At 38.6% G+C, this 121,896-nt stretch overlaps 1 protein-coding gene across 1 annotated transcript; it reads left to right on the top strand.

Annotated features, from left to right (window-relative positions):
* The first annotated feature begins 40,335 nt into the window (after nt 1-40,335).
* On the top strand, nt 40,336-119,631 carry gabra1 (gamma-aminobutyric acid type A receptor subunit alpha1). Its single transcript, XM_062048719.1, has 10 exons — nt 40,336-40,613; nt 41,856-41,963; nt 62,542-62,654; nt 67,259-67,326; nt 73,927-74,147; nt 76,750-76,832; nt 83,843-83,986; nt 84,622-84,774; nt 113,415-113,617; nt 116,436-119,631. Exons 2-10 carry the CDS (start codon nt 41,881-41,883, stop codon nt 116,754-116,756), a joined length of 1,389 nt encoding a protein of 462 aa, XP_061904703.1. The 5' UTR covers nt 40,336-40,613; nt 41,856-41,880; the 3' UTR covers nt 116,757-119,631.
* Nucleotides 119,632-121,896: the final 2,265 nt, after the last annotated feature.

Consider the following 121,896-nt stretch of genomic DNA (forward strand, 5'->3'; position numbering starts at 1 on the left):
CTCGTCTGACATTGGTATTGTTAGTTATCATCGATCAAAATGGAACTAAGAAAAGAAAAATATTTTGGAATCATGATTTAGATATTATAAAATTAAAGTTAAAGTACCACGGTTAGTCACACACACACTAGGTGTGGTGAAATTACCCTCTGCATTTGACCCATCCCCTTGTTCCACCCCCTGGGAGGCGAGGGGAGCAGTGGGCAGCAGCGGTGCTCAGTAGTCATTTTAGCGATTTAACCCCCAATTCCAACCCTTGATACTGAGTGCCAAACACAGAGGTAATGGGTCCCATTTTTAGAGTGTTTGGTATGACTCGGCCAGGGTTTGAACTCTCGACCTACCGATCTCAGGGCGGACACTCTAACCACAAGGCCACTGAGCAGGCCATATAGCGCCAAATTACATATTTAAGTGTAGTGATATGTTTATCCTGGCAGATAGTGCCATTATGAAACAGCAACACAGTGTCAGTGCCGAGTCAATACAGCCAGTGAGTGTGCCACACACTCCCTGATGTGTCATTTGGCCATCACTAGCTAAAACCCATGTATTGATTACTAAACAGCTAAGGGAAATGTGTAACTTGACTGTACTTGAATGTATAATAGACTGTATTTATATTATTCACATGTGAATAATGCTGTATAAAAGACTGTATTTATATTATTCACATGCGAATAATGCTGTATAATAGACTGTATTTATATTATTCACATGCGAATAATGCTGTATAATAGACTGTATTTATATTATTCACATGCGAATAATGCTGTATAATAGACTGTATTTATATTATTCACATGCGAATAATGCTGTATAATAGACTGTATTTATATTATTCACATGCGAATAATGCTGTATAATAGACTGTATTTATATTATTCACATGCGAATAATGCTGTATAATAGACTGTATTTATATTATTCACATGCGAATAATGCTGTATAATAGACTGTATTTATATTATTCACATGCGAATAATGCTGTATAATAGACTGTATTTATATTATTCACATGTGAATAATGCTGTATAATAGACTGTATTTATATTATTCACATGCGAATAATGCTGTATAATAGACTGTATTTATATTATTCACATGTGAATAATGCTGTATAATAGACTGTATTTATATTATTCACATGTAAAAAATACCTAAGTGTTTATTGTTTATTGTAAGCGAACTGTGGTGCTGAATTTCCCCCAGGGATTAATAAAGTACTTTTTATTCTATTCTATTCTATTCTATTCTATTCTATTCTATTCTATTCTATTCTAAATACCCGGCCTATAAATATAGATGCTTTATTGGTATGTTTCCATGTATAAGACAGGCAACGAGAGTGATACAACATTCAAATATTTTTGGGTGCTAGAAGTAAGCGGTGGACGTGACATGATAAAATAGACCCTTCGGTGTGGAGGGAAATACAAAAATAGCTCGGGAAAGAAAAACGTGCCGGAGCAATCCTTCTGGGAAAAGGGGATCACGCACAGGTGAAAGTGGGGTGGTGGTGAATTAATGAGGAGCCAAAGTACCAGAACATGCATTATGATCAGTTGAACATAGTCCAAAATTGAATAGAGGAAAGAAAACAATATTGTAAAATTGTTATATGTCCATTGGTTAGTTCTATGGGTGTTGATGAAGGAAGCAAATAAAACAGGTGATGGCCAAGGAGTGGTGATGACGGATTAGCATACAGGTGAAGCAAATAGATGAACTATACGTACTGCAGCGCTAGTGAATTTGGGATAAGGGGCAACACTGCAGAAAGAAGATAAAGGACAGGCTGGGAGGACAGAGTCATGCAAGAGAATAGATGGATTGATGGATGGATGGTCTAAGAAAATAAATTAGAGGGAAGTGATGTGAATAAGGTCAACGTGTTGACAAGATAAGTGAAAGTGACGAAACCGAGAGAATGATAGGACAATTTGTTCAAGGCGAGCGACAACGATTAGCGTACGATGAGGGATGGCGCTGGGGGCCCCGGCCAGATCCAGCAGTTATTGCCTTGCACGCCTAAAGGAAAACGGCACTAATCGGGGAATTTTGCCCATCATTCACGATCTCTATGTGGGACAAGAACACGTCTTTACATTTGCTGTGCTTTCTAAAGAGTGACAAACTACTAGTAAGAGGCAGCGAACAATGAAGGTGATTGATTGATTGATTGATTGATGGATTGAAACTTTTATTTCTAGATTGCACAGTACAGTACATATTCCGTACAATTGACCACTAAATGGTAACACCCGAATAAGTTTTTCAACTTGTTTAAGTCGGGTCCACTTTAATCAATTCATGGTAAATGATGGAAATAGCTCTCGAACAAATATCCCAAAACTTCAAACACTGTTTTATAGACATGCTTTAAGTTTGCATGTAATATAATAAGTGTTATGATCCGTTGCCCAGATGATAGTTTATTTACGTTTTGATTTTCTTGTTGTTTAAGTTCTGTTTGCTATGGTTATTCATTGTATTCACCTGCCTCTGATTAGTGTTCGGGACGCTCACATGTTCCTGGGCACTAATCAGAGAGCTATTTAGTCCTGCCTTTTCGCCTCACTCAGTCTGGTGCTTATGTTTGCTCTCATGCAACTCCTTGTGTTTTGCCTTAGTTTTTCCTGTGTAGTTATCCCGTTAGCTTCCGGTGCTATATGCACGCTTGTTTTCTTTGTTTTCTTGCGTTTCTTTATTCCCGCCTAATTTATGAGAATAAATCGTACTCTTACCTGCACACCGTTTCCTGTCGTTCCGTCTGCGCCCTGGAAGAACAATCCGCGCATCACCATGCGACCCACCCGTTTCAATAAGAGGTACATTCATGTAATATTTATAGTATTTTGGTAATTTTTTTCTGCGCGCATTGATTACTTGGAGCACATTGCAATGATTGCTACTACCACCAGCAACTCATCAACAAAGAGAGCACTTTGTGTGTTTGCCAACACCAATCACAGACTTTGCTAGAGTCTTCGAGTGTTCCCACGTAGCACTATTGCTCAACGTTTCAAATAAGAACATAAAACAGTGACTTACAATATTCGCTCTCCCTGGGATGCCGACTGATGGGATGGTTGTATTTTTCATCACCTGTGCTTGCCTAGATTCGGATACAAACCGTTTCCCAGCAATCTTGTTTGGTTTTATGCTGCGTTCCATCTGTTGAAAGCCATAAAGCAGGTATCCCCAAACTTTTTGACTCGGGGGCCGCATTGGGTTAAAAAAATTTGGCCGGGGGCCAGGCTGTATATATATATGTATATATATATATATATATATATATATATATATATATATATATATATATATACACATATATATATACATACACTACCGTTCAAAAGTTTGGGGTCACATTGAAATGTCCTTATTTTTGAAGGTGCAAATGTCTGGTTTTTGGTGCAATATCTACATAGGTGTATAGAGGCCCATTTCCAGCAACTATCACTCCAGTGTTCTAATGGTACAATGTGTTTGCTCATTGGCTCAGAAGGCTAATTGATGATTAGAAAACCCTTGTGCAATCATGTTCACACATCTGAAAACAGTTTAGCTCGTTACAGAAGCTACAAAACTGACCTTCCTTTGAGCAGATTGAGTTTCTGGAGCATCACATTTGTGGGGTCAATTAAACGCTCAAAATGGCCAGAAAAAGAGAACTTTCATCTGAAACTCGACAGTCTATTCTTGTTCTTAGAAATGAAGGCTATTCCACAAAATTGTTTGGGTGACCCCAAACTTTTGAACGGTAGTGTATATATATATATATATATATATATATATATATACATATATACATTGTCTTTATAATCCGTTTTGTCCTTTAACATCAATTAACATTGATGTTCATCAACATTTAACATTGTCACGTTATCGATGGGAAAATTCATTTTTAGACAAAATGATTTGCCTGAGCAGCTAGGAGACACCAAGAGTAACAAGCGGTAGAGAATGGATTAGAAAGGAAAGATTAAAAAATAAAAAATAAAAATAAAAATAAAAATAAAAATAAAAATAAAAATAAAAATAAAAATAAAAATAAAAATAAAAATAAAAATAAAAATTAAAATTAAAATTAAAATTAAAATTAAAATTAAAATTAAAAAAATTAAAAAATAAACAATTTTAACTTGGGACTTCCTGTGGGCCGGACTTTGGATGATGGCCCGCGGGCCGTAGTTTGGGGACCCCTGCCATAAAGTATCAAGTTGGTAGCATGTGAATTTTGAAAGTTGGCTGTAATTTCGGCTTGGTGCCACAACCTCCGACAATATAGAAGAAAATGTATGATTATCTACTAGCATGAAAAAGTCCTAATTCAAAGGCGACACAGCAGCGGCTCATTTTATATCTTCTTCTTCATTTAAAAAAATCAGCGGTCTATCAAGTGTTTTCTATTCGGCCTCCAGTACCTCACTAGAAGCATTTAAGTCTCATCTTAAAACTAATTTCTATACTCTCGCCTTTAAAAAGGCCCCTTTTTAGACCAGTTGATCTGCCATCTCTCTTTTCTGCTCTGCCCCCCTCTTCTGCACGGAGAAGCCACGGATCAGGAGGCCCTAGCTGGGGGGTGCACATCTGTGGTCCCTTCCAAGGTTTCACATTGTGCCCATTGGGTTGAGTTGTTTCTTGCCCTGATGTGGGACGTCACTGTGGTTTGTGCAGCCCTTTGAGGGGGTCTATAAATAAACTTTGATTAACTGATTGATTGATTAATTACGGTCACAACCCATGTTCTTACTTGTTAGTGGTCGGAGGAGCAGTGTGAGCAAGGCACTGTGTTACTATTCCAGAAAAAAGTAGTTCCTCTATGTTAGCTCCTACAATAATAATGTCGCTATAGCTTGGTTAATATGCAGATCACAGCATGTAAACGGAGCTTTATCAGCGGTTTCTGGATGTTTTTTTTAAGAGTGTTTTGTTTTTAATTCAAATTTTCTGCATCATTAGCCACTTCGTACTAGCAGTTTTTTACTATTTAGAACGCAAAGAAAAGACGTGTGTTCTTGTCTCACATAAGGATTGGGGACGATAGGCAACATTACAAAAAAAAAGTGCAGTTTTCCTTTAACATGTTCTATCCATGTACATAAATGTCACAAACATAATTTGTGTTGCTAAACAAACTGACCGAAAGTGATTCAGCCGATAAATATGATGGCCATAATGGGTCCAAAAAATGCTTATTAGTGAGTTGGTTGTCCTATGCTTTAAAGTTTAATTTCCATTGGAAATCACAGATAACCACAGCACTTCTTCAAACGCCCACTTTCCACCCAGCATGCATTGCATCTCGGAAAACTGCCACTGGAAGGCGCATCAGGACACAAAGCCGCCAAATTCTGCTTCGACCAATTTCCAGCCGTGCGGCTCCAGTGTGCTGACGGAAGCTGGAATAAATACCCGCTCCGCTTGGGGAACTTTCTCGCCAACGTTGACTTGACATATTTCACATCAGCATATATCATGGTGGGCCTGACACTCAACCCAAACAAAGCGTTTCTTTTGCTATCATGCAAAAACGCAGAGCAGCTTCCATCACGCAAACTATGCTATCATAAAAATAGACCCACTGTGAAAATGACTTTTTAGGCAATTTGAGCTCGCACTGCCAGGCGATTTAAGTAATATGGAAAAGGACAATTTGGAATTTAATAAGGGGTAGCTATTATTATATGCCCATTACGCTCACTATACAAAGAGGTTCGAATGGACTTCAAAATGGAGACTCTCTCTAAAAAAAATGGCACAAAAAAATAACAAGGCATAAAATTGTGAAAATAAATTAGTATACATTTTTAAGGCAGAGTCGTGGCCATGGCGGAGAGGGTATACGTCTCGGGGGGGCTAAAGGTTGCGTCACTGCTGTTTGCAGATGATGTGGTCCTGATGGCACCTTCGGTTCGTGACCTTCAGCTCTCACTGGATCAGTTCGCAGCCGAGTGTTCAGCGGCTGGAATGAGGATCAGCATCCCCAAATCTGAGGCCATGGTTCTCAGCAGGAAACCGATGGTTTGTACAGTCCAGGTAGAGGACGAGACTCTGTCTCCTGGTGTAGGAGTTTAAGTATCTCGGGGTCTTGTTCACGAGTGAGGGAAAGATGGAGAAGGAAATCAGCCGGAGAATCTGAGCAGCTGGGGCAGTATTGCAGTCTCTCTGCCGCACTGTTGTGACGAAACGGGAGCTGAGCCAGAAGGCAAAGCTCTCGGTCTACCGAGCTATCTACATTCCTACTCTCACCTATGGTCATGAAGTGTGGGTCATGACCGAAAGAATAAGATCGCGGATACAAGCGGCCGAAATGAGTTTCCTCAGAAGGGTGGCTGGCATCTCCCTTAGAGATAGGGTGAGAAGTTCAGTCACCCGAGAGAGACTCGGAGTAGAGCCAGCTTAGGTGGTTCGGGCATCTCGTGCGGATGCCTCACGAGCGTCTCCCTAGGGAGGTCCTCGTTGCACATCCCACTGGGAGGAGACCCCGTGGCAGGCCAAGGACCAGATGGGGGATTACATCTCCTCTCTGGCCTGGGAACGCTTCGGGATTCCCCAGGAGGAAGTTGCTAATGTTGCTCTGGAGAGGGAAGTCTGGGGGTCTCTGCTGGAGCTGTTGCCCCCGCGACCCGATTCCGGATAAACGGTTGAAGATGGATGGATGGATGGACATTTTTAAATCCAAAAGTAATGCAGTGTAATACATTTAACATGGTAAAAAAGTATTATAATACTGTGATGGTAGAAACACATGTTAGTGTCTTAAAAAAACTGTCAAGCGATTAACATATTCAATTGTGATTAATTACAGTTTGTTCATAGTTAACTCAAAATTAATTGTGATTAATCGCAGATACATGCAGTTTTTTGTCATTAATAAGTGTAACCCACGCCCACAGATCATGTTCAAGTTTTAATACCATGACTGGACAATTAATTTGCTTTACTGAAATGTGTTTTAAACATTTTTGCTCTTTTAAACAGCTCAATACAGAAAGGACAAACACGCTTTTAAAGACATAACACAAAATAATATATATACCTGCAGTGCATTGGTGTTTTGCCAGATTTTGTATTCCTGCTGTAGAAACCCTTGCATTCAGAGGAGGAGCTACGCAATTTCACACATTAATAACACAAAATGTGGATTGTTACGGTCATGCTTTGATTGTCAAAGATGTTTGACAATCAATTTGTAAACTGTGATGTTTCTACTTGAATAAATGATTCTGATATTCTGAGATAGGCTCCAGCACCCCCCGCGACCCTGAAAGGCACAAGCGGTAGAAAAATGGATGGATGGATGGATGGATGGATATTCTGTACATGCTGCACACGTTAATGGTATTCATATATCTGCATGACAATGTTTTAACTTTCTCTATTTATTAATAAAAACGTAATATTTGTATCAATCAGAAACGTTTACAAAGGAATATACCATAGGGAATACTGTGTATTGACCTGTAATTACCCAATGTGGGCTACAGAGGGTAATGGCAGGCATGCCTGCAGTATTAGACCTAGTCTCAGTGGCAGCGAATAAGAAGATGAAAGAGAAGATGAAGCGACGAGAAGAAAGGAGAAGAAGTGAAAGAGAAAGTGTTCGAGGGGCCTGTGTGTTGTTTGTATGTTTTGCGCTTCTGCTTTGGCAGTGCTATTTGTGGACATAAAACAGTCTACCTGCTTTATATCGCAGCTGCTTTTACGATTCCCCTTATTTCAATATGCCAGAAAACATTTATTTAGGTAGAAATATCACAGATCAACATTCCAAATTATATTTGACAAAGCATGATCGTTATTGTAAGACGATTTTGTTGTTGTTTTGGTGGTTAGACCAGATGTGAAGCGTAGCGCTATTATTGTGTGATTGGTATGAGAAAAGACTTGACCTTTTTTGAAGGAAGTCTCCATTTAAAGTGACTTTAGACTTCCTCTCTACCGTCTTTTTTATTGCTGAGCTTTTATTCCATCTTAATAAAGCAGTTTGGGTAACAATCTACATTTTATGTTTAAAATTCCCCTAATTGTAATCCAAACACGGACATGTAGCTCCTCCTCTCTACAAGCGGCAAAGTGCGCCAGCAGAGTTCATTCCAATGATGTCGTCTCACAGCGATTGAAGATAAAAATGGTCCGAAGAACGACTTGCCATAGCTTTTGACCTGAGATCTATAATGTCCCGCTGCCTTTGTTCATTTCTGCTCGTTATTTTAGAACTTGTGTCTCCACAGTAACTGGACGCTATTACACTGCCTCAAGCTACGGAACGGGCCAAAGGTAAAAAAGGAGTCAAGGCGTATGTATGTTAATCGCGCTTAAGGAGCTTATAGTTAACGGGTTTTTTTGCGTTAAATTTGACAGCCCTAAAAAAAAACAAATATGTTTAATAGTATAATAAATAAATAAATAGTAACTAATAAAACTAAACTAAAACATTTCAAATAAAACATTAATGAAAAATACAAAATTATGAAATAAGAAAAAAAAAATCAATTAATACAAAAAAATCTAGTTTTTGTTTACCTTAATGTATTGCTTTTTTCAAAATAGGTGCCAACATATTAGACACAGTTCTTAGGATGAAGTGATGCAGTTCCTCAGCACTACTGTACAAATTACCGTAATAACTTTTGTAGACACACAGTCAGTAGAATGTAAATAGACCTCCACCAGGGTGAAAAAATTATAGATACACAAAGACAAATAACTTTTTGAAATTATTTTACTAACATATGTGTGTAAAGTGTATTCATAAAAATATAACTATTTAAGGGTGCTCCGCCAAGTCTCGTGGGGGTTATGAAAAAAGCAAACAACTAAAGTTAAGGTACCGCCAGCAGAAAATACAAAAGCCCTAATTTTCTAGCTTGGTGGAGGTAATAAAGACATTGTTTAATAATACAGTTTTTAATAAGAACTGAGCAGATTTATCTCTGTAAAGGCAGCTTTTTTTAATGCCGCAGGTGTACCTAATGTATGTATTCATGTAGGCCGTGCAATTAAAATGTAATCAAGAGTCAGGGCATGCACAGAAAACTTTATTTGGCTCAGACTAGTCAGGTTTTTAACCTCCAGAGCAGCAGTTTGGACTGTTATGCGGTGTTAAAACTCCAATCTGCCGCCTCAGCAGTCGATGTGTTGTGAGTGTCATTGAGGCAGACACTGAAGCATTACCTGCACATCTTAAAGAGCTCTGGCTGGGAGCATCAGCTGCATGCCAACATGCAAATTAGCATGAAAAGACAGTCCTTTAAGATACAAGGGATGCAAGGACCTCTTTGGGCACCACTTGATTTGATTTGATTCGTTTCTTGGGGGTAACGATTCGATTCAGAATCATTTCTCCATTAAAAACGGTTCTCGATTCAAAATCAAACATTTTTTTATAACATCAGGTGCCAGTTCTATGATTAACAACATTCCTCCATAAAATAGATAAACACCTGTGACAAATGTCTTTATTACTTAAAGGCCTACAGAAACCCACAACTACTGACCACGCAGTCTGATGGTTTAATGATGAAAAGCTTAACATTACAACACATGCCAATACGGTCGGGTTAACTTATAAAGTGCAATTTTAAATTTCCCGCTAAACTTCCGGTTGAAAACTTCTTTGGATGATGACGTATGCGCGTGACGTAGCCAGTAGAACAGAGGTATGGATCCCCCATTGAAGCCAATACAAAATAGCTCTGTTTTCATCTCATTATTCCACAGTATTCTGGACATCTGTGTTGGTGAATCTGTTGCAATTTGTTCATTGCATTATGGAGAAAGAAGCTGAGCAAGCAAAGAAGAAAGTTGTCGGTGCGAAGCGGAGTATTTTGCGAGGGAAGTCAGCAACACAACACAGCCTGTGTTTCATTGTTTACATTCCCGAAAGATGCAGTCAAGATCGAAGAACTCGGACAATAGAGACTCTTACCAGGAGGGCTTTGACTTCGATACACAGACGCCTGTAGAGAACTGGGACAACACAGACTCTTACCAGGATTACTTTGATTTGGATACACAGACGCAGACGCGGTACCGTGAATACGCAGATGCGCTTCCAAACATTTGATCGCTTGCCTGTACGTGCGTGTCACGTACATAACTTTGGGTAAATATATAAGCTTTATGAACCTTGGGTTAGGTGAACGGTCCTTTGGGCTGAGTGATTGTGTGTGTGTTGTGCAGGTGTTTGAATTGCATTGGCGGGTTATGTGGACGGGAGCTAGGAGCTAGCATAACAAACACCTAGGTGTTTTTATGCGGGATTAATTTGTGGCATATTAAATATAAGCCTGGTTGTGTTGTGGCTAATAGAGTATATATATGTCTTATGTTTATTTACTGTTGTAGTCATTCCCAGCTGAATATCAGGTCCCACCCGCCTCTCACAGCATCTTCCCTATCTGAATCGCTTCCACTCCCCACTAGTCCTTCACTTGCACTTTCCTCATCCACAAATCTTTCATCCTCGCTCAAATTAATGGGGAAATTGTCGCTTTCTCAGTCCGAATCGCTCTCACTTCTGGCCGCCATCACTGTAAACAATAGGGAACTTTGAGGAAATGTTCAACTGACTACGTCACGCTACTTCCGGTACAGGCAAAGCTTTTTTTTTGTCGGATACCAAAAGTTGCGATCTTCATCGTCGTTGTTCTCTACTAAATCCTTTCAACAAAAATATGGCAATATTGCGAAATGATCAAGTATGACACATAGAATAGATCTGCTATCCCCGTTTAAATTTAAAAAAATCATTTCAGTAGGCCTTTAAAAAAAACTGGCTTTGTTTAATACAATTCTACTCAAACATTTAATAAAGTAAAATACAAATAAGGCAACAAGAGAAGTATCCAAATATTGTATTTTTAAAAGTAAATCTGAACAACAGATATGGACATCTATATCTACAATATGATTTGTCTTAGTGGCTGGACAAGTTGGATTATAAATAGATACATAAAATAGATTTTTGAGTTTTTTTAATCGATTAGGAATCGTTACAAATAAGAATCGCTATTCCATGTATTTTTATTTATTTTTTTACACCTTAAGGGACACAAACCTAATGCTATAGAGCAGTGATTATCAAACTTTTTTCACCAAGTACCACCTCAGAAAAAAAATTGGCTCTCCAAGTACCACCATAATGACCAAAATTTAAATACGGTAGTGTGGTAGGCCTAATCATTCATTAAAAACAAGGCAGAGGTTTCATTTAACAAGCATCTTTAATATTTTTGGCCACTGTGACATTACACACAGTTTGAACAGTTTGAATATAGGAATATTAAACACTGTACTTTAATCAAGTGATTATTTGGCGTACAACTAGATGGCACCCGCATACCACTAGTGGTACACGTACCACAGTTTGAGAATCCCTGCTATGGAACCTTGAAATCAACACCTAATAACAGTAAAGAGGATATAGAATTGAGGTGCTGATTAAAAACAACAAACATCAGAACGTAGGAGAAGTATTACAACATAAACCCTTCATGGTTGAAGTTTCGCACTTGTAGCTTCAATAAATTGCACTGCTTAGCAAGGTGAAAGGCCCCAGGTGTCCGACACAAATCTTATTCTTTCTTGCAGGCTTTGAAGTGTTTGCCCCTGGAGGTCACACATGACATTAATATGACAATCCCCAGTCACTGTTGGAGAATTGCCACAGGTGGAGAAAGCACACAGGACACAGGAGGGAACAGCAGGAACTGCATGAGATTACGACGTGTGCCCAAGGTGCAATGTGATAAATGGTGAGACAATCTCTTTTTATCATATATATATATATATATATATATATATATATATATATATATATATATATATATAATATATATATATATATATTGGGGCTGTCAAAGAACCCGTTAATACCACGTTAATTATAAATTTCAATAACGGCACTAACTTGTTTTACGGACGATTAACGCGAACACTTTCTTTTTGACTCTCGGTTCGTGCCGTAGCGGGGGAACTTGGCTGCTGTTCACTTGCTACTGAAAAGCCACAAGTGAACAGAAATGGACAAAGGCAAGTCTTCTTTATAGAAATATCAGGTTCAAAGCCAGTATAAGTTGTTCTCCCGACAAGAAAAGACTATTTTCCGCTGTGGGAAGAGGCGACATCCCTGCAGCAAACACCTGCTGCGCGCGTCGTTCAGGTGGGTGGTGCTTGACTTCTGTGTTCAGATTACGATTAAAGTGCAGTGATAACATAACATCTGTAGTGTTCCTGGGACTGATTTAGTAAGTGAAACGACAGAAAGGCTCAACAGAAATGAAAGACGTTTGGCAGGATCTCGAAAGGAGACTTTTTTATTGCAAACTATATATTTATCCGACATCAAAAACATGTCATCACACTTTCTCAAAACAATCACACACGTTGCCGGCTTCAAAATAAATGTTCTAGTTGACACATTATAACATTATTTTATACATTTTCTGTCTAAGGTATACTTAATTTCGAGTTAACTATAAAAAAAAATTACTTAATTGCAATAAATATTTTAATCGTTTGACAGCCCTAATATTTATATATATATATATATATATATATATATATATATATATATATATATATATATATATATATATATATATATATATATATATATATATATATATATATATATAATTGATACTCTATTTGTATTCAATATTCGATTAAAGGTAATTATAAGGTAATTCAAATGTTAAAAAAAGTCTGCGGGCTATAGAGCGTTTTCTATTCGGGCTCCAGTACTCTGGAATGCCCTCCCGATAACAGTTAGAGATGCTACCTCAGTAGAAGCATTTAAGTCCCATCTTAAAACTCATTTGTATAATCTAGCCTTTAAATAGACCCCCCTTTTTTTAGACCAGTTGATCTGCCGTTTCTTTTCTTCTCTCCTCTTCTCCCCTGTCCCTTGCGAGGGGGAGTTACATAGGTCCGGTGGCCATGGATGAAGTGCTGGCTGTCCAGAGTCGGGACCCCGGGTGGACCACTAGCCTGTGCATCGGTTGGGGACATCTCTGCGCTGGTGACCCGTCTCCGCTCGGGATGGTTTCCTGTTGGCCCCGCTGTGGACTGGACTCCCGCTGATGTGTTGGATCCACTGTGGACAGGACTTTCACAATGTTATGTCAGACCCACTCGACATCCATTGCTTTCGGTCTCCCCTAGAGGGGGGGGGGGGGGGGGTTACCCACATATGCGGTCCTCTCCAAGGTTTCTCATAGTCATTCACCGACGTCCCACTGGGGTGAGTTTTTCCTGGCCCGTATGTGGGCTCTGTACCGAGGATGTCGTTGTGGCTTGTACAGCCCTTTGAGACACTTGTGATTTAGGGCTATATAAATAAACATTGATTGATTGATTGATGATTTATATTTTAAATAATTGCATTAATTTGTAAATAATTACTTCACTTTAAAAATAAAATACAAAATACATACATTATTCTTTATGTATCATTTGTGTATTTGTTGGCATACCACATTTCACGGCGCGGATGCAAACCCAAGATTCTTCCGCAGCAAGTTCCCACACTCTATCTGGCAGCATGCCAGTACACGCCCCCGCACGCGCCGAACGCACCACGCCCACTCTTTGCCGCAGCTGCAAGCTGTCTGTCATCAGCGCACCTGGCAGCAATCAAGAGGACAGCATAAGATCCACATTCCTTGGATCCTACGCCGGAACGTCGTTAACTACTGTAGTAAGCATTTACGTCTCTGGCTTCCCTCTCGTTGTCCTCGCCTCTTTTGTCTTTTGCCCTTTTTGTCTGGTTGACTTATGTCCCTTGTCCTCCTTGCAGTGCCCATCTTGTCCCGTGTGCTCGAGCGCTGTACCTCAACCTCCACCCGGAAATTGGACTGCCTCCCTCGATCCTTGATCACTCGTCTGGACTCGGACATTGTTGCTTTCCGCCTGCCCTCAACGTCCTGCCTGTCCCCGGATCTCTCTTGTGCCTTCCCTCTTGGTCAGACGAAGATTTCATCCATCACACATGTACAACATCCTCTTGAATTATTTACATGGTTAATTTTACACTTAATCCTGCAACCAACACTTAGAGTAGCATACACATCCCACACAATCATCAAAGGTTACAATAAACCTGGTAACCTTAAGTCCTTCTTGGTGTCGTCTCCTTCCAACCCTCACGTACATAACACCACACCAACTTTACCAACAACCATAGATGAAAACAAAGTGCTGTGTACACCAAAATATGTAAAACTAAGGTAAAGCATAAAACAAACAAAACAACAAAAAATATTTTTAGTGTCACGGCCCGGGCGAATGCCAATGTGCATTCATCAGTAAGCCCCGCGGCGCGCAACATCGGGATACGCCCACGGCCGCTCATCTCCTGCACGCGTCACTCCGGCGGCTGCAATCTATCAGCAATCCGCACACCTGGAGCTGATGATCAGACCTGCCTTTACAAGCCTGCTCAACCTGCTATCCCGCACCAGAACCTAACCATCTGTTTGTGTGCCGTAAGCGATCATCCAGCTCTATGCAACTTTGCTCTCTTTCTGTGTTTTCTTCCCCGTGTTTTTGATTGTCTCGTGTCCTTCTTGTCGCTCCAACTGCAGACCTCCGTTCCCGCATTGACGAGCTGTGTGTCTCCTCATTCCTTGTCCCTCTGCTTCCCGGACTGCCTCTTGGATCTCGACCTCCCGCTTGGACACGGACCTCCCACCCCCCGTTATAGCCCCCGACTTCCTGCTTGTCTCACGGATCTATGAGCCTGCCCTGCCCCTTCTGGACTTGCCTCTCGCTCAACACTCATGGTAACTCTCAGCAAGTAATTCCCACACATAGTCACACACCACACACTCTTGTATTTTTGTCACACATCATTCTCTAGTTTATTGTACTTCTTGTTTGTTATTATATACATAAAATATATATATATATAATAAATCATAGTGTTAAATACTACGCCCCTGTTGTCTGTGCCGTCTACTCCTCCCGTACACAACAGTTATTAAGCAAAATTAAAAACACATGTTGAAATTTTTAAAGGTTTGATTAAATATGAAAAGAAAGGGAGACTGAATAAAAACAGATACAGAGATTCAAAATCTATTCAAATAATATAATAATTGAAACAGGATCATTGTTATTTTGTAACTATTTGTTTATAAAAACCCTATTTATTGTTTATTTATTGATTCATTCATGTATGGAATTTTTTACTATACCCTTTTATGTAGTCATTGCGTTAAAGATTGAGTACAAACGTGTTTGTTAGAAATTGCTATAAAATGAAAAGGGGTAGGATTAAATAGGTTCTGCTTACATGCTTTTAAATAGCAACTATTTTTTCACTGACGCCCAGAGAATACGTTCAATTCAATCGACCGCCACAGGCCAGGTTGTGTCATCCGAAAGGTAGAATGACACTTAACAGAATGTGAAGCAACAATCTATTGTTTGCGACACAATTACATCCAGCTTGGTCATCTCAGCCGCCATCACACCTTATTACCCTGTAAGCTCCAGTGGCCACCTCTCCCTCACCAATGTACTCTAGTGGCTCTCATCGGTCATGTTCAAGCAGCTGTGGAGGTTACGCTCGGCAATTTAGAAGCATCTGAGGCCATCTGATGTAGTCTAAAAGTCTTTTAAAGCTGTTTTTACAGCGCCTGGAGGCAATGCAAAATGTATACAAAAAGGTGTGATGCACTTTCTGCTAGATAGAGGCTCAATTAAGGTGTTTTGTACTTTGCACGCAAAAGTAGCATCGGTCTTCACGAGGCACTTAACTTTGGCTGTGACCATTGAAGCATACGGTAGTTCACATCTAGAGGGCCATTGTGCACTTGAATGTGTGTTAGCAGGGTTTTATTGTGCCACATTGGTCTAATATAACAGCAATGCATTTAAACATGCATGTGCATGCGTGTGTGTGTGTGTGTGTGTGTGTGTGTGTGTGTGTGTTGATCTATTTGGATTCCGAGTGCCTCTCAGTGGGTCAGCGTGAGGTCAACAACGGCTTTGTGATATCAAGAGCCAGCATTTCATTTTCTTGCAATGAAGAGTGGAATAAATAATTAGAAATTTTAGGGCGCTTCTAGCATGACATAACAACAGTATAAGTATGTTATGTTGTGTAAAATTAAATTAACATTAAGCCAACTAAATACATAATAATACAATTAATTAAAATGTGAAAATAGTTGAGTATTAATTTTTTAAAATTCTGACAATAATTATATAACTATCGATTTCAATATTCATGTTATTGTCGATTTAGAAATTCAACGACATTTGTGTTTAAATGATTGAATGTAAATATAATTAGATTATTAGAGTCATGTCGTATTGAAAATGTTAATAGAAGGCTGACAACCAATCAGATTCTTGATCCCTCCTACTACCCCCTATGACGAGTGGCTTTGACAGATTCCTGTAATTACAGCATCATAAAATATATAACAATGACATTGTTCAATTAATTTAATTCTGTTGAAATATTACATTTGTATGTTCTATACACTTATGGTATTTAAGAATACAGGCCACAATTAATTGAATGAATGGACAGTTTAATAAATCACTTCACTTTATAATTGTATTTAATTGTGCTGTATACAAATAAGAATCTGCACCCTCGCAGTCCAATTTTTATCTTATCTAGTCCTTCTCTCTTTTTCACACTCTGACACCAAAGCACACACAAACCCTCCCACACCTTCAGAAATAGAGGCAAGCAACAGTCGCAGTGTTTTTTTTTCCTTTTTCTCAGCCCACATGTTGATAATGTCACCTTTTCCCAGTGTTTCATTAACTTGTGCTAACAATCCTGCGAGAACCTCTCTCAAGCTCCCCCTTTCCCCCGTCACGCACCAGCTTTATTTTGAGATCAGTGGGATGTTTGAGAGGAACTGTCATTGCATATAATTGCCTTTGTTAATGACGCTGCACATAGCATTCCCGCACGGAAAAATAATGGTTTATGATGCAATAAGGTCAGTGCTCTTTACGGACAAAAAGAAGGGACTGTGTGGGGCAAAAAAAAAGCATTGAGTTGACTTATAGTGCAAGTTTAGATGTCAGTGGACTGGACTTTCCACCAGATTCTGCGGCATGAGAATCAGTGTCCTCTGCAGTGGACATGCATGTATTTATTTGTCTTTCACAATGTGTAACTTTGACAAAAGAAATATATTAAAAATAAATTTCCACTGAAGAGGAGGCACACTCTGGGGGATATTCAGGTTATGCACCTTGCTGTGTTAAAGGGCACCTCTAATGCTAACAACATTGGGACTTATTTCATAGTTCTGGACCGACAAATGATGTCGCCATGCAAAATTCCCTGCAAAACAGACACACTGGTGATTTTTTTCAAACAAGCACAATTTGCGATGCCCACTTTTAGATCCAAAATGTGGGCGGGCGTGGCGAAGTTGGGAGAGTGGCCGTGCCAGCAATCTGAGGGTTACTGGTTCAATCCCCACCTTCTACCATCCTAGTCACGTCCGTTGTGTCCTTGAGCAAGACACTTCGCCCTTGCTCCTGATGGGCCTGGTTAGCGCCGTGCATGGCAGCTCCCGCCATCAGTGTGTGAATGTGTGAATGTGTGTGTGTGAATGGGTGAATGTGGAAATAGTGTCAAAGCGCTTTGAGTTCCTTAAAAAAGGTAGAAAAGCGCTATACAAGTACAACCCATTTACCATTTACCTGCATCAGCCTTCTGACGTCATGTACAGAAGAAAGTTGGTCATTTCATATTGCGTCCAGTAGTATGGGCCTGATTTACTTAGATCCAAATAACAAGCGCTATAAGCAATCTATAACATTGCGTGTACTATTAGTGGGCGTGTTGCGTTTGAATCAGAATCAGAATCATAAATACTTGAATAATCCCCGAGGGGAAATTAAGATTTTCAGCACAATCCCATTCAAGAGCAGACAAACATTACAGGGAGACAGAACAGGATTGCTGATTGTAAACGATTGTAAAAAATCAGTCTAAGCCTGGGCCCCTGGAGAGGGTCCAGACTGAGGCCAAGGAAGAAAAAAACCTCATAGCCATAGCACACATAAACATGTGTGTAAGAGGGAAACATCAAAGAACACAAAAGACATTAAAGATATTAAAAGAGCAGAGCTGATGCAACAAGCCATTTCTACAAACAGTCACAAAAGTTTAACAACAACAACAACAATAACAAAAACATATACACTGTGGTGGCCTCTGCGGTGTCCATGCCATCGTCTGCCGGGGTGGGGGGAGCATGGCCAGAGACAGGAGCAGACCCAACAAAGCAACCAAGAGAGCCGATTACACCCTCGGCCGCCCACCAACTCTCGGTCAGTGTCCAGTCCGCATGGATGAGCGAGGATACGTCCAAGGAGACAGAGGTGTCCGATACCTGCTCCGATACCTCTTCCGATACCTGCTCATTCAGCCTGTGATCTACTAACTTTGCACAGGCTATTCATAGCTAGTGCAGATTACCTTATTTAAACAAGGATTGTTTTCATTTACTGCACATTCATGTTATCATGCTCCCACCTGCGGCGTTTTGCTATGTTTGCAGGAGACATGTACTACTTTTACATTTTAGAAGCAGACCTGCAGTGCATCTACCACCAAAGGTGCACTCATTGGAGAGAGGCTGCAAAAAATGCATACTTAAAGTTTTTTTCATATAGGAAATATTCTAATAATATATATTATACGTGAGAAAAACTAATTTCATTAAAATAACAACAACTAAATAATACCAAAACGCATCACTTGAATTTGTTTTAATCAGCCTCTTAAAAGTTTTCTAGCAGCTATTAAATTATAAAATGATGTTGCTGAATAGATGATGTGTCTAATATTATTTATTTCTGAACGTTCAAAATGCGGACACACACATACACACACACACACATACACACTCACACACACGTAGGGCTGATGCTGCAGCCATTGTTAGTTTGCACAGGTGCTAAATAAAACACAATAAAGTGCTCGCAAAACGGTGATGTGTGTTGACAAATCACATTGAGCGTGCAAAATAATTATATTTACATCTTCCCAGTATTGTGGGCGTTCTGATGATCAACATATGTTTTGCATTTTAATGAAGACAGCGAAGCAAAATGGATTGCACGCCTTATTCTGCTGACTTAACAGACACAGTACTTTGCACACGTTTAGTAGATGACCTTTGTGTGTGCTATTTGGTTTTCATATGCTTTAATACATGCAAACCTTTAGTAAATCAGGCCCAATGTGTTTTGGTATTCACACCTAATCACAAAAATTCTTTGAAGGAATGATCAAATATGCCTGCCAGATGCATTGTTACAGGTTATAGCCCTACAACTAAAGGTAGGGGTTAGCCTGCATACATTTCCAAATGATGGGAATTTGAGGAAAGTATGCAGTTAAAATGACTCGTACAGAATGGGACAAACCAAGCAAGAGGAGTGTAATATGCAGCCATGATTTGAATGGCTTCAATGAAGAAAGGTTTTGGTTGAAACCTGGATGGAAATGAAAAGACGCAAGCCAAATGCAATACTGAAAATCAGGAGCACCTACGACGAGAGAAAGACTGCAGAGAAAGAAGAGAAGACTTGGAGATCAAAAACGAGAGACAAAGAAGGTAAGTCACTAGTATTCTATGCCGTGTCCTTTTCTACTGATGATTTATTTATGCATCTTGAGGAAATGCTGAAAGAGCATGAAGGAACACAAGCTTTGGTGTCTATGGAAGAGGAGATGGAAGAGCAAAAGAATTCCAGAAATGACGATTATTTTATATTTATTTTTTTGCTCCGAATCAGTTTGAAAGAAATCATGAACCAGGGTGACAAAAACATGCAATTAAAGGCCTACTGAAACCCACTACTACCGACCACACAGTCTGATAGTTTATATATCAATGATGAAATCTTAACATTGCAACACATGCCAATACGGCCGGGTTAACTTGTAAAGTGCAATTTTAAATTTCCCGCGGAACTTCCGGCTGAAAACGTCTTTGGATGATGATGTATGCGCGTGACGTAACCAGTGAAACAGAAGTATCGGTACCCCATTGTATCCAATACAAAATAGCTCTGTTTTCATCGCAAACTTCCACAGTATTCTGGACATCTGTGTTGGTGAATCTTTTGCAATTTGTTTAATGAACAATGAAGACTGCAAAGAAGAAAGTTGTAGGTGGGATCGGTGTATTAGCGGCGGACTACAGCAACACAACCAGGAAGACTTTGACTCGGATAGCAGACGCGCTAGCCGACGCTAGCCACCGACCGCACGGTTGATCGTGGTGAAGTCCTTCGTCCTTCCGTCGATCGCTGGAACGCAGGTGAGCACGGGTGTTGATGAGCAGATGAGGGCTGGCTGGCGTAGGTGGAGCGCTAATGTTTTTATCATAGCTCTGTGAGGTCCCGTTACTAAGTTAGCTTCAATGGCGTCGTTAGCAACAGCATTTTTAAGCTTCGCCAGGCTGGAAAGCATTAACCGTGTATTTACAGGTCCATGGTTTAATAGTATTGTTGATTTTCTGTCTATCCTTCCAGTCAGGGGTTTATGTATTTTGTTTCTATCTGCATTTGAGCCCGATGCTATCACGTTAGCTCCCTAGCTAAGTTAGCTTCAATGGCGTCGTTAGCAACAGCATTGTTAACCTTCGCCAGGCTGGAAAGCATTAACCGTGTATTTACATGTCCATGGTTTAATAGTATTGTTGATCTTCTGTCTATCCTTCCAGTCAGGGATTTATTTATTTTGTTTCTATATGCAGTTAAGCACGATGCTATCACGTTAGCTCCGTAGCTAAAGTGTTTCGTCGATGTATTGTCGTGGAGATAAAAGTCACTGTGAATGTCCATTTCGCGTTCTCGACTCTCATTTTCAAGAGGATATAGTATCCGAGGTAGTTTAAAATACAAATCCGTGATCCACAATAGAAAAAGGAGAGAGTGTGGAATCCAATGAGCCAGCTTGTACCTAAGTTACGGTCAGAGTGAAAAAAGATATGTCTTGCACTGCATTCTAGTCCGTCACTCTAACGTTCCTCATCCACAAATCTTTCATCCTCGCTCAAATTAATGGGGTAATCGTCGCTTTCTCGTTCCGAATCGCTCTAGCTACATTGAAAACAATAGGAAAATATGAGGAGGCGATCAACTGACTACGTGACGCTACTTCCGGTAGGGGCAAGGCTTTTTTTTATCAGAGACCAAAAGTTGCAAATTTTATCGTCGTTGTTCTATACTAAATCCTTTCAGCAAAAATATGGCAGTATCGTGAAATGATCAAGTATGACACATAAAATGGATCTGCTATCCCCGTTTAAATAAAAAAAAATTCATTTCAGTAGGTCTTTAAGTGATAAAATAATATTTTTACATGCCTTTATCCTCACTGTCTATGAGAGGAAATGGGCTCCAGTTCTGTAGATGACGTCACGGCAGGAGTGGGCGGCATATTGAGTCTGACGATGGGAAAAGGGGCATTCAAAGTACAGTTGGTTATCTACACATTACTCAAAAATGAATGTATATTAAGGGAAATGACTGCAAAACTAAATTTCAGCAGCAAAAAATACATAAAGCAACATTTCAGTCATTTGGAGGATATGGGTCTTTTGAATATGTTAGGATGCGCTGGTGTTGAATTCTAGAAGATGACCGGAGTCAATAAAGTACTTTTAATGACGGAAAAGGAGAGCAAAAGGCCAAAGAAGAACGTCTGCAAAGAAGAGTGTCTTGGAAATAATTTAGGAAAACTCCGCAGAAGAAAAGACGAACAAGGCATAGAAGAAGAGTGAGAAGAAACTTCTCTCTGTGTTATGGTGATGTTACATTCTAAAAGTGTCTGGGGGGGAAAGAAGAACAAGGGAAAGAAGAAGCGTTTTGAAGTATTCAAAAGAAGACGAGCAAGAGCAAAAAAAAAGACAACTAGAGTTATCCTCACAGCATATTGCAATACACTGATTAAATATTAGGAAATGATTACTTCTCTATTTCTGCATGCACTTTCAAATTTTAATTAATTTTCACGATGAACTCATCAGCGTTATTAATTCTCACAGAGCAGTTCGCCCCTTAACGCGACTATAACAACGGCCGTGTTGCTGCAGTGTTATGTAACATGCTGGTTAATAAATGACAAGCTAAGTTTTTATCTCCACTTTCTCACGCACCCCAAATTGTTATTAACGTTTACACATTTTTTGGTTTCACAGTCTATGTGTTAGAGAACAAGGTTTAAACACATGCCAATAAAGCTGTCCTCTTTGTGGACGACCACAATGTATTAACATATAGTAAAATATAATTTGACAAATAAAAAAAGATCAATAACAAATGAATGTGGTTTGTCAAAATGTTCTACAAAATCTAACAATTAAACTTTTGTTATAGTTACAGTGTCACCTCGGGATCAGACCCAGAATCCTTGTATTGCTATTGGCAGCGAGGGTTCATGAACGAGGATTTTTTTCGGTGCAATGGTGCGAAATGAAACAATAACTAGCAAAACCAAGATGATCAAGCTGACATTTTTAATTGGTTTTGTGATGCAGCTCGTACCTTCAAAAACTGGTATCTCAAATCAACGTCACCCATTAAAATTAATTAAAATCAACTTAATCGGTGCTCCCCCCACAGCATCATTTTAACACATATTGTGCTTTTAAAAAGACAACAACTTTCAAGTAAGAAATGTTCCATAAAAAAATACAATACAATGTACTACTAACAACTACAGTACAGTAGGAAGGGAATTCATATAGGCCCATTTATTGGAGTTTACCTGACACAAGAAACGTAACGGATTGGGGTTGCAGGGTGCACTGTCCACTTTAGCTGCCAGATGGCCGTAGAGTGTTGAATATCTTAAAATGTGTTTTGTGCCAATTCCAACTTTGACCACAGTCAGTTGCTGTGTAAAGTGGCGCTTTCCATCATTTTCAGCAGACTGCTTTAAATTGATTCCTCCTCCTCTCACGCAAGATCCACCCAGGAACGGGGCCATTGGAATCCCTTCCGTATTGTATTTTTTTGAAGTAATGTATAATTATGTACAGCATTTACCTTGGAGATGTGACTTCTACAGTCTCTCCTTCCAGCTGCTTTTGTCCATCAAACATACCATTAGCCTTTGTACATTCTGCATATTTTCATGGATACATGCACGCCCTTTGATATTATTTTAACATCCTTGGCTGGCGTTATCAACTCATTCTGCTTCAGTGAGGTGTAGACTCTCAAGTGATACGCTGCAAGTGAAATGCTTTGTCGAGTTAACTAGCTACACACTTTTCCATGTTTTTGATGATTTCTGTCTTTAATTTTAAAAAAAAATATCATCCACCTCTTCTTCTGAGCTATCTTCTTCAAACTCACTTTTTTCGTTAACATGATTGAAAAAAAACGAATTTATTGTGATCTCTAGCTATAAGTTAATGCTCGCGAGTCAGACCGGATGTTTTGGTCAGATCTAACGGGGTTCGTTACGCCAACTAGCGGTGGAGAGGCTCGTAACTCCAATTTCTGCTCGCAACCTAAAGCATAACAATTGGCCCAGACACACATCTTATACTGAAAAACTTCTACATCAGAGCACCTACACTGTATCGCAAGGTACCACTGTACTCAGTGGCCATGTGGTTAGAGTGTCCAACCGGAGATCGGTTGGTCGTGAGTTCAAACCCCGGCCGAGTCATACCAAAGACTATAAAAATGGGACCCATACCTCCCTGCTTAACACTCAGCATCAAGGGTTGGAATTGGGGGTTAAATCACCCAAGTGATTCCCGAGTGGGGCCACCGCTGCTGCTCACTGCTCCCCTCACCTCCTAGGGGGTGAACAAGGGGATGAGTCGAATGCAGAGGATAATTTCACCACACCTAGTGTTTGTGTGACAATCATTGGTACTTTAACTTTATAAAGTTAAATAACATAGCTTAAATGAATAACATAGCTGGCACGTGTCCAGCAAAAACATATTCAGTAGTGTGGTGAATAAGAGTAAAAATGTGGATAGCTCAAAATTATTTTTTCAATTACTTTCATTTTAATAAACTCCCTGCACTAAAATATAACTGCCAAGGTCCTGGAGGCCACGTAACAATGTGGTGTCAGCAAAAGCAAAGAACACATTCCTTAATAATTTTAACTGTAATGACTAATAGCGTACGCATGGAGCTTCTGTTTGTCGTGTGATGAAGCCCGAAGTACACAATGATAATTGTTGATGTGACATACGCACTTTTCAGTGTATAGGCAAACTATTCCAAGTCAAGCGACTAAGCAGCGGAGCAGATGGTCTGCAGGATTTTAATGTTGCGCACTGGTTGGCTAAATCTCGAGGTTATAATCAGTGTTATGTAAACTGACAAGTGAGAGCAAGGAGAGGCTGCTGGCATCCTTTTGTGGCGTCTGTGTGCGTTGTGGACGGGAAGATGTAACACGCAGCATCGTTCTTTCTTTTTCTTTTCCCACAATGGCCACTAGAGTTTGAACCGTCAAAATAAGGGTGTGCGTCATCTCATATAAGGGCTAAAAAAAGGTCACAACTATTGCAGACGCCTCAACACAACAAAAATGAGTGACAACGGAAGTGACATGGATCACACTCATTCTTCCGTCTTTGTTTATAAATAACTTTGTCAACTCTCGTCCTCAGGCACTTAGTTTGTCAGGAAAACTTTGGACTTGATGTGCTAATAACAAATGCAAAACAGCGTGTGCAAACTATGCAATTGTGTGTACTGTTTACTGGGTGTGTCGTGATCTACAAACCCCGTTTCCATATGAGTTGGGAAACCGTGTTAGATGTAAATATAAACGGAATACAATGATTTGCAAATCATTTTCAACCCATATTCAGTTGAATATGCTACAAAGACAACATATTTGATGTTCAAACTGATAAACATTTTTTTTTTTTTTGCAAATAATCATTAACTTTAGAATTTGATGCCAGCAACACGTGACAAAGAAGTTGGGAAAGGTGGCAATAAATACTGATAAAGTTGAGGAATGCTCATCAAACACTTATTTGGAACATCCCACAGGTGAACAGGCAAATTGGGAACAGGTGGGTGCCATGATTGGGTATAAAAGTAGATTCCATGAAATGCTCAGTCATTCACAAACAAGGATGGGGCGAGGGTCACCACTTTGTCAACAAATGCGTGAGCAAATTGTTGAACAGTTTAAGAAAAACCTCTCTCAACCAGCTATTGCAAGGAATTTGGGATTTCACCATCTACGGTCCGTAATATCATCAAAGGGTTCAGAGAATCTGGAGAAATCACTGCACGTAAGCAGCTAAGCCTGTGACCTTCGATCCCTCAGTCTGTACTGCATCAACAAGCGACATCAGTGTGTAAAAGATATCACCACATGGGCTCAGGAACACTTCAGAAACCCACTGTCAGTAACTACAGTTGGTCGCTACATCTGTAAGTGCAAGTTAAAGTTAAAACTCTCCTATGCAAGGTGAAAACCGTTTATCAACAACACCCAGAAACGCCGTCGGCTTCGCTGGGCCTGAGCTCATCTAAGATGGACTGATACAAAGTGGAAAAGTGTTCTGTGGTCTGACGAGTCCACATTTCAAATTGTTTTTGGAAACTGTGGACGTCATGTCCTCCGGAACAAAGAGGAAAAGAACCATCCGGATTGTTATAGGCGCAAAGTTGAAAAGCCAGCATATGTGATGGTATGGGGGTGTATTAGTGCCCAAGACATGGGTAACTTACACATCTGTGAAGGCGCCATTAATGCTGAAAGGTACATACAGGTTTTGGAGCAACATATGTTGACATCCTAGCAACCTCACCATGGACGCCCCTGCTTATTTCAGCAAGACAATGCCAAGCCACGTGTTACATCAACGTGGCTTCATAGTAAAAGAGTGCGGGTACTAGACTGGCCTGCCTGTAGTCCAGACCTGTCTCCCATTGAAAATGTGTGGCGCATTATGAAGCCTAAAATACCACAACGGAGACCCCCGGACTGTTGAACAACTTAAGCTATACATCAAGCAAGAATGGGAAAGAATTCCACCTGAGAAGCTTCAAAAATGTGTCTCCTCAGTTCCCAAACGTTTACTGAGTGTTGTTAAAAGGAAAGGCCATGTAACACAGTGGTGAACATGCCCTTTCCCAACTACTTTGGCACATGTTGCAGCCATGAAATTCTAAGTTAATTATTATTTGCAAAAAAAAAAAATAAAGTTTATGAGTTTGAACATCAAATATCTTGTCTTTGTAGTGCATTCAATTGAATATGGGTTGAAAATGATTTGCAAATCATTGTATTCCGTTTATATTTACATCTAACACAATTTCCCAACTCATATGGAAACGGGGTTTGTAGTAACATTGTGTGTACAATTAATAACTGGTGCAGACCGCCTTATTTAAATGAGCTTTTTGCGTGTACTATGCGGCTTTTGCAATGGAGACACTCATCTACTGTACATTCATGTTATCATGCTCCTCCTACCTGTTGCATTTTTTGTGGTGGGGGAGGGGCATTTTATTCATTGAAAAAATCCGGAGGCACACCACCAGCAGAAATCATAAAAAAATGAAACTCAGCAGCTGATATTGACAATTAAAAAGTCGTTCTCGCAAGTGTTGGATATGAATTCAAACCATAACCAACCATGCATCACTATAGCTCTTGCCTCAAAGTAGGTGTACCTGTCACATCACGTCGTGACATATTTTGAGGTTTTTGGTGTTTTCCTGTGTGTAGTGTTTTAGTTATTGTCTTGCGCTCCTATTTTGGTGGCTTTTCCTCTTTTGTTGGTATTTTCCTGTAGCAGTTCCATGTCTTCCTTGAACGCTATTCCCCGCACCTGCTTTGTTTTCGCAATCAAGACTATTTAAGTTGTGCAGACGCTAGTGATGGGTTGATGAGGCGTCATGAAGCGTTTTGACACATTGCAAAACTGTATTGATACTGTGTCACTAAATACTGACATCCGCTGGACATTAAAAATCCCTACAGGCAACCAATAGACCGACTCAACTGACACTGATTTTATGACCTAGTATATACAATAATATAAACTAAGTCATTGTATTTCATTTAGGATTATTTCATATCTTCATTTAAATAAAAATATATTCTTATCTTTTTTAGATACAGTCAATAAATAATGGGAACATGTATCATAACATGGAAAACTAAGAGAATGTGTTGTGAATGAGGATGCTTGTGGACTGGCAATTTAAAAACAATTTTTTTTTACACATTTTTATTAAAAAAAACAGTTTTTCTAACGTATTAAATTTTAGACGATTTCTCTTGGTTATTATTTCTCCGGCTGTAGAAAAGACCCGCTCACAGGCAATGTTCCCTCTAATTGTTCATGTGTGTGAGTAAACACAAAAACTCCCTGAGCATTCATTGGAGCACATGTGAGCAACATCACACATGGCAATACCAGCAGCACACCTGTCTCAAACCAATCTTTTATAATAACACTCAAATGAGAGGAGTCATTTTTATGAGATTATTTTCTAATATTAGTGATTGGGCCCACTTGTAATGAAAATAAAATAAATCTTGTTTTTCATAAGCTATGGATTAGTATTGTACAATATGTCTGGGTGGGGGTCCTGCTTTGGAAATCATTTGTACCCCTTTCAGAGGTCACATTTAGTTCCCCTTAAACATCCTCATGTTGCACAATGAAATGTAAGCATAGGATGAAGTGTGCATTCCTGTAACTTTCTCTAGTAACAGCATTCCATGATTAAAATAAATAAATTAACATTAATAATAAATGACAGTAGAATAAGCACACGTATGACTGAGGAGTCATAGTGTAACTTTGTGTGGTGTTTGAGTTGTCCGACTTTTTGTGTGGCCATAAACGCACCAGTGGCTTAGTGGTATGCGTGTGATTGAAACCTGTATTAGTCGGTTGCACAGTGAAGTACATATTCCGTACAATCGACCACTAAATGGCAACACCCGAATAAGTTTTGTTGGTGACAGATGACAAGTTGGTTTTGGCCTGGTTTGTACGGCAGAAAATGACTAGTTTTTCGAGATAGAAGTTTTTTACTCATGTTTTTGGTGTGGTTATGGCCCAATATAAACCGTTTTTTCTCAATAAAGTGATCGATATAATTCGTGTCCTTGAAGCATCTCGATAGACGTTACAATAATTGAACGGTGTTTAATTGAACGGTGTTGACAAACACCGTTAGGGCCGCTTGTTGTCACTGTCACTCAGAGTTGCATTGCAAAATTAGACAGAATAAATGTGTTTATTTTGTTTAGAATTCAGATGGGATTTGATTTGGTGCGTGGCATATATTTGCTGTGTGCAGAGGACGCTTGAGCAGTGCGCAATTGCGCAGGCGCGCACCTTAGAGGGAACGTTGCTCACAGGGCACAGAGGAGGCGGGAATGCGACACAGTTCGCGTATCGGTCACGTGACCAAAACAGCTCATGATCGGTCATGTGACTTTCTAAAAGGGGTACGCGCACCGACACAGGGTTTCGCTCTATGAGCTCGACGCATGCGCCGATGCATCGGTGTTGCCGGACCCATCACTAGCGGACTCTATCCTTCTTTGTGGGGACATTGAGGATTTTTATGTACGGATGTACTTTGTGGACGCTGTCTGCTCCACACACTGTAAGTCTTTGCTGCTGTCCAGCATTCTGTTTTTGTTTACTTGGCAGCCAGTTCAGTTTTAGTTTCGTTCTGCATAGCCATCCCTAAGCTTCAATGCCTTTTTTTAGTGGCACTTGCCTTTTGTTTATTTTTGGTTTAAGCGTTAGATATCTTTTTACCTGCACGCTGCCTCCCGCTGTCGTCTGCATATTGTGATCAGAACAAACCATGTTCCGACATCTACAAAGCTAGCTACCTGCTGCCACCTATTGATTTGGAAGAGTATTGCATGTTTACTCTGCCGAGCTCTAGACAACATCGACAGTCAACAATGGCACATTTGCGGATTATAACTACTGGTTTGCAAAAAAGATTTTTAACCCAATTAGGTGAAATTAGATAATCTCCCACGGCACATCAGACTGTATATCATGCACAGTGGTTGAAAAACACTCCTTTAAAGCATCAGTTGAGAAATTTCAACTACAAGTTTGAACAGAATGGGAAAGCCTCATACCGAAAACCTAAATCTCCATTAAATCCATCATGGAGAATGGATGGATTGCTTCACGGCAAAGCAAAACAACATTGTGCTGAGATGTTTGATAAAACAAACCACGGGACTCAAACATGCGCACATGAACTACACATGACACGAGCCACTGAGCACACCGGGAAAAGGCACACATTTCCTCACAGGAGCACTTACATGTCTGCAGGGCTCGAACCCTCCTCCCTCTTCTTTCCCACTTCATATGACACAAGGCTGGATGCCACATATTGCTTGGGAATGTCAATTTTCTGTGTAGCTTGCTGTAAGATTTTGTGACACCAAACATATTAAGAGCGTGTGATGGATGCACACATGAAGGGACAGAGTCCCCTCACTCCCTTGCACTTATTCTTACAAAAAAAAAAAAGCCTGTTCAGCGGAAGTGATTATTTGCTCATAACGTGCACATCCCTCAAGCAAATTACCGCCATCTATCTTCTTCCGTTTAGCACCTTCCTTTACCTCTCCATCACGTCACCCAGCCCGAGGTGACTTGTTCTTGTTCCATTACAGTGCATGGAAAAATACTCCTGCATGCAACTCTGTGTTCCGATAGACCCTGATCCACCAGAGGGAGCTGTTTTCTTCCTTGATCATATTTATATTGAATACAGAGTAGTGATTACTTCGCAAAACTTAGTCCGTTTCTTAGTGTGTCTGAATTTCTGTTCCAGACTATCCCAGAGCATCATGGAGTCGTAATCCCCTAGTTTGTCATTTAAAGCCTTGTGGGCGTGACTAGTAAACACAATTAGCCCATTGGACTCTGCCTCGCAACAAAGGACGTTGTTACATACAGTATTTAAGAGTAGAAAACATAAACTTGTGAGTAACTGTTTTTTATATGCCAGGGCAATTCAATTCAAATCCGGCCCGGGGATGACACCATATTGGCCCCCGAGTTCAGTTCAAAACTTGGGAGGCAAACATTTTTGCAGCAAATTCCTTAAAACACTAGAGTGCTCCTGTTTTATAGAAAAAACTTGGACCACTGTAAACATATTGGCAAGATCCTTGCATGGACATTTAAACCTTGCTAACAAACTTGTGATGTTCATAACTGAGGTGTGCCCCAAGGCACCCCTTTAAGTCCTCTCCTTTTTTCATAAAGTGATTTATGTAACTAAGGTGTTGCTGTAGCTTGTTCACTTCGGATGAAGTCAACCATTTATTCAACTTCTTAAGTTACCGTATACTCGTGGTGTTCCTCAAAGTTCCATTTGAGGTCCTCTCTTTTTTCATCATTTGGGGGATCAACTTAGTTAAAAAAAACTTGTGAGTCACTCACATTTGCAAGTAAATAATTTCGAACACCAGAGTGCTCTCACAAAAAAACTTTCTTCGACTAGCTTTTTGCTGAAGGTCTTTTTGCAGTGCACTTCTGTAAATCTGACAAAATAAATAGACCAAAATCAAATGTCTATTGTAGACGACGCTGGTTCCTTGAAATGTACAAAATAAGAATAATAGTGAAGGGAGAAACGTCTGGAAATGTGACCCCTAAACAATTTAATTGAATATCCCTGATCTGTGCAGACTTCTGTGCCTTTCAAACAGGTAAGTGGACACCACTCATTTGTTATAGGAACTCTGGCAAGCAAAATATTACCACAAAACAGGAATATAAAAAATAGTACTCTATGAATCCCTGTTCCTGTAGTCATTCATGCAGCCATTTTGTCATGGGCTTAGAGGGCTGTAGCGATGAGGAAATGATGGCTCAGTGAGTGTGTGGCACACTCACTGGATGTATTGACTGCATTTGTGCTGTGTATGTGTTTCATAATAGTGCTATATGCTGGATTAAAAATTCCTTACATTTAAATTACAAATTGAATAGTTAGAAAATGTATACTTGAATGAATATAAAAAGTGCAAATCTGGTCAATGAGCCAAATAGTCAACAGGAAAATAACATTTACATTATTTGTCGCTATGAGATCAACATTAGGAATGAGTGTTGTTCACGTTTGAATCGATACAGTACCAATTCCCGGAACCTGGGAATCGAAACTCAACTTTATACATGTCAATTTGGCCTTTTGGAGCAGTTATGATCATGCTCATCGCCCCTTCTTTGCAATTGTGCCTATGATTTACATATACCATTGAACTCAATTTATAGGTATAGACGTTAAGGGGGCCCTATCATGCAAAACCAACGTTTCCTACCTATGATGTGTGGCAGTTTGCCTTCAGTTGTGAAGAAGTTGTTTCGAGTGTGCGCCAAAAAGAGTCCTGCTTCACGCATACATTCACAAAAGGATGGATTTTCCGAAAAAGTACTTTTAATGGCGGAGTTAGTGACAAGTATTTGTAGCAACAAAGGAGACAATGAAACGGTAAGTACTAACAGAAGGTTAGAAATGAGTAAATGATATGATAGCAAGGTTAGCTAAATTTGTTTTGCAGCTATCTTAGCCTTGTATTATAAGACAATTGTAAGTTAAAGTTAAAGTGCCAATGATTGTCACACACACACACACTAGGTGTGGCGAAATTATTCTCTGCATTTGACCTATCACCCTTGATCACCCTCTGGGAGGTGATCAAGGTTGCCAAAAACAAATACAACTATGACGTAGTGCTGCTTTTGAAGTTCTCATTCCCTGTTTTTGCTGGTCAGCTCGCATTTTGTCATTTAATTTTTAGTGGGCAGGATGGATTCATGACATGTTTTTCTTTTTATTGACATAAGGGGCAGTTACGATTGAGCCTGATATACAAACCATGCCTGACTCTACACTACCGTTCAAAAGTTTGGGGTCACATTGAAATGTCCTTATTTTTGAAGGAAAAGCACAGTACTTTTCAATGAAGATAACTTTAAACTAGTCTTAACTTTAAAGAAATACACTCTATACATTGCTAATGTGGTAAATGACTATTCTAGTTGCAAATGTCTGGTTTTTGGTGCATTATCTACGTAGGTGTATAGAAGCCCATTTCCAGCAACTATCACTCCAGTGTTCTAATGGTACAATGTGTTTGCTCATTGGCTCAGAAGGCTAATTGATGATTAGAAAACCCTTGTGCAATCATGTTCACACATCTGAAAACAGGTTAGCTCGTTACAGAAGCTACAAAACTGACCTTCCTTTGAGCAGATTGAGTTTCTGGAGCATCACATTTGTGGGGTCGATTTAACGCTCAAAATGGCCAGAAAAATCAATCAATCAATCAATCAATGTTTATTTATATAGCCCTAAATCACAAGTGTCTCAAAGGGCTGTACAAGCCACAACGACATCCTCGGTACAGAGCCCACATACGGGCAAGGAAAACTCACCCCAGTGGGACGTCAATGTGAATGACTATGAGAAACCTTGGAGAGGACCGCATACCCTAAAGGGGAGACCGAAACCAATGGATGTCGAGTGGGTCTGACATAATATTGTGAAAGTCCAACACATCAGCGAAAGTCCAGTCCATGGGGCCAGCAGGAACCATCCCGAGCGGAGACGGGTCAGCAGCGTAGAGATGTCCCCATCTGATGGACAGGCTAGCGGTCCACCCCGGGTTGGGAGCAGAGTAGAAAAGAAAAGAAAAGAAACGGCAGATCAACTGGTCTAAAAAGGGAGTCTATTTAAAGGCTAGAGTATACAAATGAGTTTTAAGATGAGACTTAAATGCTTCTACTGAGGTAGCATCTCTAACTTTTACCGGGAGGGCATTCCATAATATTGGAGCCCGAATAGAAAACGCTCTATAGCCCGCAGACTTTTTTTGGGCTCTGGGAATCACTAATAAGCCGGAGTTCTTTGAACGCAGATTTCTTGCCGGGACATATGGTACAATACAATCGGCAAGATAGGCAGGAGCTTGACCGTGTAGTATTTTATACGTAAGTAGTAAAACCTTAAAGTCGCATCTTAGGTGCACAGGAAGCCAGTGCAAGTGAGCCAGTATAGGCGTAATATGATCAAACTTTCTTGTTTTTGTCAAAAGTCTAGCAGCCGCATTTTGTACCATCTAGTAGAACCTTTATTTAACCAGATAAGAAAACCCATTGAGATCAAGATCTCTTTCACAAGGGTGACCTGGCCAAGAGGTCAACAGCACATGTCACAGAGCAGTTTCAAAATAAATACATTAAGACATACATTTTAAAATACATAAGAGAAGTGTAAAACAACAGAGATTTACATCTTTAAAAACACAGGCACTGTGCATCTGTAATATTTTAATGCTAGACATAGGGAGGCCCGAAAATAAAACGTTACAGTAATCGAGACGAGATGTAACGAACGCATGGATAATGATCTCAGCATCGCTTGTGGACAAAATGGAACGAATTTTAGCGATATTACGGAGATGAAAGAAGGCCGTTTTAGTAACACTCTTAATGTGTGACTCAAACGAGAGAGTTGGGTCGAAGATAATACCTAGATTCTTTACCGAGTCGCCTTGTTTAATTGTTTGGTTGTCAAATGTTATGGTGGTATTATTAAATAGATGGTGTTGAGCAGGACCGATAATCAGCATTTCCGTTTTCTTAGCGTTGAGTTGCAAAAAGTTAGCGGACATCCATTGTTTAATTTCATTAAGACACGCCTCCAGCTGACTACAATCCGGCGTGTTGGTCAGGTTTAGGGGCATGTAGAGTTGGGTGTCATCAGCATAACAGTGAAAGCTAACACCGTAAAAAGAGAACTTTCATCTAATACTCGACAGTCTATTCTTGTTCTTAGAAATGAAGGCTATTCCACAAAATTGTTTGGGTGACCCCAAACTTTTGAACAGCAGTGTATGTCCAGGGTCACAATGTTTGCCACTCATACAGCCTGGTCTGTGCCACTTTTTAATAATTCATTTCAGGAACTCAATTTACGGAGGTATACTGCATTTGAGTCATACAAAACAAACCGGAAAAAAAAAAGAAAAACAAATGTTGCATGTTGACATTTCTGTAATATGTTCGACTGTTGTTTTGTAAAATAAATACATATTTTTGTTCTTCTTCTCATATACATTTTAATGGAATACAAATAATTCTGATAAGTAGTTGGGAAGGAGTAGGACAAACCAGCAGTAGAATGTATTATTTGTTTACCTAATTATTGGATCAAATTGCGCAACCCAATAGTTGGGTTAGGAATCACCCAAAATTGTAGTGAGCATAACTCAACTTTTGTGTTCAACACGTTAAACCCAATAGTTGGGTTATGAATAAACCAACATTTAGTTAGCATAACTTAACTTTTTGTCACGGCCAGGGCGCATTCCAATTGTGCCTCCAAGAGCGCACCTGTGCGCGCCACTCTGGCTGAGGCTGTGCCGGTGCACTGCTGCAATCAATAACCGGCAATCAGCACACCTGAAGATGATCATCAGGCCTGCCTTCATAAGCCTGCACAACCTGCTATTCCACACTAGAATGTAGTCATCTGTTCCTGTACAGTAAGCCGACTAATGAAGCTCTATGCATTCTCTCTTTGTGTTTCTCCACCGTCGTGTTTGATTGGTCTTGTGTCTTCCTTGTCATCCTCCCTGCAGCCTGCCTTCGTTCCACGTTTCGAGCTGTGTGTCTCGTTTTCCCGCGTTCCCACTGTTTCCCGGGCTGCCTCTTGGATCTCGATCTCCCGCTTGGACACGGACCTTCGACGCCTCGCTATAGCCCCCGACTTCCTGCCTGCTCACGGATCTACGAGCACGCTCTGCCCCTGTTGGACTTCCGCCTTTCTCGTTTCTCGTTGTTATTTATATAATATATATATATATATATATATATATATATATATATATATATATATATATATATATATATATATATATATATATATATATATATATATATATACATATATATATATATATATATATATATATATATATATATATATATATATATATATATATATATATATATATATATATATATATATACATATATAGTTCATATATATAAATAAATACAGTTTAATACTACGCCCCTGTTGTCTGTGCCATCTCCTCCTCCTGTACACGTAACACTTTTGTGTTAAATCATTCAACCCAATAGTTTGGTTGGGAATAACCCAACATTGAGTTATCATAAAGCAATTTTTGGATTAAATAATCCAACCCAAAAATTGGCTTTGAAAAAATTAACCCAAAATGTTGGGTTAAAATAACCCAAACAATGGTTGCGTCCTTTTCTGAACCAGCACTTGGGTTAAAAATGGGTTATTTTTTTTAAATGGGTTATTTTTTTACCCAACTATTGGGTCAAATTGCACAACCCAATAGTTGGGTTAGGAATCACCCAACATGGTAGTGAGCATAATTCAACTTTTGTTTTCAATAAATTAAACCCAATAGTTGGGTTATGAATAAACCAACATTGAATTAGCATAACTCAACTTTTGGGTTGAATAATTTAACCCAATAGTTTGTTTGGGAATAACCCAACATTGAGTTAGCATAAGGCAACTTTTGTGTTCAATAAATTAAACCCAATAGGTTGGTTATGAATAAACCAACATTGAGTTAGCATAACTCAATGTTGGGGTTAAATAATTCAACCCAATAGTTTGGTTGGGAATAACCCAACATTGAGTTGGCATAAGGCAACTTTTGTGTTCAATACATTAAACCCAATAGGTGGGTTATGAATAAACCAACATAGAGTGAGCATAACTCAACTTTTGGGTTAAATAAGTTTAACCCAATAGTTTAGTTGGGAATCACTCAACATTGTAGTGAGCATAACTCAACGTTTGTGTTCAATACATTAAACCCAATAGTCGGGTTATGAAAAAACCAACATTGAGTTAGCATAACTCAACTTTGGGGTTAAATATTTCAACCCAATAGTTTGGTTGGGAATAACCCAACATTGAGTTAGCATAAGGCAACTTTTGTGTTCAATACATTAAACCCAGAAGTTGGGTTATGAATAAACCAACATTGAATTAGCATAACTCAACTTTTGGGTTGAATCATTTAACCCAATAGTTTGTTTGGGAATAACCCAACATTGAGTTAGCATAAGGCAACTTTTGTGTTCAATAAATTAAACCCAATAGGTTGGTTATGAATAAACCAACATTGAGTTAGCATAAGTCAATGTTGGGGTTAAATAATTCAACCCAATAGTTTGGTTGGGAATAACCCAACATTGAGTTAGCATAAGGCAACTTTTATGTTCAATACATTAAACCCAATAGGTGGGTTATGAATAAACCAACATAGAGTGAGCATAACTCAACTTTTGGGTTAAATCATTTTAACCCAATAGTTTAGTTGGGAATCACTCAACATTGTAGTGAGCATAACTCAACGTTTGTGTTCAATACATTAAACCCAATAGTTGGGTTATGAAAAAACCAACATTGAGTTAGCATAACTCAACTTTGGGGTTAAATAATTCAACCCAATAGTTTGGTTGGGAATAACCCAACATTGAGTTAGCATAAGGCAACTTTTGTGTTCAATACATTAAACCCAATAGGTGGGTTATGAATAAACCAACATAGAGTGAGCATAACTCAACTTTTGGGTTAAATAATTTTAACCCAATAGTTTAGTTGGGAATCACTCAACATTGTAGTGAGCATAACTCAACGTTTGTGTTCAATACATTAAACCCAATAGTTGGGTTATGAAAAAACCAACATTGAGTTAGCATAACTCAACTTTGGGGTTAAATAATTCAACCCAATAGTTTGGTTGGGAATAACCCAACATTGAGTTAGCATAAGGCAACTTTTGTGTTCAATACATTAAACCCAGAAGTTGGGTTATGAATAAACCAACATTGAATTAGCATAACTCAACTTTTGGGTTGAATAATTTAACCCAATAGTTTGTTTGGGAATAATAACCCAACATTGAGTTAGCATAAGGCAACTTTTGTGTTCAATAAATTAAACCCAATAGGTTGGTTATGAATAAACCAACATTGAGTTAGCATAAGTCAATGTTGGGGTTAAATAATTCAACCCAATAGTTTGCTTGGGAATAACCCAACATTGAGTCAGCATAAGGCAACTTTTGTGTTCAATACATTAAACCCAATAGGTGGGTTATGAATAAACCAACATAGAGTGAGCATAACTCAACTTTTGGGTTAAATAATTTTAACCCAATAGTTTAGTTGGGAATCACTCAACATTGTAGTGAGCATAACTCAACGTTTGTGTTCAATACATTAAACCCAATAGTTGGGTTATGAAAATACCAACATTGAGTTAGCATAACTCAACTTTGGGGTTAAATAATTCAACCCAATAGTTTGGTTGGGAATAACCCAACATTGAGTTAGCATAAGGCAACTTTTGTGTTCAATACATTAAACCCAGAAGTTGGGTTATGAATAAACCAACATTGAATTAGCATAACTCAACTTTTGGGTTGAATAATTTAACCCAATAGTCTGTTTGGGAATAACCCAACATTGAGTTAGCATAAGGCAACTTTTGTGTTCAATAAATTAAACCCAATAGGTTGGTTATGAATAAACCAACATTGAGTTAGTATAAGTCAATGTTGGGGTTAAATAATTCAACCCAATAGTTTGGTTGGGAATAACCCAACATTGAGTTAGCATAAGGCAACTTTTGTGTTCAATACATTAAACCCAATAGGTGGGTTATGAATAAACCAACATAGAGTGAGCATAACTCAACTTTTGGGTTAATTTTAACCCAATAGTTTAGTTGGGAATCACTCAACATTGTAGTGAGCATAACTCAACGTTTGTGTTCAATACATTAAACCCAATAGTTGGGTTATGAAAAAACCAACATTGAGTTAGCATAACTCAACTTTGGGGTTAAATAATTCAACCCAATAGTTTGGTTGGGAATAACCCAACATTGAGTTAGCATAAGGCAACTTTTGTGTTCAATACATTAAACCCAGAAGTTGGGTTATGAATAAACCAACATTGAATTAGCATAACTCAACTTTTGGGTTGAATAATTTAACCCAATAGTTTGTTTGGGAATAACCCAACATTGAGTTAGCATAAGGCAACTTTTGTGTTCAATAAATTAAACCCAATATGTTGGTTATGAATAAACCAACATTGAGTTAGCATAACTCAATGTTGGGGTTAAATAATTCAACCCAATAGTTTGGTTGGGAATAACCCAACATTGAGTTAGCATAAGGCAACTTTTGTGTTCAATACATTAAACCCAATAGGTGGGTTATGAATAAACCAACATAGAGTGAGCATAACTCAACTTTTGGGTTAAATAATTTTAACCCAATAGTTTAGTTGGGAATCACTCAACATTGTAGTGAGCATAACTCAACGTTTGTGTTCAATACATTAAACCCAATAGTCGGGTTATGAAAAAAACAACAATAAGTTAGCATAACTCAACTTTGGGGTTAAATAATTCAACCCAATAGTTGGGTTATGAAAAAACCAACATTGAGTTAGCATAACTCAACTTTGGGGTTAAATAATTCAACCCAATAGTTTGGTTGGGAATAACCCAACATTGAGTTAGCATAAGGCAACTTTTGTGTTCAATACATTAAACCCAGAAGTTGGGTTATGAATAAACCAACATTGAATTAGCACAACACAACTTTTGGATTAAATAATCCAACCCAAAAAATTGGCTTTGAAGAAATGAACCCAAAATGTTGTGTTAAAACACCCCAAAAAAGGGGTGCCTTCTTTTCTGAACCGGCACTTGGGTTAAAAATTCTGAACCGGCACTTGGGTTAAAAATGGGTTATTTTTTAACCCAACATTTTTTAGTGTGCGTACATGCGCAAGCGCATGGACGTGAACGCAATGTGGCCCACACACACACACACACACACACACACACACACACACACACACACACACACACACACACACACACACACACACACACACACACACACACCACACACTCCCGTCCCCAGCTAGTTGACACGCGGGCACGTGTTGGGTAAGGCTCCCCGGCACGAGCACGCGCACAAAGTCGAATAGCATCACATAAGACAAGAGACGACGAGGAAGAGGAAAGAAGAGGAGGAGGTGAGAGAGAGTATGGAGTGGAGAGTCATGCATGGTCTATACCAGGGGTCGGCAACCCGCGGCTCTAGAGCCGCATGCGGCTCTTTAGCGCCGCCCTAGTGGCTCTCTGAAGCTTTTTCAAAAATGTATGAAAAATGGAAAAAGATGAGGGGAAAAAAAAAAAGTTTTTGTTTTAATATGGTTTCTGTAGGAGGACAAACATGACACAAACCTCCCTAATTGTTATAAAGCACACTGTTTATATTAAACATGCTTCACTGACTCGAGTATTTGGCGAGCGCCGTTTTGTCCTACTAATTTTGGCGGTCCTTGAACTCACCGTAGTGTATAACTTTCTCCGACTTTTTAGGACGTGTTTTATGCCACTTCTTTTTCCGTCTCATTTTGTCCACCAAACCTTTAACGTTGTGCGTGAATACACAAAGGTGAGTTTTGTTGATGTTATTGACTTGTGTGGAGTGCTAATCGGGCATATTTGGTCACTGCATGACTTGCAAGCTAATCGATGCTAACATGCTATTTAGGCTAGCTATATGTACATATTGCACCATTATGCCTCATTTGTAGCTATATTTGAGCTCATTTAGTTTCCTTTAAGTCATCTCAATTCAATGTATATCTCATGACACACTATCTGTATGTAATATCTTCTAATTTGTTGCGGCTCCAGACAGATTTGTTTTTGTATTTTTGCTCCAATATGGCTCTTTCAACATTTTGGGTTGCCGACCCCTGGTCTATACTGTTGACCAATGAGCTGCGTGCACAAAAATAAAAAATAATAAAATAAGAGGGTGGAGGGGGGTTGGGGGGGGGGGGGGGGGGGCTGCATCACATCGTGCACACTGACGAGCACGGCTGACGACCCCTGCCGGGATGCAAATAGACGCATGACACATCACACACAGCTGGAATGTTTCATTGAGAGTGCAAATAAAAAAAGGCAGAAAGCAATAATGATAACAATGCCATCATGTGGCGTGTCTGGCTTTAGCAATGCGCAAGGGAGGGAGGTTGTATGAAAAATGTCCTCTCATTTGTAGTTTAACTTGACTACAAAAATTATAGGCTGGCTGGTTGGTTGGATGCTCGACGAGCCAGTTTTTTTGTGTGTTTTTTTCTCCTCCTCTCTCTCTCTCTCTCTCTCTCTGTCTCTCTCTCTCTCTCCGTCTCTCTCCCCTTCCTCCCTTGCAGATGCACGCAGCTCGGCGCGCTCAGTGTGGAGTGGCGCGGCTGGCTGCAGCGGCACATTGGCTCCATCCCCTCTCTTTCATCTCATTCCCCCCTCACCCCCGCCACGCCGACATCTATCTGCGAAAAAAAAAAGAAAAAAAAAAAAAGTATATATTTCTGATCGCCACCGCACCAGGAGGAGGATTTAATTGCGTGCGTCTGTGGGTGTGTGCACGCGCCTGCGCGCGCGTGTGTGAGCAGAAGGAGGGTACAGGCTCGTCACGTCGGTGCAAGCTGGTGAGCATACACACTCTTTTTTAAAAAAAATTTCTATTTGTGCATCCTCCTGTTTGAATGTTGGAATTAGGGGAAGGGTGTGTGTCTTGTCTCTTAGCAGCAGTGGAAGTTAGATAGTGTCTTTTATGGGAGATTTCGTGCTCGTCTTTTGCATGGAGAGTGCGGTTATTTATTTGTTGCATGTTTAATTTTGTTGGAAGAGAGAGAAGGAAGAGAGATAGAGCTGCGCATATATCCTATCCAGCAGCCGCCAGCTAGGATTCGTCAGATCTGAGATCACATAGGATTTATTTATTTTTATTATTATTATTTTTTTGCATCATTTTTTTTTGTAGCTCATATAAGTTGGAAACGACACGATCGACTATAAGGCATCCATCGAGCCCATCTCCTGTAAGTGTGTTATTTTTTTTATTTTTTTTATTATATTTTTTTTGCATGCAAGAGAGAGAGAGGACGAGTTGGAGATGACATTTTTTGGATGCGTGAATGCGCGGATGGACACGGACAGGGAGAGAGAGAGAGAAAAAGAGAGAGAGACCGAATTCAGCACCATGGACAGCGCTCCCAACAGCGCGCCGTCGCTCCGTTACGCACGAACTAGATCGCCTTGCAGGGATGCCAGTTGCATGCTAAATTTCCACCCAGCCACAGCACCCATAGGCTGTAGATAAGCATGTCATGTTTATCTATGTGTGTGTGTGTGTGAGTGTGTGTGAGTTGTGCGATTTTTGACACGTCAAACAAATCTAGTCATTTTTGATGTGTATATTATTAGGGGGTTTTTATGAGTAATAGCACCTCGCTCTGGCTGACATGCGTATATAGCCACTAAATCATGTTGGGGTTTTTTTTGTTGTTTTTTTTTTTGCATGCGTGCATCATCATGCTCAACATCCCAGCTTAATGACTGCATGAGGAGGAAGCGAATGCTCTTATTTTAGTTTGAGAGGGGAGAAGGAGGAGGAGGAGGGCGGGGAAGGGGGATTGATATTGCGGCGTGGCGTCGCTTCACGTTGCAGGACAGCGAAGGAGGCGCCGCACAGGTGCTGTAGAACGTGCGTCTGTATGCAATGCCGCCTTGTTTTTAATGTTAAACAGGTTTTTTTTTCCTAAATCTAAAAAATACGATTACAGATTTTAGGACAATCCCGTTCGGTAAATGCGATCATGGATAGCCCACGTGCCGCATGTTTCCCACCCTTCATGTGATCAAATGCTCATGGCATCTCTTCTCCTCAGCTGTAAAAGGTCCTCCAATTCAACAATGTGTGGACGGGGCACCGTGGCCTCACTGTGCCTGTTGGCTTGCTTGCTGGTGGCCTTCAGTGGCGTCCTGGGTGCGAAAAGGTAATCAATCCTTTTATCTGTCAATATGTGCATGGACACACAACAAAACACCTTCCGATGGTTCTTATTGTGTTCTATTTTATTTTATTTTTTAAATGGCTTTGAAACACTCCCCTGCAGCGTATCCGCCGTGGTTGTAAAAGTGGGGCATTCCCACAAGACACCTCCACGCTTATTATATGCAAAGAGATAATGAGATCAAAGAGATAAGGAGCCAAAATAGCCACGATGCATGTCAGAACATAGCATTGCACATTTTTGGCCGGTCTAATTATTATGGGAATGTGTCACATTTACATAGCTGACCACACTCTGGACCATAACGTGTGTGTGTGTGTGTGGTTGCGTGAAAAATCAAGCAAAACACATTTTTGCAAGCTTGTTACTTCCACATTGATTAATTATTCATTACTAATGAAGCAATAATTGATATGAATTGTTTTTAGGCGGGTAATGACAATTTTATGCACACTGTTACGTTCTAATAAACAATTCATGTTGGCTCACTTTTTAGGCCACTCAATATGTCTTTGTCAATCTTCTTAAACAATAGTCAATTTATAAACCGAGCATAAGTAATCCACTGTGATTCTACTTTTGTTTTTGTTCTTGTTATGCTTCAATTTTGCTAGCTACTTGCGAGTATGCACAAAAACCATAGTTGCAAGCCCCAATTTCCATAGTTTTTCTCAATTTACACTTATTTTACCTTGTGGACCAAATCCATATAATTCAGTCTGATTGTTTGAAGATTAATATAATTCTAATCATCCAGATGGGGTAGAAAAGGTGTGTGTGTGTGGAGGAAAGAGGGGGAAGCAAGAGAGACATCAATGCGTGGCGCACTGTTGCTGTCTAGATGACTTGTAGATGGAGATGGTGCACAATGTTTTATGAGGAAGTGGGGCCCCCCCTGCCTGATAAACATGGGAAGTCTTCCCAAATGCACCTTACAGCATTTTCACTTTCCTGTTTCGTTGTATTTATTTCCCTGACGAGCAAACATTTACCCTTTTAGGAGGGAACCTGACACACAATCTGAATAAACACATGAAGCGGACTGTAAAACATGTCAACTCTGCATGTAAAAGTAGGATGGCACCATGCAGTGGTCCAAATCTATAAGTCGAAGACTCATTCAAGGGAGGGCGAATACGGTGCTTTCTCTAATCGATCACAACATTTTTGCTCGTGAACAAGGATGTTCCACACACTGGGGCAAGGAGTCATAGTCACACCCCCTTGATAACGTTCTATACTTTGGATTTAGCCCAAACCAATCAGCAATATCGAGAATTTTGCAATACATTTACTGTCTTATTGGTGAATTATCACTCTTCAAAGACAAAACCTCGTCCGTGTGTGTGCATTAAAAACCGCTTTTCGTTGAGTCTTTTACAACATTAAACCACAAAATTATTCTACAAATTTAGCACCTGCAACGCAGATCTATATGGTTTGACAGCCATACATGTAATAATGGTTCCTGACAAATACAAGTTGTGTATGTCTCTGCTTGTAATGTGTTACTAGGTTAAAAATAATATCTGTTTGACCAATAAAATGTTGTGTTTACCAAGGGATGGGTACATTTCACATTCAAACCGGTACGGTACCAACTCCAAGTACTCCAAATGTATACATTTTCAGTACTTTATGAAAAACGTTAATTTGTATATTAATAAAAAGCAACTTATTGTATTTAAAATTCAAAAATAATGACAACACTTTTATTTTCTTACACTTCTGAGTCTCATTTGCTAGTATGCATTAATTTCAATTTGTCCGAAGTATGCAGGTATTGTCAAAAAGTAAATTTTGCCAGTCTTGTCTTTTGTTGAGCCCTACGAAGTGTTTATACTGGATGTATTGTACCTATTACACACTAGCTGTTTAATTGCAACATGCATCTTAATTGTAGATTTGATTGCCAAATTTGGAGGTTTGGCAATCGCCATGTGAAATCACTAATGCTAATCAGTGGCACGTTATATGGCAGATCCATTGTAAATTAGCATCGAGGTAGCAAATTTTGAAAAGTAGTGCTTTACTTTTGAGCTTCGTTTTGTTGGCATAGAAAATTGCAATATTACTTACTACTCATACATGTCATTGCTCGCCAAATGCTTAAGCTGGAAATTACATTATGTGCAACAAAGGAATCAAAATACAGCACTGTTTAATTCTACATGAATTGCTACCTGATAGTATTGAAGAAATCCGGTTGGTACCTATAAAAGTACCAAATTCAATACCCATCCCTACGTTTACTGTTATACCGTGATTAGCATCTACAGTATAGTATGCAAATAAAAATGTTCTCAGCTAACTGCATAACAAAAACTCATGTGTTACGAGGTTGTAACCAAATATGCAAAAGATAAAATACATCGAAAGAAGATGACTACTTGATAAAATCTCAACAATACTTTGATAAATGTGACAAAAAATTATTACCGTAATTTCCGGACTATAAGCCGCACCCGACTATAAGCCGCAGGGTTTTGATGTGTAATTACCGTAGTATATAGGGGTTCCTGCTACCACGGAGGGGATTGTCGGGACAGAGCTGACTGTTTGGGAATGCAAAGCGTCCCATTTATTAACAATAAATCTTTCAATCATTCAAACACACTTTCACATCTTTGACATGGCGAACAGCATTCGTGCAGAGTACAAATAATACAACGGTGCAAAGTAATACAAAGTGCTCGCCTGTACGTTATCAAAATAACCAGCCTACCGGTATATGAAAAGTCAGTCTTTAATCATTGTGTCATCGTCTTCCGCCTGCGTACTAAAACCACCGAAATCCTCTTCGTCGGTGTCGGAGAAGAACAGGCCGTAAATAAGCCGCACCCTTCTATAAGCCGCAGGGACCAGAACGAGGGGAAAAAGTAGCGGCTTATAGTATGAAATATAAACATACTATTAATAAAATGTATTGGACTTGAAAACACAGAAACAAATGGATTTCCGTTGGGCTGCACACGACATTGATACAACGTTGATTATACATACATTTCCTTTAAAACTGACTTTGAAACAACGTTGCAAAATAGTTGTATTTTTAAATTGAGACAACATTGATGTCTAACGTTGGATCCAAGTTGTTGGTTGGGACATGACCAAATTTCAATGGTCAAATCAACATCACAACCTGACATTGAATAAACGTTGTCAAAAAGCATGTTGTTTCAACGTTGTATTTGTGTTTAAAATATTAGTAGGAAAATTACCAAAATTCAATGGTCAAATCAACGTCAGAACCCAACATTGATTCAACGTCGTCGCAAAGCTTGTTGTTTCAACGTTACGTTTGAGTTGCTCAATGTCAGGTCCTAATTCAACAAGATCTCAACGTTGTTTTAATGACTTGTGCCTGCTTGGACTCTATTAAACGTGAAAGTATCACAAACAACATATTTGAATGAGATGTAAATAAAACAATGACTGGACACAAACAAAAAAAATCAGAAGAACGACTAAAATTAATTTAAGATCTCCTGATTAGGCCAGTAACACGAGTAACTTTAAGGAACCGATAAAACACTTTCTGGAAAATCTGTCTTTTTCCGCCTTTTTCCCGTGTCCGTACAACCACAAATTAGGTAGATCAACACGGCAATTTTCCATCGTCAGAGCTGTAACAGGTAAGGCCTTTCCGCAACGTCTAGACAGGGGTGTAAAAATGAACACAGAATAAATGGTCACTGTTCTGCAAGTCATTTTTTTAAGCCACACCCGACGCTGATATCATATAGTCGTCTGATTGCCGGATGTCATGTTGCTGTGTAAAAGTGGTTCTGTTTAAAAAGAACCAGGCAGGGTTTCTGTGTAAAAGAAGCTCATTTAACCTGGGAACCATGATCCTCTGCAGTGTTTTGGAATATGTATTTTGTAAGAGTTAAAAAGGTTCTTGAATGTCCAATGCAAAGGACGCTATTATTGAGTGTGATGGCAGATGATGCCAAGTGTCTGAGTCGACGATGAAAGGAGAACTCCCAGTAGAAGCACGGTGGCTGCCAGTGTTGTGGGGCCATGCTGGCATCATTTCAGGAATATCAAATGAGAGTAAAGGGTTGAGATGTATTATAGCCTCACCTAATTTCATCTCTTACGTAATCTCACACTGAACTGACTGAATATCAAAAGGGATCATCATTTCCTGTTTTCTTTCTGGAAGCGTGATTACAAAATCCGGGGGAATTGGTGGCGGCCGAGCTGTGCTTGAACCCTTTTTTATACAAATCCATGTGTGACAGGGATGCAGCATCTGTATTTAGAAAGCAAAGTGTCCCGCGGCTCGCACTCAATCTGCCGCAATCCCTCATCTTTGACGCTGAGCCACGTCTTCTCTCCTCCTCTGTCTCCTGCTCTAACATCCTGACCTTTTCTTGACCCTCTCCTATGCCCCTTTTCACCCAATCTACATCGCTTTCCCCTTCCTCTATATACCACTAGTGTTAATCTTCAAACTGTGTGTTCTGTTACAATGGGCAAAAATGTTCGATATTCTTGTTAAATAAAACCTCTGCTTGGTTTTTAATGACTATTTAGCTACAACGCTACTGTATTTCAATGTTGGTCATTATAGTGGTACTTGGAGAGCCAAGTGTTTTGACCGTACACGTTCTTTTGCCATAACCGCTATACAGTCAGTATCGGGTCAGTGCAAACGTCAGTAAAACAATGAGTGAGAAGACTCTGACTGGTGTGCTCGCTGGCAACATTCACTCCAAAATACAGCCGGAAAGAACTCTAGATAAAACTGTTACCAAATTTTGTGCAATAAAAATGACATGCGTTCAAGTAAAATGTTTAAAAATGTTCCTGGAAGACATTTTGACATTAACATTACGTTTGTGTTCAGTATTTGGGGTCTTTTCTCAAGATAATTGCGAGTAATCAATTGTGATTGATAATATATATATTATATATATATATATATATATTATATATTAAAGCAGCATATATGTATATATATATATATATATATATATATATATATATATATATATATATATATATATATATATATATATATATATATATATATATATATATATATATATATATATATATATATATATATATATATATATATATATATAAATATATATATATATTAGGGCAGTCAAGTAAATATTTTGGTCATTTATGCAAGCAATTATCCAAGAAAATAATACATGTATATGTACGTGTATGTATAGATGTGTGTATATATATATATATATATATATATATATATATATATATATATATATATATATATATATATATATATATATATATATATATATATATATATATACATATATATATATATATATATATACATATATATATATATACATAATACATGTATATGTACGTGTATGTATAGATATATGTATGTATATGTATGTATATATATATATATATATATATATATATATATATATATATATATATATATATATATATATATATATATATATATATATATATATTATATATATATATATATATATATATATATATATATATATATATATATATATATATATATATATATATATATATATATATATATATATATATATATATATATATATATACAATACCGTTCAAAAAATTGGGGTCACCCAAACAATTTTGTGGAATAGCCTTCATTTCTAAGAACAAGAATAGACTGTCGAGTTTCAGATGAAAGTTCACTTTTTCTGGCCATTTTGAGTGTTTAATTGACCCCACAAATGTGATGCTCCAGAAACTCAATCTGCTCAAAGGAAGGTCAGTTTTGTAGCTTCTGTAACGAGCTAAACTGTTTTCAGATGTGTGAACATGATTGCACAAGGGTTTTCTAATCATCAATTAGCCTTCTGAGCCAATGAGCAAACACATTGTACCATTAGAACACTGGAGTGATAGTTTCTGGAAATGGGCCTCTATACACCTATGTAGATATTGCACCAAAAACCAGACATTTGCAGCTAGAATAGTCATTTACCACAATAGCAATGTATAGAGTGTATTTCTTTAAAATTAAGACTAGTTTAAAGATATCTTCATTGAAAAGTACAGTGCTTTTCCTTCAAAAATAAGGTGACCCCAAACTTTTGAACGGTAGTGTATATATATATATATATATATATATATATATATATATATTTTTTTTTTTTTTAATAAATGTTTTTATTGAATTTGACAGGTATTACACTATACAATAGAACAGTAATCACATTTTCCTTTTTTTCCCCCCACCCACAAACAGCAACCCGACACACACCCCATACACACACAACCCCCCCCCCCCCCCACCCCCCAGGTCCTACATAAGTTAAAGGTACAGTCACAAATGGAAAATAATAAGTACATCACTTTCTTCTCAACATAGGCAGATAACAAATATACACCCAGAATAAATGTAAATAAAAAATAAAAAAAAAGGAAGCTGGTTTGTGAAAGGTGAACTTTTCATGTGTCCTATAGCGTCTTTAATTTAGCTATGTAGTCAACCACACCACCCCAAACAGAATAAAACTTCCCAGGTGCCCCCCTAAGATTAAACTTTATTTTCTCCAGATCTAAATAAATCATAAGGTCTTTAAGCCATAAGGAGGCTTTGGGGCAAAATGGTGACTTCCACTCCAGCAAAATTCTCCTACGTGCTAATAAGGATGCAAAGGCGATACTATCCTTAAATTTTCTCCTTATTTGGGGATCTGATACCGTCCCAAAAATAGCCATTTCTGCACATGGTGTCAGGTTTAAATCCAATGCCTTAGCAAGGTGTTTGAAAATAGTTGTCCAATAGTCCAGCAAATGGGGACAAGACCAAAACATGTGCGTCATGTTTGCAGGTGACATGTGACATCTGTTACAAGTATCCGAAATATTGGGGTATATTTTGGAGAGTTTGGAATTAGTAAAATAAATACGGTGGACAACCTTAAATTGTATTAAATTAAGCCTTGAACAGGATGTACTGTTGTTAATTCGGGTTAAGGCAGAATCCCAATCTCCATCATCCAAAGATCTGCCAAGCTCTTTTTCCCAATTCCCTCTGATTTTATCAAGAGACGTTTTACTAAACTGGAATATTAAGATGTAGATTTTGGAGATTAGGCCTTTCTGATTTGTGGGAATATCTAAAATTGAGTCAATTAGCGAATTAGGTGGAGTATTAGGGAAAAAGAGACTATTTAATTTAACGAAATTACGAACCTGAAAGTATCGAAATAGGTGAGATTTTGGTAGGTCAAATTTTATACACAGTTCACTGAAACTAGCGAAGACATCACCAATATATAAGTCCTTTAGCCTGCTAAGGTTTGACTGCTTCCATAGAGAAAACGCTACATCTGTGCTAGGAGGGAGGAAGAGGTGGTTATTATGAATGGGGCTGTGGTTGGATAAGCCCTGCAGGCCGAAAGTATTTCTAAATTGAGACCAGATTCTAAGGGTAGAAATGACGATTGGACTACAAGTAAATTGGGATGGTCGATAAGGTAATTTTGATGTAAGTAGATCCAAGAGAGAGGTAGAACAGGAACTAGCTTCAGATTTACACCAGATTAATTCAGGTTCTTGGATCCAGAGAGTCACTTTGTGTATGTTAGCTGCCCAATAGTAGTATTTTAGATTAGGGAGTGATAAACCACCTACGGACCTATGCCTTTGCAGGAACTCTCTTCTAATCCTGGGAGTCTTGCCTTTCCATATAAAGGATGAAATTAGTTTGTTTATTATGCAAAAAAAGGAATTGGGTAAAAAGATAGGCAAACATTGAAACAGATACAAAAATCGAGGAAGCACATTCATTTTGACGCAGTTTACCCTGCCAGCAATAGTTATGTGTAAATCTTTCCACCTATCCAAATCTAATTTAAGTTTGTCGATTAGAGGTGGAAAATTGTCCTTGTAAAGAGCTGGTAGATTGCGACAAATATGTACACCTAAGTACTTGAAGCTGTTCCTAGACATCTTAAATGGGAAATATCCATCAGGGATCTCAAGGGCCAAATTATTCACAGGGAAGCATTCACTCTTAGCGAAATTCAATTTATAGCCAGAGAATGATCCAAAATTGTTTAGCAAATCAATAATCTTTGGAATGGTAGAGATTGGATCAGATATAAACAATAGTAAATCATCCGCGTATAGAGAATGTGTGTGTTCTAGACCGCATCTATGGATTCCTTTACTGATACCGGCCGATTTAAGAGCAATGGACAAGGGTTCGATTGCAGTAACAAATAACAATGGGCTTAGAGGGCACCCCTGCCGTGTACCTCTGCCAAGTGTGAAAAATTGGGATAACATCCCATTTGTGCTTACGGCAGCCCTAGGAGAAGAGTATAGAAGTGCTATCCAAGATATATATTTAGACCCAATGTTAAACCTCTTTAAGACCTCCAATAAATATCCCCACTCCACCCTGTCGAAAGCTTTCTCTGCATCCAAAGAGACCACCACTTCTGGCGTCTCCTCGGATGCTGGAGAAAAAATAATGTTAAGAAGGCTACGAATGTTGGAAAAAGAGTGCCGGTTTTTCATAAATCCAGTTTGGTCAGGTGATATGATGTTTGGTAAAATTGATTCAAGGCGAAGGGCCAGTGCTTTAGCTAAAATCTTATAATCAGCGTTTAAGAGAGAGATGGGACGGTAAGAACTACAGTCAGAATCAACTTTGCCCGGTTTTAGTAATAAAGTTATTGACGCTTCTGTGAGAGTTTGAGGCAAGGTACCCCGGTCCAGAGAGTCATTGTACATATTTAAAAGGAGAGGAGTCAGTTTATCTGAGAATTTTTTATAAAACTCTATAGGATAGCCATCTGGGCCAGGGGCCTTGCCGCTCTGCATTAGTTTAATTGAATTTACAATTTCCCGGATTAATAAAGGTTGATCCAAAGCGCTCTCTTGAGTAGTAGTTATGGATGGAAATTTCAAGTTATCCAGGAAACGCAACATGATTGTTTTATCAGCAGCGCATTGTGAAGTATATAGTTCAGAGTAGAATGATTTGAAGGTGTCATTAATGACTGAAGGAATGACTGTAAGTTCATTTGTGAGGGTTCTGATTTGTCGAATTTGCCGAGATGCTGACTGGCTTTTAATTTGGCGTGATAGATGGCGCCCTGCCTTCTCACCGTGCTCGTACAGGAAGCCACGCGATCGTAAGAGTAATTTTTCAGTTTCTTGTGTTGACAATAAATTATAGTTCATTTGCAGATTTTGTCTATCTTTAACCAGATCAGGGTATGGAGATACTGATAGTTGTCTGTCCAATTCTGTTATACTTTCCATGAGCTGCTCCTGTTTTTGTCTTCTCAATTTGTTTTGTCTTGCTGAATAAGAAATAATCTCTCCCCGGACTACCACCTTTAATGTCTCCCAAAGTAAAGACGGGGATATGGGAGTAGAGTTGTTGGTGACAAGAAAATCATCTATCACTTTGGAAATTGTTTTGCAGAATCCGTCATCATTGAGTAGTGTGCAATTAAACCTCCATGGAGTCTGCGTTTTTTTAAAGAGTGTAAACGAAAGATCAAGTGACAATGGAGCATGGTCAGATATCACTATTGTTGAATATTCTACATTATCGACAGCCGGAAGGAGATTATCATCTATGAAAAAGTAGTCAATCCTTGAAAAAGTTTTATGGACCTGAGAATAAAAAGAAAATTGTTTTTTATCTGGGTAAAGAAAGCGCCACGGGTCCACACCTCCTATTTGACCCATGAGATTTGAAATTGTTTTGGCCATTTTTAATGGGGGGCCCTGCCTTGGACTAGATTTGTCTAGCAACGGGTCTATTGCACAGTTCAGGTCCCCCCCCAATATTAAACGATGAGAACTGAGGTCTGGCAAAAGTGAAAACACTTTCCTAATAAATGCTTCATCATCCCAATTGGGTGCATAAAGGTTGGCAAGGACAACAGACATATTATTAAGAGAACCCGAGACTATTACAAAACGACCTTGATGGTCAGTTATGACATTTGTTGGGCTAAACTGGATTCTTTTGTGTATTAAAATAGCTGTGCCCCTTGCTTTACTGCTAAAATTTGAGTGAAAAGATTGTCCAACCCATGAGGCCTTTAATCTATGGTGATCCTTAGTGGTCAGATGAGTCTCTTGTAGGAAAGCAATTTCAGTTTTAAGGTGTTTTAAATGGGAAAATACTCTACCTCTTTTAACTGGGCCATTGATCCCTTTAATGTTCCAAGAAACAAATCTCAAGCAAGATAACCCTTTTTTGTTTGTATTAGCCATAATCACATTTATAAAAAATATGGTGAGATGACACAATGCCTTGTAGAAGGAAGTGGTATTAACATACAGATAGGACTAAAAGAAAAGACAAATTTGTAGGACCTAACACACAAAACCCCCCCAAAAAAACCCATAGCAACAAAGAACAAATATACACTCCTAAACCACCCTAAGCTTGTCCTAAGAACTAGAACTAGCAGCGGGACTCCATAAACTCTATTACTTCCGTATGACATTAATCTGTGAACTAATATCACCGAGCAGATAGGGCTCCTGTATCTGCTAATGTGTCTATAATGTACAGTAGATGACACTTAAATAGGAATAAGCAAAAAAAATAAAATAAAAATTAATAAATAAATAAATAAGACAAAAAAAAAAGTTGCATTGCAGAAATTGACCAACAAATATAACCATACTCAAATAAGTTGCACAACAGGATGATTAGTTGCCTGCAAGCCTAAATAAACAATGTCCATTGTTTTTCTGACGCACCCGTTAATGTCCTCTTCAACGTAATTTTGGCCTGAAACGTCTTCCATACAAAGTCATCTTCCACTAACCTGTGGGAGCGATGCGTTCGTCGTAAAAGTCCTGGGCTTTTTGTGGAGAATCAAAGTACAAGTTTTCATTTCTGAAGGATACCTGGAGACGGGCGGGGTGCAGCAAGCGAAATTTAATTCCTTTCAGGTAGAGCGCATTTTTGACGGGGTTGAAAGCAGCTCGTTTCTTGGCCAAAGTAGGGCTGATGTCCGGGTAAACTCTCAGCTCGGTGCCGCGGTAAACCAATTTATGTTGTCTGGCCCATCTGAGGACTTTTTCTTTCTCCTGGAAACGGAGGAATTTAACAATGAAAGTCCGCGGTTTTCCGGCGCCAGCATCCAATGGTCTGGGACCGAGGGAGCGGTGAGCTCTCTCTATCTCCGGTGGGCTGCTGAAGACATCAGGACCCGCTATCGCCATTAGCAAAGTCAGACGCAAATTTGGTCGGATCTTGCTCCTTCTCGCTTCCCTCTGGGATGTTGATAATCCTCAAATTAGAGCGGCGAGACCGGTTTTCGAGGTCGTCCACTCGTTCCAGGAGCACCGTAGTTTGGGACTGCAGAGACTTCACAGCGGCTTCCATCTCGGTGAGTTTTTCAAAGTTTTCACCCACTGTAACTTCGGTTCTAGTCAGCCGGCTATTAAATGACGTCACCTGTTGTCCTAATAAATCGACTGACTGCTTCAGGGACTCAGTCGACTGTTGAATCAAAAAAGCCATATCAGCCTTGAAGCTATCGCGCTGTTTATTGAGGAGAGCCTCGATGTCGTTCTTGGTGACTGGGTCAGATTGACCCTCGAATTCGGCTCTCTTGTCTTCCGACCCTGAAGCTGCTGCTGCGGCCGCCATGTTAGCTAGTTTAGCCGAGACGCTCGCTGCTCGAGTTATTGCTGTTGCCGATTTTGTCTTCGAGCTGCTCATCACGTCGCAATAGCCACACTATCTCGCACAAAAAAGGGTGCGTCAGCCAGGAAAAAATACCGTGAAGTAGTTAGACTTTTAAAGAGTAAATGAAAAGTTTGGTCGGAGCCCTCCTCTCACACGTCTGCCCTCTACCTCATCCGGATGACTCCGGATGAGGTAGACAAAACACCGGTGGAAAAACAGTTACCTGACTGAGGTGAAGAGAGCCATGACAGACAAACAAACAAACTTTTCTATAAAACTAAAATAACAGTCTTCGGTAATCCAACAGAAAATCACTTCAGTCATCTCTCTTCACCTCAGTCAGGTAACTGTTTTTCCACCGGTGTTTTGTCGCGAGTTATCGCGAGATTTCGGAACGAGATTTGTAGCGTGGTGAGATTTGGACACAGCTCGCAAAAAACAGCGATCTCCAGCTAAAGGTAGAGACATACGTTAATTTCTCCTTTCTAGTATGTTGTCGGACACTCATTGTAACTATCTGAGCCTGTCAGTGTGAAAAAAATGCATGTTTATAGGCCGAATTTTGACGAGAGCCAGTTGCCCTGTGTACGAGCGTTAGCTGGGCTGGAGGCTGCCTGCCCTGCTCAATACTGGCGCGACTCAAAAAATGTTTTATCCAGCACTCACATATACAGAAAAAATTATGAAAACAGGGCCCAGGTTGAAAAAAACCGAAGTTTCCCTTTAAGTCTAAGAATCACTCCTACTCTCCACGATATTTAAGAGGCCTTCAGAGGTGTCTTAAGTGGTTAGGAGTTGCCAGCAGGGGATGGCACTGAGGCGAGAGAGACGTGCGCGAACGTTCAGGGAACGGAACAATGTTTTTTTTTTTTTTTATGACGAGCAGCTGATCAAACGGTATCGTTTAGACAGAGCGGATATTATTTTTGTCACAGATTTAATACTTTTCGATTCCTTGTTGATTTCTGTATGTGTCTGCAGTGGGCTAGTATATATAGAGCCACCCACACCAGTTTCAAATTAGTTGCCTAATTAATGAATTGGAAAGAAAATGTTATGACAGTAGCGTATGTGTGTGGCCGTGAGGTGAGTGACGTCAGTGAGTGTGTGGGCGATAGAAGAGAGGGAGCGGTAGCGTGAGTGCCGGCGGGGACTAGTTTGTTTTGTATTATTTTGTAGTTTATTGTCAAAATATACACTCCCATTGTCCACTTAAATATTTCCAAGACATTTCTTTATTCTTAGACAACGGATTCCCTTCCGTGATTGGTCATTTCTATGGACACAGAAATGACGTCACCTAAAATTCCGTTTACGGCACATAGTAATGTCGTAATTCAGCTCTGAGTGTGACACTTAAGATTCAGTCCTACACTTCGCTGAAAGTGTGAGTAAGACGCTTGATAACTAACTTTTAAGTGCAGCTTTCAGCGAAGAATTTATTTACTCTTAAGTCAACTCTTAGCAGACTTCTTAGGAGTAATTCTAAGAAGCTTGATAAGTACGGCCCCAGGTTGTCAATGAAATTAGATTTGTTTAAAGGGTTTTTTAAACCAGGCCCTGTCCAGATAATGTCCAAGTCGGACTCAGCAACACACACCTTAATTCATGTACACAGAAAAAAATTAGGGAACACAACAGATTGCATATAATTTATAAACAAAATTACATTTTCAAAATAAGCATTTATGTACAGTCCAGATTATGTCCAGGTCACTCAAACAAGGGAACACAACAACAGATATCATATAATCTATAAACATAATTATACTTTCAAAATAAGCCTTTGAGGACTTCTCATCTTTTTTTAAAATGTTTTTTGGCATCATTATCGTTTTCAACCATGTAACTTTCTAAAGTTAGAAAATACTGAATACATGTTTTAAAGAAAGTAATACTAAGTGAATATCTGTTTTTGGCCTTAAAAATAAACATTTTACCGAGTACTATAATTAAATTGACTAAATCATGATTGTCAATGAACTCTCCTAAAATAACAGAAACCACATTAAGCTTCATAAACAAACCAATCCTTAAACACATTTTTTCAACTTCCACCCAAAAGGAAGACACAATATGACAATACCAAAACAAATGCAGGGTGGATTCAGGCTCCTGACAACAAAATCGGCAATCATCTGACTCTGTCATATTCCATAATTGTAACATTTTCCCTGTGGGTAAGAAGTTATAAATAATTTTAATTTGAAAATAACGATTTTGCACATCGATAGTGGTTTTATGGATTAGTTTGAATATGGCATCCCATGGCAACGGGCAGTCAAAAAAGTCCTCCCATTTTCCATTTGTGTTGTATGAGGCAGCCTTCAAAGATTTCTTTATTAAATAAAAGTTATATATTTTTCTATTTATTTTAGTTCCTTTTTGCCAACTAGAATTTCTTATTAGAGGTTTTACAAACTAATAATTTAGTAGTTCCATAATTAATTATTTGTTTCCATCTTTTTCCAATTACTCCAGTTAGTTGATAAAATGAAAAGCTTGAGCAAGCATCGCCATACATAGCTCTAAATTCATCATATTTCATAATTTTACCATTCTCATTGATAATATCATTGACAAAAATGATTCCTCTTTCAAACATATTTTTCCAAAAAAAAGGCTTTCCATCTATTACAATATTAGAGTTCATCCATATTAACTGCTGCAAAATATCGTCTCTTTTTTCTGGCACATAAAATTGAAAACACCACTATGAGTGGATTGTTTCCTTGTTTCCCAGCAGACTCTCTGGGAGGGGATCACTTGTAAAAAAGGATACAATTTATTTTGATACAGTACATGTTTTTTGTCCAACAGGACATTCGTGTACCACTCAATGTTTAAATACATCTTTGGAACAATTGATGCTTTTAAAGACAGACACATAGCTTCAAGGTTGAGAAGTTTCAGGCCCCCATATTCATACTCTTTGTACAAAACCTTTCTTTTAATCTTTTCTGGTTTGCCGTTCCAGACAAAATCGAAGACCCTCCGCTCATAAATCTTAAAAAAGTTTTGTGATGGAGCTGGTAATGACAAAAACAAATAAATAAATTGAGGAATAATTAACGAGTTGGCAATAGACATTTTACCATACAAGGTTAGGGATTTCCCTTTCCATAATTGCATAATTTTGTCCAGCTTTCTTAGTCGATTATCATAATTTACTGAGCCTAGATCTTCCAGATTTTCTGAGACAACAACACCAAGTATGTTAACTGGTCCATTTGTCCACAAAACAGGCACTTTGCATTCCATTCGAAAGGACGTTCCCTTTAGATTTCCGATCCTTAACATTTTACATTTATCATAATTAAGCTTAAGGCCAGATTGCTGTGAAAATATGTCCAAAAGATTAAGAAGGTTCCGCAAACAATGAGGAAAAATCTTATCTTTGTGAATCAGCCTTTTCTGACATGAACTTCATCAAGAACAAACACAGAACACGCCTCACTGATGCACATCTGCAAGACTCACTCAGAGTTGCAGTGTCAAGTTACACACCAGAGTACAACACACTAGTTAACAGCATGCAATGCCAGGCTTCCCACTAACTGACAAAGAAACAGATAACAGATTTGGTGTCCAGTTCAAAGTGTGACATGATTTAAAAATTTGAGAGTTTACTTTTGTATTTTACATGAGTTATTATTTGTACAAACATGGTGCAAAGTAATTCATGATGTGTTAAAAAATGTTAGTGGCTAGTTAGTGGCTAGCTAGTTAAAATGGGATATTGTGATTTCACAAGACTGTCTTAGAAGTGATCATTTGAACATGTTCAATTTGAAAAATGTGCACTTAGAGAAAATATAAAAATAAAGTGTTGCATATTGATATTTATCTGTTTCTATATATATTTATTGTGAGAAATCATTAAAATGATCAGTGTTTCCACAAAGATAAATATCATTAATTATTAATAATAACATAGAGTTAAAGGTAAATTGAGCAAATTGGCTACTTCTGGCAATATCTTTAAGTGTGTATCTAACTGGTAGCCCTTCGCATTAATCAGTACCCAAGAAGTAGCCCTTGGTTTCAAAAAGGTTGGTGACCCCTGATCTAACTGGTAGCCCTTCGCATTAATCAGTACCCAAGAAGTAGCCCTTGGTTTCAAAAAGATTGGTGACCCCTGCACTAGATGATCAAATAAATGAATTAAAAATAATTAAAATACACATCAGGTAAAAGTCCAAAAATAATATGAAATAAGATAAGATATAATCAAACATAAAAATAAACTACAATATGAAAAACTATAAAATAAAATAAAATACAATAAAAACTGAAATATAAATATAATCAGACCATATAAAAATAGGCTAAGATATGATAAAACATAAAAATAAGCTAAGATATGATAAAACATAAAAATAACTACCGTAATTTCCGGACTATAAGCCGCTACTTTTTCCCCTCGTTCTGGTCCCTGCGGCTTATACAAGGGTGCGGCTTATTTACGGCCTGTTCTTCTCAGACACAGACGAAGAGGATTTCGGTGGTTTTAGTACGCAGGAGGAAGACGATGACACAATGATAAAAAACTGACTTGACCGGTAGGCTGGTTATTTTGATAACGTACAGGCGAGCACTTTGTATTACTTTGCACCGTTGTATTATTTGTACTCTGCACGAATGCTGTTCGCCATGTCAAAGATGTGAAAGTTTGATTGAATGATTGAAAGATTTATTGTTAATAAATGGGACGCTTTGCGTGCCCAAACAGTCATCTCTGTCCCGACAATCCCCTCCGTGATAGCAGGAACCCCTATATACTACGGTAATTACACATCAAAACCCTGCGGCTTATAGTCGGGTGCGGCTTATATATGGAGCAATCTGTATCTTCCCCTAAATTTAGCTGGTGCGGCTTATAGTCAGGTGCGGCTTATAGTCCGGAAATTACGGTAATACTAATAGAATAATCCTGCACATTGGGCCTAATATTTGTGTAGTAAAGTGGTTTTTGAATTCGAGCAATGTAATCTGAAACATGTTTAAAATATCAACAATTAATGTTAATATTTTTGAAACAATATACTTCTCATAACATAAGTATCTGTGTGCATGAGAGAGTGTAAAGAAAAGCATTGCTATAGTTTCACTTCATCTGCCTTTTTTTACAACCTACTTGAAGTTGTATTTTTTTTTTTGTTTCTTTTTTTTTTCATTTTTTTTTTCAAAGCCAATCAGAAAGAAGGGGCGGTCTAAGCATGCCCGCCCCCAAACTACCAAAATGAAACATGACAGCGCACAGACCGAGACAGCGCACGCGCAGAAAGGCACCGCGCGCACGCAAGAAGGCGCCACGCGCGCACAAAGGCACCACGCGCCTGCAAAAGGGTGTCGCGCGTGCGCACGAAGTGGAGAATCAGCGCGCGATAACAGTTTTTACGCGCTTGGATTTTTGGTACTAATGTGACGCCATACTGGTGTGTTATATCTGAAATGTGCAAACAATCAACTGACAAACACACATGCTCAAGACAGCTTTGTTCCCGTAACATTGTGGTGCGTTCAGTTAGACTCTGGAAACACGGACTCTAGGGCTGTGATTGGATTATTTCCGTATGAAGCATCTTTTTGGGGGCGCTAAGGTGGCTAATGTTGCAGCCGTACTCAATAAAACAAAAGCACAGAGACTGAGTCACCAACGTACTAAAACCGAGACATTGTATGAAAATCAAGACATATTTTTGTTAAAACAGATCTACCGCTATATGAAAATACATTATTTTTGCTTCACATGCAATTAGCGCCTGTGATTATGCAGCGCCTTGCATATTTATGCACAATTGTCAATGCAGAGTGTTTATTAGGGATGGCTTGAAGCATTTTGTTTCATGTTCATATCCAGCAGGGCCTGAGTGGCCCGCGAGACACTATTAAGGTATTAATAATGGATAACAATTTTTCTATTCTCTTAGATTGTGCCTAGGCATGCATGCGCTATATGCATTCTCTGTTATACAAAGTGTCTTTAATGCAAACATGTCTTGGTTACAGCACATATTGAAGAGCTCATGAGGGTATATTGCCCTTTGGTGTAAAATAGAACCTGCAAAGGTCCATGAAGTTGGAGACTTGACATTTTGGGTCATTCCATCAAAATCTAAGGACACATAATGACAGGAAAGAAGGCTCTCATTCGGGACTTTAATCTGAGGTATAACTTAATGTAGTTTAATTAACATTAAATAACATGTTGACTTACTTACTACTGAACCTTTGGCACCTTGTCCTAAACCATTGAGTCGACTTAATTCAAAACTATGGCACTTTTGCACACTAACATGCACAGTAAGGGACAATAAATAATAGAATTAGTATTTTTTGATGAAACTGAATATTTGTTTTAACGTAAATATGTTTAAGTCACATAAACGCTTTCATTATCCGTCATTGCACACGCTTACACTGACATTAGACACAAAATGTTTTCAAAACCACATTTATACTCCTCTCTGTAGCAATAACAACCCGCCGAGATCATTGTTTATTGCATTTAGGTCGTTTGTTGACAGATTTTTCAATTTGAATGAACAACAAGTGCGAAAACACTCCATATGCAATTATTTCCGGTATAAACTAGTGGTTGAGAGGTGTGATTACATTCAAAACCATTTTTTCTTGTATTTATAAGGGACATGCTTAGTTTGCATGTTCTCCCCGTGACTGCGTGGGTTCCCTCCGGGTACTCAGGCTTCCTCCCACCTCCAAAAACATGCACCTGGGGATAGGTTGATTGGCAACACTAAATTGGCCCTAGTGTGTGAATGTGAGTGTGAATGTTGTCTGTCTATCTGTTGGCCCTGCGATGAGGTGGCTACTTGTCCAGGGTGTACCCCGCCTTCCGCCCGAATGCAGCTGAGATAGGCTCCAGCAGCCCTCGCGACGCCGAAAGGGACACGCGGTAGAAAATGGATGGATGGATGGATGATTAGATTTGTTCAGTATTTACAGTAAAATCATTGTAACATATCAGGTTTTCAGTATATTGAAAATATATATGTTACAATGGGAGTCAATAGGCAACCAAAATGGGCAACATTTTTGGTTAGGTGTTCATCAAAGTGTTGGCTGTCACAAATGTATTTGGCCCCATAGTGTCATACTCAATAAAAAAAACTAACAGAAACACATGGGATTCTTCCATTTAATTATATGCGGGAGAATTGACTTTTGTTATACGCTTAATGTTTTGGCCATAATTGACCAGGGCAAATATAAGCAAAACAAGTGGGCATTAATTTACACTGGTAAATGACACTGACAAAAATCATAAAATTGTATCGTCTAAGATGATCAGGATCTGACTTTTTAAACCAAAAGTCATGTTTTTTGTGTTATTACATCATCTTATGAGAGAACACACTCACAAACTAATAATATAGCACTGCTGAAAAATTATTTTTTTAGTCTTTGATGTACACACAGAACCAGGACCACTCCTTCTTATATAACCGTGGCCAGTGGGGTCCCCCGTATTGCGTGAAGAAGCGCAAGTAAAATGTCAAATAATGGATGGCAGGTCGCTTCATATGAAATTTTACTGCAAACGTAGTCCTAGCTTCCTCCTGCTCTGTCTTTGCTAATAATATACCTGTAATGGTAATTCTTACTGTACAGCGTAAGTGCTGGGCTTATAAACAAATTAACTGGGATCAAACCTGGCCGTAGATGTACCATATTTTTCGGAGTATAAGTCGCTTCGGAGTATAAGTCGCACCGGCCGAAAATGCATAATAAAGAAGGCAAAAAACATATACTGTAAGTCGCACTGGAGTATAAGTCGCAATTTTAGGGGAAATGTATTTGATAAAACCCAACACCAAGAATAGACATTTGAAAGGCAGTTAAAAAAAAAAAAAAAGAATAGTGAACAACAGGCTGAATAAGTGTACGTTATATGACGCATAAATAACCAACTGAGAACGTGCCTGGTATGTTAACGTAACATATTATGGTAAGAGTCATTCAAATAACTATAACATATAGAACATGCTGTACGTTTACCAAACAATCTGTCACCCCTAATCGCTAAATCCCATGAAATCTTATACGTCTAGTCTCTAACGTGAATGAGATAAATAATATGATTTGATATTTTACGGTAATGTGTTAATAATTTCACACATAAGTCGCTCCTGAGTATAAGTCGCACCCCCGGCCAAACTATGAAAAAAAACTGCGACTTATAGTCAGAAAAATACAGTACCTGGAACATACCCGATTTTGACCTTTTCCACCTAATGGTACTGTTTTTAGTGATACGATTGTTTTTTGCACACACACACACACATAAAAACAACCTCTTTCTAATTAATTTGTTTTAGTACAAAACATGCCAATTTGATTAAAAATGTGTACAAATCATTTTACATTATTAAAACAATGTGAAAAATATTAAAGGTACAGTAAGGGGCTGCTGAGGGCTTTAATTTAGCCAGGGGTGGCCATGTATTGAACCTATATCCTCCTGAGAAGCAGTATCCTCTGTGTTTGTACAAATGCATTTGTGTGTAAAAATGTGTAAGAAATCTACCAAAAACAAATGTTTGCTGCAAAGGTTCTCCGGAGGAACTCAATCGTATTCTATTGGCTTGTTTTTTTAAAAAAGACACCAGTCAATCAGAATAACTTGTGTGCCTGGAGGATGTACTGTAATTTGAAACTTTAAACAATTGGACTCACCATCTATTGTGTACTTTTTGTTCACAAATGCTTCTCCAACTCTTCACATCCTCCTCATTGTTATTTATGATGCATGAGTCATATTTTAGGCTTTTTTTCCACCCTTTCCTACCGTCCTTTCGGCAATCATGCACGACCCCTGTTTTGTGTGGCCGTGACTTTACATGCTCTTCTCTCCTTTGGCAGCTCTGGGCAGAACAGCTTGACAGAGGGGGATACAGATAACACAACAGTGTTCACCAAAATCTTGGACAGCCTTCTGGACGGCTATGACAACCGCCTCAGGCCGGGACTGGGAGGTCAGTAATACATACAGCATATTGCACAATGTCCACTATGGTGCTGTTGTTATGGTAACAGTGATGGATGTGTGTGGGCTTTGTATCAATTTCAATTTTCCATGCACAAGGTGTTGTGAAACTATTGTTAACTCTAACTGAAGTGAACCATAGCGTAATACACAATAATTCAAATGTATGGTACCGTATCATATATATCGTGTCAGATATAAATCTTATTGTATCGCATTGAGAGTAGATGGAGTGAAACTTATCATACCGTAATTTCCGGACTATAAGCCGCTACTTTTTCCCCTCGTTCTGGTCCCTGCGGCTTATACAAGGGTGCGGCTTATTTACGGCCTGTTCTTCTCCGACACCGACGAAGAGGATTTCGGTGGTTTTAGTACGCAGGAGGAAGACGATGACACAATGATTAAAGACTGACTTTTCATATACCGGTAGGCTGGTTATATTACTTTGCACCGTTGTATTATTTGTACTCTGCACGAATGCTGTTCGCCATGTCAAAGATGTGAAAGTTTGATTGAATGATTGAAAGATTTATTGTTAATAAATGGGACGCTTTGCATTCCCAAACAGTCATCTCTGTCCCGACAATCCCCTCAGTGGTAGCAGGAACCCCTATATACTACGGTAATTACACATCAAAACCCTGCGGCTTATAGTCGGGTGCGGCTTATATATGGAGCAATCTGTATTTTCCCCTAAATTTAGCTGGTGTGGTTTATAGTCAGGTGCGGCTTATAGTCCGGAAATTACGGTAATTGGAAAGCATCATTTTGTATCACACTGTAATGCGAGTGTATTGTATCCTTCAGTATCATATCCTACCGCTTTAAAATGTGAGTGTTCATATCGTACTGTATTGCATGGTACTTAGAGTGACTCAAATGAATCCTATTGTATTGTACCTGATCGCATTTGGTCATAAAGTTTTGTATTGCATCGCAATCGCAAACAAATTGTACCGTGAATGATCATATCACGTCCTAACTGGAGTGAGTTGTATTGTTTTGTATCGCATCTTAGTAGGAGTGTATTATATCCCGTATTATTTTGAGTGATTCATATCGCGCCACAGTAAGGGTCCAAAACCCATTTTTCTTGTGAAAGCTGATTTTACAAAATAAAAATGGCAGAGAGCTGCGGGTTCTGGTAACATTTGTTTTCATAGCTTATCTCAATTCAAACACAAACGAAACTCACTTATTATTAATCTCCAACTCAATGACATTTTCAAAGCTTGTAGAGTTCAGCATATGGAAAGTGTTATACATTTTTTATTCCTAATTGATTTGAAATATTTATCATATTTGGTTGATTAATGTAGCACACTCATACAGAGCAATAAGCACACACAGATGGTCGTTTAAAGTTCCAAACATGTCAGGATGCGCCTTAATTGTTTTGCTTCAAATATTCATATTTTGCATGCTAGTGGTTTTATAAAATGTCATCACTGATAACTACATTATTATAATTCCTCGATACAAGTAGACTTTTGCGTATGCTTCTGCTTGAAAGGATGGATTTGACTTTCACTTTTGTTAACTTGCGATCACTATGATTTAAGTTTGCATATACGTTTGATACCAAACTGAAAGGGAAAGTTTAACAAACAAAGTAAAAAATAAAAACATAAAAAAATCATACAACCAGCAATAAATTCTATTTTTCAGGAGAAGCCCGGTCATCATGCGCCTTCAAGGACACTGCTATGCGTCATATCCTAACTCATTCATTAGTTGACATAGCAACATAATGTACACTATTATTTTATATCAATGATGTTAAAGCATCCATCCATCCATTTTCTACCGCTTATTCCCTTCGGGTTCGCGGGGGGCACTACAATCGGGCGGAAGGTGGGGTACACCCTGGACAAGTCGCCACCTCATCGCAGGGCCAACACAGTGTTTCTTAAATACTTCTCCTTTGGAAGAAGAAACCCCCCCCCCCCTCCCCACAATAATAGTATAATTTGGTTATAAAATTGTTAAAAGTACACCTCTGCATAACATTGTATCCTTATTAACAATGAATTTAAAAAATAACAATAAATTAAGGTATAACTTACAAAAAAGAATAACTGTATTAACATTGTTTATAGTCTGTAACAGAAATGGTTTAAAGTCCATCAATTTGCCTGAAGTACAAAAAAAAAAAGATCAATCCTTATGTATATACATTTTTTGACCCGACTTGAACTATTTGATACTGAAAAATAAAATGAAATAAACTTGATAAATATTAAAAAAAATTAATTGCAACATTTCAGTATGGATTGGACTCCGCCAGGGCTGCCCTTTGTCACCGATTATGTTCATCACATTTGTGGACGACGTTTAATCAATGTTGGGTTCTGACTTTGATTAGACCATTGACATTTGATAATTGTCCAACAATATTCTACAACACAAATACAGCGATGAAACAAGATGCTTTTTAACAATGTTTATTCAATGTCAGGTTGTGACGCTGATTTGACTATTGAAATTTGGTAATTTCCCAACCAACATCGTGGATCCAACGTTGGACATCAACTTTGTCTCAACTTACAAATTAAACTATTTCGCAACGATATTTCAAAGTCAGTTTTAAAGGACACAAATGTATAATCAACGTTGTATCAATGTCTTATGCCTGCTGGGTCTTGGTTTCATCTGGCCAGGATCGTCAGCACTCACTGGATCAGTTTGCATCCGAGTGTGAAACATAAAGGGGTGAGAATCAACACCTCCCAAGTCCGAGTCCATGATGGGGTGGAGTGCCATCTCCGGGTTCGGAAAATATCTTGCCCCAACTGGAGGAGTTAAAGTACTTCGGAGTCTTGTTAATGAGTGAGGGAAGAGTGGATCGTGAAATCAACATGTGGATCGGTGCGCCGTCTGCAGTGATGCAGACCCTGTTTCGATCCATAGTGGGGAAGAAGTAGCTGAGCCGGAAGGCAAAGCTCTCAATTTACCAGTCGATCTACATCCCTATTCTCACCTATGGTCATAAGATTTGGTTGTGACTGAAAAGACAAGATCACGGTACCAACGGGTGGCGGGGCTGTGTCTTAGAGATAGGGCTAGAAACTGTAATTCGGAAGGAGTTCCACATCGAGAGGAGCCAGATGAGATGTTTAGGGCATCTGGTCAGGATGCTCCCCAGACGCCTCCCTGGGGAGGTGTTTGGGGCCTGTCCGGCCGATATGAGGCCACTGGGAAGACCCAAGACACGGCGGAGAGACTGTCTCTGGAGCTGGACGAAGTACAGGGGGAGATGGAAGTCTGGGCTTCTCTACTTAGGCTGCTGCCCCCGCGGCCCGACCTTGGATAAGCGGAAGAAGATGGATGGATGGATGGATGGATGCAACATTAACTCAGGAGCACATTATATAAGCAGTTCAACATACAAAACAAAAATGAATAAAACATCCATCCACCCGTTTTCAATTTTTGGTACTTTTATTTAATTTTTTTTATCAAAACGAGGAAATCAGGATTATTGGCTACAATTAGCACGTTTTGAAGTGCACAGCTTTTTGAAGCGAGATTTGAACCATGATACGGGAGAATACTGATTAAGCATCACACATCCCTGGAATCACACCGCACCCGTCCCGCTATTTCAGAAGAACTGCGTTATAGTAAGGCCTTGTATGTACTGTACTTACAGTACATTCTGAAAACGCCAGTTCAAACTCTATAGATTGCTTCCACTGTCCAGTGTTGCCTTGAGCCAGGCTTAAAGAGAACTTCGAGCACCGATTCCCAGTCACTATTTTATATTATTGTGCAAATTAGTACTCATTGTTTATTTAAACGAGCCATTAAAAACATTTTAATGTTTGGCCAGCATGAAGCAGCTTTGCATAATAGCCCGTCACATTTCTATAACCCTATGGCAAGCTACTCGGAAAGGGCTACGGGTTCGAGACCCCTACACTACAGTACAACATATCATACTGGATTGTAATTGGATGAAACTATATCGTATGGCATGAATCATTTTGTCTCACACTGTAATTGAAGTGAATCATATCACAGTACAGTACAGTATAGTACATCATGCTTGTATCACAGTGGGATAGTATTGCGTGGTCAGCAGTGTATGGAGGACATACTGTGATGTATCCTTACACTCTTATTATCTGATGACTGTGGTCGGCTGGAGAAACAAAATGGCAGCGCTGAGACCAGATTTTTTTTTAAAAATGATAACAATGAAGTAGAAAGAAGGGAGCCATAACGTGAGAATTGTTGCATGAAGGACACAGAGGTTTGTGTTGGTGCGATACGGCAGCCAAATACAAGAGGAGGAGGAATGATGGCCGTGGAGTTCAAACTCCCATCAATGTTATGCGAGCACAGAGGCTTATTTGTGCAAATTTATGAGGAGATTGAACTGTCCCAGTAATGGAGCCGACACTGACGCCAACACTCGCACAAGAGCTTATTGACATCCAATTTGGGTCTGTTTTTTTGTTGTTGATGTTTCTGTGATGTGTTGTTCATCCAGGTGGTCTTGCATTAACAGGTACTGCAGGTTGGGGGCGGGGGTGCTAATGAATGTCACTGATAGGCACTCACTCTGCCAATTTCCTGCTTCAACAGAGCGTGTAACTGAAGTCAAGACTGACATTTTCGTGACTAGTATTGGGCCAGTTTCGGACCACGACATGGTAAGACTCTCTCTCTTTTCGCCTGCGTAAATGTCACCAGTACCCCCTCTTCATGCCCACTTCATCCACATCATCTTCCTCAGCACGTGTGGACCTGACAGCCGACTGCGAGCTATAAGAGATATGTCTTCATGCTCACGATTCAGTCGGCTAACTCCTGATGTATTCATAAAACTGTCTCGTGTGAAATGTGTTTGCGAGCCCACAGTTATAATCCTGCCGCCATCATCCGCACTAATGCATGATGATCCATCGCCCACCATGCCTTGACCACAAAGTGTTTGTTGCATTTTTCTATTTTCTTAGCTTCTGGATGAAAATGTGTTTACCTTTACTCAAAACTGTGAGGCTCAGTTCAGAATTCAGAAGGAGATTGTACAAAAATGACATAAGCCCTGCAGTAAAATGGCTGACTGCTGGTGGTGGGAACATGTTGTCACAAATTCAAAAAGGGAGGATTGAAGGCTGAATTCATAATATTTCATAAAGATTACTTTTAAAAAAACTTCCTTTTTCTTTTTGTTTTAAATATGTCTGTTGTCTCTTATTTGAAGTCTGTTATTTTTTGTGCAAATGTCCACTAATTCAAATCTATATTTTAAAATAACGTTCAAGTGGTATCCAAACCTAAGTTTAATACAATTTTAATTTATATATTTCTAGTGATATTAGTAATATTTACTTTGTTGTTCTACAGATTAAATTAGCTTGGACTGATGTTTAATTTATTTTTTGCTAAATCTTGGTGAGAGCTGTTGTGTTGCAAAGTGGCTCAAAAATTCAGGCAATATTTACAAAAATTAAGTATGGATGGCAGTGAAAGTGGAGGCTCCAGACGGACCAATTCGGGGCAGCAGAGGCTGACTTTCGGGATGTGGAACGTCTCTACGCTGGTGGGGAAGGATCCTGAGCTGGTGCGAGAGGTGGGGCGCTATCAGTTGGATCTGGTGGGGCTTACCTCTATGCATACCAAGGGCTCTGAAACCACACTCCTGGACAAGGGATGGACCTTGTTCACCTCTGGAGTTGCTCAGGGTGTGAGGGCCCAGGCGGGTGTGGGGATACTCACGAGTCCCCGGCTGAGTGGCTGTACGTTGGAGTTCACCCCAGTGGACAAGAGGGTCGCCTCCCTTCGCTTTAAGGTTGGAGGGGGGAAAACTCTGACTGTTTGTGCGTACGCACCAAACAAGAGGTCAGAGTATTCGGCCTTCTAGGATACCTTGCATGGGGTCCTGTATGGGACGCCGGCAGGGGATTCCATAGTCTTGCTGGGGGACTTCAACGCGCACGTGGGCAATGACAGTGATACTTGGACTGGCGTGATTGGGAGGAACGGTCTCCCTGATCTAAACCTGAGTGGTGGATTGTTATTGGACTTCTGTGCTAGTCACGGACTTGCGATAACAAACACCATGTTCAAGCATAAGGATGCTCATAGGTGTACCTGGTACCAAAGCACCCTAGGCCAAAGATCAATGATCGATTTTGTAATTGTATCAGCTGATCTGAGGCCGTATGTTTTGGACACTCGGGTGAAAAGAGGGCCTGAACTGTCAACTGATCACCATCTGGTGGTGAGTTGGGTCAGATGGCGGGGGAAACCTCTGGACAGACCTGGCAAACCCAAGCGTGTAGTGCGGGTGAACTGGGAACGTTTGGAGGAGTCCTCTGTCCAGAAAGACTTCAACTCCCACCTCCGGCGGGATTTCTCTGCCATCCCTGTGGAGGTTGGAGACATTGAACAGGAATGGGCAATGTTCAAAGCCTCTATTGCTAAAGCTGCAGCTGCGAGCTGTGGCCAGGAGGTCTTAGGTGCCTCAAGGGTTGGTAACCCTCGAACACCCTGGTGGACAGCGGTGGTCAGGGAAGCCGTCCGACTGAAGAAGGAGTCCTACCGGGGTATGTTATCCCAGGGGACTACGGAGGCAGTTGCAAGGTACCGACAGGCCCGAAGGGCAGCGGCCGTGGCTGTGGACGAGGCTAAGCAGAGGGTGTGGGAGCAGTTCGGGGATTCCATGGAGAAGGACTATCGGGCGGCACCAAAGCTGTTCTGGAAGACCATACGGCACCTCAGGACGGGGAAGCGGGGAATCATCCAAGCTGTGTACGGCAAGGATGGGACTTTGCTGACTTCAAGTGAGGAAGTCGTAGGGCGTTGGAAAGAGCACTTTGAGGAACTCCTGAACCCAACTACGTCAGACACACCCTCCCTGACAGGAAGGGAGCCTGAGGATGATGGGGGATCGACGTCAATCTCTCGGAGTGAAGTCACTGAGGTAGTTAGACAACTCCACAGTGGCAAAGCTCCGGGGGTTGACGAGATCCGTCCAGAAATGCTGAAGGCTCTGGGTTTTGAGGGGCTGTCTTGGTTGATAGGCCTTTTCAACATTGCGTGGAAGTCTGGGACAGTGCCGAGGGAGTGGCAGACTGGGGTGGTGGTTCCCCTTTTCAAAAAGGGGGACCAGAAGGTGTGTGCTAATTACAGGGGTATCACACTACTCAGCCTCCCTGGGAAAGTTTACGCCAAGGTACTGGAAAAGAGGGTCCGGCCGATAGTCGAACCTCAGATTCAAGAGGAGCAATGTGGATTCCGTCCTGGTCGTGGAACAACTGACCAGCTCTTTACTCTTGCGGGAATCCTGGAAAAGGCCTGGGAGTATGCCTATCCAGTCTACATGTGTTTTGTGGATTTGGAGAAGGCGTATGATTGGGTCCCCCGGGAGATCTTGTGGGAGGTGCTGAGGGAGTACGGAGTGAGGGGAACCCTGCTGAGGGCCATCCAATCTCTGTACAACCAAAGCGAGAGTTGTGTCCGGGTGCTTGGATGTAAGTCGGATCCGTTTCCAGTGGGGGTTGGTCGCCGCCAGGGCTGCGCTCTGTCACCTATCCTGTTTGTGAGTTTCATGGACAGGATTTCTAAGCAGGGTCGTGACCATGGTGGAGAGGGTATACGTCTCGGGGGGCTAAAGGTTGCGTCACTGCTGTTTGCAGATGATGTGGTCCTGATGGCACCTTTGGTTCGTGACCTTCAGCTCTCACTGGATCGGTTCGCAGCCGAGTGTTCAGCGGCTGGAATGAAGATCAGCATCTCCAAATCTGAGGCCATGGTTCTCAGCAGGAAACCAATGGTTTGTCCAGTCCAGGTAGAGGACGAGACTCTGTCCCAGGTGGAGGAGTTTAAGTATCTCGGGGTCTTGTTCACGAGTGAGGGAAAGATGGAGAAGGAAATCAGCCGTAGAATCGGAGCAGCTGGGGCAGTATTGCAGTCTCTCTGTCGCACTGTTGTGACGAAACGAGAGCTGAGCCAGAAGGCAAAACTCTCGGTCTACCGAGCTATCTACATTCCTACTCTCACCTATGGTCATGAAGTGTGGGTAATGACCGAAAGAATAAGATTGCGGATACAAGCGGCCGAAATGAGTTTCCTCAGAAGGGTGGCTGGCATCTCCCTTAGAGATAGGGTGAGAAGTTCAGTCACCCGAGAGAGACTCGGAGTAGAGCCGCTGCCCCTTTGCTTGGAAAGGAGCCAGCTTAGGTGGTTCGGGCATCTCGTGCGGATGCCTCACGAGCGTCTCCCTAAGGAGGTTCTTGTTGCACATCCCACTGGGAGGAGACCCCGTGGCAGGCCAAGGACCAGATGGGGGATTACATCTCCTCTCTGGCCTGGGAACGCTTCGGGATTCCCCAGGAGGAAGTTGCTAATGTTGTTCTGGAGAGGGAAGTCTGGGGGTGTCTGCTGGAGCTGTTGCCCCCGCGACCCGATTCCGGATAAGCGGTTGAAGATGGATGGATGGAAGTATGGATTTTCTTTACATTTTCCATAGGAATTTTATATGAACAAAATACTAATTACATATAACGTTTAACACTAATAACATTGCTTGCACTGATGTTTGTACACCATTCGACCACATTTATTACAAATATGTTTTGTTGCAAAGTAGCAGAACATGTAAGGCAATATTCCAATAGATTTTAAAATTCTTCCCATATAAAAATATTTGTTTATATAATAAATTAAGAAAAATACACTATCCATATATAATATATATATAATATCTAACACTGATTACACTGGTTGTACCAATGTTTGTACAAAATTCTACTAAATACATGTGAGACCTGTTTTGTTACAAAGTGTAGAAAACTTCCAATACATTTGTCCAAAATGTTTCCACGGAAAATGTATCTGAAAAAAATGATGTATTATATATACCTAATTATGATGGCTTTACTGATTTTAATGGAATAAACTGGTTTTTTTAATTAATTGATTTCATGTCGGAGCTGTATTGTTGAGAATAGAAAACACAAATCAGGTATTATTCAAGTAGATAAAAAAAAAAAAAATCGATATTAGGACTATTTTTTTAATACAATAAATTAAGGAAAATATATTTACATATATACAATTGACCACTAATCACACCAGCTGTACTGATATTTGTGCAAAAGTCTACAAAATGTATTACCTAGATTTTTTGCTGTAAATTGGCAGCAAATTTCTATTAAGTTCAACAAATATTTTCATAGAAAGTAAAGAAATTATGGAACCATATGTTAATCTATGCAATATTTAGTACGGAAAACTCTGTTTCAACTAATTTTTGTGCACAATTCTACACAATTCATGTAAGAGCTGTTTTGTTGGAAAGTGGCAGAGCATTTCAAGCAAATGTCCAGTGATTTTCCAAAATATTGTATTTATGTATACTACTAATTATATTATTACAGTATATCCATGACAAGTATTTCCATGTCAAATTTAACTGATATATTTAAACATCTGCTATATATACTGTGTATATATATATATATATATATATATATATATATATATATATATATATATATATATATATATATATATATATATATATATATATATATATATATATATATATATATATATACAGTGGGGCAAAAAAGTATTTAGTCAGCCACCCATTGATTGTCAATGGGTGGCTGACTAAATACTTTTTTGCCCCACTGTATATATATATATATATATATATATATATATATATATATATATATATATATATATATATACATATATATATATATATATACACGTTAGGTCAGGAAAAAAACACAGAGGCTATTTCATCCCTTCAAGCCTGTTTTGCAGGTTTCTCTGCTTTTCAGGGGATTTAAATAAAAACAATACTGTATATACTGTATGTATATATATATATATATATATATATATATATATGTATATATATATATATATATATATATATATATATATATATATATATAATGTAGGACTCTTTGTATTAGTACTACTGTTTTTCAAGAAAGAAAAACACAATTTCCAGTAAATTTCTGAAATATTTATTTATGGAATTTAGCCGAAAAAATGGTATCTTATAGTAAATACACTATTTGTACTCATATAGAAAAAAACAATTAATTTATTGTCAGAGCTAGTTTGTTGCAAAGCATTTTATACCGCTTGTCCCATATAATTTAATATTAATTACGATCATCGTACTGATGTTCGCCCTGGGCGAACCGTCCCTTGCCCTTTCATTTTAAAGCTGTTTTGTTGCAAAGCAGCTGAAAATGTCCAGTACATTTCCAAAATATATTCAGCTGACAAATTTGAACATGTGAGTACATATATTATTTCACAAACAGTACAATTAGTTGTACTGATTACAATAAAACAAAACTAATTTCATGCCACAGCTGTTTTGTTGCAAAACAACTGATACAACATGTATTTCTTATACATAGATACTGTATAAGAGTAAAATGTAATCAAAGGCAACAATTCAAAATGGTAATAATATCTTCAATTTGCTGACAACCAATTAACCTCATTCAAATTCCTCTCTTCCATTCCTCTGCTCCCAGCATGTAGAAGAGTGTGTAGTCCCTTTGACGTCGTCTCTGGTAATTGCCAAGGCTGACATGTAGGCCACTTTTTTCTTTTCTTTTTGCTGAGGGGAACATCTGAGGAGACTTTCCTCCCATTTTTCTCTTTTCTTACCTCGGAACTTGTCTCAACTCGGTAATTATCCCACTATGGCTGAGGAGATTGAGGATGTTAGGGAGAAATAAAAAAAGAAACACAAAAACACAACAGTGCTGTCATTTTAACAGCCGGGCAGTTATGTGGAACCATTACATTCATTTTTGAGTGCCTATCATTAGATGGCTGCAGAATCAAATATCTGCCTGATTTTGAGTCAGCCGCTTCCTTTTTGAGTCAATTTGCATTTGCTGAGAAAAATTAGCTCAAGATCATTTTTTCACCTAACAATGTATCCTATGACCAGAAGTTGATCTGTCATGCAATGCATGGAACAAATTACGGTTATTAAGGAAAAGGGGCATTCTTAGTGAAAATAACAAAGCAGTCAGTGTCTTATAAAGCAAGCCATGCAGAGAATCGTGCACCTCCATCTACTAACGTGAAGAGACAGCTACCAGCAGGGAAAAGTAGGCCGAGGCTGCCGTATAAAAATCAAAGTGACACGAGGAAGAAGGGCGGCGAAAACGGACATGAAGAAAATACAGTAGAAAAAGAAACAAGGTGGGTATCAAAAAGCTAAGGTTGAACCATGTGACCCTTTATCCACATTGTAGGAGTACACCATTGACGTGTTCTTCAGACAGAGCTGGAAGGACGAGAGGTTAAAGTTCACAGGTCCCATGGCCGTGCTGCGTCTCAACAACTTGATGGCCAGCAAGATCTGGACACCTGATACTTTCTTCCATAACGGCAAGAAGTCAGTCGCCCACAACATGACCATGCCCAACAAACTACTGCGGATCACAGAGGAAGGCACGCTGCTCTACACCATGAGGTACTTCACCATATATGGAGTTTGTGTTTATTTCATTTACTGGTCAATACCGGGGATGAAGTTTTCAAATGTAATGAAAACATTCTTTAAAGAAATTAAATAAAAATAATCCAGAGAGTGATTCGGATCTCCTCTAAAATCTATTCACTTGTTCCTTAACCCCGTTTCCGGGAAGTTTCATCGATACCTGCCAGCACATTTTTAAGCTATCATCCACTGTCTTTGTCTCTGTGGGTGGAGGTGGTATGGCGAGCATACACACTAACAAATTGAACCTTGTAACGTAAATGTGCGCTAATGTAGTAGAAATTCTACTGTATTTTATTTTTTTATTTTTTTTCCCATTTCTGACAATTCCTAAAAGTTAAACCTGGAAAAGGAAGTGTTCCCTGGTTAATATCTTTATTGATTGCTACAATATTATGATAGGAAATAGGACTAGTACTACACTGTAATACAGGGGTCGCCAACCCATCGATCACGATCGATTAGTCTATCTTTGAGACACTACCGGTTGATCGTGGAAATGTTAGAAAAAAATAAATAATATGACATCACTTGGAGAGTGATCAGCAGACCCCAGCCACACCCCCAAGTGCGGCTACACACTACACCCGCTAGTCTCGCAAACGCGCATGGCATTACGTGCACAAAAATCATCGAGCTGCAACAATAAATTAAGGGTGACTGTTGAAACGTATCAGACATTTTGTAGAATCCAACATCAAACAACTATTTCCTCAATCACGAGTCCATGACCATCATCGCTCACCTGTAAAGGGAAGCTAACAAACCAAATACTAGAGTCCGTGAACATTGTTCCAAAGTAGGGATTTATTGTTGATTTATTGTGCATACAAAAGTAAACAATGACGTGTGTAAATGCAGTAAAATATAATAAAACAAGCTAGAGAAGGACTTCCCCATTTATCCCCTCTTCATCACACAGGAGAAAACCCGCTTGGTGAACAGCTGATTTTAATACTTTTGCCGCTGATGTAAGCTGACTCGTGTGCCACATGTGACCATAGGATGAACAAATGTACTATTGTATTAGGAATAGTGTGACCATAAACATTAAGGGTGACTGTTTCCTCAACCACGAGTCCATGACCATCATCGCTCACCTGCAACGGAAAGCTAACAAGCCAAATACTAGAGTCCGTGAACATTGTTCCAAAGTACGGATTTATTGTTGATTTATTGTGCATACAAAAGTAAACAACGACATGTGCAAATGCAGTTATATATAATAAAACAAGCCAAAAAAGGACTTCCCTGTTTATCCCTTCTTTAACACACAGAAGAACCCAGAAGAACAGCTGATTTTAATACTTTCGCGCCTGACGTAAGCTGACTCGTGTCCCACATGTGACCATAGGATGAACAAATGTACTATTGTATTAGGAATAGTGTGACCATAAACAGTTAGCTTCTACAGCTGGGGTGCCCAAAGTGTGGCACAGGGGCCAATCTGTGCCCTGTGACTCCTCTGTCATTGGCCCTAGGCACATAACAACAACAAAAAAAACACCAGCAAAAATTGGGAAAACAGGAAGAAGCACAATGGGAAAAAACAAAATGTTGACATTGGCCAATAATAACAGCACAAAGCTTTTGTCTTAAAAAACAACAACAACAAAAAATACACACACACACACATATATATATATATATATATATATATATATATATATGTAGGGAAGGTATTCATATGGCCCCATTCAAGAGTGGGGGGTTAATCATTCTGCAATGCAGTCTGCAGAAAATTATGGAAAGCACGACTCCATACAGCAAATTATGCTGTGGTCAAAGTTGGAATTGCTACAAAACACATTTTAAGACATTCAACACTTTTCCTATCTGGCGGCTAAAGTTGATAGTGCACACCCTCAATTCGTCACGTTTCTTGTGTCAGGTAAACATCGACGAATGGGGTTGTATGAACCCCCTTCCAACTGTAAAAATATGGAGAAAATGGCATAAAAAAAGACAACAAATCTTTGATATAGTGAAGCCGTAATATTTGAAGTGCGACGTGGCGAGGGACGACTGTACAATTGAACTGCTGCCAGTAATTTAAATAGATCACAACTACCTCGCCTCTTTATATTTGTCAAAGTAGCTCCAGTAGTCATGGAAGTTGGAGACCCCTGATGTATAAAATATTTGAACTCTGACGTTATTTGTAACCGTGGTTGGAGTTCACACAGCAAATGTCAGGAGTCGATGAAATCAGCCAAGCTTACATAGCTACGCAAGTCCGCGTTGCGCTGTGCAGGGATTGTAAGACATTTATTTCTCGTGTTCAGTGGCCGGGGGAGGGGTGGCTCGTGTCGCTGTCACAGATGAGCGAGATGAGTGGACGGATGGAAGATTAGTGTGCCACGGGTGGCCTGACTTGCTGTTTTTCCAACAAGCTGTCAGAAAATAGAGGCCCGCAGATCAGGCAAACCTTTCCGTGCTTGCGAGCAGGAAGAGGACGCGCTTTGACAGTGTTTAGCTCTGATAGGCTGGAAACAGCACATGTTCTCCTTTTCAGCGACGTTATTTATTTATTTTTTTTAAATGATGTCTTTGTGTCTTTTTATGATGACTGTAGGCTGACTGTGAGAGCAGAATGTCCCATGCACCTTGAAGACTTCCCCATGGATGCTCATGCCTGCCCACTCAAGTTTGGCAGCTGTAAGTTCTCTCCAGAGACACACAAGCCTGGTCTTAGCACAATTTAATAGCTTTTGAAATGCATTTTCATGCTAAAAAGAGTCGATGTGTGACATGTTTGAGGTTTTTACTTTGCATCGTCACATAAACGAATGACACATTTCTGCAGAACTACAACTTAAGGTGAATACGTTATTTTATTGTATTTAGTATGACCATGTTACAATTTATCACTACAAAAGCAGTTTCTATAATATTTTGTGAACAGGCCAAACAAGATCCTATTAAAGTCTGCTGAGAGTCCAATTTGAGGTTTAGACGCAGCACTAATGAAGATTTGATAGACACAATCAACACAAGAGGGCAGAGGAAGTGAGTCTTGGGTGCAGAACCGCACAATCCTGTCCTGGAATTGCGAATACCAATACTCAAAGTTGTAACCCGGACTCTGTTACGACTCTGACATTTCTACAAAGTTCTCAGAGCATATAATCGATCTCAACTGACTGTTCAGTTTGTCACACAGGATGCTTTGCTTCATTATTTTATGCTCAGATCTGACCAATCTAAGTGGTTCGACTAGATCTGACCAACCTAAGACTAGATCTGACCAATCTAAATGAAATCAGTTCATAAAATTATAGTAAAGTGACTTACTCCTTATAATGCTCAACTCGAACTTTTAATGAAGCCCAGCACACAGATACATTGTACACAGCCGTTAGCTCTACTGCTGTCAAAACCCCACTGGCCCCGTTGCCTAGGACCCCGCCTGAACCCTAGCGGTGGTCACGGTCCTGCCTGATCAAAAATGGCACATTAACATTACAACATTCCCTCCAGCCATAGTCCAGTCTTATGCATGCTCAGATCTGACCAATCGAAGTGGCTCGACTAGATCTGACCAACCTAAGACTAGATCTGACCAATCTAAATGAAATCAGTTCATAAAATAATGAAGCCTGCTCGGATCAGAGGTGAAACGTCTTCTAAGACAAACTGAATAGTCTAGTTGAAATCAATCAAATGCACAATGACCTGGATGAATGAGAACAACCATAGACATACCTCTGAAATTGGTTCCTAGGTTGACTTTGTCTATCCATTCTGTGTCTGTGTTGTTTACACGGAACAGCGACGGAAGAAAATGTCCCGGCCATGATCGGCAGTATGATAGGGGTCCTCACACACAGATCCTGCAAAATCGTCACTTCTGAGCCAAAGGAGAAATTATAGCCTTTTACCATCTGGGCCTTTTTACACAGAAGACAAAGAAGGATAAAATGTTTGTCTTTTTACATAGCAATCCCGCAATCAGATCTTTGCAATACTTGCAAGCTTTAACTGGGAATTACACTTGGCAGACACTGGCAATCGATTTCATCTTACCCCTGCTACGGCGTCAGAGGCGGTCCTGGCTAGGTTTACGCCCTGGGCGAACCATCTCTTGCCGTGTTCCACCACCACCAACACCACAATATGTTATATTACATTGTATTATTTTATTATGTAATCTTGAATACAAAAAGGTAACAAGAGCAGCGAAAAAACAAGATAAAGAAATGTGATATAAATGAAACACAGTCTATAAACACCAGTGTAAAGAGCACAAATCCTTCATCACAGGATCTAATAACTGTGCTTGAAAAATCCATGAAGAAAGCTAACAAAAAAAACAAAAAAACTCTTTGGAGCATAAAAAATATTCCTTCAAATTTTGCTTAAGAGTTTTGCATCATGCTAGTAACCTCTAAAAAAGTTCCAGTTATGATAGCACACCAGTTTTGTACATAGAAAAACAGCGGATAATTAACAAAATATGAATTTAGTGCTCAGACTGTAGCAGATTTTTCAACCCGTGTTTTCCACCTTGTTTACAACTGGCATTAACATTAACAACAGGTGTGAAGTGCAATCTTGAACTTGACTTTTACTGTCTTCTTCGAGGCAAAATCATCAGTTGGATCATCATACCAAATCTGTTGTGCAACTGTATGATTGATGTTGTTTGATTATGGCAATTCCAGAGAGAAGCTCCTGTGACATTGAGGATCTCAAGTACGTTTTAAATAGCTTCACTGTTGGTCATGTTAGTTGATGACTGCACATTCTTTTTTTATTTCATTTTTCACTTAGGTCTATTTTAATTTAGGGATGAAATACAATGTATTTGGAAGCAGTTTGTGTTGTTTGGCCTCACTGGCCTGGGATCAGATTATGCACACACCCTCCACCTTGCCAAGTTGCCTCTTGAAGTTCCAGATTTGCCAATTTGGCGACTTTGTCGCTACATCCGGCGGCTTTCCAAACCTTTAGGCAACTTTTTTTTTTGTAAACAGCTACTAGCAACAAATATAGCATTTTTTATTTGTGTTATTGCAGGCTTTTTTTTGTCTTTTGGAGACTTTGAGACAAAGCAGGGTGCTGCCACGAGCCCCTCCCCTGTTCCATAGCACTCAGAGACCCTCACAGGACGGGAATTGATGTGTTTCGCGCATGCGCAAATCATTTGCAGTCTGGACTTTTATGGGGCGTTCTATTTGTACTGGGAACTCTAAATAAAAAGGATAATACAAAATAAAAATGTCGCCCACATTGCCTATAGCAAAAATTGGTCCCTTTATGGGGTCCTGCTATTCCACTTCACACAGCCACTATCATACCCGTTAATACAACCAAAATTGGTAGACTTTAAACCGCCGACTTTAAAATGCTGTATTAATGTTGTACTCACAGAAGAGTGAGAGTGAAGGAGGCTTAAAGGGGTCATATTATGACCTTACCTTTAAAACACTTCCTTGTGGTCTACATAACATGTAATGGTGGTTCTTTGGTCAAAATGGGCGGTCTTATTTACATTCCTCCACTTCGACTGCGTCTTCTCCCCGTCATCTTTTGTTTTGTTTTTTTTTCATAGGGAGTTTACCGACAGATATAAGTTAGAACTGTACGTTATTTAGTAGGGGTGTGGGAAAAAATCGATTCGAATTCGAGTTAATTATTTTTTTATTTTATTTTTTCATTTTTTTTATTAATCAATCCAACAAAAAAATACACAGCAATACCATAACAATGCAATCCAATTCCAAAACCAAACCCGACCCAGCAACACTCAGAACTGCAATAAATAGAGCAATTGAGAGGAGACACAAACACGACACAGAACAAACCAAAAGTAGTGAAACAAAATTGAATATTATCAACAACAGTATGAATATTAGTTACAATTTCAACATAGCATTGATTAAAAATCCCTCATTACAAACAATAGTGTCACAGTGGCTTACACTTGCGTCGCATCTCATAAGCTTGACAACACACTGTGTCCAATATTTTCACAAAGATAAAATAAGTCACATTTTTGGTTCATTTAATAGTTAAAACCAATTTACATTATTGCAATCAGTTGATAAAACATTGTCCTTTACAATTATAAAAGCTTTTTACAAAAATCTACTACTCTGCTTGCATGTCAGCAGACTGGGGTAGATCCTGCTGAAATCCTTTGTATTGAATGAATAGAGAATCGTTTTGAATCGGGAAAATATCGTTTTTGAATCGAGAATTGCGTTGAATCGAAAAAAAAAAACATTTTGAATCGAATGGTGACCCCAAGAATCGATATTGAATCGAAACGTGGGACACCCAAAGATTTGCAGCCCTACTATTTAGTATTATAAATGGCACCAGTGGAGGCTGCATGTGCATGTACGAGCCAGTCTGCCCCACAACAAGAGGATGGAGAAAAATCAGGAGCTTATGGACTACAGCATCAGAATACAATGGCGGATACGTGCAAGGCACTTTGGGTAAATTTCTAATATATACGAAGATGTCCGCAGACATCACCGATGGGAAAAACGTCATAAATTGGGCACATTCCAAACAGTTCGTTTCACGGAATTATGGAGGAGGGTAACAGGGATTGTTTTAAAAATATCTCTGCAATGCCTTGTTTGATTAAACATTTTTGGGATTCACGCAGATCCTAAATATACAAAATCAGGTAGCAATAGGTAAGAAAAGTTGGTTTTGTATAATATGTCCCCTTTAAGACACTTCTGCACTTGCATGTGCTTTTTTCACATTTATGAAATGTGCTGCTCGTTAGGCTGCTACTAAAATAAAAATACCTACTAGATGACTTAAAAGCAAGGACAAGAAAGGTGCTGATAAAAATAAAGAATAGTATTGTAACGTAAATGAATGACAGCCAAACAAACAAAACAACATCAAAACTATCCAGCTTTCTCAGAAAGAGAAGTGCAATTTGTGATGATGATGTGTTTAGAAAACTGCATGCAGGTATATAAACAAAGTTTAGCTTACAGACTTTGGCTGAAATTATAGTTTAAGATATTTTTTCATACAACTGCGTCTTTTTTGTTTGTGCACCACCGACGTACTAACATGAAATGCAAGGTCCGCTTTGTAAATTGCGCGAGTTATTTGAGTCTTTGACGCATTCAAGGTGGAATGCTCCCATACTTTCGATGTGTTCACTCGCCTTGTTGTTGCATTTTTGTTTTCCTGTAGTTGCCGGTCAGCGATTGTACTGACTCTTCCCTTTTGGAAAAACACAAGAGATGACCCTCGAGCTATACCTGCGGAACTACACTTTTAAAATACCATGACCTAAAGGGACTGGGACTCAACACAAATATTATCTGGAATAGGCTCCAGCTGGTGACCAAAGAAAGAAAAAATGGACGAATCGCTGACATTTCATGACGTCATACACACACACACACACACACACACACACACACACACACACACACACACACACACACTTCATCCAACCGGAAGCATGACGGATAAGGCATGACAACATGGTAACAGATGTTCTCCCGGAGGAACTGTCCGCTAAGACCACCTCCGGCCTCCTTCGACCCTGCCAGGCCATGCGAGTCCCCGCCAGACCCTGGCAGGCAAGGGACCGGCGGACCTGCATTTATCTTAGGCAGTGAGCATTGACAAATTTCCAGAGCACCACACCAGCTGCTCACCCCTGACAGCTATATAGGCCGCACACCTTGCATCAACTAGCGTTGGAACGATGGAGCTACGAGACAAGGGTAGCCAATGGGAGCCGAGTGGAGCAATACCGGTATTGCCGTTTGTTAGACAGCTGCGCAGCACAAGCCGGGCCACCCGTCCTCAGCTGACACTCGAACACCGCAACCATCTCCTCTTTAAATTGAATTCACTCCCTAAATATTTCAGTGTTTAGCTCTCTGCCTTCTGCTGCAGTCTGCAGCAGAGAGCCGTCCTTTCCCCAGCAGTGGTCGAGCCACACTGCAGTCTTGACAGGTTGGCTGGCCACAGGCGAGAAAACACTGACTTGGCTCATTTAAGGTCACGCCGTCCTGTTGGGATGGTGTGTGTTTGTGTTCCTTGTGAAGTTGGAAGATGACACGATGTGACACGACATCATGTAATAAATTCAGACCAATTTTGAGAGGAACGACATGACATGGACATAGAGCTATCCAGCTCAATTCTTCTGGGGGACATACTTTCAGAAGAATGATCTCAAGAATGATCAGTTGAAACAGGATGCTCCTGAGCTCATTTTTGAGCTCCATGGCAAAGGTTGTGAACACTTATGTTATTTCTCCGTTTTTTTTATATTTAAGAAATTTGAAAAAATACCTAAAAAGGCTTTTTCTCATTGTCATGATAGGGTTTTGTATGTAGAATGTTGAGGACAAAAATGAATGCATTCCATTTTGGAATTAGGCTGCAACATAATAAAGTGTGGAAAAAGTGAATACTTTCCAGATGCACCGTATATACACATGTTTATAGGTGCTTGGATTTATTCACAACTTTAACCAAAGGCTGCGCCTGTAACACATCACACAGAAGCCTACCAGAAAAGTCATTCAACGCTTTTTTCATCTTCTTCCTCCCTCAAATTAAAACCCCTGAAGTCGTCTTCTTTGGTATCGCAGTTGAACAGACTTAGAATTATTGTCGGCATGAACGCTCGTGAAGTTAAAGTTAAAGTACCACTGATAGTCACACACACACTGGGTGTGGTCAAATTACTATCCGCATTAGACCCATCCCCTTGCTCCACCACCTGGGAGGTGAGGGGAGCAGTGAGCTGCAGCGGTAGCCGCACTCGGGAATCATTTTGGTGATTTAACGCCCAATTCCAACCCTCGATGCTGAGTGCAAAGCAGGGAGGCCATGGGTCCCATTTTTATAGTCTTTGGTATGACTCGGCCAGGGTTTGGACTCACGACCTAACCACAAGGCCACTGAGCAGGCTGGACAAATTCTAACCTGGACAAAAATGTATTTCAAAGCGTGGGAAAAAAAAGACTTGTAGTCTGGAAATTACGGTAGTCAGTAAATCCAGGATTAAACCTGAATTGTTGCAGTCCATGCAGTCCAGGCCAGGCTCGAACCAGCGACCACAAATCTCCACTCATTGAGACTTTGGTCAAACAGTGCTAGCCAATGAGCGAAAAGCCACCGTCTGTCAACTCACTGTCTAGCGCAGCTCTTAAGGTATTGAGAAGGTAGGTTTACGCAACATACTCTAACAAAACCAGAAGCAATATGTTTCCGCGAGTCAAAGATCATCGATATCATTGGTTCTAATTGACTTCAGGACAAACGACAACGCTAATTAGTCCTTATTACACACAGATTTAAATATGTCAAGAATGTATTTGTTAATAATTTCGATCAATAGTTTACCTTTAATAAATACAGTATCAATAATGTAAACTACTGATTCTCACTCTGATAAAAAAAACAACAACTTCCTGAGCCTCTAATTGGTCTCTTTGTCTTATTTGAACTCCTAAAATCAATACACTTTGCACCTTATTGAGATGCGGGAGTACGAACGACTCGCTAATGATTAACTCGCAAATCAAACTAGTCCTCATCATTTACTTGAAAGAGCCGTTGGAAAGACTCGACTCGTTCGCCAACGTCACACACCTCCCCACAATTACAGCTAAATATGACATGAGATCACAGAATAATTCAGTTTTCCCGTCCCTTGGTAGATGCTTACACTCGAGCAGAGGTGGTGTACGTGTGGACCAGAGGGGCCGCCCAGTCCGTGGTGGTGGCGGATGACGGTTCCAGGTTGAACCAGTATGATCTGATGGGGCAAAGCGTGGACTCAGGTGTGGTGCAGTCCAGCACAGGTAAGCTCGCTTTGATTTTTTGATTTTGATTTTTAACCAGTTGTTAACCAATTTAAACAAGATTTTTCTCAAATTATTGGGGATTTTTTAAATGTTTAATATATGTCAAAATGCATAACAGAACTTTAGTTTTAACAGTCAACTCAACCACTTGGAATTTTTTCAAATTTTCAGGGATTTTCAAGATTCACTCAAACAGCAATTTGAATGATAAAAATAAATACTGTTTATTTGTTGTTTAACGGATGCTAGCTGGTGCAGGTGTGCAAGGGTACATTGCTCTTAGCTCGTTTTCTTTTTTACTCTCAGAGGACCCATGTTTGAGCCTAGGACTAGGCAGGGCCCCGGATGATAGTCTGATGCATGCCAGCTGGTTTTGCTGTGTGAGACTACATTGGCAAACCCCATTCCCTGACGCCTCAGGAGCCACGCCGGACAATGAGCCGACAGCTTAGACTCTTAGCTCACTGGCTCGAGTTCGATCGGGGGCTGAATGCAATTTAGAACCCTTTCACTTGAAACAATTTCTTCTTCCAGTTTATTTCTTCAACTTTTTTTTTTTTTTTTCAATTGCTGCATGACAGTACAGAGTTGTTTCCATGTCTCCTTCTGACGTTCTCACACCTTTTCCACAGGAGAGTACGTGGTGATGACCACCCACTTCCACCTGAAGAGGAAAATTGGCTACTTTGTGATCCAGACGTATCTGCCCTGCATCATGACGGTCATCCTCTCCCAGGTGTCCTTCTGGCTCAACAGAGAGTCTGTCCCTGCCAGGACTGTTTTTGGTGAGTGGTCTTCATTCCAACTCTACAAGGTTTTTTTTTTTACTTCATGGTGTCTCTTCTGGTTGCCTGGCAACTCGCGTCTATCGGTCTTCCTCATCTGACTCTCAGCACTGAAGTTAATAAGCATATCCCCCGCCTATTTCACGTGCCCTCCAACCATTTCTTCGAGCATATACGACATTTTTTAAAACTCGGCTTATCTTTTAAAGCGCATATCCAATGCACAATACATTGAAGATATGACAATTGCATTCTATTCTATCGGATTCTTTTCTGCGGCAATGAAAGGCTGTGATCAGTCATGGCTGCAGTGAAATTCCATGCAAAAATCGCCGCGTGGTTTGGGATGTTTAAGCTTTAAATTGTGTGTATGTGTCACACTGGGGGTCTTACATAACGTAGCAGTGGCCAAAAGAGAAGCTCTTGCTTGCTACTCTCCAGCATGCTCTGTAGCACAGCAGCAGGCGGAATGTCCTTGAGTTACCTCACACAACACTCCTTCTCTCTCTCTCTCTCTCTCTCTCTCTCTCTCTCTCTCTCTCTCTCTCTCTCTCTCTCTCTCTCTCTCTCTTTCACCCCCTCTCCCCTCCCACGGATGTCAGTGTTTCCCTTGGCCCACTTTATCTTAAAAACAGGCAGCAGCTTTTTCAACTTCTAAGCTGTTTCCACCCCCCCCCCCTGATTCTAGCGAACCTGCTTGTGTTTCCGTGTGACAGCTAAGCTACCTGTCGTCGTGTGTTGACAACGATGGCCTAGATTAGCGTCATTTGGTTTGTCTTTGTGCCGATTAAGGCTGGATTTACACTATACGTGGCTCACAATCAGGACTTCTTGGCTCAGTTTGGATCATTCATTCTGCCAGTTACAATCGAACCTCCATTTAGGAACCCCTTATTGTAGGAACGTTTCCATTTACAAAGAGCAGACCGAATAAAAAATATGCTTGGCTGTACGAACCTTGTCTCAGAGTATGGACATTGCATCCACCCATTTTGTGCCAGGCAGCACATTCATGTGTGGCGGGCTGATCGAACTCCGGTGCTCATTCAATTGGCACAGCAGTGCTGCTGTTAGATACAGATTACATTTTCTACTGTGTCTGCTTGTTAAGTGTTATCATTTTTACAGCATTTTTATAGTTTTGCCAACTAAATACGAGTCCAAAGAAAGCAATGGATACAACTCCTTTACTCCTCCCTTCCGCTGCACAACAGAAAGATTAAATGACAATGTAAAGTGGATTATATTTTTCATTGCTAAGCTTTGTGGTGGCCTGGCTGTTAAAGTTGAAAATGTATGTTTTTTCAAACTGTGAGTGCACCACAAGGCTAGTGACAGTATGTGTGCATGTGGACAGGGCGGCTACTAATGAGGAAAGTTCAGGTAGTTAATGTTGTTTGTTGTTGTTCAAAGTTGATCCGTCATTTTATGGTTATGTTTGTTTAATATACAGTCCTGCATAGCACTTTATATTGTGTCTGTGTTCAAAGTGTTCAAACTTTCACTAAAGGATGGACTTTTTGTCATGTCTGTGTGATCATGTTTTGTTTTAGTCATGTTCGGTTTTGTTTTTGGACTCTTTGTGCACTTTTGTTTGTTTTGTCACCATAGCAACCCATTAGTTTTCACCTGTCATGTCACGCACCTGTTTCACGTTTTGAGTCACGCACCTGTTTTCACTGATCATGTCACTGCTATTTAAGCCTGTCTGTTTCTGTTGTTCGTCCTGGTGACATTATACTTTCATACCATGCTTCTTCTGACACCCCTGCTACCTCGTTTTGTCTTCATGCTACCATAGTTCCATGCCAAGTAAGATTTTGTTTATTGTTCATAGTTTCTGCCTTTGTGCAAGTTTTGTTTCATTAGTCAAGTTTGTTCTCCGCCATTGTGCGCGCCTTTTGTTTGCTTCGTTTTTTGTAGTCTGTTAGTGTTAAAATAAATGTATGTTATTACATTCACGCCTTGCCCGCGCCAACTTTCCTTTGCATTCCGGGAAAACAAACTCCAAGGTCCACGTTTTGACACTTTTGTTGAGACTGGAATGCATATTCATGTTTACATTGTTTCTAGGAAAACATTTGATTCAATATACACATTCTTGTACCTACAAACCCTGTTCAACAACCAATTAAGTACGCAAATCAAGATTCCGCTCATGATAATCACCACCTTTCAAAATATAAACAACCAGGTGAGCACAAAATAAGCTACACACTCAAAGTCTGTGTCAGAACTGCCCCAGGCAATGGTGCCAAATCTGGATGTATGTGGTTTCAAAGAAGTGCTCATTCCCCCAACCAGTTATTGATGATAACCACCACCTTGCTTCATAAAATTGACTAAAACGTCCCACAATACACAAAAAAAATAATTCCACCCACCAGTTACTGATAATTGCCATAGTGCACACTGTATTTCGATACATCTTACCACAACGACAGAAAATAAGCAATCATTTCAGTGCTTACTTTGTGTTTACGTGTGGCGGCTAAGCTACCTGTCGTCACGTGTTGACAAGAGCGACCCAGATAGGGTTTTAAACATCCAAAGTATCTGGGTCATGTGTGTGTTCCGCATGCCTGCAATCATTGCTGGTTTTTGCACAAACGAGGGGGAACGTAGCATATGGAAACAGCAGACACACACACACACACCCACACACACACACAAACACAGACAAACGCAGTGAACGTGCAGCACACGAGGTAGATCATTCCAGCAATAAATATGCGTCTTCTGAGATGAAGGAATAACGAGCCTGTTGCTGAAATATGTTGTAGCGTCAATGCAGATGTGCATGAATAATTAAAAAGGGTGTTATGACATTTCTGATCTATTTTACTCTGGTCTGCTGTTATTAGGCTAAAAATGTACACATTAAAATGCCCTAAGCGCCAAGCTGCCTTGTTACCAGCAAAGTTTTATGTAACTAATTGTTTTATTTATTTCATTCAGTGTTCCAAAAATGCAGTTGTTTAATATAAATGTGCATGTGTTGTTTAATGTGCTTCAGAGTAATCTTCGGATGTATTGGTCAGTCTAATAAACCGACCAATGCAGCATCATTAATAAATCAACTACTCAAGCAATAAGGAGCACTATGTTGTTGGATTTGTTTTTTTGCACAGATGAACGCATGCATATACAGCTATGTATTTTTAGGGCACTCAAAGTTAATGTGTAAACTTATGTGATTAATCACGAAACATTAGCGCATCGATCATGTATACATGCAGATTAATCACAGAATTTCCTTTACCTTAACCGCGGATTGTTAGCTGAAAGGCACAGCAGTTTGTTATACGGTCAGTGATCAGGTCAATGCATGCGTCAGTGCAAAGATGAGTGAGGCAACGCCAACAAATTTCACTTCAAATCAAACCCAGATGGGACTTTAGATAGAACTATTACCAAGTTGTGAAGAAATGATGTGCATTCGGTTAACAGAGATAAAACAATTTTTGTGACATGTTCTCTTTGACATTCTGAAAATAAAATGTTATTTAGTGTCAAAATATTGAGCTCGTTTTTAATGTTGATTTAAACTAACTCTGCAATTAATTTAAGTAAGTAAGAAATGTTCTGCAATTAATTGTGAACAATCAAAATGCAGTAGTGTGATTTAATCTGAATAAAACATGTCTAACAGCATTATGTATTTTTTTTATTTGTTTAAAAACGGGTATCGGTCAGTCAAAAAAAGAGATCAATGCATTACAAATACAATATGAATGAATAATTAAACTATGTATTTGGTATTTTGGTATTTTGTAAAAATAACAAAAGAAGAATGCCTACATCGCCCAATGCATCATGCACCCCAATGCATTAATAACATCTTGCAAAAAATAAATACAGGGATACGAGTTCAATTTATGCTTGGCCCCCTCAAAACACAATTTAAACATGTAATATGCCTTTTGGAAAAAAAACAAACAACAACTTTTAGATAAGAAATATTGTATGACAGTAGAAAGTATTACAGACAACAGTTGTACATTATGCAATGTGATAATAATAATAAATAAATAAATAAAAAATAATCCGCTTTTATCAACATAATGTCCACCTATTTATTGAGTTATTGATAGCAACTTAGACAGGGTGTTTTGGGGATTCTACTGTATCTTGTCACTCTGTTTGCTATGTCAGCTGAACGTTTTTGTTTCATTTGAAAAACAGTATCAATCAGTATCAATCAGTCCCATTAACCTGCCATTGCAGCATCAATCAAAAAACAACCACTCAAGCTAATAAGAACTGACCACCAGTTATACTTTTAATTCCCGTAAATGTTGTGTAAGTGGAATAGTCGATATTAACCGTCAATATAAAACTAACCTGCAAACAACATAACATGCATCTGAATACATTACTGCACATAACATTACACATACTTTTTAAATGTATGTTTTAAAGGTAAAAACTCTTGAAGTTGATGAAACGTGGCACACTGCTTTTGATGTGGTTTCATGGCATTATGACAGCGTCAAAAGCACCATACGTTCAATGAAGGAAGTATATTTCTACTAATGAAGGCCACAACCAACACCGCACTAAAATGAACTTGTTATGAAATACGTAGACGCAGCATCACACAGCAAATAACATGTGGGCTAAGTACACACACGCACACGCATAAAGCATATACACACTACTACTACGAGGGAATAATGAACAACAAATATGTGATTGAAGTGACATGCTTGCAATCCTACAATACCCAATTTGTAGACAAGAAAATATGGCATCCATCGAAGCACATTCAATCTATTTATTAACCAGATGTAACGCAATCCAATAAAAAGCTTTCTTAATTGCCTGGAAACTGCCGCTGTTAAACTAGCAAATGCAGCTGAGCTAAAATGCTGCTCCATTTAAGTGTGCTCTGGCTGACGTCACGCGTCACTTGGCAACGGGCACTGACACACCCACCCACACACACACACACACACACACACACACACACACACACACACACACACACACACGTACACACACACACTCTGCTTTCATGAAACATCTCTCAACTACATATGCCAGATATTTGAAGTTCTACGTATTAATTCCTTCGTAATTAATTACATTTATTAAAGAGTTATTCCATTAATAAATCAATTACTTTTCTAGTAAAATACCAATCAACTATGATAATTATTTTTTAAAGTAATTTTCCGAACATTGAACCAGGTAAAGTAAAGATATGGTAAAAAGAGGCATATGAATAAAAAAACAACCTGTATGTAAATACTGTATGTACATAAATTAGGGCTGCAACTAACGATTAATTTGATAATTGATTAATCTGTCGATTATTACTTTGATTAATCGATTAATAATCGGATAAAAAAGACAAACTACATTTCTATCCTTTCCAGTATTTTATTGAACAAAAAACAGCATACTGGCACCATACTTATTTAGATTATTGTTTCTCGGCTGTTTGTACATGTTGCAGTTTATAAATAAAGGTTTATAAAAAAATAAAAAATAAATAACAATATAAAAATGCCTCTGTGCATGCGCATAGCATAGATCCAACGAATCGATGACTTAATCGCCAACTATTTTTATAATCGATTTTAATCGATTTAATCAATTAGTTGTTGCAGCCCTAATATAAATACTGTTTCCTGGGAGTCCTGGTTGTAAAGGGGAACTGCACTTTTTTTTTGGCAATTTGCCTATCATTCACAATCATTATGAGAGACAAAAACACACGTCTTTTTTTTTTTTTGTAGGATTTTAAAGATGATAAAAAACGCTTCCAAGATGCCTCTACTGTGAGTCAACGTTGTAGCCTTCAAAGACCTCTAAAACAACGTCAAAATCCTCCATCAACGTTTTGTATACACACTGCAAGTATATACATCATGTAGTAACAGACACGTTCATAACAATATGTAATATGTACAATATTTACCATATTTTGGTCATTTTAAGCATTACCGGAACTTATTTCCTCAGCGCATATATTTTCGTTTTCATAGCACTGCACTTCCAGGAACAAATGTGTGTTCTTACTTCCGGAAACAAATGCAAGTGTGTTGTAATCGCGGCAGACTTGGTAACAGACAACGAAGATGACTATTTTTGGCCAAATGGAGATTCACAACCTTATTTTGTTTAACCTGAATATACAGAGGATGAACTGCTGATTATTGAAACTAGTGCAATAAGAGAGTGAAGCCGAGAGAGTGAGGTCAGTGTGACTTGACACTGTGGAACTTGGAGCCAAGCTATTTTGACATAAATGGAGTGCTTACCCAAAATAAACCAGAAAACACGTCCCCGACCAGCTGGACCAAACGCACAACTGTCCATTGAGTGAGTCACTTTAATATTATTCTTGATACACGCAGCATGTAATGGCTGTTATTACAACTACAGTACATACACTGTCAAGCTAGCTGTGTACAAACAAAACATGAAATGTGGGCTAATACTTTACAGATACTGTAATATGATTGTTCATGTTTTTCAGTCAGTACATATTGGTATCATATCGCATTATGTTGTGCATTACAGACTAAAACGCGATTCTAAAACTGACATAGAAGCTAGCTTATCTCTTGCCGTACCTAGCTTTTATGGCTAATAGTCGATATGTTACTACGCTAGAAAAAGAGTTCCTCAGAGTTTGCTCTTACAATAACAATGTCGCTATGGGTCGGTTATTGTACAGGTTACGGAACGTAAATTAAGTATATTTAGCGGTTTTGAATGCATTTTTAAAGTGATTTGGAGGTAGAATTGATTGCTACCATTAGCAGCATTGCAAGCCACCTAGAACGAGCTAATTTTTACATCTTAGACTGCAAAAAAACAAAAACCTTTTGTCTTCTTGTCTCTTATGAGATTGTGAACGATCGTCAAAAATCCCCCAAAAAGTGTAGTCCTCCTTTAAAGGCCTACTGAAATGAATTTTTTTTATTTAAACGGGGATAGCAGATCTATTCTATGTGTCATACTTGATCATTTCGCGATATTGCCATATTTTTGCTGAAAGGATTTAGTATAGAACAACGACGATAAAGATTGCAACTTTTGGTATCTGATAAAAAAAAGGCTTGCCCCTACCGGAAGTAGCGTGATGTAGTCAGTTGAACATATACGCAAAGTTCCCTATTGTTTACAATGATGGCCGCATGAAGTGAGAGAGATTCGGACCGAGAAAGCGACAATTTCCCCATTAATTTGAGCGAGGATGAAAGATTTGTGGATGAGTAAAGTGCAAGTGAAGGACTAGTGGGGAGTTGAAGCTATTCAGATAGGGAAGATGCTGTGAGAGCCGGGGGTGACCTGATATTCAGCTGGGAATGACTACAACAGTAAATAAACACAAGACATATATATACTCTATTAGCCACAACACAACCAGGCTTATATTTAATATGCCACAAATTAATCCTGCATAAAAACACCTGCGTGTTTGTTATGCTAGCTCCTAGCTCCTATGCTAGCTCCTAGCTCCATAGAACACGCCAATACAATTCAAACACCTGATCAACACACACAATCACTCAGCCCAAAAGACCGTTCACCTAACCCAAGGTTCATAAAGCTTATATATTTAAAAAAAGTTACGTACATACGCAAAAAAAAGTTGCGCACATACGGTCAAGCGATCAAATGTTTAGAAGCCAAAGCTGCATACTCACAGTAGCACGTCTGCGTCTTTGTCATCCAAATCAAAGTAATCCTGGTAAGAGTCTGTGTTGTCCCAGTTCTCTACAGGCGTCTGTGTTCGAAGTCAAAAGTCCTCCTGGTTAGAGTCTCTGTTATCCGAGTTCTTCCATCTTGACTGCATCTTCCGGGAATGTAAACAAAGAAGCTGTGTACTGTTGTTGCTGACTACGTTCGAAAAATACGTCCATTTCGCACCGACGACTTTCTTCTTTGCTTGCTCAGCTTCCTTCTCCATAATGCAATGAACATGATTGCAACAGATTCACGAACACAGATGTCCAGAATACTGTGGAATTATGAAATGAAAACAGAGCTTTTTCGTATTGGCTTCAATGTGGAAGGCATATCCGTGTTCCCCGGGTTACGTCACGCGCATACGGCATCCTCAGAGGCGTTTCGAACCGGAAGTTTAGCGGCAAATTTAAAATGTCACTTTATAAGTTAACCCGGCCGTATTGGCATGTGTTATAATGTTAAGATTTCATCATTGATATATGAACTATCAGACTGCGTGGTCGGTAGTAGTGGGTTTCAGTAGGCCTTTAATGTCATGCCCTTGTCTTGTTCACGGCCGGTGAGTTGCGAAGCCAGGGCGCCCGTCTCTCTGATAAAAGATTAAAACGATTCAAAAATTAATTGAGAGCGAGCGTCACTCATGCTCGCTGGAACGCTGCGGTCATTGATTAAGATTTCAAAAGCATTAAATTTGTATGTCCATCACTCATGTATGCACTTGTATGAGAGCGCAGAACAACACTTATCTGCTCTTACATACTCACTTTTCAAAACTCCAAACCCTAGTTTTTCCAGCACGCACTCTTGTACTTCATAAAATACTTTGAATAACCAAAGAAAAAGCCGTTTTATTCATTACCCTTCCAAAAGCATGATGTGCCTTTTTTTTTTTTTTTTAACACAAGTATCAAATGATGCGCCACTGTTGAGATGAATTTAGGTTGTGTTATCAGATGCACACAGATGCATCAAGCGGACACCGAGGCCTCGTTAATATGAACAAATGCAATCGCATGATGTGACGAGGAAGCGCAGCCTCACTAAATCAAGCCTGAAGCAATTTCTGAGCACGGCAGTGTGAATCTGATTTATTTATCACTCTGCCGATTAGGGTGCGGATTTACACTACGTGTCTTATAATCGTGATTTGTTTTCACTCCCGTTTGGTTCTGACTGAATCTGTTAACGCTTGGGATTAATCACCAAAAAATATTGTATTAATAATGTACAATATTCATGCAATGAAATTGCAATTGTTTCAAAATATTAGGGTATTTGATTATAATTAATTTAAATTAGTTAATTAATCAAAATTCCAAGGTGTAATTTGATTTGATAATGGTTCATTTGGCAGCACTGGTTAAACCTGGATGTGTACTTTTATTAATGCAATTCTTCACCTTAACAGTTATTAATGATAATTAGCATATTGCATAATAAAACTAAGCCTAAATACTCAAAATAAGCCACAAAGGCAAATTAATCATGCAAAAGTGTCAAACCTTTGTGTGTGTGTTTGAAATAATCAATCATCACAACCACTTATTCCTAACTACCACCTTGTAGAAGTAGACTAACCTAAATGTTTGCTCATGCATGTGCACATGTGCGCCACACCTGGGATTGTTGTTTAATCAATTATTTATCCCTCTGGTTATCAGTAATGTTCACCACCTCTCATAATGAAAACAACTTCAAATCAAAATAATTCAACAAAAAAAAAAACAAAGCTTGTCACACAATTGCTAATGCATGACTGTGAAACATATAACTGTGATGTAGTCAGTATAATTATTTGTTCCGCCAGTTATTAACAACTGCCACCTTTCATAAAAAAAACTTACCGAAAGGACGCAAAAAATAATCAAAGCCTACAACCCAATTAATCATAGATGAGCTCGTCCAAACCTGGACCTGTTGTAAAATGTATATAATCAATACCCCTGCCAATTATTAATGATAACCACCACCTTACATTAAGAAATGACCAAGAACTGTTTAAAATAAAACAAATCCAAAACATAATTTCCACGGCATATGTGCAAAACGTGGATGTGTACTTTTTTTAGTGCAATCCTTCATCTCTCCAGTTACTAATGATAGTTAGCATATTGCGATGTAAAACTAAGTGGAACTACTCCAAATAGCCACAATGTCAAATTACTCAAGATAAGGTGCCAAACCTGTTTGGGAAACAATCAATCATCCAAACAATCTACAACCACATATGCATGATCACCACCACCTTGTATAATTTAAATAACCAGAATGACTCAAAATATATTTGCTCATGCACGTCCAGGGTGTACCCTGCTTTACGCCCAAGTGAAGCTGGGATAAGCTCCCGCGAACCCAAAAGGGACAAACGGTAGAAAATGGATGAATGGATGAGCACATGAGCTCCACACTTGTGAATTTTGTTTAATCAAACATTCCGTCTATAGTTATTGTTAGTTAACACTTTTCTTTGTAAAATCAACTTAACATTAAAATATTTTGACACATTTTTTTTTAAGGATTTCACACAAATGCTAATGCATGACTGTGATACCTGGAAATGTGGTGTAATTAGTATAATTTGCTCAGCCAGTTCATTTACCAGCACCACTGTCTTTCATATTAAAACTAAACGGAACAACTCCAAATATAATCAGAGCCTACAACCCAATTGCTCATTCATCAGCATGTAATACAGTCAATACTTCTGCAAGTTATTAATGATAACTACCACCTTCCATCCATCCATTTTGTACCTCTAGTTCCTCTTGGGGTTGCTCCCCAGCCTTACATAGTGAAATGTACATGAATCGTCCAAGAGAAGACAAATCCAATTCAAGTCCAAGTCAATTACCACTGCATGAACCCGAATGTGTGCTTTGATGAATGCAATTCTTCATCTCACCAGTTACTAATAATAATTAGCATCTTGAATAAATAAGCCACAAAGTCAGAACCCACGGTACACTTTGCTCACACTCGAGCGCCATCCCATGCTCCCTTCTCAACGTTAGTGACTCTCTCCCGATGCTCTTTAATGCTTTTAGGAAAAAATACTTAAGGTATTGTGTAAGTGCAAAAAAAAAAGAGACATATTTATTTCACTTTAATATAAAGCATGACTCCGCCAGCGAATGGTGGAGTCGAAACCTACTTTCTCATTTTTCTTCTATAACCTCACCACATTCGGGTTGTCATGTTTAATTGGTGACACACTTGGTCACATCACTGTCAGTGGCAAATATTTGCCCAGAACCAGTGAGCCAGAGAGCGGAGTGCAGCCAGCGCTGCCATTTCTCTGAAGGTCCGCTCTCACCCACAGAGCTTTGTCTGTGTGGCTGTGATCCAACAACCAAGTGGGGGTTTTAACCATTGGCTTGAACACGGTCGGATAAATTCAACACTGTCGTTTCAAGGGTCTGCAATCAACTGCTAAAGGGGGGAGTTGGCCCATGGAACAAATACATTATCGGTGAGATTAGTGATGAACAAACTGGGTTATTGTCTTTTGTAAGCAGGAGTTGGTGTGCAGAACACAGGTCACAGTTTTATTTGGATCATCACAGGGGCGTCACCAGGTTGGAAGAACAGCACTTAGCTCCTAGGACAGGGGTCGGCAACCCGCGGCTCTAGAGCCGCATGCGGCTCTTTAGCGCCGCCCTAGTGGCTCTCTGGAGCTTTTTCAAAAATGTATGAAAAATGGAAAAAGATGAGGGGAAAAAATATATTTTTTGTTTTAATATGGTTTCTGTAGGAGGACAAACATGACACTAATTGTTATAACACACTGTTTATATTAAACATGCTTCACTGATTCGAGTATTTGGCGAGCGCCGTTTTGTCCTACTAATTTTGGCGGTCCTTGAGCTCACCTTAGTTTGTTTCCATGTATAACTTTCTCCGGCTTTCTAGGACGTGTTTTATGCCACTTCTTTTTCTGTCTCATTTTGTCCACCCAACTGTTAACGTTGTGCGTGAAGGCACAAAGGTGAGTTTTGTTGATGTTATTGACTTGTGTGGAGTGCTAATCAGACATATTTGGTTACTGCATTAATGCTAGCTAATCGATGCTAACATGCTATTTAGGCTAGCTATATGTACATATTGCATCATTATGCCTCATTTGTAGCTATATTTGAGGTCATTTAGTTTCCTTTAAGTCCTTTAAATGTATATCTCTTGACACACTATCTGTATGTAATATGGCTTTTAATTATTTGCGGCTCCAGACAGATTTGTTTTTGTATTTTTGGTCCAATATGGCTCTTTCAACATTTTGGGTTGCCGACCCATGTCCTAGGAGGTTCCTGTGATGCGAGCGCGCTATCAAAGATTGTTTGCGCTTGCAAGATCTTTTTGCTGAAAACTTATTGGCGCTGTGTTAGAATTACACAACAAACACTGAATAGATCCAAACGATTGAAAGTATAAGTGTAAAAATGCTTCAGTCATCTTTAGTAAGCATGAGATGGGCCAAACGCACAAGGACAGTGTTGATGCAGGGAAAGGCTAGCAGGCGACTTGCAAAAAGGGAAACGTTGAACAGATGAAAGCAGAGTAAACAAACTTGCACATAGTTGACCAGAAAACAGAGGAGGTTCTGGGGGAAAGAAACTTTCTTGCCTGGAAAACGGGGGCTGGATGTCCACCTAAAGCAGGGGTGTCCAAACTTTTTCCACTGAGGGCCGCACACGGAAAAATTAAAGCATGTGGGGGCCATTTTGATATTTTTCATTTTCAAACCATAACAAAATATATGGATTATTTTATTTATTTTACCTTTAGGGGTCCCGGGGACCATAAGTCATTAAAATGTTAAAAATGAGTCAGATTATTATTTTTTTTAAATTATTTAAAGCTTACAGTAAATCTCTATATCATTTTCAAGTTGATATAAAGTAATAGAAAATAAAATAAAAATATTTTATGGCTTTTCTGTCAAAAACAACTTTGTTTTTTTATAGTAAAACTGAAATATGCAGTATTTAGTAATTAGAGCCCTAAAAGATCAATAATGCAGGACACCATTGATTTTAATTCTTTAATATTTTTGAGTAATCACAGTGAAAAGGTAAATACAATACCACTAAATATATTTAGGATCCAAAAGGTGCCCCACTCATAAAGTGATACATTTTTATTAGGTTTTTCTTTTACTTCCAACACTTAAGTTACGAGATCAACTTCAGATACAGTATATCTGTCGATTTTATGCTGGAGCTATTATTTTGTTTGTTTTATGCGCTTTTGTCAAAGAAAACACAATATATGCAATATTTACCACATAAAACATTTTAAAGTGAAATATTTGAAGTAATTGGAGCCCTGAAAATAATTCATTATAACATGGATTTTGTGTCATTATTTTTTTTTTTTGAGCAATGGCAAAAAAAGAAAAATAAAGATAGACGAAAGAAAAAATAACAGCCTGCATGGCAGCTTTTGTGTCAACACTGCAACTTTCTCTCATTAGATTTCTCCTCATTCCACTTTTTTTAATGTTCTTTTTTATTTTTACAATAGTATTTCCAGAATGTGTGGTGGGCCGGTAAACAATTAGCTGCAGGCTGCGAATGGCCCCTGGGCCGCACTTTGGACACCGCTGACCTAAAGATATGTTGGCTGTGCACAACCTCTTTGGTTCAGAATGTTTGCACTTGCAAGATTGTTTTCCTTGCAACTTGTTGTTACTTTATTAGAATGACACAGCAAATACTGACGACATCAAAATGGTTGAAAAGCAATATTGTTAGTTTCCTGTTATTACGGTAATGGTCATATAAGGAATTTAGACCACAGGTGTCAAATTCAAGGCCAACAGTCTACACCTGGCCAGTAGGGATGGGTGATATGGACTATCACAATAACCTGCCATTTATGGTGAAAACGATAAAAGTGAAGATGAAAAAACACCCATAAAACTCCATAGAAGTCCACCCATTTGACTATGAGTCTGTCAGTGCATCCAGTCTTCAGAGCCCCAAAAACACTACTCTAAAATAACACTAACTAACTACATCAATTAAGTTTAATTAGCACACATATACTGCAAAGCTGTAGTAGTGTGATTTGCTTATCATACGGTGTGGAAGTTATGTTTCTGTCAGCAATATTATAGACATTATGATTATGAGTTTTGAATTACAAATCAATCAGATTGTGTTTTGATGCGATTTCAGTGTGAACTCTCCCGCGCTACGGTATCATAATGGCGAATACTGATGAGGCTTATGATAAGCCTCATCATTATTCACCGAAATAGATGGATACAAAATCAATAGTTGACAAATAAGCAGAAACAGGCGAAAATAATGTTTTAGGAACTCACGTCAATCAATGATCCACCACCGATCACCAACACGCTCTTCAGAGCAAACATCGAGGCAAATGTACCCAAAACTGCGGGAGACATCTTCTTTCATAATCTTGTCCGCGGTTCAGAAAATGTTGACTTTGATTGCACTACAATTGGAGTCCTTGAAATTGCAACAAATGCGCCAGTACTGAGACGACTAGTTCACTTCCGTAAACACTGCAGGACGTGCAACGTCATTACTCCATGTCCGTATTCAAGTCAATTCGCATTTGCATTGGAGTCTGGACATATTTACTTTGTACATAAAAAGATCAGATTTGACAAAATAAAATCTGAACTGGACATCCTACCCTGCAGTGTTGTGAACGCACTGAACGTAGCCTTAATGCTGCTGTCTTGCTCGACCTTGCTAAGATAACCGTGAAAACGTGGACTGGGTTTTCAGTATAGTAATGCGGGCGTTACCGATGGAACGGATTGGATTGGATAATAAGCGCTGACAAAGGGTCTTCAAATGATTTATAATCATAGTGAATAACGACAGGTTATGATGTTATTTATTTAAACTCATATTCCTGCATATTTATATTGAATTGTTCTGCAATTTTTTGTAAAAAAAAAATATATATATATATATAAAATCACACCAAATTATTCAGGGGGGGCTAAAGCATGGGCCACCCTAAAATAGGCCTAACATCGCCAATGGATCATCATGAAACGTCAACCTGGACCAAACAGGTGTCTACATCTTCAATGTTGATAAAGTCACAGCATATTTTGTTAAAAGTTCGATGGAACTGTAATGCACCAACTTCCCCACTAGGTAGAGCAACTACACAGTAATTCTGCTTTCATCCAACAAAGATAACATAAAAAAAAAAAAATACATCTGCAATGACTTCACTCAGACAGCAGCCTTTTAGATAAAAAATTCCAAAAGCTTAGCAAGGTTGTGTCAGAAACAGATTAACCGGGCGGACGTTATCTGCGCCGCATTTGATTCTTTGTCCGCTTGCCGTCAAACTCGTCCTTGCTCGAGGCGTGGGTAAAATAGTCTTGCTCGCCCTGTCATTCATCACTCGAAACCTCAAAATGTACTCTTTTGACACGTACCAAGACATCTAGAACTCACCCAATAATTCAAAGATAGTTTACATAAGTAAACGTAAAGTGACCCTGCAGCAGAGGAATGTCCTCTGAATTAAAACTACAAACACACCTTGTTAAAAAAAAATAAAAAAAATAACACACTGTTTTAATAGCATATCCATCATGACTGGAGTAGGCTTCAGAAAAAAAAAATTAATATTATTGGATCAATATCAATAGTATGAACAGTGAGCATTAATTTTTGGTTACAACCAGCTCTGATTCTGATTCTGATTCTGATTCTGATTCTGATTCTGATTCTGATTCTAAATTCATAAAAACTCAGGTGACTCTTAATAAAACACACCTAAAACGGTATTGTTTATCATACAATGTTCTCCCCACAAATATGTTTTTCCTTTATTACATTCAAATACGATCTAGTGCCACAATGTCTTCCTAATAATTTTAACATACAGATGTAATTGGGACTTATTAAAAAAATAAAATAAATAAATAAATAAAATATATATATATATATATATATATATATATATTTTTTTTTTAATAAGTATACCTGTATATATGTTTTTTTTATATTTTGGATTATGTCCACAAATATGTTTTTCCTTTATTACATTAAAATACTATCTAGTGCCACAATGTCTTCCCAATAATTTTAACACACAGATGTAATTGGAATTTATAATATATATATATATATATATATATATATATATATATATATATATATATATATATATATATATATATATATATATATATATATATATATATATATATATATCATATGTTTTTTATATATATATTTTGGATTATGTAAATTTAGTTTACATTTATTTTCCCATTTGAATTTAATCAACATTTTATTGGCTTAAGCACAGTTAATTTTACTTTGTTTTTAAGTATTTTTAATGTGGATTGAATGTATTTGGATTTTTTTTTTTTTTGTGAATTAAAAGCGATAACTCTAACCTCTTTGTAAATAGTTATCATTATAATTATTATTTTACTTGCTCTGTATTGCATACAGTAAAGTGGCTATGTATCAAATATTTGATTTAGTCGCTTGTTTATTGGTATTATTATTATCAATAGCCTACTACGGCAACATTTAATAATTAATATTAGTTGAATAGGTTTTATTATTATTGTTATCACTAAAGCAACATTTCTATGAAGCGCTAAATATGTCATCTTGATTGGAATATATGCACAGTGATAGATAAACAGCAGTAAACAACGTCAGTATACAAAATGTGGTTGGAAAAAGAAAAACTGGGTTAAAAAAAAGTCATAAATTCATAAAAACGGAACAAGAGGAAACACATCAGCACAGTTTCACGGCTGCGCAGCAAGTACAAATTCACGATGTAAACACATTCATGCATTTAATTCAAGTAAATAACAACACTTTTTCATATCTGCATTTTGTCCTGCTGTGATAAGACAAGGGAAGATATCTTGTTTCCATGGCAACTGAGCTACTCAAACAGTAAAATATACATGACTCCCTTTTGTGAGGACTTGTGTAATACCCAGCGGTGCTGCCTTTATCCTCTTCCGCCAAAAAATTGAATGATTTAGTGAAAAACAGAGGATTAAAATTGATGACATTTTGTGGAAACTCACTGATCCACCCACCTGCCTGCACCCCCTCCACTACCACACACAAACTAGCATGCATATAAAGTACCGGTGCCCAACTTTAAACACATTAACCTTCCATCTATAGCGTTTGGAGCGGATTGAATGAATGAGAGGTGGCGCAGGTTTGTACCTGGCAGGACCATTAGCACACAGGATTCCTGGCACAGTAACTCAGCGTTGGCTGTGAGCCAATGGAAAAATGCTTTGGCACCTTTTCTTCATGAGTTTTGACACCACCATGACTCTCTTAAGAAAGTGTGACAACAAGCTGGTGCTTTTATTCACATTGCACCTGTGTTACAACACAAGGAATTACACCTCCAGCAGAGGCTCCTTTCATGCAGTAAAAAAAAAAAGATTTTTGTAAAATTGTGTCAAGGTAGGAGGCATGATACAACTTGGGTGCAGATATGTAAGGGTTGATACAGAATTGTTACTCTTCCTACTACCGTACATCCTCAAATAGAGGCCATAAATGCCATGCATGGATTAGTCACAGGGGGACAGGCTATAGCTGCAGCGAGGCTATTTTCAAAAGTCATTATACAATAAATAACTATTTTTTAAACTTGAATAATGATTTTGAAGTGCATGAGAACTTGAAAGTTCTCTTTTACTACATATTCAGTTATAAACATATGTAACGTGGGCAATTATGTCTGCTGCATGTTTGAAAAGATAGCAAGACGCCACAGCTAGGAGCATGACAACATGAATGTGCAGTGAATGAGTGTCTCTGTGGTGATGTCCCGTTAAGTATGCGCTAGTGTTGTCCCGATACCAATATTTTAGTACTGATACCGGTACCAAAATGCATTTCGATACTTTTCGATACTTTTTGGTACTTTTCTTAATAAGGGGGACCACAAAAAATTGCATAATTGGCTTTATTTTAACAAAAAATCTTACGGTACATTAAACATATTTGGCACTCAGCATCAAGGGTTGGAATAGGGGGTTAAATCACCAAAATGTGTCCCGGGCGCGGCACCGCTGCTGCCCACTGCTCCCCTCACCTCCCAGGGGGTTATCAAGGGTGATGGGTCAAAAGCAGAGAATAATTTCGCCACACCCAGTGTGTGTGTGACAATCATTGGTACTTTAACTTTTAACTTAATATATGTTTCTTATTGCAATCAAAGAACAATTTTGTCCTTAAATAAAATAGTGAACATACTGGACAACTTGTCTTTTAGTAGTAAGTAAACAAACAAAGGCTCCTAATTTGTCTGCTGACATATGCAGTAACATATTGTGTCATTTATCATTCTATTTTGTCAAAATTATAAGGGACAAACTTTTAAAAAAATATTATTAATCCACTTGTTAATTTAACTTTTAATATCTGGTTACTTTCTCTTTTAACATGTTCTATCTGCACTTCTGTTCAAATGTAATAATCACTTATTCTTCTGTTGTTTCATACTTTACATTAGTTTTGGATAATACCACAAATGTAGGTATCGATCTGATACATAGGAATTACAGGATTATACATATTCATAGTCATATTCAAAGTCCTAATGTGTTTAGGGACATATTTACTGAGTTTATAAACATAATATGAATTTTTAAAAAAGGAAAAAAAGATTTTGTGATGATAAAAAAATATAGATGTAATCATAGTAGTATAGACTAGGAACTCTATTGTACTTGGTATCATTACAGTGGATGTTAGGTGTAGATCCACCCATGGCATTTGTTTACATTCTGGGTTCTAGCTTGCTGTTTGCGGTTAGCTATCGTATCCTCCTACGGTGTGTAGTGAAGCATGTTTAACTATTCCTCATCCTGCAGGGATGATACTTGTAAGAAACGTACTTTATTTGTCACCATGGAGGCGAGGATTAATGATTTAGAAGAAGCTAAAACACTGTCAAATGCGAATGGACGTTCGCCGCTAGCTAGCTAGCCATGTCTTAAAGCACCTCTTCCTGAGGGCGTTTCAGTGTTATAACTTCACCTTTATCGTAAGTTTTTAAGCCAAAATGCGTCCGTTCTCCTTTTTCTGTCTACACACTACGTCTGCTTGTAAGTACTCTGTGATTGTGCGCTGTCGAACATGCTCGTCTGCTTGTAAAAACAGCAATGTCGTGACGTGATGACGCGCCGTCATGCCCGGGAACCGGTACTTTTCAAACAGAGTATAGTACCGTTTTTGATTCATTAGTACCGCAATATTATACCAGTACCAGTACCGGTATACCGTACAACCCTAGTACGCGCAAAAGCTTCATTTAAATAAGGCGGTCTGCACCACTTCGCAATTGCACACGCAGTCTTAGTAAATCACACGCAATACGCCTACTAATAGTACAAACTAATTTATGGATTGCACACGCTGTTTACCGCGGGGTGTTTTGATCTTAGTAAATCTGCGGTCCCCTCCAAGGTTTCTCATTGTCATCCCATTGGGTTGAGTTTTTTCTTGCCCTGATGTGGGATCTGAGTCGAGGAGGTCGTTGTGGCTTGTGCAGCCCTTTGAGACACTCGTGATTTAGGGCTATTTAAGTAAAGTTTGATTGATTGATTGATAAATCAGGCCCAAAGTCGGAGGTCTTGTTTGGAAAAAAAATACAGCTTTACTCTTAATATAAATCCTTGAGCGCTGGTTTGAAAGTAAAGCTGCAGCTATCGATTATTCAAAAAAATCTATCAATTAGTGTGTTTGATTAATCCAGTAATCGGATAAACACACACTTTATACCCTGAATGCGTATTTTAGGGAAAATAATTTAGCAAAAAATGCTCTGCTTGTCATAATCTTCATTCTTTTGTTCATAGAATATGCATATCAACATTAAAATTGCACTTTTAACATATGTGCATTTGTATAAACATTTTTTTTTAACTATCTCCACAGTTCGCCGCCACACAAATCATGGCACCTACACACCATTGCTATCATGTGCACTCTATTGCAGCGGCAGCACAATCCAAAGTTACTTTAAAAAAGTTTATTAGTTCTACTCCTTAAATGATTAACCGAAGCAGCAGGATAACAAAATTAAGCTTTTTTCTAATCAAATTAATCAATTCAATCGATTGATGGTTGCAGCCCTATTTGAAAGTAAACACCAAATTAAAACATGCATATCAGCATTGTGTTACGGCCGTGCCGCAAATGCAAACTTTCATCGAAGCCACTATGTTTAGTCAACCGAACAACTTAATTTATACTTACAGGACTCTTCTCCAATTGACACCTTTGTCAAATAAACAACTTTAATTAAACTTTTTTTGACAATGCACAATATGGCCTCAAATATATATATATATATATATATATATATATATATATATATATATATATATATATATATATATATATATATATATATATATATATATATATATATATATATATATATATATATATATATATATGTTAGGTCAGGAAATAACACAGAGGCTATATCATCCCTACAAGTCTGTTTCACAGGTTTCATTTATTAAAATCCCCTGGGAAACCTGCAAAACAGGCTTGTAGGGATGATATAGCCTCTGTGTTTTTTCCTGACCTAACGTATATTCCGTTAGGTATTGAACACTGTATAACGGATAAACTACAGAAACCTCGACTATATATATATATATATATATATATATATATATATATATATATATATATATATATATATATATATATATATATATATATATATATATATATATATATATATATATAGCTACATTTTATCACCAATATTTCTGTTTTATGAGCTAATATATATATATATATATATATATATATATATATATATATATATATATATATATATATATATATATATATATATATATATATATATATATATATATATATATATATATATATATGTACACTACCGTTCAAAAGTTTGGGGTCACATTAAAATGTCCTTATTTTTCAATGAAGATAACTTTAAACTAGTCTTAACTTTAAAGAATTACACTCTATACATTGCTAATGTGGTAAATGACTATTCTAGCTGCAAATGTCTGGTTTTTGGTGCAATATCTACATAGGTGTATAGAGGCCCATTTCCAGCAACTATCACTCCAGTGTTCTAATGGTACAATGTGTTTGCTCATTGGCTCAGAGGGCTAATTGATGATTAGAAAACCCTTGTGCAATCATGTTCACACATCTGAAAACAGTTTAGCTCGTTACAAAAGCTACAAAACTGACCTTCCTTTGAGCAGATTGAGTTTCTGGAGCATCACATTTGTGGGGTCAATTAAACGCTCAAAATGGCCAGAAAAAGAGAACTTTCATCTGAAACGCGACAGTCTATTCTTGTTCTTAGAAATGAAGGCTATTCCACAAAATTGTTTGGGTGACCCCAAACTTTTGAACGGTAGTATATATATATATATATATATATATATATATATATATATATATATATATATATATATATATATATATATATATATATATATATATATATATATATATATATATGAATATATTAGCTCATAAAACCGAAATCTTGGTGATAAAATGTAGCTATATGCTAGAGGTAGGTGTCTAGAAAGGTGTTAGACATTGGCGGAAGTCCATTCTATTTGCAGACCCAACGATGGTACACAACAGATGAAATAAATGCCCAATCACCAGGCACATTTAAAACAAATCGGTAGGCGTTACATTCCTCTTCTTTAGGCAATAGCCTTTGTTAGCCTGCAATGGCTGCAATGGTAATTACGAAAGAGGAAAATAATTGTTCAGTCTCACATGACTGAAGGCCCTGAGGATGCTGAGTGAAGCGCTGCAGTGCTGAGTCAGGGATTTTAACCCTCTTGATGTCAATTGCCCAAACTTTTTCACACGGAAGATGGCTTACTTTTGATATTCCTATCCTATATTATTACTTATTACGAATATAATATGGACAATAATATTTGCATTTCTTATTAAAAAGAAGAACAATGACCAAACATGAAGGAAAGACAGGAGAAAAATATACATCAGAACAAAAATAAATACATAACTTTAGCCTAATTCCCCCCCCATTGATTCCTAATGAACGTGAGAAATGCATGACCACGCACCCATGTACCAGCTATGCAAATGTCCTAAATCCATCAGAGGGCCCCCTGTTCCGTTGCGGTTCATGAGTGACTAATCATTAATTTGGCTCTGACTAATAAGAACACAGACATTACCACACATTATGCTTCATGTCACTGAAAAAAAGCAAAAGTAACACAAAAATTATACTTTTTTTTTGTCTAAGCAGCGTTGTAGGATGAGGAGTGCGTGATTCATCATTTGTTTTACTGCTTTGTTTTTGATATACAAATGAAAACCATTAGTCTTAAGCACAGGAAATGAAGTACAAGGACATTTAAATGGAATTGTAAAGACATGTAAAAAATATTGCAACCTAAAAAGTCTGACAGTGGTGCAAAATAAAGCATTTTTAAGACTTAATTATCATTAGAGAGCCAGACGCTGTGCTTATTAATATATGATTACATGGAATAAAAATGTACTGATAATTGTCATTATTATATGTTTTACTATTGCAATGAGTATGCCTTAAAAATATAGAATTTTCCAAAGTATTGAAAATATAGTATTAAAAATGATATGTTTTCAAATTAAAATAAAAACATGTATAACACAGGGGTGTCCAAACTTTTTCCAACAAGTCACAGCATGAAGGCGCTATTTTGATATATTATATGATATACAGTATATATATTTAAGGAAAACAATTAGTGGCATGTTTGTGTTTCAGGTTACAAAGCGTCCGACAGTGTTGTGTTTAGTAATACATTTCAACTTTTCTCACATCATACATTATGTTTTTTTGCTCTTTTTTTTCTTACATTTATAATGTATGTGGTTTGATTTTGTTTTTGAAAATATTTTGTGGGCCCAAAATGGCCTCCAATTCACCATGGCATAACCTAAATAAAAAATAACCAAATGCAATTTTGGGACATAATTTAGTGTTTTCAGGGCATAACTCACATCAGCAAAAGGACACGCATTCTGTAAAAAGGCTTAAAAGATGAGTAATATTTTGTACAGAAAACTATTTTATATAATTAACTGAGTTTAAATAGTAGGATAATATACACAAGTCGTGTAATAACATTAGAACAGCTTTTAATGGGAAATATAGTAATATTAAAAATAAAAAAAAGTGTAACATCCTGTAAGCTGTGAAGTGAACGCAACGCAATATTATGTTTTCATTGCGCAAGAAAAAATGAGGCGCACTAGTCAAATTGAATTAAAACTCAATAGAGCGTCTTTAAAAATCACCGTAGCATAATCATTTCAACGGTGAACATGCCTGTATGCATCTGAATGACTGAATGAAGGCTTAACCCTAATACTTGTGAGGGGAGCATACATGCAGGAAATCCCTTTGTGTGCATGCCATGTAGCGGGCGTGTGCACACGTACAACACGTGTATTGGAGGTGTCAGTATGTCATGTTTTATATTTCTCCCCCCATACATGCCATCTGCTCCCGTCATGAAACGGGTAGATGGCTTTGCTGCCGAGGCTGCTGTTAGTTTCAGTGTAAACATCTGCACTAGCCTATTCTCATTATATACTCCTTTGATTGGCTGTAGAGTTTGCATAGCCCGCTGACTGATAGGCTTGTTGGGTGCAATCAGTGGATAACAGCAATGCAGCACCTGCTTTTCAGCCCACTTTTCTTGCATTCGGTTGGCAGTACGTGGTTCGGAGAGCCTATTTTCCCGTCATGCTATTAGTCGGCAACAAAATCCCTGAGGAAAACCGCATGTTCCAGCTGCATCTGGGGAGATCTCTACCTTTGCCAGTCTATTCAAAGAACACGCTGCAAGACTGCACATCTGCTCGGATAAATGAATACAAATGGCCTGCATTTCCAATGCTGAGAACTACTCTGGCAGAGTACTGTAAGCCAAGGATTTGTATGAGATGTGATCTGCGGGCTAATGGCTATTAAACCCCAACACAGAAGACGGGAAACTGAAAGGATGTTATGAAGATGTTTTAAGTGCAAACCTCTCATTGGAAGTATGGTTAGGTGACCGAAGCCCTGAGGCACAGGTGTCAATCTCATTCGAATCGCGGCACCATTTGAAAATCAACGTGCATGCAGCAAAACCACCCGATATATCTCAAACATGACATCAAGTTCGGCTCATGTCCAGCTCATTTAATATGCGTGGTGGTCAAGCCAGCGTCTGTTCTCAATGAGCACTCGTCGGCATTTCGCCTTTCTGGAAGAAAAATGCCCTATGATTGCGTTGTTTTCAGCTGTACGAACCGTTTGAATCGCGAAAAGGATAAACGTTTCTTCAGAGGTTCCTCGAGAGGTAATAAAGAAGGGCGGAAGAGAACAATATTTTTTTGAAAAACGCAGAGAAAAGCGGCACACACTCCAGTCCAAGGGAGCGGAGCCGAAGAATGCACGAGTTTGCAGTGATCACTTTGTTGAAGGTTTGTTTGATATACTTTTAACGTGTATTATTTCCCATTCAAGTATTATCTTGATATTATTAGAGTTTCTTAAAACATGTTTGCTACGAGTGTTTCAAAAAGCACCAACTCGGTGTGTCTAAATAAAAGAAAGCGAATGTGAGCAAGACCTAGAAGAGTTAAGCTTTTACCAAAGGCAGCAATCATAATTGAAGCTTTCAGAACATACACAATGTGGTTATGTTTTGATAAAGACGGGGAAAAACATGTTACTCGTAAACACACGTGCAACAGCAAGGCGACAAACATGGCGGTAGACGCTAAGTTAAATCATGAAATGCAACCTTATCCGAGCAAAAACCATGCATATTTATCCGGGAAAGTCTCTATACCAATTTACTTGACCCACAAAGAAGTTGTAGACCTCCATGCTTTTGCAAGTTTTCATCTGTTTTGTTGTGGAAAATGATGTCTGGAGCACCAAATAGTTTGACATGTCTGGGAACTCCATTGACGGATAATACTTGACAACACTCGACACATTTTTTTTTTGGATAAAGTATAGGGATCTATTCCATCGCGTAGTTTGACTTTTTGCTCGTATCCGCTTTTTGCAGAAAGATCAAGACCCCCTTACACACTCAGTGAGTTTGCTACTGTATTTTAATGGTCAGTTCAGTTCAGTTCAGTTTCAGTTTATTTGGAACATGTATACACTACAATGTAATGCATCACACATTTCCAGTTGTTTAATTACAGCATGTCCGAAAAGGAGTAGGATGAAGCAGAGCTTATTTAATCCTACCCCTTTTCATACCATAGCAATTTTATCCAATTTTCTTGTTCTCTGTAACAGAGCAGTGAACAAATAAACAATACATAAATAATATACCATAGTAAGCCAACAAATATTAAATACATAAATAATCTTTGTCTCAATGAAAAAAAAAAAAGAAAAAAAAAGGGTTCAAGAAGTTCATCATAATTCTTTTTCTGTGTATTTTGTGAACACTTGTAGTTTGTAGTCTCTTAAACTGAATCATATTGGTGCTTTGCTTGATTTCTTTGGTTAATCCATTCCATAATTTAATTCCACATACTGATATGCTAAAGGTTTTAAGTGTTGTACGTGCATACACATGTTTTAAATTAGATTTTCCTCTAAGGTTATATTTCTCCTCTTTTGTTGAGAAGAATTGTTGTACATTGTTGGGTAAAAGGGTATAGTATGCTTTATACATCATTTTAGCTGTTGGCAAATCCACCAAATTGTTGAATTTCAATAATTGTGATTTAATAAATAAAGGGTTTGTATGTTCTCTATATCCTACATTATGTATTATTCTAATTTATCTTTTTTTGTAACAGTTAGTGAATGAAGCGCACTTGTGTAGTTGTTGCCCCATATTTCTACACAATAACTCAGATATGGTAACACTAGCGAGCAGTAAATAATATGAAGTGATTTTTTGGTCTAGAACATGTTTAGCTTTATTATGTTGGCCAAAGTGTTTTCTGAGGTGGTACTTGGTGAAAAAAGTTTGTGAACCACTGATATACACATTTAACAGGAGGCCACATTGGTATTAATAGGATGCATTTCTATACTATTCTTACATACAGGCATCAACTTCAACAATATGATTTGCCTGAGTAGCTGGACAGGACAAAAAAAATCTAAATAAAAAAAAAAAACATTCTTACTGAAGGTGTCAGATTACCAATAACTTAATTGTACATGACTAAAAACGACAACACTTCAACAAATAAACCCTGTCCGTACAAAATAAGACATTAAAAATCCAGGATAATACCATCAAAATGGATATTTGTAACAGCAGCAATCTTGCTGGTAAACGCTTGCTCCTTACCCCTCCGGATTCTGCGGAAGACTCACAAAAATTACCATTGGGACAGCGTGGCTCAGATAATAGAGCAGCCGCGCCAGCAACTTGAAGGTTCCACGTTTGATTCCAGCGTCCGCCATCCTATTCATGGCCGATGCACGCTTGGTTAAGACACTTCACCTACCTTGCTCCCAGTGCCGCTCACACTGGTGTATGAATGTGAATAAACGAGTGGTTGGAGGGGCCAATTGGCAGCCACACTTCTATCAGTTTAACCCTTAGGCAGCTAGGAGGTTTTTTCTACAAATGCAACCTACCACCATCATCGTGCAAATGTGGAGTGAATGAATGATGGGTTCTTAGTTCTCTGTCCAGAAGATCGCTATAACTAATCCATTATTATTAATATTGTTATTACTGTCAATAGACATCACGACTAAAGGTTTTTTTATATGTAAATTAGGACGACAAGGAGGTGGTTGATCTACAGACACTTAATAAGACCAGCAACCACAGCCAACAATGTGTCAGGTTCATTGATTCATGTTCGGCCAGCGGTCTAAAGTGTGATTTTAATTGTGGTTCCCTGGAGTGATGGGTACCAATTTTGGTACCTTTATAGGCCCTGACCGAATTCCGTCTGTACTATTGGGAACCAAGCTGCGTAAAATCAAACTGTACTATATTTTTGATACCTTTCTTACAATTGCCTTCACATCCGGTTGCAGACTAAACACCGGCTCAAATACTTAGCGGACAAACAAGGACACAAGGAGAACTCAGAGTGGACTCATTTTGTCTGCTTTTAGGTAATGTTACAATTTTCCATGCCAACAAAGCAAGTATGCCAATAGAAAAGGCTCAAAGGGGCGGTATAGCTCGGTTGGTAGAGTGGCCGTGCCAGCAACTTGAGGGTTTCAGGTTCAATCCCAGCTTCTGCCATCCGAGTCACTGCCGTTGTGTCCTTGGGCAAGACACTGTACCCACCTGCTCCCAGTGCCACCCACACTGGTTTAAATGTAACTTAGATATTGGGTTTCACTATGTAAAGCGCTTTGAGTCACTAGAGAAAAGCGCTATATAATATAATTCACTTCACTTCACTTCACAAAGGTACATTAAGACTCCAATTTTCCAAAATGCGCTAGTTCGATGCAAATTAACATTGACTGAGCCATGTACAGGTGAAGCTCAGACAATTAGAATATGGTGAAATCGCTTGTTTATACCAGCAACTAGATTTACAAGGAGAAACTAATATATGACAAAGGCCCATAACATCCATCCATCCATCCATTTTCTACCGCTCGTTCCTTTCGGGGTCGCGGGGAGTGCTGGAGCCTATCACAGCTGCATTCGGGCGAAAGGCGGGGTACACCATGGACAAGTCGAGGCCCATAACATGCAATTCAATGTATTTCAAGACTTATTTTGATATTTTGATGATTATGGCTTAAAGCCTATGAAAACCTCAAATTGAAATATCAGAAAATTTGGGGTTTTCAAAAACTGTACAAAATGTCACATAAAAGCTTGACCTACAGGAATATTTCACTTTTTATGTATAACGTTTAAAGCACATTTTAGTTTCACATTTGAATTTTAATTGCTGAAATAAACAGACTTTTACACAATATTGATTTTTTTTGCATTTCACCTCTACATGCTACAGATTGGCATTAGCAATTTTACGTGGCCATTTCAACACATGCACATTTTGCAAGGAATACGACAACAAAGATGCACATTACAATCAAACAGCTGGTGTGCATTAGACAAATACTTACAGTATTGACATTTTTTAGGGCTCAACATAATACTAGTTACCCCATGACTAGGCAACACAAGGTAGCCTGTAGACTACTGCCGTCTTACGTCTTGGAATTGCAACTGCATGCAAAGTGTACTTTATAATACTTGCAAATGAGACTCACAAGAGCAAAAAGTCAAACTATAACAACTGGACAACAAAGTTGTCATTATTAGCTCACTGGTAAATGTTTACCTAAAAACAAGATCATATTATCTAACAAATCAACATTTATTAACACATGAACATACACAAAAGTACCAAAAATAGATACCGTTGAGTACCGATATCGATACCCATGTATTTGTTACAGTAAGGTACCTATCCCTAATCCCCAGAGTGTTTGAGTTTGACAACCTTGCCTAAGGTCAAGCATCAATTTATTGGATTTCAAAATAATCCTTCTCATAGGAAATGATAACAATTAAAATAATATGTTCCAGGGTATATATGTTGCGATTCTAAAACCATATTTAACATTCGAATTGTACAACCCTACAGGCATCAGGCCTGGTCGTGTTACGTATACAATAAAAGCGATGCATGCTACGACGTTTTTGTGGTGCATGCTCTAGTGCGTTGTGTAAACCTGACTCCTGATGTCTTAAGAGCAACTCAAGGCTTTAAGACCACTGCACTTAACTCTCATTCGCTGGGGGGAGTCCAAGGTCGCCGGTTCGAACTGAGTAGGCAGACTTGAACTGTTTTTTTCTGAAAATGTTGGTCGAATTGGAGCCCTTCAGGGACATCACTTTAATTGTTATTTGCCTTGTGTTCCTGTAGGAGTGACGACTGTCCTGACCATGACGACTCTCAGTATCAGCGCCAGGAACTCCCTGCCCAAAGTGGCCTACGCCACTGCTATGGATTGGTTCATCGCCGTGTGCTACGCCTTTGTCTTCTCGGCCCTCATTGAGTTTGCCACAGTCAACTACTTCACCAAGCGAGGTTACGCCTGGGATGGAAAAAGTGTGGTGCCGGAGAAGGTATTTGAGGCGTTTGTTTTGGCCACGGAACACATTGAGCTGATTGAATCATAGGAGCTAATGCATGGCATGTGATGTCATATTATTCCTCATTTCTGGAGTTGAATGTCTATTTCGGCAATATGTTCTATTTTAGGCTTGTATGGCTTTTCAGGCATACAGTATGTGTCCACACCAGAAAGGACCCATCATACTTTTTGCACAGGGGGGGCCGTTAGCACTTAACCGTTGTGGGAGCTGCACCGGGCGCGGAGCATTCAGTTGTCATCTCATGGAAAATTCAATTTGTGTAACATGACGTGAACATTAATAGTTTAGTGTTCATCTGGTGGTTTCTGCTCCACTTGTCTGTGTGCCGCGTTTAGCAGTGCAACGCTGCTCCCAAAGACTTATGTTTATTTATTTTACGGGCTTATTGATTCCTATGAATTGTTAGGTTGCTGCTAAAGTTGTCTGCAAAGATTTCTATTCGTCTTCCCATTACTCGCTGTCCTGATAGTTAACTGTACATGTATTTTTTTAAGTAACATTTTAACAGTCTCATCAACAAAGACAAATACAAAAAAATGTAATATCAGAATATATTATGTAAAAATCCACAAAATAAGAAATGTTCAATGAGGTGTGACGTGACAGTATGTGCGTTGCATTGCATACACACTTGAACTACATTTAATATTAAAACGTGAACATAGTACATATGACAAAATATGTATTATACATATGATACTGTAATGGTAGTCATTTTGACTTCAAAGGCATATTATTCAACAAAATACTGTACGACATCAGCTCTGCTGACAACATTCATCATGACAATATGAATTTTCATTTTTTGTGGCATTCTTGGCAAACCATTCCACTTTTTTTCTTTTCTAGATACTGTACGCTGACGTAATTTGTGACAGCAAATTGAATTGCGGAGTTTTGTGCATTTTTACAAACAGACTTTTCCTGAAAAATGTAGAGTGGAGTTTGACTTCCGAAGCGCAATATGCTACTACAATTTTATTTTAAATCTTTAAAGGCATTTTTTAAACCCTAATTTATAAAAAAAAAAGTTGAGTTCTAAATTGTACAAACAGTGTAAGACTTTGCACGAAATATCCTGACATTATGCATGACAGAAATTTGAATTTAACATCTTATTTTTCTCTGCACTCTTCTGAATTGACTTCTAAAATTTTTAAAAACACAAGGTTGTTCAACATTGGATGCTCGATTTGATACTGCCATGCATGACAGCAATTTCCAAAGCAAAGTTTATAAATGTTGTACCGGTGGTATAGCTCGGTTGGTAGAGCGGCCGTGCCAGCAACTTCAGGGTTGCAGGTGCGATCCCCGCTTCTGCCATCTTAGTCATTGCCGCTGTGTCCTTGGGCAAGACACTTTACCCACCTGCTCCCAGTGCCACCCACACTGGTTTAAAAAATCTAACTTATATATTGGGTTTCACAATGTAAAGCGCTTTGAGTCACTTGAGAAAAGCGCTATATAAATATAATTAACTTCAGTTCACTTCACTTTAAAAGGCATATTCCCTCCAAATGGTTGGTTGAGTTCTGCAGGGTTTCTCCTTGATGTATTTAATGTTAGCGTTGTGCCACCACAACATATTAGCCACCAACCCATAAAAATGAGGATTTCTTTTTTTTTACGTGAAAACAAAATAAAATAATAAATCATATTTTCTGGACTGTAGAGCGCACTTTAGAAGAAAAAATATATATTTCCATGTATTAGCCGCACTGGACTATAAGCCACAGATATATAAATTGCGAAACAAGTTATTTACACAGTAATCTTCTGTAAATGTTTATGTACATGCATTACTTGTTTCCAAACGGTGACTGTAACACGGCAGTAAAACGAATGATCAAACAAAATAGAAGTCATCGTCATGGACCCACTATAGAAAATGCATGCATCTTAGCAAATAATGTGATGATGTCATATTGACCTCGCCCCTAGTCACGCCCCCACCGCCACAGGTATCTTGGCGATTTAGGGGAAACCCTGTTCTAAATTGTACGAACTGCACTGGGGCCACATTCCACACAAAATGCTGACATCATGTATATTGACAATTTAAATTCCGAAGTTTTGTGCAACTTCAGAGACATGTTTTCCTTCAAACTTTAGTCAACTTTCAAATGGAACCATAATCGACAGTGTTGACTTTAAAAAACGTCACTGACAAAGATGTGTTATTGTCGACGAGTCACTTGGTAAAATTTCTATTGATAGACTGCCAAGAAGGTTCATGTTTAGAGTTTTAATCCTTTAGGTAAATAATTGCAGCAAAATAATCCCAACAGTACAGTATGAAAATACTTTTTTGCACTGAGTGTCAAGTTTACAGGACATCTTGCACTTTAAGTCTGTTGATTTATTTGTCACTGTGTTTACTTTGTGGAGTAGAGTATTTATGAATATTTTGTTAGAAATGTATATACTATAATCAACTTTAAATATGAGCAGACTGACATCAAACTTAAATGTATACAGCAGATCATAAGGATTAATCGTTAGACTAATCGAAAGAATAATCGCTGACCAGTCAACTATTAAAATAATTGTTAGTTGCATCCCTACTTTCAAAGCATCAGGCAATTTGTCGATTCAAACCCTGAACGTTTGCATAGTTCAAAGTTGTCTACTTCCCAGGAATTTGATAACTATTTTTGGAGATTTTAGACTGATATTTTTACACTGTAGTGTTTTAATTTTGAGATCACGTTGCGGATTTTTGTCCGATTGTGATGGAATTTACTGTTTTTTTTGTTGTTTTTTTCCTCTCTCTTCAAACCCAAATCAGCAAAAGAAGAAGAAGGAGTCCCTCCTGAAAAAGAACAACACCACAGCGTACCCGGCAGCCACGGCTACAGCATTCGCCCCCAACATTGCCAGGGACCCTGGATTGGCCACCATTGCCAAAAGCGCTCCGCCGCCACCGACCGAGCCCAAGGAGGAGCCAAAGCCCAAACCTCCCGAGGCTAAGAAGACCTTTAACAGCGTCAGCAAGATTGACAGGATCGCCAGAATAGCCTTCCCTCTGCTTTTTGGAACCTTTAACTTGGTCTACTGGGCCACCTACTTGAATAAGAAGCCCAAACTGCAGGGGATGGATCCACACTAATCCATCTTTGGCTCCTTTTCAATTCTACCTATAACTTTCATTTTATTTGGTATTCTTCCTCAACAGAAAAGAAAAAAAACGGAGAAATGTTTATTTTCAGACAAACATGATGTCCACGCTGGTTTGACTCCCCAGTCGTTGCTTTGCTTCTGTTCTATCAACATTTTGAAGATTTTGAGAAAACAAAACAGAGACATGAAAATATATTTAAAAAAAGAACAACATTGATACAGACTTTTGAGAGGGTTGCTGTTCAGGTGCGGGATGACACTTCTAAGAAAATGCTAGCGTAAATATATACAGTAGCCAAGAGGAGAATGCTATTCCATCTACCAATCTTGTCTAGGGCTTTTTCTTTCCACGTGGTTCTTTTTTTCAGGGTTCTGGTTATAATATGTGCTTTGCAGAGAAAAGGGTGTCTCTTGACTACTTGACACGAGATAAAATACACGAGTTGAAGAACAAATCATGGAAAAGGTCCAACAGTTTCACATGCCCTTACTGCCCAACATTCAGTGTCACAACAAACCGTAGGGTCAGCTTGTCGCTTGTCAAAGGACAGGAATCAAACTTATGGTCCTCTACATATTTGTAAAAGTACACACAAAGCAGGTGTGTCTCAGTTTTATATCTTCTAACTTGGATTCTTCTCATCAAAAAAAAAAGAAAGAAGAAGTTACTGTAAATGACTGTTAGTTTTTTCGGCATTGAAAACAAGTCATGCTTTTCATTAAAAAGATAGATCGCTATCGCTTCAATAAAAGCATGCACACTGCATCCGGAAAGTATTCCCAGTGCTTCACTTTTTCCACATTTTGTCACGTAATATATTCAAAATATTGATTTTTGTCCTCAAAATTCTACAGATAATACACCTCGAAGACAATGTGAAAAAGTTTGATTTTTTTAAATTTAGCAAATGTATTAAAAATAAAAAACTAGAACATAAACTATGCACACCTATTCCATTCCTCTTCACAGCTCCTCTCAGGCTCCATCAGGTTGGATGGGAATCTTTGGTTTTTGTCCAGGATGTCTCTGTACATTGTTGCATTCATTTTTCCCTCTATCCTGACTAGTGCCACAGTTCTTGCTGCTGAAAACCATCCCCACAGCATGATGCTGCCACCACCATGCTTCACTGCAGGGATGGTATTGGCTTGGTGATGAGCGGTGCCTGGTTTCCTCCAAACCTGATGCCTAGCATTCACGCCAAATAGTTCATTCTTTGTCCAGAGAGTTTAGTTTCTCATGGTCTGAGAGTCTTTCAGGTGGATCTTTTCATACTTCTTCCCAAGAAATTATTTATGTCCGGGCACTACCACAGAGGCCTGATTGGTGGTTTGCAAAAGCGATGGTTGTCCTTATGGAAGCTGTAGCTTTGACAGAGTGACCATCGGGTTCTTGGTCACCTCCCTGACTAAACTAAAATGAGTTGAGCTTGAGAGGTGCTGTAAAGAGGAATGTACAAAACTGCCCAAAGATAGTTGTGCTAAGGTGGTGGCATCGTGTTCAAAAAGTTTTGAGGCTGTAATTGCTGCCAAAGGTGCATCAACAAAGTGATGCGGAAAAGCTGTGAATACTTATGAAGAGGGGATTTTTATTTTTTAATTTGGGTAAACTTGCAACATTGTCATTATGGGGTATTGTCTATAGAATTGTTGGAATTTTTATTTATTCATTACACTTTATAATACGGCTGTAACAAAATGTGGAAAAAGCGTTGTGAATACTTCATCTCAGTTTTGTATCTCATTACTTTGATTAAGTCAGGAAGTTAGATTAGGTTGGGAGAAAAAAATCAATTAGGTGACTGTTTTTTTTTTGCCTTGAAGACAAATCACAAAATGAGGCTATACAAGCTTTTAATGAGATAGCAACAGTACGATGTAGGAATACATATGGCTGCAAACTCAATGAAAAATATGGATTTCTCCTTTTTTTTTTTTCCTCCCTCAAAAGACATGAATGTGACTTTAATTTTTAAAAAAAATGTAAGATACTTTAAAAAATATATATTTTCAACTGAAATGTAAAACATGTTTTTGGAGATACATGGTTTTCCTCGGATAGCAACAATTCAAAATGCATTACAGAATAATACCTGACCCACGACAAGTTCATAGGAATACGTGTTGCTGCTGCTTAAATGAAAAGCATGTCTCCATTTGGGGTTTTTATATCTAAATGTGTTATTTTTTGTATTTTTTAAAATATCTTAACATTGGGAGTGTCATGATATCCCAAGGGTACAATGTAGTGGCTGCAAACTTAATGTAAAACATGAAAGTCTAACAATTATTTGTACCCCCCCCCCAAAAAAAAAAAAATACATAAATGAATAAATAACAATGTCATAACATTGCGAGGTATATGTTTTTCATAGGATAGCAACAACACGATGTAGGAATAAATATTGCTGCAAACTCAATAAAACATGCATGTCTACAGTACTAACTATATTTATCTCCCTCAAAAGACAAACAAGTGACTTTAATAAAAAAAAAATTAAAAAAAAAGAGATACAAAAATACAAACTTTCAATTGTACATGTTTTCAACATGTTTTTTGGAGATATGTGTTTTTCATTGGATAGCAACAATTCTAAATGTATTGCCTGATTAATACCCGACCCATGACAAGTGACCCCTGCTGCTCAAAAGAAAAGCATGTATATCCCTATTTCTAATTCCTTACTTTGGTCTTTTGTTTCTATTATTTGTACATTTTAGAAAATGAGTGTTGTATTTACACTCTTTAAATTGCAACATAGGGATATACATGCTTGTCATGGGATAGCAACAATACTAAAAGTACTCTCCAACATAGAGTCAAAGTATATACACTTATTTATTTACCCAGTTTTTTTTTTGAAGAACAGTCACCAAAATGAAATGATTCACACAAAAATGTCCAACTATGGATGCCTGGCAAAATACAGTTTTAATTTTTGTCATATATACTGCAGCCTATGTATGACTATAGTATATGGCAGAGTCACATACAGTTAAGACCCAGATGATTCATACACTTGCCAAATTATATGGTTAAAGTGCATTTTTCTGTTTTAAATGGGTTTTTATTTTAAATAGAAATGCCAAGATCGTATCAATTAAGGTAAATATCTTGTACCATTCTTAAGGATCCTGGTAATTTCAAGCATATTGTATAGCGTGCTAACCAACTATGGACCAAAGGATATGCCATTTAACAATAACTTCAAGTGTGGTCAGGGTATGAATCATTTTGGCCATGCTATTACGTAATGTGGCCAAAATGCTTTCACCATCACTTAGACAGAAAATGGTAAGCCGGCTGCATTATCTTATTAGTTCATTGATGACCTGACAACGTTGTTATTGGTACTGGCAAACTCCTGCAGACCTTTCAGCTTCCGCTGGCTTTTAAGTTATTTTGTCATGTATTTAAGCACAGACAGACATGATAGAAGGCCCATGTTTGTATGTGTACAGTATGTGAATATGCATGGGCAGGGCATCCTCAAAATAGAAATATTCATCACGATCGACTGAAGGCCTCATTTATTGGAACCTATAGACTTCCATTCTCATGTTCTTCAAAATATGTTGAGGGTTTCTGCAAAAGCAATAAAACACACGTCTCAGTGGACAACAATCAAGTCATCTCTGCTTGGGAAAAAAAAAGAAAGTATTTTTCTTTGATTAATAACAGTGTTTGTAAATATTATCAGATGTTAGAGATGTCAATATGTTGAACTAAAGGGTATGAAAACATGCACTCCAGTTCCTGACAATTTCAACCAAAAAAATCAAGTTTTTTTTTTTTTTTTTTGCTTCCAAACATTTTTTTTAACTGTCAACAAAGACGTGTATAAACTCAAGTCGGAATGTAAAGAATTGACTTTTTTTCTGTTCTTCAGTCCATTATACAAGCATTACTTCCTTTTTTGGTTGCTTCGTGGTTTTGGGGCTGGGGGCTTGTTCACCAAACGTGAAAGTAAGGTTAGCTTGAGAGGGACGAGGCACACTGAGGAGAAGTGCCTTTTTCCATATTTTAAGAGTTGGAACTGTGTTGGCTTTGCTGATTTTAATGGCACATTTTGCATTTTCTCACCCACTCTGTCCCCTTTTGAGTTGTTGGGTGCGTTTTGGGCCCTTTTTTTGTGTTGTTAGCCAAAAATTAACACTCAAAAAGTACCAGCTGCACTGCCTTCAGTATCACATGCCACCTTTTGGATTCATTCGTTGCTGCTTTTGTTGGCGAGCTAAGAGAAAAAGACAAGAACGAGGTGAAAGGATGATGAAAATGAATATATTTTTGTAGCATGGTGTCAACCCCTTTTCCGAGAACAGTTAGGTGAACCCATTCTTTCGTCTTGGACATTGCTTGCTCCCTTCCTCCCCGTTTCTGTGTATTGTACATTTTGGTGGCTCGTCAAGAATTTGGAACAGGCCAGTTTAATATTCAATATAATGTAGCAATATTGCTTAGCAAAGGCTTTTTTTTCTTAAAGACACTTTTTTGGTTGATTGCCACCAAAGCTTAATGTCGACAAATAGGCATTTGTATTTGTATGCTGCAAATGTAGAAATGAGTTGAGTTTGGGATGGAAAGCACATGCCATTACCGCAAAACAAAAAATGCATTTGAAATCTAATTTGGCTGACAGTTTACATGACAAGCATATAAAGTGGCCATTTAAAAAAAAAAAAAAATATATATATATATATATATATATATATATATATATATATATATATATATATATATATATATATATATATATATATATATATATATATATATATATATTCTATGTATAAATTGGGATCAAAATATGATTTTTTTCCTCAACATTTTACATGACGTGCATATAAAAAAGTGATTACCTTAATTAAATTATATACTAATTATTTGTTATTTGCATGAATAAGGAACAAAACGATGAGCTTTTTTAAAATTTGTATTTTACATGCAGAGCCTCAATGCTTATTTTTAGGTCAATTTTACATTGTACTTTCTTCTTCTTTTTTTTTTTTTTTGCGCAAAATGCGATTGCTTTGTCCCAAATAATACAATACTATATAGCAGCATTCCAAAGCCCTAATGTTTTTTATTTTTTTATTCAATGCTGTGTGTTTAATTTTATTTTTATTTT

This window comes from Entelurus aequoreus, linkage group LG05 (genome assembly GCF_033978785.1).
Source record: "Entelurus aequoreus isolate RoL-2023_Sb linkage group LG05, RoL_Eaeq_v1.1, whole genome shotgun sequence".
Lineage (NCBI taxonomy): Eukaryota > Metazoa > Chordata > Actinopteri > Syngnathiformes > Syngnathidae > Entelurus > Entelurus aequoreus.

Coding starts and splice junctions, on each gene's coding strand:
- gabra1 (XM_062048719.1), top strand. CDS start 41,881: ATGTGTGGACGGGGCACCGTGGCCTCACTGTGCCTGTTGGCTTGCTTG. Junction 67,327..73,926: donor CAGTTTCGGACCACGACATG/GTAAGACTCTCT, acceptor TCCACATTGTAG/GAGTACACCATTGACGTGTT. Junction 113,618..116,435: donor AAAGTGTGGTGCCGGAGAAG/GTATTTGAGGCG, acceptor AACCCAAATCAG/CAAAAGAAGAAGAAGGAGTC.